This window comes from Odocoileus virginianus, chromosome 6, assembly GCF_023699985.2.
Source record: "Odocoileus virginianus isolate 20LAN1187 ecotype Illinois chromosome 6, Ovbor_1.2, whole genome shotgun sequence".
NCBI classification, from domain to species: Eukaryota; Metazoa; Chordata; class Mammalia; order Artiodactyla; family Cervidae; genus Odocoileus; species Odocoileus virginianus.
The window spans coordinates 60237414-60381592 of NC_069679.1; the positions used below are offsets into that span (position 1 = coordinate 60237414).

The following is a 144179-nucleotide window of genomic DNA, read 5'->3' on the forward strand; positions in this document are numbered from 1 at the left end:
AAAAAAAAATACCAAATAAGATGTAAAATCAGTTTTGTTCAAGATACTTAGAGAAAAGGCCATAGCTATTAGAGTTTAGGTTGCTATTCTAAGTTAATTTCAGATTGCAATTCATTTCTCTCAGGTAATTTGTTTCAAGTTCATTCCCTAAAGAAAATGTAATAATTCAATGGTGATATATGTCAGAGCTACACATTTTTTTTGCTTAAAAAACAGAACAGAAAAAGTGAAAAAGTATACTTAAGATATAGCTAATTATCCATTGACACAAATACTTCAATTTTAAGTATTTATAAATAGCTTTAAAGAACACCTAAGAATACTTTTCAAATTATCATCTTCATGTACAGTTATCAAATGTATATACTACATGCTACAAAGCAATTTAGTAAACATTTATAAATCATAATCAATCCTAAAGGAAATCAACCCTGAAAATCACTGGAATGACTGACGGTGAAGCTCCAATACTTCGGCCACCTGATGCAAAGAGTCAACTCATTGTAAAAGACTTTGATGCTGGGAAAGACTGAGGGCAGGGGGAGAAGGGGGCAACAGAGGATGAGATGGTTGGATGGCATCACCAACTCAGTGGACGTGTGTGTGTGTGTTAAGTTGCTTCAGGCAAGTCTGACTCTTTGCAACCCTATAGACTGTAGCTTGCCAGGCTTCTCTGTCCATGGGGTCCTCCAGGCAAGAATACAGAAGAGGATTGCAAGGCCCTCCTCTTGAGGATTTTCTCAACCCAAGGATCGAATCTGTGCCTCTTATGTCTCATGCATTGGCTGGTAGAGATGAGTTTGAGCAAACTCCAGAAGATAGTGAAGGACAGGGAAGTCTAGCATTCTGCAGTCCATGGGGTTGCAAGGAGTCAAACACAATTTAGCAACTGAACAACAACAGATCATTTATTAAGAACCAGGCCTTAGGGCTATACAGATTAAAGACCAAGTCCTGCTCTCAAGGAGCTCCTATCTAGGATTATGAAAAAGTTCTCAGGAAAAATTAAATTCTATAAAACAATAGTGCTAGACACTGGTGATTAACTAGCATAGTGACAGAGTTAGCTTACGCCATTCGCCTTTCTTCAACAAATATTTATTGAGCACCTACAAGGGATACAAACCATGCTAGATTATATCTGAGGTGGCAGTGGCAAACAAATTAGATATAGTCAAATGAGGGAAATAGGAAGCACTCAAGAATTACAAAAATAATTAAAGCATTACTGTGTTTAGGGATCCTTAGATACCTAGAGCATAATCCTTGTCATTGTGGAACTCAAGTCCTAAATTTACAAATAGATAAGTGATAAGTGAATATTTTATTAGTTATTTTAATAGTATGAACAAAGTATTTTTGGAGCATACAAGCTTAGATATGCTTACTGAAATTAGAGAATTTTTGCAGAGATGTCTTTGAGCTCAGTTGTAGAGAATAAGTAGGAGTAAATAGCACGCGTTCATGCTAAGTTGCTTCAGTCATGCCTGACTCTTTGCGACCCTATGGACTGTAGCCTGCCAGGCTCCTCTGTCCATGGGATTCTCCAGGCAACAATACTGGAGTGGTTGCCATGTCTTCCTCCAGGGGATCTTCCTGACCCTGAGATTGAACCCACGTCTCCTGCGGCTCCTGCATTGCAGGTGGAGGCTTTACTGCTGAGTCAGTGTGGAAGTCCAAGTGGCATACGTGTGCTATTTTAATCAATGGAAACAAACAAAATTTCCCCCATAAATTTCTGATCATGAAGAAGAAGACATACACTATTGTACTGATTTTGTTTTTGTAGGCATGGAATATTAATTACATTTCTGTTTTAAGCTATCTCTTAGTAAATGACTTGTGTAATGTTGAAATAAAAAAAATTTGTATTACAGTCTTAACTATGCTTTTAATATTAGGTTGGTTTTGTATATGAATAAACTCAGGTTCTTAAAAAGGTGCTACTATAGCTGTGGAGGATTATTTTTTGTTTCTACTCGGATAAAATACACTACTCTTTTCCCTCTCCTCTTCCTCTCATTCACCAAACTCTGGCCAGACTGAGTTCCACCTCCTAGAAATGCCAAGTTGCTACCTCAGGTCCTATGCCCTATAAGCCATTACCTAGAACACGTAAAGTATTTACGCAAGTTTGTGTACTGGCTATCACTCCCACTCAGTAGACCATAACAAACATTTCTTGAATTAATTATTATTAGGTTTGCCACATTTTCACTATTGAAACCCTTTTATTTTCAACCCAGCAAGTACACAGATTAAGAAAGAGACAAGTTCAAAAGATGTAGGCTATTATTAATTATAAAAAAGTCAATATATAATTCAAATATTTTAAAATTAGAATTATTTATGAAGGGCAAAAGAATAAAATGAGATTAGGGAGTAAATATTTTAATGTCACCCTTTTACTATGTGTTAGAGGACAGAATTATCACTTACTTGGCAGGAAAAGCATGCATGACTTTTGCAAGTTGTTATTTTTCACATCCACTTGGACCAGGTTATAACTGAACTAATATGAATACTTGCCTTACTATTAGACAGACTCTAAGAGTCAATTTAAAATATCTTTTGTCTCTATCATTTTATGTGTTTAGCATTTCTTAATACATGTTTTTAAAACCTGAACATCAAATTTTCTTATCATATTTTGCATGAAAATCTCTTATCTTCTACATCTAAACAAATTAGACCACCATTCTTCAAGCACTTACCATGAGCTAAGCACCAAGCCAAATACTTTAATATTCCTAACTCTATTTGAGCAGGATCATCAGCCCCATTTTAAAAATGAGGAAACTGAAGCAAACATGACAAATGATTGCTCAGAGTCACACTTTGGCATGAATCTTTCAGTGTTTAAATCCAAAGAGGAACTTCAGGGTCCACAATCTCAGCCATAATTCAATACTCCATCCATAATTCCTCTGCTATACTCTCTGTGATTCATCAATCTGGAGCTACAAATACATCATGAGAAAACACTTTGTAAAACACACCCCCCCAAAAAATCTTAAAACATGAACTGATACTTTGGCAAAATAACCTTCTAAAAAGTAGTTTAAAGTTCTAAAAAGAGTATCATATTCATATTAACTCAAAAAGGTACACTATTAAATAATGTTTTAAGAGACAAATTCTCGGAAGGATATTAACATCAGAATACAAAGTGATGTATCTAGAAGAACTGCTGAGCTGCAAACAACCTGGGTGTGAGTCAGAGAATATTAGGACAGGCCTGTCCACCAGGGATATAGATTTGATTGCATGTGACTTGTGTCAGCTTTGGAGAAATCAAGAGTAAAATATAAAAGCAAGGCAATGGGAATGTTTCTAAATGAGCCATTCAGCCTCTAAGGCAAGTTATATGGCAGCAGTTGAAATTCAAAGAGAAAACATCAACATGCAAGCCAGGTTTATGCATTGCTTGTTCATTCATTCCTTCAAATATCAGAAAAAATTTTAAAACAGTAATAATGCCACTTGAAAATTATTAACAATTTCTTCTCAGCTAGCAGTTATTAAAGCTCTAGTCAGTGACCTATTTAGATTCCTAAAATTATAGTACCTATTCATTCATGATAAATAAAAATTAATATTTAAAATTTCCATTACCCCCAAAGGATTATATAATCCTGCAATCAGTAAGATAAGAGAAAACTTAAAGTTGTGTCTGTGTGCACACACACATGTATATGTTGTTTAAATTTTCTCTCTATTGATTTTTTAAGACATTTTTAGAGCACTTTTAGGTTCATGGCAAAACTGAGCAGAAGGCAAAAAGATTTTCATACACTCCCTACCCCAACACATGCATGACCTTTCCCATTATCAACATCCACCACTACAGTGGTACATTTATCTTAATCAATGAACCTATGTTGATACATCTTTATCACCCAAAGTCCATAGCTTAGATTAGGGTTCACTTTTTGTGTGTACATTCTACTTGTTTGAGCAAAGTCATAATGGCATGTACCCATCATTATACTATCATACAGAGTCTTTTCACTGTCCTAAAAATCCTGTGCTCTGCCTATTCATCCTTCCCTGCCTCCGGACCCCACAGAACCACTAATATTACTATCTCCAGTTTTGCCTTGCCCAGAATGTATTATAGTTGGAATCATATAGTACCTAGTCTTTTCAGACTTACTTCTTTCACTTAGTAATATGCATTTAAGTTTCCTCCATATCTTTTCATAGCTTTTTAACACTGAATGATCTTCCATTGTCCTGATATACCACAGTTTACTTATCCATTCACCTACTCCTTAAAGGACATCTTGGTTGCTTCCAAGTTTTGGCAATTACAAATAATCCAAGAACAGGTTTTTGTGTGGACAGAATTTGTACCTTCTTGGGTAACTACCAAGAAACACTACTGCAGGATCATATGGTAAGCGTATGCTTAGCTTTATAAGAAACTGCTAAACTATCTTCCAAAATGGCTATCCCAGTTGGCATTCCCACCACAGTGAATAAGAGCTCCTGTTGCTCCACATCTTGATCAGTTGTCAGTGTTCTGGTTTTGGCAATTTTGATAGGTGTACTGTGATATCAGGTTGTTTTAACTTGCATTGCACTGATGACATACATTGTGGAGCATCTTTTCAATGCTTATTTGCCAGCTGTACATCTTCTTGGTGAGGCGTCTGTTCAGATACATGGCCTATTTTTCAACTGAGTGGTTTGTTCTCTTTTTGTGCAGTTTTAAGAGTTCTCTGTATGTTTTGGATAATAATATATCTTTCACAAATATTTTCTTGCAGTTTGTGGCTTGTCTTATTCTCTCGACAGTGTATTTTGCAAAGAAGGAAGTTTTGACTTTAATGAAGTTCAGCATATTAATTATTTCTTTCATGGATTTCTTTCATGTCTTCAGTATTGCATCTAAAAAGTCATCATCAAGAAATGGAGAAGATGGCAGAACAGGAAAGCCCTGAATACACCTTCTTCCACAAGTACAGGAAAATTACAATTACTTACATAGAAATTATCGATAAAACAACCTGACAACTAGCAGAAAAGATTTTCCACAACTAAAGATAAAAGAAGGAACCACATGATAAATGAAACTAAGTTAGATCTTTGAAAAGATAAACAAAATTGATCAAACTTTAGCCAGATTCATCAGAGAGCCCAAATAAAATAAAAAATGAAAGAAAGGTTACAAACAACACCACAGAAATTCAAAGAATCATAGGTGATTACTACAAATAATTAAAAGCCAATAAAATAGACAACCAAGATGAAATGATTAAGTTCCTAGAAATGTACAATTTTCTAAGACTAAGTCAGGAAAAAACAGAAAATATGAACAGACAAATTACCAGCAATGAAACTGAATCAATAACCAAAAATTCCCACAAAAGATCCAACACCAGACAGCTTCAAAGGTAAATTTTACCAAACAGTAAAAGGATAGTTACCACCTATCCTTCTCATGCAATTTAAAAAAACTGAAGAGGAAGGAACTTATTCTACAAGGCCAGCATCAAACTGACACCAAATCAGACAGAGACACCACAAAAAAAAGAAAACTGCAGGCAAACATTACTTATGAACATGGATACAAAATTCCTCACAAAATATTAGCAAATTAAATTAAATAATACATTAAAAGATTATATGCCATGATGAAGCAGGATTTATCCCCAAAATCATATAATCATCTCAGTACATACAGAAAAAATTTTAATCAGAATTCAACATCTATTTACGATTTAAAAAAACTCTAACAAAGTGGGTATACAGGGAATCATATCTCAACATTAAAGCCATATATGACAAGCTTACAGCCAACATCATATTCAATGGTAAAAAGTTGAAAGCATTTCCTCTAAGATCAGAGACAAAACAAAGATGTCCCCTTTCACCACTTTTATTCAACATAACATTGGAAGTTCTAGCCACAGAATCAGACAAGAAAAATAGGGATGAAAATTGGAAAAGAAGAAGTAAAGCTGTTATTATGTGAGATGACATGATACCATACATAGAAAATCCTAAATACACCACCAAAAAACTAAAAGAACTCATCAATGAAGTCAGTAAAGTTGAAGGATACAAAATTAATATGTAGAAATCTGTTGCTCAATATCACCAAAATCATTTCTATACAATTGCATGAGAAAGAACAAAAAGTCGAGGAACAGGTCTAACCAAAGTGGTAAAAGACCTATACTCAAAAATTGTAAGATACCAATGAAGGAAACTAGAGATAAATATAGAAAGATACACTGTGCTCATGGATTGGAAGAAACAATACTGTAATGACCATACTTTCCAAGACAATCCACAAATTCAGTGCAATATCTATAAAAATTCCACTGGCATTTTTCACAGAACTAGAATAAATAATTTCAAAATTTGCATGGAAACACAAAAGACTCCAAATAGCCAAAATAATCTTGAGAAAGAACAAAGGCATAGGTGTCATGTTCCCTGTGTCAAACTATACTACACAGTTGCAGTAATAATGACAATTCAATACTGGAACAAAAATGGTCACATAAATCAATGGAACTTAATAGAGAGGTCAGGAATAAACCCATACTGATCAAATTAATCTACAACAAAGGAGGCAAGAAAATATAATAGGAGAAAATATAGCCTCTTCAACAAATGGTGTTGGGAAGACAGGACAGCTACATGTAAAAGAATCAGCTTAGACATTACATCATACACAAAAATAAACTTATAATGAATTAAAGACTTAAATATGAGACCTGAAACCATAAAACTTCCAGAAAAAAAAAACATATGCAGTACTCTCTTTGATACTAGACTTAGAAATACTTAGGATCTCTCAGGCAAGAGAAACAAAAGCAAAAATAAACAAATGGAACTACTAAAAAACTTTGCACAATGAAGAAAACCATCAACAAAGCAAAAAGGCAACCTAAAAAATTGATATTTGCAATGATACATCAGGAAGCTTCCACAAGCTTCTTATCCTCATCCATCAGAGGACAGACAGAATGAAAATCACAATCACAGAAAACTAACCAAACTGATCACATGGGTCACAGCCTTGTCTAACTCAGTGAAACTATGAGCCATGCCATGTAGAGCCACTGAAGATGGACAGGCCATGGTAGAAAGTTCTGGCAAAACGGGGCCCACTGGAGAAGGGAAAGGCAAACCACTTCAGTATTCTTGCCTTGAGAACACCATGAACACTATAAGAAGGCAAAAAGATATGACACTGAAAGTGAATTCCCCAGGTTGGTAGGTGCCCAATATGCTACTGGAGAAGAATGGGGATATAGCTCCAGAAAGAAGAGGCTGAGCCAAAGCAAAAACAATGCCCAGTTGTGGATGTGACTAGTGATGGAAGAAAAGTTGAAAGTTGTAAAGAACAACATCGCAAAGGAACCTGGATGTTAGGTCCATGAATCAAGGTGAATTGGGAGTAGTCAAACAGGAGATAGCAAGAGTGAACATCGACATTTTAGGAATCAGTGAATTAAAATGGACCGGAATGGGAAAATTTAATTCAGATGATCATTACATCTACTACTATGGGCAAGAATCCAATAGAATAAATGGAGTAGCCCTCATGGTCAACAAAAGAGTCCAAAGTGCTGTACTTGGGTGCAGTCTCAAAAATGACAGAATGATCTCTGTTCATTTCCAAGGCAAACCATTCAGTATCACAATAAGCCAAGTCTATGCCCCAACCACTAATGCCAAAGAACTGAAGTTGAACAGTTCTATGATGACTTACAAGACCTTCTAGAACTAACACCTAAAAAAAGATGTCCTTTTCATCATACAGGACTGGAATGCAAAAGTAGGAAGTCAAGAGATACCTGCAGTAACAGGCAAGTTTGGCCTTGGAGTACAAAATGAAGCAGAGCAAAGGCTAACAGAGTTCTGCCAAGAGAACACACTGGTCATAGCAAACACCCTCTTCGAACAACATAAGAAACGACTCCATACATGAACATCACCAGACGGTCAATACTAAAATCAGATTGATCATATTCCTTGTGGCTGAAAACAGAGAAGCTCTATACAGTTAGCAAAAACAAGACGGGGAGCTGACTGTGGCTCAGATCATGAACTTTTTATTTGTCAAATTCAGACTTAAATTGAAAAAAATAGGGAAAATCACTAGACCATTTAGGTATGACCTAAATTGAATCTGTTATGATTATACAGTGGAAGTGACAAATAGATTCAAGGAATTAGATCTGATGGATAGAGTGCCTGAAAAACTATGGACAGAGGTTCATAATATTGTACAGGAGGCCATGATCAAAATTATCCCCAAGAAAAAGAAATGCAAAAAGGCAAAATAGTTGTCCAAGGAGGCTTCACAAATAGCTGAGAAGAGAAGTGAAAGGCAAATGAGAAAGAAAAAGATATATCCATCTGAATGCAGAGTTCCAGAGAATAGCAAGGAGACATAAGAAAGCTTTCCTAAGTGACCAATGCAAAGAAATAGAGGAAGACGATAGAATGGGAAAGACCAGAGATCTCTTCAAGAAAATTATGATACCAAGGGAACATTTCAAGCAAAGATGGGCACAATAAAGGACAGAAACAGTATGGACCTAACAGAAGCAGAAAATATTAAGAAGAGGTGGCAAGAATACACAGAAGAACTATATAAAAAAGATCTTCATGACCCAGATAACCATGATGGTGTGATCACTCACCTAGAGTCAGACATCTTGGAGTGTGAAGTCAAATGGGCCTTAGGAAGCATCACTACAAATGAAGCTAGTGGAGGTAATGGAATTCCAGCTGGGTTATTCCAAGTCCTAAAAGATAATGCTGTGAATGTGCTGCACTTAATATGCCAGCAAATTTAAAGTCAGCAGTGCCCATAAGACTGGACAAGATGTTTTCATTCCAATCCCAAAGTAAGGCAATGCCAAAGAATGTTCAAACTACTGCATAATTGCGCCATTTGGATGCTAACAAAGTAATGCTAGAAATTGTCCAAGTTAGGCTTCAAGAGTATGTGAACCAAGAACTTCCAGATGTTCAAGTGAGATTTAGAAAAGCCAGAGGAGCCAGAGATCAAATTGACAACATTCTTTGGAAAATGGAAAAAATAAGAGAATTCCAGAAAAACATCTGTTTCTGCTTCATTGACTATGTTAAAGCCTTTGACTGTGTGGTTCACAACAAACTGTGGAAAATTCTTCAAGAAATGGGAATACCAAACCACCTTACCTGCCTCTTGAGAAATCTGTATGCAGGTCAAGAAGCAACATTTAAAACTGGCCATGGAACAGCAGACTGGTTCCAAATTGGGAAAGGAAAACTGTATACTGTCACTCTGCTTATATAACTTTTAAGCAGATTACATCATGCAAAATGCTAGGCTGAATGAAGCACACGCTGGAATCAAGATTGCCAGGAGAGATATCAATAACCTCAGATATGCAGATGACACCACCCTTATGGAAGAAAACAAAGAGGAACTACAGAACCTCTTGATGAAAGTGAAAGAGGAGAGTGAAAAACTTGGCTTAAAATGCAACATTCATAAAACTAAGACCATGGCATCTGGTCCCATCACTTCATGGCAAATAGATGGGGAAACAATGGAAACAGTGACAGATTTTATTTTCTTGGGCTCCAAAATCACTGCAGGTGGTGACTGCAGCCATGAAATTAAGACACTTGCTCCTTTTAAGAAAAGCTATAAGCAACCTGAGTTGAGTTAGTCTCACAGTCATATCCAACTCTTTGCAATCCCATAGACTGTAGTTCCCTGTCCATGGGATTCCCCAGGAAAGAATACTGGAGTGGGTTGCCATTTCCTTTTCCAGGAGATCTTCCTGTTTCAGGAATTGAACCTGGGTCTCCTGCATTACAGGCAGATTCTTTACCTGAGCTACCAGGGAAGCCCAACCTAGAAAGCATATTAAAAGGCAGAGACATTACTCTATGGACAAAGGTCTGTCTAGTCAAAGCTATGGCTTTTCCAGTAGTCATGTATGGATGTGAGAGTTGGACCATAAAGAAAGCTGAGTGCCGAAGAATTGATGCTTTTAAACTGTGGTGTTGGAGAAGACTCTTGAGAGTCCCTTGGACTGTAAGGAGATTAAACCAGTCAGTTATAAAGGAAATCAACACTGAATATTCATTGGAAGGACTGATGCTGAAGCTCCAATATTTTGGCCACCTGATGCAATGAAGTGACTTATTGGAAAAGACCCTGATGCTGGGAAGGATTGAAGGCTGGAGGATAATGGGATGACAGAGGATGAGATGGTTGAATGGCATCACCAACTTGATGGACAAGATTTGAGCAAGCTCCAGGAATTGGTGATGGACAGGGAAGCTTGGCGTGCTGCGGTCCATGGGATCACAAAGAGTCAGACAGAATGGAGCAATTGAACTGAACTGAAACAGAATGATACATCTGATCTGGGGTTAGTATCAAATATATATAAAGAACTCATACATCTCAATATAAAAAAAATCAAATTTAAAAAGGGACAGAGGATCTTTTTCCCCCAAGGAAGATATAAAGATCATCAAGAAACACATGAAAATATGCTCAATATCATTAAAGTCATCACAGAAAGGCAAATCAAAACCCCAAATAGACATCATGTTACACACTTTGCAATGGGTATTATCAGAAAGACAAGAAATAACAAGTGTTGGCAAGGCTGTGGAGAGAAAGGAACTCTTGTGTATTGTTGGTGAAACTGCACATTGGTATAGCCTCCATGGAAAATAATAAGGAGGTTACTGAAAAGACTGAAATACAACTACCATATGATCCAGCAATTCCACCTTTAGGTATACATCCAAAGGTGATGGAAACACCCCAATATTCACTGCAGCACTGTTTGTAATAGATAAGATATGGAAGCAACCTAAAGTATCACTGATAAACAGATAAGAAAGATGTGGAACACACAATGTTCCCTGTGTGTGTGTGTGTGTGTGTGTGTGTGTGTGTGTGTGTATACACAATGGAACATAACTCCAGAGAATTAAATCTTGCCCTTTGCAACAACATGAGTGAACCTAGGGGGCAATATGTTAAGTGAAAGAAATCAGACATAGAATGACAAAACTGTATGATTTCACTTGTATATGCAATCTAAAAAACAAAATACAGAAACAGATACAGATAAAGAAAACAAACTGGTGATTGCCAAAAAGGAGAATGAGTGGGCAAAATGGGTGAAGGGGATCAAAGGGCACAAATTTACAGTTATAAAATAAGTCACAGAGATGAGATATAATGAATATAGGAATATAGTTAATAATACTGTAATAACTTTGTATGATGACTAGCAGTTACTAGACTTATCATGGTGATCAATGCGTAATGTACATAGACATCAAAACTATGTTGTATACATGAAATGCATATAATATTGTAGGTCAATTATACTTCAATTGTTTAAAAAAAGAAATTTGAGTTTTAAAAATTAATAAAAGAGAAAAATAAAGATGTTCCCAGACATAAAAGACCTCAGAAGGTTTACTATTCAAGAATCATCTTGTGAAACACTCTTGGAAGACATACCTGAGCATAAAAATAAATGTACCCAGGAATATACTATGAAATATGGTGAGTAAAGGAGAATACATGTCATCAAGTCCTAAAATTTGCTATTATATAAACTAAGAAGCAAAACAAAAACCACATAATATGGGACTAATTACTTCTCAATATCTAGTTTCCTCTTCTTTCTTAGTAATAAAACCCCAGGTAATGTGCTCACCTAAAAGCACACATTTCTCAACTTCATTCTGACCAAAGAGAAAAAAGCCACAATATCACATGGGACTATTAGAGGGAGTATGTGCAGAGATTGAATTTGTTACAACATTGCTTCTGTTTTATGTTTTGGATTTTTATGGCCACCAGGCATGTGAGATCTTCGTTCCTGACCAGGGATTGAACTCTCACCCCTTGCACTGGAAGACAAAGGTCTTAACAACTGGACTGCCAGGGCAGATCCAGTCATAGTTTTTACTAGCCTTTTCTTAGCAATTAAGAGCAAAGATAAAGATGATCTGAACAACACCAAAACACCTTGACCTAACTAATAAGACTGCTACCTTACACCCAACAACTGCCAAATATACACTTCTTAAAAATACACATAATTTGTTTACAAAGAAACTATATGATGGCTCAGATGGTAAAGAATCCACCTGCAATACAGGAGTCATGAGTTTGATCCCTGGGTTGGGGAGATCCCCTGGAGGAGAGCATGGCAACCCACTCCATTATTCTTGCCTGGTGAATCCCCATGGATAGAGGAGCCTGGCAGGCTACAGTTCATGGGGTTGCAAAGAGTTGGACAGTCTGAGCGACTAAGCACATAAACATAGGGCTACACAAGACTCAAATTTAAAAGAATAGAAATCATATGTTAAATAATCCCAATGCAATCATGTTAAGTCAGTAAAAATAAAATATTTACATAACTTTAAATATTTTGAAATTAAACAATGCACTTCTAAATAATTCATAGGTCAAAGAAATTGAAAGATATATTTAACAAATAGTTTGTGAAAATGATTATATTACCCACAGCAATCTACAGATTCAATGCAATCCCTATCAAATTACCAATGGCATTTTTCACAAAACCAAAAAAAAATTTTTACAATTTGTATATACTTACTCTTTAATTTCCTCCACACAATTTGTGATTACATTTTTCTTTTGCTCCTATTGTTTCCCTTACATAGAAAGTCCTCACTGCCTCCTTTACAAATTCATATCAATCCTATAAACCCAACAAGCATTTAATGAAATTGTACTAAACACTAGCCACTAAAATTAGGCAATAAAAAATGTAAAACTAAAAATAGGTAACCTTCTAAGAAATAATTTTATAATCTACATACCTTTAAAATCCTAATTCACATCCTCTTCGATGAATTCTTCCCAGGCTTTCCAGTCCATGATGACAGAATTAGAAAAGAAAGGTTTCTTGAGCCCTTAATCTCTTCCCTTGCAGAGACCAAGTTATAAGCTATAGAATGTGATTATTAACTATTTTATTTTAATATGCTATATTGATTCCTATACTTTGTCTCCTCAACTAAATTTTAAGTTCCTTAAGTATAAAGACTTGGGAACTTCCCTGGCAGTCCAGTGGTTAAGAATCTGCTTTCCAATGCAGGGGACACAGTTCGATCCCTGGTCAGGGAACTACGATCCCACATACAGCCGGGAGACAGCCTGTGCACTCTGGAGCCCGAGCAGCACAACTGGAGTGAAATACAAGAGCTGCAACAAAGATCCCACATGCTCAACTAAGCCAAATAAATAAATATTTTAAAAATTTAAATACTGTATCTTCAGCAATTTTATATGTCCTCAAAATGTCACACACAGTGTAGATTCTTTAAAAATATTTCTTTTACCTTTACATGGTAAATCTAACCATACTTGCTTGCTAGACATTTCTCTATTTAAGAGTAAAAATAAACCATGCCATCAGTGTGTTGGTCAAAGCTAAAACCAGTTTTGAACCTATTACTAAGTAACAAGCCAGTTACATTTTTATCCTTTCTCACATATAGTGTCTTTATTATGTCAAAACCACTAATTAATTAAATCATACACAATAAAATTAATAGTTGATATAAAAAGAAAAATTCCAGCTTTTTAACTGAAATTTTCATCATTCAACCAGCTGTTGAAGATTTTTAAAACAGTCCAAAGTTTCCTTAAATTCTTTCTACCCTTAGTAATACCATCCTTTTGACTTCTAAAAAGTTTGGGAAGGTTTAGTTACTACAATTGTGATATATATCGACATCCTGAAAAAGCAAGATTAATTTTCACCCACAATTTGGTTTGGATATTGAGACTGATGACACCACACACTCCAAAAAGGTATGACAAGGCTTATTACTTACAGAATAACATTTTCTGAGAAGAATAGACCTGATCTGAAAACCTAATCTGAAAATGGCAGAGAAAGGAGATACTAGCTTTGGGTTTTTACAGCAGTTAGGGATAGGCCATGACAAAAGTTCCTATACAGGGTTTTGAATATTCCATTGATGCCAAAGGAGGAAACTCCTAGGCTTTCTTACCAGCTTGACCAGATGTGGGGCAGGAGGGGAAGAAAACAGGTGAGGCTCAAAATCTTTCAGCAGTCAGATCAAATTACTCTTTATTACTTCAATTAATTTTTAAAAGCAAAGGTACAAAGATATTGAGTAATTTTATTTATACAATTTCATCAAAATTTAATTATCTTCACTTAAGCTATATAAATGATTGACAAGCAAATACTATGAATACATAAAAACACAAAGGTGAATTTTTTGTTGAAGACAGGCATCAAATTTTTAAATGTTCTTCAAAAAGGTTTAAGCAAAAATAAATATTAACAGTATCGCCATTAATGCAACCATCCAACTTTCATAAATTATTCCATTCACATTTAATTTTCTTCTATTAAAGATACCATCTTAGAATAATGAGTAGTATTTAAATTTTTGTTGTATTATAAAAAATAACATTCAATATCAATAGTATAAATTCTTCAAGATCTTTATAAAGTATCACTCTCTTTACTGTAGCAGTGAAGCACAGGTTCTCAAAGAACATAGCTTGCAAAATCAAAATCAAAATAAATAATGATAGCTAATGCTGCAAGTAAAAATAAATGTAGATGACACAGGCTTAATTTCCTTCAATGTTAAATCAATATAATCAAATAATGTTACTATGGTAACCCATTATTTCTTTAATCAACAAAAGAAAGTGGTCTTCATAGTTTAAGTAATAACATAAATTTATGCCCTAGATAATTGCAGAGCAGTGAAATAATTCAATAAATCAGTAACTAGTTCAAAAAAAAGTAAATTGTGTTGTATTTTGTGAGGAAGATGAAAACCCTTTTACAGAAGAAAGTGCTGAGTTTTGATCCTGTTCAAATGAAAACGGAAAACTAAAATCATCTCTTTCAGCACCAAATGTATGAGTTGAAGAGTCTGATGGGAAAGAAAAAGTAAAAACATCTTCTTTTTCTGGTTTCCCAAATAAGTTTCCTGAGGAAGATAAATATTACAATGTCATGCAGTTTATGTTACATAACCTGTACAACCTACCAAATTACAGGATACAGCATACAATAAATAGGGTAACATTAAATCAGATATTTAATAGTTTTCCTCTTATGTGCAAAGCTTAGTCTTTTGTACTATGGAAGGTTAAACAGTTTCAAACTTAAACCCTACTTTGATGTAATTTTAATTCAAGTATATAAAGAGTGTTGTGTTAGTCACTCAGTTGTGTCTGACTCTTTGTGACCCCATGGACTGTAGCCCGCCAGGTTCCTCTGTCCCTGGGATTCTCCAGGCAAGAATACTGGAGTTGGGTTGCCATTTCCTTCTCTAGGGGAATCTTCCCAATCCAAGGATTGAACTTGGGTCTCCTGCATTGAATTCTTTCCCATCTGAGCCACCATGAAAGCTAGTGTATAAGGTAGAAAAAGGAATAAAAAATCTCAGATGGAGAGAATAACACAGAGGAACAGAAACAGATGTGCATAAGAAATATGAAGGAAAAAAATCAATTCAACTTATCAGAAGCATTGAGAAATAACAGAGAGTTATTAAAATGGAATTAACAAAGATGAGCTTGGAAATCAATGAATTCATTGATTCATTGGAAATGAATTCATCTCCAACTAAAGAATCTTTACTTTATTTGGTAGATAAGATGAACTCATTAAAAGTCTTCAAGCAAAGATATGACAAGATTTGAACTGCTTTGTAAGAATTTCTCAAGAGATAATAAGAAAGACTGGAATAGGAAAATGTTTAGAAATGGCGCTACACAGGGAAAAGATGATAAATGCTTGGCATTACCTAAAATCATAGAAAAAGAATGGAAAAAGATCTAGTGATCTGAAACATACTATATAAGTTAGGTTTATTCAGCTATTATTTATTGAGTAACTACAATATACTTTTCATGGCATTGTTCAAGGAAATTGATAGAACAATGAAAAGAGGTTTATAGTTTAAAAAAGAACTTTGGAATCAATTCCATAAAGAATTATTTGGTTAATGATTCCAAGAACTGCCATTAAAGAAAAATATTGTTTTTCATTCATTATATTAAGACTATAGTTGTAAAATAAATTTTCAATATCTTAATTATAATTTTAATTCAGTTCAGTTCAGTCACTCAGTCATGTCCAACTCTTGGCGACCCCATGAATCGCAGCACACCAGGCCTCCCTGTCCATCACCAACTCCCAGAGTTTACTCAAACTCATGTCTATCGAGTCAGTGATGCCATCTAGCCATCTCATCCTGTCGTCCCCTTCTCCTCCTGTCCCCAATCCCTCCCAGCATCAGGGTCTTTTCCAATGAGTCAATTCTTCGCATGAGGTGGCCAAAGTAGTGGTGTTTCAGCTTCAGCATCAGTCCTTCCAATGAACACCCAGGACTGATCTCCTTTAGGATGGACTGGTTGGATTTCCTTGCAGTCCAAGGGACTCTCAAGAGTCTTATTTAACAATTTAAAATGTATAGCAATCCAAAGGCTTATTTGAAATAAGTCTTTTAAAGCATCTATATTTTTTCCACAGAGAACCAATTCAATTAATATATTAAGAAAAACAATTCACTTTGTGCCATTTTGAAATTTCATATATTTTCAAATATCTCAGTTACTTTACCCTAAGTAAAGCTGATCCAATAGCAATAGGTTGGGTGCGTGGATGGATGGATACAGGGATGGAGAGATGGATAGACTGATCTTGAGTTCTTCCTCTTTCCCTTTCTCGCTTCATTTTTCCAGTGACTTTAGTATACATACGTAAGACTTAAACAAAAGAAAATAGCTATAACATAGCTAAAGATCCAGGAAGAACTAAAAATCTTAAATCTCCCTTGGAAAAAAATGAGTCTGACATTATTTTAATTTCAGAAGAAGTTCATATGAAGTATTCATAAAACAATGATCACTATAAATAAAATAATAGATTACTATTCAAGATTACTGTGTAGTCCAGGTGCTGGGGAGAATTCAAAGGTGAATAAAACAGAGTCCTGCCCTCAAAGAACCTATGATTAGAAAAGATTTTGTATATATTCATAAGTAATTACAGCATAATAATAGTACAGGTATGAAAATGTATTTTAAAAAGAGAATCAGAAAAGTAAAGGAGAGAACATTTTCAAAATAGAAAATAACTTTAATTTCTACATAACAACTAAAAATTCAGAAAAATGTCTTAAAAATTTATAATTTGTAGTAGGATGGACAGTGGTCTCATATCTAGAAATCATCTAATTAAATATGGCTACTTTGCTTTTCTCTGGAGAAGGAAATGGCAACCCACTCCAGTATTCTTGCCTGAGAAATCTCATGGGCAGAGGCGCCTGGCAGGCAACAGTCCATAGGTTGCAAAAAAGTTGGACATGACTTAGCAACTAAAAAACAAAACTCTGTTTTTGAACTGTGGTGTTGGAGAGGACTCTTGAGAGTCCCTTGGACTGCAAGGAGATCCAACCAGTCCATCCTAAAGGAGATCAGTCCTGGGTGTTCATTGGAAGGACTGATGCTGAAGCTGAAACTCCAATACTTTGGCCACCTCATGTGAAGAGTTACTCACTGGAAAAGACCCTGATGCTGGGAGGGACTGGGGGCAGGAGGAGAAGGGGATGACAGAGGATGATATGGCTGGATGGCATCACCGACTCGATGGACATGAGTTTGAGTAAACTCCGGGAGTTGGTGATGGACAGGGAGGCCTGGTGTGCTGCGATTCATGGGGTCGCAAAGAGTCAGACACGACTGAGCGACTGAACTGAACTGAACTGAATGGAAAGTCAATTCCAACTGCTGCCCATCTTATCGATCTGGGAAGTTTTCATAAACTAAGTAACTCAGTCTTCAGATAATATCTTCTTTACTTACTGTTAGGCAACCAGGGCCCCAAGTTTTATAGTTTAGAGAATATTCTTCATCTCGTTCCTTTTAGGAAGACTTTTTTTTTTTTAATGGAATGTCAAAGGGGAAAATAAAAGGTTTTATGGAAGAGTCTTGGTCTTGAAAAGATTGTTAGAGAGAAATGGAAGTTGAGGATTTCAGGAAGAAAAAGCAGGTTAAGAAAGTGTGGGCAAACTAGGGATGCAGTGAGTTCTTCAGTATAGCCAAAGCACAAATTATTTTAATAGGAGAAAAGGCTTAGGAGCTAGGTTAGAAAAATGGGAGCATAATTTGCTACTCTAGAGGATACATTAAAGGTATTTAACCAGGGCAATGAGATGGTCAATACTGTGCATAAGAAAGAGTAACTGGGGTATGATCTCTAAGTAAGTTAAAAGGATAAAAAGACCAATTACAATGTTACTGAAATAGCCCAAGTGAATGATAATAAGAGTCTTAAATTTAATTATTTCCATATAATGAAAATAGGAAAGAAAAGTATTTCAGAGAGAAAACTGACACACTTGATGACTTGTTGAATGTAGTCACAGGCACAGAAAAAAGTTACAATTATGACTGATGTTCTGAGTCTTAGCAACTAGAAAATGGAGATACCATCAGGTACATCAGAAAGAGAACCAGTTTGATTTCAGATATGCTGTTTTAAATGTCAACAGATATCTTAGATATAAAGAGATATCAATTATATAATTACAAATAAAGTCCTATCAGATAACTTCAATTGTGAATTTTACCAAATACTTAGAGAAGAATTAATATCAATCTTTCTCAAGCTCTTCAAAAAAAAAAAATCAAAGAAGATGGAACATTTCAAACACATTTTATGAGGCTAGCTTACCTTCATACTGAAGCCAGAAAAGGATACTACCATAAAAAAAAAAAAACTACAGACTAATACCTCCGATGAATACAGATGCAAAAATTCTCACCAAAATACTTGCAAAAGAGGACACAAACAAATGGAGAAATATACCGTGTTCATGGATTGGAAGAATCAATATTGTCAAAATGGCTATACTACCCAAAGCAATCTATAGATTCAATGCAATCCCTATCAAACTACCAACGGTATTTTTCACAGAACTAGAACAAATAATTTCACAATTTGTATGGAAATACAAAAAACCTCGAATAGCCAAAGTAACCTTGAGAAAGAAGAATGGAACTGGAGGAATCAACCTGCCTGACTTCAGGCTCTACTACAAAGCCACAGTCATCAAGACAGTATGGTACTGGCACAAAGACAGAAATATAGATCAATGGAACAGAATAGAAAGCCCAGAGATAAATCCACGAACCTATGGTCACCTTATCTTCGACAAAGGAGGCAAGGATATACAATGGAAAAAAGACAACCTCTTTAACAAGTGGTGCTGGGAAAACTGGTCAACCACTTGTAAAAGAATGAAACTAGAACACTTTCTAACACCATACACAAAAATAAACTCAAAATGGATTAAAGATCTAAATGTAAGACCAGAAACTATCAAACTCCTAGAGGAGAACATAGGCAAAACACTCTCCAACATAAATCACAGCAGGATCCTCTATGACCCACCTCCCAGAATTTTAGAAACAAAAGCAAAAATAAACAAATGGGACCTAATGAAACTTAAAAGCTTTTGCACAACAAAGGAAACTATAAGCAAGGTGAAAAGACAGCCCTCAGATTGGGAGAAAATAATAGCAAATGAAGCAACAGACAAAGGATTAATCTCAAAAATATACAAGCAACTCCTGCAGCTCAATTCCAGAAAAATAAATGACCCAATCAAAAAATGGGCCAAAGAACTAAACAGACATTTCTCCAAGGAAGACATACGGATGGCAAAAAAACACATGAAAAGATGCTCAACATCACTCATTATCAGAGAAATGCAAATAAAAACCACAATGAGGTACCATTACATGCCAGTCAGGATGGCTGCTATCCAAAGTCTACAAGCAATAAATGCTGGAGAGGGTGTGGAGAAAAGGGAACCCTCTTACACTGTTGGTGGGAATGCAAACTAGTACAGCCACTATGGAAAACAGTGTGGAGATTCCTTAAAAAGCTGGAAATAGATCTGCCATATGACCCAGCAATACCACTTCTAGGCATACACACTGAGGAAACCAGATCCGAAAGAGACACGTGCACCCCAATGTTCATCGAAGCACTGTTTATAATAGCCAGGACATGGAAGCAACCTAGATGCCCATCAGCAGACGAATGGATGAGGAAGCTGTGGTACATATACACCACGGAATATTACTCAGCCATTAAAAAGAATTCATTTGAATCAGTTCTAATGAGATGGGTGAAACTGGAGCCCATTATACAGAGCGAAGTAAGCCAGAAAGATAAAGACCATTACAGTATACTAACACATATATATGGAATTTAGAAAGATGGTAACGATAACCCTATATGCAAAAAAAGAAAAAGAGACACAGATGTATAGAACAGACTTGTGGACTCTGTGGGAGAAGGCGAGGGTGGGATGTTTCAAGAGAACAGCATCGAAACATGTATATCTAGGGTGAAACAGATCACCAGTCTGGGTTGGATGCATGAGACAAGTGCTCGGGCCTGGTGCACTGGGAAGACCCAGAGGGATGGGGTGGAGAGGGAGGTGGGAGGGGGGACCGGGATGGGGAATACATGTAAATCCATGGCTAATTCATTTCAATGTATGACAAAAACCACTGCAATGTTGTAAAGTAATTGGCCTCCAACTAATAAAAATAAATGGAAAAAAAAAAGAGTTAATAACAAAAAGAAAAATTGAAAATTTTTAAATTGAATAAAATTGATACACTTTGTTAATAATGTAAATGATCAAAATGTACTTAAGAATTATAAAGAATATTAGATGATAATCAAAAAAAATCAAAAAACAAAAAACAAAATACTTGCAAACCAAATTAAGCATCATGTTAAAAGGATCACTCATCATGCTCAAGTGGGATTTATTCCTAGGATGCAAGGATGGTTTGATGTATACAAATCAATCATTGTGATATATCACATTAATAGAATGAAAGAAAAAAATCAAATGATCATCTCAGTAGTTGCAGAGATAACATTTGACAAATTTAACCCATTCATGATAAAATTCTTAAAACATTAGGTATAGAAGAAATGCATCTTAACATAATAAACATAATAAAGGCCATTATACAATAAATCCACCGCTAACATCATACACAATAATAAAAGATTGAAAGCGTTTCCTCTACAATCAGGAACAAGACAAGGGTGTTTACTCTCAACACTCCCATTCAACACAGTATTGAGAGTCCTTGTCAGAGCATTCAGGCAAGAAAAAGAAATAAAGGCCTCGAAACTGGAAATGAAGAGGCAAAACTGTCTCTATTTGCAGATGACATGATTTTATATATATATAAAATTCTAGAGGCTCCATAAAAAACTGTTATATCTAATCAATAAATTCAATACAGTTGCAATTTACATCAAAACAGTTAAATACTTAGGAATAAACTTAACCAAAGAGGTAAAAAACATCTACTCTGAAAACTGTAAGACACTGGTAAAAAAAAATTAAAGACAAAAATAAATGGAAAGGTATCCTGTGTTCATGGATTGGAAGAAGCAACATTGTTAATTGTAATGCCAATACTATCAAAATCTATCTATAAATTTAGTGTGCTCTCTATCAAGATTCTAATGACTGTTTTTACAGAAGTAGAAAAAAAATTTTTAATTTTACATGGAACCACAAAAGAAAAGCCAAAGTAATCCTGAGAAAGAATAAGGAGGGAGGAATTGCACTCCTGATTTCAAGCTATACTACAGAGCTATAGTAATCAAAACAGAATGGTACTGGCATATAAAAACAGATAAATAGATCAATGGAACAGAACTGAGAGCCCAGAAATAAACCCAAGCATATAAAACTAATATTTGATAAAGGAGCCAAGAATATTCAATGGAAAGATAGCCTCTTCAATAAACAGTGCTGGGAAAATAGGATATTCATATGAAAAGGAATGAAAGTACACCACTTATACTACTCACAAATATTAACTCAAAACAGAGTAAAGACTTAAAATTTAAAACTGGATACCATGAAACTCCTAGAAGAAAACATAAGAAAAAAGGTCCCTGATTTGAGTCTTGGCAATAATATTTTGGATATAACACCTAAAAACATAAGCAAAAGTAAAAACTTCTGCACAACAAAAGAAACAGTCAACAATGTCAAGAGACAACTTACAAAATGGTAAAATATATTTGTAAACTATATAGCCAATAAAGGGTTAACATCCAAAATATACAAAGAACTCATACAACTCAACAGCAAACAAACAAGTAATTCAATTAAAAATGGACAAACAGTCTGAAGGGGTATTTTTCCAAAGAAGGTATACAAATGGCCAGCAAGAACATAAAAAGATGTTCAATGTCACTAGTTACTAGGGAAATGTAAGTTAAAAATGCAATGAAATATCATCTCATACCTGTTAGAATGGCCAAGAAATAACAAATGTTGGTGAGGATGTACAGAAAAGGGAACCCTTGTGCACTGTTGTTGGGTTTATATACATTGCTAAAGCTACTATGGAAAATAGTATGGAAGTTCCTTAAAAAAAATTAAAAATAGAACTGCTATATGATCCAGCAATTCTACTTCTGGGAATATATCCAAAAGAAACAAAGCACTAACTTGGAAAAATTTCTGCACCCCCATGTTCATAGCAGCATTATTTACAATAGCCAGGACATGGAAATAACCTAAGTGTACACTGATGAATGAATGGATAAAGAAGTCGTCAGATATCTAAAAATGCATATAGACATATGAATATTATTCAGCCATAAAAAAGGGAAAAAATCCTGTCATTTACAACAACATGGATGGACCTTGAGGGCATTATGCTAAGTGAAATAAGTCAGACACTATATAGTTTCATTTATAAGTGGAATCTAAAAAATTGGAAAAGAAAGAAAACCAGACTCACAGAAAAAGAGGTCAGATTAATGGTTACCACAGGTGAAGATGTCAAAAAGTACAAACTTCCAGTTATAAGATAAATAAGTACTAGGGTTAGAATGACATGATGCCATAGTTAACATTGTTGTGCTATATATATGAAAATTCTTAAGGTATTAAATCCTAAAAGTTCTCATGGTGAAGAAAAAAATTTTATTTTTATTGTATCTAATTTGATGACGGATGCTAACTAAACTTACTGTGGGATACCATTTCACAATATATGTACATCAAATCATTATGCCACACATCTTAAATTTTTATTTAAGTGGTGTATGACAATTTTATCTCAGTAAAACTTAGGCTAAAAAAGTAAAATATGGGAGTTTAAGAGAATTGGGAGAAGTCAGGAGGGAAGATATGAATTTGGTCATCACCTGTATTAAAATATTTGAAAATGCTAAAGTGAATGAGTGTCAAATGAATGAAAGAGTGAAAGGGGAGAATGTAAACAGATTTAATATTTTAGATAGTAGGCATTTAAAGCATGTCTACAATTGGTAGATTCATTCTGGTCTTATGGTATTTAATAACCATTTATGACAATTTCAGAACATATGTCTCACCCCACTGAATTTCAGATTCAGATATAAAATTTCCCATTTACTTTCACTTAATATCTACTATAGACTTCTCAATGATAACACTTCTAAAATTACACTCCTGTCACTCTCAAGGGCTTCCCTGGTGGCTCAGACAGTAAAGAGTCTGCCTGCAATGCGGGAGACCCAGGTTTGATCCCTGGGTTGGGAAGATCCCCTGGAGAAGGGAATGGCAACCCACTCCAGTATTCTTACCTGGAGAATTCCATGGATGGAGGAGCCTGGCGGGCTATAGGGTCGCCATGGGATCGCAAAGAGTTGGACATGACTGAGTGGCTAACACTGTATAAGACAATGGCAATCTCAAATTAACTTTTATAGCCTTCCATATTTCAACAGATGTTAATTCTATTCTTACAATTACTCATATCAAAATCTTGGCATCATCCATCTTCCTCTTAATCTTTACATCCAGTCCATAAGCAAATCCTTAACAACTCTTATCTTCAGAAAACTATATAACTAAAATCTCTTTAACTATGTAACTTAACTAAAACTAAAAACTAAATAACTATAAAATTTTAATAGCTAAAATCTGTCCTCTTCTCACCATTTCCACTGACTTCAACCTCACCATTATCATTTCTCAGCTGTGTTATTTCAATAGCTTCCTAATAAATCTCCCTGATTTCCCTCACACTTCCATAAGGTCTGTTTCTCCATAAAGTAGCCAAGCAATTCTTTAAGACCTAATTGAACTTAAAAGCTTTTGCACAATGAAGGAAACTATAAGCAAGGTAAAAAGACAGCCTTCAGAATGGGAGAAAATAATAGCAAATGAAGCAACTGACAAAGAATTAATCTCAAAAATATACAAGCTCTCAAATATTAAATTTTGCATTATTAAAGAGAATTACCATGCATGCGACAAGTGCTCAGGGCTGGTGCACTGGGAAGACCCAGAGGGATCGGATGGAGAGGGAGGGGGGATCAGGATGGGGAACACATGTAAATCCATGGCTGATTCATGTCAATGTATGGCAAAAACCACTACAATACTGTAAAGTAATTAGCCTCCAACTAATAAAAATAAATGAAAAAAAAAAGAGAAAAAAAAATATACAAGCAACTCCTGCAGCTCTATTCCAGAAAAATAAGCGACCCAATTAAAAAATGGGCCAAAGAACTAAACAGACATTTCTCCAAAGAAGATACAGGTGGCTAACCAACACATGAAAAGATGCTCAACATCACTCAATATCAGAGAAATGCAAATCAAAACCACAATGAGGTACCATCTCACGCCGGTCAGAATGGTTGCTATCAAAAAGTCTACAAACAATAAATGCTGGAGAGAGCACGGAGAAAAAGGAACCCTCTTATACTGTTGGTGGGAATGCAAACTAGTGCAGCCACTGTGGAGAACAGTGTGGAGATTCCTTAAAAAACTGGAAATAGAACTCCCATATGGCCAAGCAATCCCACTGCTGGGCATACACACCGAAGAAACCAGAATTGAAAGCGACACGTGTACCCCACTGTTCATTGCAGCACTGTTTACAATAACCAGGACATGGAAGCAACCTAGATGTCCATCAGTAGATAAATGGATAAGAAAGTTGTGGTACATATACCCAATGGAATATCACTCAGCTATTAAAAAGAATCATTTGAATCAGTTCTAATGAGGTGGATAAAACTGGAGCCTATTATACAGAGCAAAGTAAGTCAGAAAGAAAAACACCAATACAGTATATTAATGCATATATATGGAATTTAGAAAGATGGTAACAATGACCCTATATGCGAGACAGCAAAAGAGACAGAGATGTAAAGAACAGTCTTTTGGACTCTGAGGGAGAAGGCGAGGGTGGGATGATTTGAGAGAATAGTATTGAAACATGTATATTATCATATGTGAAATAGATCACCAGTCCAGGCAGGTTCAATGCATGAGACAGGGTGTTCAGGGCTGGTACACTGGGATGACCCTGAGGGATGGGATGGGGAAGAAGGTGGGAGGAGGGTCAGGATGAGGAACACATGTACATCCATGGCTGATTCATGTGAATGTATGGCAAAAACCACCACAATATTGTAATTAGCCTCCAATTAAAAAAAATCCTGTCAGATCATTTCAGTACTTGCTGAAAACTCTTTTATAGCTTCCCATCTCAAACAGAAACGCTGCCCCTGAAAGTCCTTAAATGGTCTGAGGGTCTAGTATGGTGTATTCTCCCTCCAACTTCTCTGATTCAATTTCCTACTGGTTTTTCCTTCTTTATTTTATCCTAATCATATCAATTTAGCTGCTGTTCAATGAATACGCTGAGCACAGTCCTATCTCAAGGTCTCTGCACCCTGTGCCTAGAACCTGCACCTCCTTCAGGTCTCTGCTCAGACACTGCCTTTCAGTGATGCCCTCTCTGATTCTCTCATAACACAGCAACTATTTTCCCAATCCAAATTCTCCCTATTTCCCTTACTCTGCTTAACTTTTCTTCGAAATACTTATTCCTACAAGTGATTAGATTTAACATCAAGCCCATGCTTATCCAGGCCCACCTGGAAGAATGACTTTGGAGTCTGACTCCTCATAGCACTGTTTTGTTAGAAAATACAGAATTATGGTAAATACAGAATGATGTGTCCGCCTAGTCTACTGGGTGGGATGATACCTGAATTAGAGGAGCTGTGAGCTGATACAAAGTCTTTGGGCCTCGTGACTAGAATAGTATTAAAAGACTGGTGGGAAACTGAGCCTGCTGCTTTTGTGTGTCAAGATGACTTACTAGCTACCAAAATAATAATAAACTTTCTTTTGCTACCTTATCCACAAGGGACATGTAAAGCCACTATGAATAAGAGGAATGGCACAGGTAAGTAATTAGAGACTCACTAGTCAAGATGACTTACCCGTGCCATTCCTCTTATTCATAGTGGCTTTACATGTCCCTTGTGGATAAGGTAGCAAAAGAAAGCTTATTATTATTTTGGTAGCTAGTGAGTCTCTCAATGAGACAAAGGTGCTGTACATGCTGTTATCATATATATCGTATCTTTCTATAAAACTAATTAAACCTAAGACTAAAATTTGTGACACATGAGTCTGGCTGCCAATTCAAACCCATATCAACTGTTTTTAGTGCATTACCTGGCATATAATGGTTGTCTATTTTCAACTTCTCCCACTAGAACATAAATAAACCCTGTGAGAACTTTGCATTTTTGTCCACTATTCTATCATTACAACCAGAAGTAGTATCTGATATCAAGTATGCTGCTGTGCTGTGCTTAGTCACTCAGTGATGTCCAACTCCTTGTGACCCCATGGACTGTAGCCCTCCAGGCTCCTTTGTCCATGGGATTCTCCAGGCAAGAATACTGGAGTGGGTTTCCATGCCCTCTTCCAGGGATATCAACTATACTATATATGTAATATACATATATATTTATATGTTGAATAAATGAATTAATAAAGAGATAAAATAAGAAAAAAATTCAATAAAAAGTAAGCCCCAGCAAGATAAGAAGAAATCCAGGGACTTCCCTGGTAATCCAGTGGTTAAGACTCTGTCTTCTAATGCAGGGAGCTTGGGTTTGATCTCTGCTGGGGGAACTAAGGTCCCACATGACTCAGGCTATAGCCAAAAGTGTTTTTAAAAAGAAGAAATACAGAAACTCCAGAAGGAAGACAAGAATATTCAACTATATCAAATTCTGTGAAGAGACTGAATATGATAATAAATATAAAATACTCATAATGTTTGATAATAGATAGGTCATTAACACCAATTAATGTAAGTTGGACCATAAAGAAAGCTGAGGACCAAAGAATTGATGCTTTTGTATGTCATGTTGGAGAAGACACTTGAGAGGCCCCTGGACTGCAAGGAGATCAACCCAGTCACTCCTAAAGGAAATCAATGCTGAATATTCATTGAAAGGACTGATGCTGAAGCTGAAGCTCCAATACTTTGGCCACCTGATGCGAAGAACTGACTCACTGGAAAAGACCCTGGTGCTGGGAAATTGAAGGCAGGGGAAGAAGGGAGCAACAGAGGATGAGATGGTTGGATGGCATCACCAACTCGATGGACATGAGTTTGAGCAAGCTCTGGGAGTTGGTGATGGACAGGGAAGCCTGTGTGCTGCAGTCCATGGGGTCGCAAAGAGTCGGACACAACTGAGCGACTGAGCTGACTGAACTGAAGTCATTAATAATATTGGAAAAAGCAAGTTTTGGTAGAGTGAGAGAAGTGAGAGAAGACAAATTGCTAAAAATAATAATTAGTGAGTGGTGCAGAAGTACCAGTAATTTTTAAAGAATATTAACTAAGTGCCTAAGAAAATCAGAGACAAGCTAAACACAAATGGTGAAAGTTTTATATATAGCCAACTTCAAATCACTTACCAATTTCTTGTTGTGATGAGAGAGGATTTAAATTTCCTGAAGAATAATGTTCACTAAACTGAAAAATAATTTCCATTAAATATTACTCATGAATCAGTAGAACAGTAAGTACAGCATTTACATTAGACTCCAAAGCCTAGTTCTTCTAATAAGCACAATTAGAGTAGACAAAATGGCAACATTCTATATAGAATATGACTACAATTAAAAAGAGCTCTATCTTTAAAACTATCATTGGTGTATTAAAATAAGGCTTATTGATTTGACTCTGGCAATATATAAAATATTAATAGGCAATACATATTGTACCAATGATAGTTCCTACTTTGGAATATTAATATAACCTAAAATTCTAATTAACTTTGTTTTATTCTAAAGGCCTTTTACAAACCAGGTTGTATTGTATAATAAAAAATAACACAGTTTGATAGCTTCATATCAGTTCAAATAAACTTCTGCTGCCAAAAGAATCTGTTTTCTTTATAAAATGGGCTTTTCAAAAACTATGATCATTAAATATAGTTTTCTGTTCTCTTTTTTCCCCTCTTAACATTATATTATGAGCATTTTTCCATGTAACTATTCTTCTAAAACTTTATTCCTTTTATGGCATTTTAATATTCCTCCATATGGACATAACATATAGTTTCAATCATTCTTCTGTTTAAACATTTAGATTGTTTCTATTTCTTTGTCTAATATAAATCACACTTGAATAAATATTATTATGCACAGATTTATATACTTTGACAATTAATAAGGATAGTTGTTTTTCCCAGAGATTTTTTTAAGTATTTGAACTTCTTTGTCAGTGAATTACCTATTCACCAAATGGACTTTGTCCATATCTCTAATGAGGCAGTAATTTTCTTGCTGGTACATATAAGATGTTTACATAACAAAGATCTTAATTCTTTGTCATATTATCACAAATATTTTATAACACATTATTGCTTTGCCTTTAAAACTTTTTGACATATAAAAATTTTGTATGTAACCAAACCAAAACCATTTTTATTTTCTTTTGCCTCTTCTTCCACTGTTTCATGCTTAGAGAATCCTTCTTCTTCCTAAGATCTGGTAACTATTCACCTATATTTCTTCTGAAATATTTTATAGTTCACATTTTAAAATTTAACATGTCTACAGCATCTTGGAGAAGGAAATGGCAACCCACTCCAGTCTTCTTGCCTGGAGAATCCCATGGACAGAGGAGCCTTGGGGGCTACAGTCCATGGGGTCGCCAAGAGTTGGACACGACTGAGCAACTAAGCAACTTGTGCACGTGTACAACAAATGCCCAATTTATCCCTCCTAATTTGTGGCCCTATTCATACCACAGTCTAAATTCTTTTGATTCAAGACACTGTCCATGCCATGGATCAATCAAACAATCCTTGTACCATTATCGCACTATTTTGATTGCTTGAAGGTTTATAGGATATTTTAATATGTAGAAACTGAAGTTTCCCCTTACCAGTCTTCTATTTCAGAATACTGTCTTACCATTAAAATAAGTAGGAGCTATAATAATATCCTCTCTTTCATACCTTATATAGGTAAATTGTCTAATCTTTTTCTTTATCAATCTAGTAAGTTTATAAATTCTGCTTTTTCAAAGAACCAACTTTAGCTTTGCTAATATTCTCTATTGTTTGTTTTCTATTTCAGTGACTTATCTTTCTGATTTTTAATTGTACTTATTTTGGGTCTACCTTCTTTTTTTAGCTTTTCAAGGTAGAACTTTAGGTCACTGATGACAAACCTTTCTTCTTTTCTATTAATTATTTAGTTATTTTGTTCTGGTTTTGGAAGGAACCCACAGATTTTTATATGCTGAATGTTCATAATTCATTTAAAATCTTTTCTAATTTATTCTTCGATCCATGGCATAAATATTCAGGAATATCCTAGTATCTTATCGATTTCCAATTTAATTTCACTGAGATCAGAGAAAATATTCTACATGATTTCTATCCTTTTCAATTTATTAAGAACCATTTAATGGCCCAGAATATGATCTATCTATCTTGGTGAATGTACCATCACCACTTGAAAAGAATAAATATGTTGCAGCTGCTGGATATGGAGTTTTACAACTGTCAATGAGGTCAAGGGGGTTGATGGGGTTGTTTGGATTTTATGTAAGATATTTCTTGATTGTGTTGTCTAATTCTATCAATTGCTGAGAAGGGGGTGTTAAAAATCTCTAACTAAACTTGTTTTCGTCTATTTCTTTAATTCTGTCAGTTTTTGTTTCTACATACACATGGAGAGGAAAAGACCAACTAATTACCTGAAAATTTTTTCACACTGAGAATATGTGAAGCTTGTTTAGAACTATAAAGTCAAACTAATTTTTAAACTGCCTTTAACTGCACTTCAAATCACTGCATCCTGAGATTCTGTTTTTACAAATAGAATCAATGTGAGACAATTGAAGTTAAAAGCATAAAGACAAAAGGGGAACTTTTTTAAACTATTAATACTCAGAATCTTTTAAAAACCACCTCTGCAAGTGATGGTGGAAAAGTTGGACAGCTGCATAAATCAACAAACTTAGAACACACCTTCACATCATATACAAAAATAAACTCAAAATAACTTAAAGACTTAAATATAAAACAAAACATCATACAATTCCCAGAAGAGGACACAGGCAAAACAGTCTCTGACATAAATTGCACCTATGTTTTCTTGTCTCCCAAGGCAAAGGAAATAAAAACAAAAATAAACAAATGGGAGCTAGTCAAACTTATAAGCTTTTGCACAGCAAAGAAAACCATAAACAAAATGAAAAGACAACCTACATACTGGAAGAAAATATGTGCAAATGATAAAACCAACAAGGCTTAATTTCTAAAACATACAGGTCATATAGCTCAACAACAAAAAAATAAACAATCCAACCAAAAAAAATGGGCAGAAGACCTAAACAGACATTTTTCCTAAGAAGACACACAGTTGGCCAACAGGCACACACAAAAAGATGTTTAATATTATTAATTATTAGGGAAATGCAAATCAAAACTATAATGAGGAATTATCTCACACCAGTCAGAAGGGTCATCATTAAAAAAGTCTACAAATAACAAATGCTAGAAAGGCTGTGGAGAAAAGGGAACCTTTTACACTGTTGGTGGGACTGTAAACTGATGTAGCCACAATGGAAAACAGTACAAAGGTTTCACAAAAAACTAAAAATAAAGTTGCCATTCAAACTAGTAATCTCACTCCTGGGCATATACCCAGACAAAAGTGTAATTCAAAAAGATACATATACCCCTGTGTTCATAGTAACACAACTTACAATAGTCAAGACATGAAAATAGCCTAAATTTCCATTCACAGATGAATGGGTAAAGGTGTGTTATATATTATATATACAATGGAATATTACTCAGCCATTAAAAAGAATGAAATTATGCCATTTGCAGCAATGTAGATGGACTTAGAGATTATACTAAGCAAAGTAAGTCAGAAAGAGAAATATAAATACCATATGATATCACTTACATGTGCGATCTAAAAATACAATATAAATCAATGTATCTACAAAATAAAAACAGACACAGATATAGAGAACAGACTTGCAGTTGCCAAGGGTAGATTGGAAGGGGAGGGAAGGATTGGGAGTTTGGGATTAGCAGAGGCAAACTTTTATATATATTATGGATAAACAACAAGGTCTGACTGTATAGCATAGGGAACTATATTCAATATCCTGAGACAAAACATAATGGAAAAGAATATGAAAAAGAATATATATATAACTGAATCACTTTGTATAGCAAAAATCAACAGCAGAAATTAACATAACACTGTAAATCAGTTTTTTTAAAAAATAAATTGTCTCTGTTTTGTACACTGCTTCAAGAAAGTTTGATATTAAAGAATTAAACTTTTTCAGGTCCTAGTGAACAATTTTTTAGAAATAAAACGAGCTTCTCATAGTACCTGGTGTGATGAGATTTCCGAATCAAATACAGAAGAATCAAATAAATTCAATCCAGGGGATCGAGAAGTATAACTCATTAAAAAAGAAAATCCAGGGGAGTCCTTTTGGGTTTGACTCTCAGTAGCCGTATCTCTATTTCTGATACAGAGAAATAGGAAATCATCAAATTGTTAAATACATATTATCAAATATTGCAGACTGGTAAGCACCATAGGCACTATGTCATAAAGGTAAGAATTAGCATAGCAGGAAAAAGGAGGAAGTAGTTATTGAAGTGTCAAACCTATGGAGAACAAAACCTATGGTTTGGGTGGAGAATAATATTAAAGTATAATAATCAATTATGAAATGATAATAAAGAATTCTTTCTAAGCATATACTGTCAGGCTCTATTCTATGTATTTCCATCATCATTAATTTACTTATTCCTTAAGTAACCCTCTGAGATAGCTACCATTATTACTATCACCTCCATTTCATAGAAGAGGATTTTGCAGCATAGAAAGATTAAATGATTTGCCTGAAAGAATATAAGTGCCAGACTTGGGATCTGAATGTAGCAACACAGACTCAAAGTCCAAGTTCTTAAACTGTCCCCAAGATCTTGAAAGCAGTCACAAAATTTTAGTCTTAATGAAAAGCCAGCCATGACAGATTGTTTCATAAAGGAGTTAAGTTATAAAATGATTTGGGAAAAATAGTTAGACAAGTCAGTGTATAACACAGTGGTTAAAACCATGAATTATGGAGGCAGAACTGCCTGGGTTTAAACCTCCTCTCTATCACTGATAAGTTGCAGCATCTGTGATTCTGTTTCTTCATCTATAAAATAAGGATAATAATGTACTTACATCTCACAAAGCTGTTGTGAACATGAAAGGAGCAATACTTATAAAATGCTTACACTCAAATTCACTTAACAGTGTATTAAGTGTTAAATAATAGAAGTCTGAAGATACCTCCATAACTATCTCCAGGACTGTTAATGAGTCACTTTACAGATTTGTTTTCTCATCCATAAAGACAGGTTTTAGTATATGATTGCTACACCCTTTAACAGTTCCCAGATTTGAAGATAAATTCCATTTTGAACATCCTGTGTTTGAGTCAACAGCATGACATTTATACATAAAAATCTTACTAGCAATTTAAAATACAGAGAACACAGAAGAGAGAGTCCTGATGAAGTGAAATCTATTTGACACATATTTTAGAAGAACCCCAGGATTCAGCATTAAAGAAAAGACTGAACTAAACAAAAAGCTTAAATATAGCATTAGTTTTTTGGCTGTAAACTACAAGACTGTGGTTTCCAAAGTTAAATAACGATGTTAGAGATATTTATGTCAACCAAAGTTACTTAAATAATGGCAGTTTTTATTTAAGACATTACAACATTAAGGCAAAATGACTGCTGGAATATTATTCAATGATGTCCACAATCTACCAAATGTGATAGTAACTTTTTAGCTTGACATTTTAATATTTTCCATACACCTCTTATTCTTCTGAAAATCTTAAATCTTACAATATTGAACTTAATAGGTACTCAGGATCCATGTTACCCTCAGCTAAACATTTCAGGGAAAATGGGGAAGAGGGTATATGAAACGAGATGGGAGAGTGGTAAGTATATGAGCATTCATTATACTAACCTCTCTCCTTTGTATATTTGAAATATTCTATAATAGAAAACTTTTTAAAGTTAGAGGTATTAAGCATTTTACTATTCCTATCAATTATTTACATAATTCAAAATATATAGATTCTTGGATTAAAATAATTAAAATCTTACATTTCAAATGAGGGGGTTTTAGGTAATTTCTCCACAGAGTCAGATGTTTTCACATCTTCAGCAGTCCTTAAAAATAAAGGAATTTCAGGAGTTCGTGGAAAAATCCCAGCCTTTTCTTCTACTTCATCACTATTACTTTCTATTGGCTTCCCAAAATGTTCTGCATATGTAATCTGCAAATTCAAAGTAACAGAAAACTATAAAAAGGAATATTATTGCATTAATAAAGTCACATATGTAAAAATATGTGAGGTTAAAAACATCAATATTAACATATGATGTTATCAATTCATAAACAAGTGAAATAAGAATAATTAGTGAAATTGATACCAAAATATACTTGTCAGCAAACAGGAGAGTATTTTCAATTTTCTAATTTTTTTCTTCCCAGCTCTATCTCACCTATTAATACCTGAAAAATTAACTCATAACCAGGATATACTCTGATGAAGAAAAATGGTTAGAAATAATTTTCCTTTCAAAATTTCCACATTGTGCTCTGGATCAAGATTTGTATACCCCTTTGAAAGAAAAGGGCAATCTTTTTCTCATTGGTTATGTTCTTAGCACTTTTTGCCCTTATAAATTCATTATACTAGTTTCCCTACAAAACTGAGAACTTGAATACTAACTCCCCTTTATATCATTTGGTAAGCTAGGAATATGATTTCTCAAATATTTGTTACCAAATCCCATTTGGAAACAATTTATTTGGGACCCTCCAGCAAAAAAATTTTAATGTGCTTTTTACCTGTATTTCTTAATAGTAGAATCCTACTGCTGTTTTCTCTTGTTTTATCCCTTAGCAGCTACAGTACATTGCCTACACCTATAATCACTAGATATCTACTATTGAAAAATACTTTGAAGATATTTTTGTGGCAGCCTTGGCTAATAATTCAATCTTACCAAACAAAATTTCTTTCTTCAGTTATAATTTAGTTGTTGTGGTATCAATATACATAGTCAATTACTAATGACAATTTTTTAAATATTTCATATAAACTTTCTGTGGTTTCACTTTTAAATCTATAACTCCTCCAAGGAATAGAATCTGTAACATCACAGCAACTTGATTACTAAGCTAATAACATCCAGACCTCACATAAATAAACTTCATTATCCCAAATATGAAATTAAAATGAAAAAAAATTTAAATTAGAATATTCTGCTTAGAAATTAAAAATGAAACATTTGACTTACTTGTGAAGCACATTTTGATTCTGGCAATTGTCTTATCGTCCCTTTATCTCCACACTCAGCATCTGTTTGTTATATGAGAACAAACTACTTTTTCTTTTTGAAACTTAATTATAAATAAAACAAATTAAACCATATGAAACTGCCAAAATTTAACTGTTCTTGGTCTATAAAAATGGAAATTTTAGATACTTCAATCTAATATATAAAGATAAGAGAATAAAACCTACATGAACAGTTTAACAAACAAAATTATAAAGAGAATACCCCATGTAACTGACACCTTGGTAAAGAAATAGAACATTATGAATTCTCCAAAAGGCTCCATACTCCCCATAGCCTCCTTCTCAGTGGTAAACACTATCCTGACTTCTGTGATAATCCTAACCCTGATTTGCTTTATCAGTTTATCACTTAAGCAATATGGTTTTTCCTGTTTTAAATGTTATATGATGAAATAATAATGTATGTGCTCTTTGTCATGCTTTTTTTGGTTTAATACACTCTTTATGAGATTCATCTATATTGTTGCATATAGACATAGTTTGCTTACTTTTATAGGTGTAAAGTATTCCAGTATACAAACACAACACAATGTAACACAATACTATCCATTCAACTACAGATGGATATTTGCGGTGTTTCTGTTTTGAGCCTATTACAAACAATGATTTTAACACTCTTCTACATATATACTTGTATGTATGTACTTGTATTTCTCTAGGTACTTACCTAGGAGTGGAATTACAAAATATAGGGTATGTGTATCTCCCATATTACCAGATGTTAAACTATTCTCTAATTTTAGTTTTGAAACTATTCACCAATTTTTGTTGTGGCAACTGGACATCCCGAGCTACCCTAGGGAATTATTCAATTTCACAGGACAAAATTATGAGCTCCAATTATAATTTAGTTATAAGTCAATAAGTTATTTATAAATCACATATTAAAAGTTTCTACCAATAATTACGAGAGTTTTAATTGTCCAACATTCTTATCAACACTGAACATTATCAGACATCCCAAATTTTGCTAATCTGATGGGGGTATAATGATATCTCATTGTGGGTTTATTTTTCAGTTTCCTGATTTGCTGAACATTTTTTTAACATGTTTATCTGCCACAAAAGTTTTTCTATTTGAAGTGCCTATTCATAATTATTTTGCACATGTTTCTAATTGGGTTATCTGTAGTTTTCTTCTTGGTTTGCAGAAGTTTTTTACACATTTTTGGAAACTAGTCCTTTGACAGTTTTGTTTATTAAAAATATATTGTCTTGGCTCCCATTCTTTTTAAAGTGTTTTTTGATGAATAGAAATTCTTAGTTTTAATAACCAAATTTATCAGTACTTCTTTTATGATTGTGTTTTTTCATTTTTTTAAAGAAATTCTTCCCCATCTTGAACAGAAGTTTCCCTATTTGGTCATCTGAAAGCTTTATAGGTTTGCCTCTTGCATTAATCACATCACTACTTTCACCATACATTAACTTCTTCAAAAGATAGGCTTGGAGATTGTTGAAGAGAATCTTTCTTCTTCTAAGATAATTATATACCTTCTTGAGTGTGGAGCCTCACCATATAGGCTCAATGGCAGCTAGGACTATGCCAGATACATACATTTTCCCATGTATCTGTATTAGGGGGTATATTGTTCATAGAGATTATCCATTCCTCCCTAACACTGTCAGCTTAGCATATACAGAGGATTATAAACAGGTGAAATATATCACCTGGATAGATAAGTCATAATCCTTTTTTCCAGAAGAAAGTTGGAGGAATATCCATCTAAGCATATTGTCTTGGTTGAATCCTATATTGAGAGTGAGAGGAATAGGCTTATAGTATATTATATGACCATGCAGAATATGCATATATTTACCACCAGAATGAGTCATTTTTTAAAATTTCAAAATAAGTCAAGAAGAGATAAAAACTTTTATATAGCCTAATTACTACTTTTTACTGGGCAACTATCAGTCAGTCAGTTCAGTCACTAAGTTGTGTCCGACTCTTTACAGCTCCATGGACAGCAGCACGCCAGGCTTCCCTATCCATCACCAACTCCCGGAGCTTACTCATACTCATGTCCATCAAGTTGGTGATGCCATCCAACCATCCCACCCTCTGTCGTCCCCTTCTCTTCCTGCCTTCAATCTTTCCCAGCATCAGGGTCTTTTCCAATGAGTTAGTTCTTCGCATCAGGGGCAACTATATATATATATTATATATGTATATAATATATATTTTATATATAATTTATATATTTTTATATTATTTTATATATTATATGTTATATAAATAATAATTTTTATAATATATATAATAAAAATAATTTTATATATAAACAATATATATATTTGTGTCTCTATGATATATATTTTATATATACATATATATGTGTGCATACAGTTTATATTATACACACACACAGAGATAGAGAATGAGTCTCTGTCTCTCAAGGGTGCATCAAAGTTCTAAGAGCTACTTGATTCTAGGATAACACAATCATACATATATATCCTGTGACCTTTCTATGATTTAATCAAAGAAAATAATCTAAGATAGCAAAATATTTATATAAAAGAATATAGTAGCATCATTTATAACAACAAAAAATCTAGAAATAACAAAATATTCAGTGTGAGAGACTGCTAAATAAATTAAAGCATACCCGTGCAAAGATATATTATAAGTCATCACAAATAAAATCTATTTAATGGCATGGAAAAATATCCTCAAGGGCATATCAAGTGGAAAGAAAAAGATCCAAAGTAATATACATAGTATGCTTCAAATTTGAAGAAACAAACAAAAAGAAAAAAAAATATGCATAGAGAAAAAATATACAATAGTATGTGTAGTATCAGTTATATCTGGGTGGTTGGTATTTTTGCTTCTTTTATATTTTTCTCCATTTTCCATATTTTCTACAATAAGCGTATTTGTTTTATATTTAAGAAAAACATGTTTTAAAACCAGGCATGCACGGTGAGTTAGCCAGAGATGCAAACAATCCAAATAATTTATTTGACTAGTATAAATATCTGATATAACTTGTTACTCCCATTTCTTAGGAATAATATAAATGGCAAATACCTGTATCTCTCTTTTCTAACCACTGATTGCAGTTTGATTGTTTCTGTGGGGTTACTAATCTAAAATACAATAAACAACATTTTTATATTATTTACTGAGTTGATCATTTCAGAAAACAAGTCAATTTATGATTTTTAAAGGTTACCTGAACTGCATAACATTTTGTGAATTTTTAAAAGCCGTAACATGTGTACATTTTGGATGGTTATTCACAGTAGAGTCATTCAATACCTGAACAAAAGAAATTAAGCATTAGAATTGACTATACAAAACAATAAAATGTTTTGCTTGCCATGGCTACTCAGGGCTCTCATAGAACATTGTCATTCACCTCATCATCAGTATTATTATCAACACTGACGAGTACAAACATTAAATGAAACCACTGCATGCAAAACATTAAGTCAAACACTGGGAAACAGAAAGGTGAGTCTCAAGGAATTTGATGTTTTTGAAAAGTATAATTACTATGCCTGATAGTATATATACATTTAAGATAAACTTAAAATTTTGTCTTTCTTATTCATGATTAATTAAGTGAATCTTAACTCTTAGTTTAATTAATTTATGTTCAGTTCAGTTCAGTCGCTCAGTTATGTTTGATTCCTTGCAACCCCATGGACTGCAGCACGCCAGGCCTCAATATCCATAACCAACTCCCGGAGTTTACTCAAGCTTATGTCCATTGAGTCAGTGATGCCATCCATCCATCTCATCCTCTGTCATCCCCTTCTCCTCCCGCCTTCAATCTTTCCCAGTATCAGGGTCTTCTCAAATGAGTCAGTTCTTCCCATCAGGTGGCCAAAGTACTGGAGTTTCAGCTTCAGCATCAGTCCTTCCAATGAACACCCAGGACTGATCTCCTTTAGGATGGACTGGTTGGATCTCCTTGCAGTCCCAGGGAGTCTTCTCCAACACCACAGTTCAAAAGCATCAATTCTTCAGTGCTCAGCTATCTTTACAGTCCAACTCTCACATCCATACATGATTACTGGAAAAACCATAGCTTTGACTAGATGGACCTTTGTTGGCAAAGTAATGTCTCTGCTTTTTAATATGCTGACTAGGTTAGTCATAAATTTTCTTCCAAGGAGCAAGCGTCCTTTAATTTCATGGCTGCAGTCACCATCTGCATTGATTTTGGAGCCCCAAAAAATAAAGTCTAACACTGTTTCCACTGTTTACCCATCTATTTGCCATGAAGTGATGGGACCAGATGCCATGATCTTAGTTTTCTCAATGTTGAGTTTTAAGCCAACTTTTTCACTCTCCTCTTTCACTTTCATCATGAGGCTCTTTAGTTCTTCTTTGCTTTCTGTCATAAGTGTGGTGTCATCTGCATATCTGAGGTTATTGATATTTCTCCCAGCAATCTTGATTCCAGCTTGTGCTTCATCCAGCCCAGCGTTTTTCGTGATATCCTCTGCATAGATGCTAAATAAGCAGGGTGACAATATACAGCCTTGATGTACTACTTTCCCTATTTGGAACCAGTCTGTTGTTCCATGTCCAGCTCTAACTGTTGCTTCCTGACCTGCATACAGATGTCTCAAGAGGCAGGTTAGGTGGTCTAGTATTACCATCTCTTTAAGAATTTTCCACAGTTTGTGGTAATCCACACAGTCAAAGGCTTTGGCATAGTCAATAAAGCAGAAGTAGATGTTTTTCTGGAACTCTCTTGCTTTTTCATTAATCTAACGGATGATGGCAATTTGATCTCTGGTTCCTCTGCCTTTTCTAAATCCAGCTTGAGCATCTGAAAGTTCACGGTTCACATACTGCTGAAGCCTGGCTTGGAGAATTTTGAGCTTTACTTTACTAGCGTGTGAGATGAGTGCAATTGTGCAGTAGTTTGAGCATTCTTTGGCATTGCCTTTCTTTGGGATTGGAATGAAAACTGACCTTTTCCAGTCCTGTGGCCACTGCTGAGTTTTCCAAATTTGCTGGCATATTAGTGCAGCACTTTCACAGCATGTTTTAGGATTTGAAATAGCTCAACTGGAATTTCATCACCTCCACTAGTTTTGTTTGTAGCGATGCTTTCTAAGGCCCATTTGACTTTGCATTCCAGGATGTCTGGCTCTAGGTGAGTGATCACACCATCATTATTATCTGGGTCGTGAAGATCTTTTTTGTACAGTTCTTCTCTGTATTCTTGCCACCTCTTAATATCTTCTGCTTCAGTTAGATCCATACCATTTCCATCCTTTATTGTGCCCATCTTTACAAGAAATGTTCCCTTGGTATCTCTAACTTTCTTAAAGAGATCTCTAGTCTTTCCCATTCTATTGTCTTCCTCTGTATCTTTGCACTGATCACTGAGGAAGGCTTTCTTATCTCTCCTTGCTAGTCTTTGGAACTCTGCATTCAAATGGGTATACCTTTCTTTTTCTCCTTTGCTTTTCACTTCTCTTCTTTTCACAGCTATTTGTAAGGCCTCCTCAGACAGCCATTTTGCTTTTTTGCATTTTTTTCTTGGGGATGGTCTTGATCCCTGTCTCCTATACAGTGTCATGAACCTCTGTCCATAGTTCATCAGGCACTCTATCAGATCTAATCCCTTGAATCTATTTCTCACTTCCACTGTATAATTGTAACGGATTTGATTTAGGTCATACCTAAATGGTCTAGTGGTTTTACCTACTTTCTTCAGTTTAAGTCTGAATTTGGCAATAAGGAGTTCATGATCTGAGCCACAGTCAGCCCCCGTTCTTGTTTTTGCTGACTGTATAGAGCTTCTCCATCTTTGGCTTCAAAGAATATAATCAATCTAATTTTGGTACTGACCATCTGGTGATGTCCATGCGTAGAATCTTCTCTTGTGTTGTTGGGAGAGGGTGTTTTCTATGACCAGTGCCTTCTCTCGGCAAAACTCTATTAGCCTTTGCCCTGCTTCATTCTGTACTCCAAGGCCAAGTCTGCCTGTTACTCCAGGTGTTTCTTGACTTCCTACTTTTGCACTCCAGTCCCCTATAATGAAAAGGACATCTTTTTTGGGTGTTGTTATTTCTAGAAGGTCTGGAGGTCTTCACAGAACTGTTCAACCTCAGCTTCTTCAGTTTTACTGGTCGTGGCATAGACTTGGACTACCTTGATATTGAATGGTTTGCCTTATAAATGAATAGAGATCATTCTGTCATTTTTTAGTTTGCATCCAAGTACTGTTGCAGTACTTGGATGCAGTCTTTGGATGCAATTAACTTATGTCTGTGTCTCTAAATCCCCTAAACCCTCTAGAGTGGAATACAGGAAAGGAAAACAAGTTAAAAGAGTAAATCCTGAAAACTTCTTCTTAAAACATGTATGACACACATGGCAGAACTAATATACTGTTTTTAACTTTAAATTTTATGTAATGCTTAAATCACTGCTTTACTAATGTTTATACTGTTTCAAGTCTTTCATTCTCCCCGAGTCACTCATTTTGAAGAGTTACTGGTTTTTCTTATTTTACCTGTAATTAAAATATCTTTAATAGGAAAGTTTATCCAAATACTTCTGTTGTAACAGCCATTGGTCTTAATTCTGTCATTTTTATTTTGCTTTTGTTGTTGTTGTTCAGTTGCTCAGTCATGTCCAACTCTTTGCAACTCCATGAACTGCAGCAGGCCAGGTTTCTCTGTCCTTCACCATCTCCCAGAGCTTGCTCAGACTCATGCCCATTGAGTCAGTGATGCCATCCAACCACCTCATCTTCTGTCATCCCCTTCTCCTCCTTCCTTCAATCTTTCCCAGGATCAGGGTCTGATTTCCAATGAGTTGGCTCTTCACATCAGGTGGTCAAAGTATTGGAGCTTCAGCTTCAGCATCAGTCCTTCTGATGAATATTCAGAATTGATACCCTGTAGGATTGACTGGTTTGATTTCCTTACTGTCCAAGGGACTCTCAAAGAGTCTTCTCCAACACCACAGTTCAAAGGCACCAATTCTTTGGCGTTCAGCCTTCTTTATGCTCCAACTCTCACATCCATAACGACTACTGGAAAAACCATAGCTTTGACTACATGGACCTCTGTAGGCAAAGTAACATCTCTGTTTTTTAATACACTGTCTAGGTTTGTCATAGCTTTTATTCTAAGAAGAAAGTATCTTTTAATTCTGTGGATACAGTCACCATCTGCAATGATTCTGGACCCAAGAAAATAAAGTCTATCACTGTTTCCCCATATATTTGCCATGAAGTGATGGGACCAAATGCCATGATCTTTGTTTGCCTCTCAGAAGACATTTGACAGTATCTGGAGATATTTTTGATTGTCATAAATTGCAGATGAGGTGCTACTGGACTCTAGTAGATCACCAGAGTAATTTTTTCTGTGGACATCCCCACAATAAAGAATTATCTATCTGATCCAAAATGTCAACAGTGTCACTGTTGAGAAACTCTGATGTAAGGTTTGACAGAATTCACCTGAAAAATTGAGTCTGAAGTTTTCTGGAGGGCATGTGTGGTAGAGGGAAAAGGGAGGGAAATAAGGGAGAAATGAGGGAAATAGGCATTTATTCACATTTCAGTTTCATTTACATTTCTATTTCTTCTAAGTTATTGATCTATTCATGTTTTTCTTTTTCAATCTAACAATTTATATTGTCCAAAAAATTTTCCATCTCACCTAAATTTTCAAGTTTGTTGGTATATAATTTTACATAGTATCATCTTAGGACTTTGAAAAGATTTCTTTCATAGATGTAGTGATACACACTTTTCCCTCACTTTATAGTTTTCTTTTTCGAGGGGGGACTTCTCTTTCTTTCTGTACACTTGCTGAAACTTATTAGTGTTTGGCTATATTAATTGACCCAATTTTTAAATTTCATAAATTTCTGCTTTTCTCTATTAATTCCTACTTTTTTGCATTTATTATTTTATTTTTGTATTTTAAGTTAAGCTTTTCATACTTTAAGTTCAACTTTTCAGATTCATACTTAATGTTTGGCTGATTTTAATCTTCCTTATTTTCTAATATGTTTGTCTTCAAACATAAACTTCTCTCTGAAGACTAATTTGGCTACATTTCACAGGTTTGGGTTTATAGTATCCTTTTAAATAGTTTTTAAATTCTATTTTTATTTCTTCTATAACCCCAAAGTAATTTGAAAGCATGTGAATTATGGCAGAAAATGAAGATGAACTAAAGAGTCTCTTGATGAAAGTGAAAGAGGAGAGTGAAAAAGTTGGCTTAAAACTCAACATTCAGAAAACTAAGATCATGGCATCCAGTCCCATCACTTCATGGGAAATAGATGGGGAAACAGTGTCAGACTTATTTTTCTGGGCTCCAAAATCACTGCAGATAGTGACTGCAGCCATGAAATTAAAAGACGCTTACTCCTTGGAAGGAAAGTTATAACCAACCTAGACAGCATATTAAAAAGCAGAGAAATTACTTTGTCAACAAAGGTCCGTCTAGTCAAGGCTATGGTTTTTCCAGTGGTCATGTATGGATGTGAGAGTTGGACTATAAAGAAAACTGAGCACCGAAGAATTGATGGTTTTGAACTGTGGTGTTGGAGAAGACTCTTGAGAGTCCCTAGGACTGCAAGGAGATCCAACCAGTCCATCCTAAAGGAGATCAGTCCTGGGTGTTCATTGGAAGGACTGATGCTGAAACTGAAATGCCAATACTTTGGCCACCTGATGCAAAGAACTGACTCATTTGAAAAGACCCTGATGCTGGGAAAGACTGAAGGCAGGAGGAGAAGGGGACAACAGAGGATGAGATGGTTGGATGGCATCACCAACTCAATGGACATGGGTTTGGGTGGACTCCGGGAGTTGGTGATGGACAGGAAGGCCTGGCCTACTGCAGTTCATGGAGTCGCAAAGAGTTGGACATGACTGAGTGACTGAACTGAACTGAATTTCCTTTTACTCAACCAAATAGTTTTCTGAGGAGAAGGCTATCTTTTTGTTTAACTTGTTTAAGTTTTTTTATGTTATGGTTAGTGAAGATAGCAGCTTTTTAGAATTGGAGGAGATATCCTTTTTGTTCTAACAGTCGATTTTGGTAAATAGTGCAAACAAAATTTAACTGAATTATGTGTATGTTGGGCACAAAGTTTACTATTTGTGTTTGATCCTCTACATCCTTACTTATTTTTCATCTATATGATTCATTCTTGTTGGCAGAAACTGCTAGTTTTCTATCTTCTTCAAAATCTACATTTCCTTTATGTTCTGATTTAAAAAGCAAACAAACAAAAAGCCCACCATGTTTGTCAACCTCTCTGCAGATAGAGGTAACCATGTTACAAAGTTCTTGTCAATGAAACATTAACATAAATTGTTTAAGGAGCTTCCATGAAAGATCCTTAAAAATGAGGCTTACTCAACTAGACTTTTTTCCCCTTCTTCTTTCCTCCCTAGAAGGAAGATATGATAGCAAGTTGTAATGGTTATTCTAACCATGAAATAACCTTGAGGTAAAAGCTTAGCATAAGGATAGCAGGAAAAGAAAACACCAATGGAACTCAAGAAATGATGACATTATGGAGATGGTGCCACAATTTCCCTTTCAATTTAATTCCTTTAGAAATGTCTTTTAGATTTTGGTCCATTGGGTACAAGGATTGATATTTTCAAATATCTTTTATTTTTAGAAGTAAAGGAGAAGGCTACAGAATATGTTCAGGCTACCATACAAAACTCCTAAGTTTTTCAGATCCTGATATTGTACTAATGGCTAATTTAATATATTTATAACACATACACACACACACACACACATCCTAAATGCAGTGCATTCACTATATCATTTAATGCAAGCATTTAATTTGTACTAGTAAAAAAGAAATACCTACACATGCATCATTTTCTTTTTGCTTGAAGTCAACACTGGCAAGCTTTGACTGCCTCACAGAACTTTCTTCTTTTTTATCTAGATTATTAAATTGTACAACTTCAAATCAGTTCCAGAAATAGAATCAAATGTCATGTCCAACATTTAACCTAACCTTGTAATTAAAAAAATCAAGTTATAAAAATTTAAAGTAAAGAATTATGAAATTATTACATAATCTTAATTCTTCAATATATAATAGCTACTAAAATAACCATGTATGTAAAATGAAAAACAGCTGATTAAAGAGAAATAAGTAAATTTTTTAAATTAAATTTTAAAAAGTAGCTGACAAAACTCATCTTTATAATGGGGAACCAAAGAACAAAGAGTGGTGATGTAAATGATTGGGGAATAAAACAGCTAGTGTAGTTAACCTAGCACAATGTAGTTAATCTATCCATTGAATAAAACATGATTCAAATGTCTCAGTAACTAAGTCACAATATCATTACAAGTCTCATCACCATGGGGTCGCAAAGAGTCGTACACAACTGAGTGACTTTAATCATACATACTGACAATACAACCTCTCAAATGAAAAACATACAATTATTCATCCTCTTCTGATAGCTGGAAACCAAACTAAAACTCTTTTTTAAAAAAATCATGAGTGGTTTCTCTCTCAAAAAGAAAAATGTTATGTATAGAAGGCATATCTTGGTTGCTCTCAGAAAGAACCGAAGTGGCACTTTATGAGTCTATAAGTCTCCAGTATTGTAAGCTCTTGCTTACACCAAATGATAACTAAAATGGCTCCTTTCTATTTCTTCTTTTACATGTTCTCAAATAAAACTAAGTTTTTGAATAATAAACAGATACTATACCTATAACTCTTGGTTCTGAAGAATGCATCTTTATTGGTTTGACTAATTTCTGAGATTCATATGGAAGAAATAATTGATTGTTTTGAGGGGTTTTGTTCAACATAAGTACAGGTTGTGGATCTTTTTCAAAAATTCTAAAGAGAAGAGTGAATAATATTAAATATTAGCTAAGTAAAAATTAGCATATTTTAAAATTAGAAGAGATATTTAGATATTATAAAGCTAAAACTCCTCAAATTGTATAGAATATGTAATCAATTTTAAATGTAGAATATCTGTTCACATAAAGAAAGTCCCATTTTAAAGTTTACCTATACCTTTCTCTCGGGGCTTCCCTGGTGGCTAAAATGGTAAAGACTCTGCCTGCAATGCAGGAGACCCTGCTTGGGAAGATCCCCTGGAGAAGGGAATGGCTACTCTCTCCAGTATTCTTGCTTAGAGAGTCCCATAGACAAAGGAGCCTGGCGGGCTCCAGTCCACGGGGTCACAAAGAGTCCAACATAACTTAGCAGCTAAACCACCACCATACCTTTCTTTCAATTCCTTTCTCTTTTCTACATTTTTATTTTTTTCTTCTAGAGTTTCTGGAAGATTCTTCATTTCATAATGTCTTGCAATCTGCTAAAAAGAAAAATGACAAAGCAAAACAAAATAAATATCTGCAAAGCATTAAGAAACATTTGGTTATCTTAACTAATGAATATGATTTTTTCTACATAATCAAAAGATTTATATTTTTGGTAGTACTAACAATCTTTTAGTGAAAGTTACTAAACCAGTCAAAATTAACAATAAATCATACTCCTTTTATTTTTCCTTACAACTCCATTAGAAAACCTAGATTTCCATCAACTTTCATTCTTTTTAAAAAGGACAATCAGAAGCAATGTAGACATTGATTCCCTACATAGGGATGTCCAATAGTTACTATATATTTTAAAGAAAGTGACACCCACTTTCTTCTTACTAAAATGATATTACTGTTATGTGGAACCTCTTGCCTATGGATGATAAATATACCATCTTTAAAACAATTTTCATAAAATTTAGAAAATTGGCCATTCAACTTTTTAAGTGACTTTGGTGGCTCTCATACTCATCAATTAAAGCCACATTTCAATAGATGACACTATGAATTTATTCAAGAAAGTATCATGTATCATCAATCTTTTTTTTTTCATGTATCATCAGTCTTAAAGGCTAAAAACTAGATATGGCCTAGCTTTATAAAGATTGCAGTCATAAATTTTCTAGATTAAGTTTTTTAAATCATTTAATAACTTGTTTTCCTTTTTGACAGCACTGCTGTAAGCTCTGTTAATGCCTTTAAATACCTATTATTAAAGCTCCAACTTGCTCTTTCTTTATCTTCTTTCCTTAGCACTCAAAGAAAGTTAAACTATTTCCCAAAACTCAAAGTTGAATATACTCAATACCTAAAAACATTTTGGCTTCAAAGGTAATCTGAGGCAAATAAATTATTGAGTTGCTTTAGAAATAGCTCTTCTTAGACTGTCATCTAACATACCACTACACTTATACATTAACACACATATTAGAAACATATAACAAAATTAATACCTGGTTTAAATAATTAATTTCTATTTCCATGTCATCTATTTCTTTCTTCAAGTCACATGATCTTTTGGAAAACTGGTTAGCATGTTTAAGAATATCTTGTGTTTTGTATCTCAAATTAACCCTTTTATGTTAAGGAACTATCTTATATAAATAACTTTCACATTTATAATATAAGAACTGTATCAAAAATAATTAGTATTATGTAAAATTAATTATATATATTATGTAAAAATAATTATTCATATACACAATATGAATAACAGTATCTGAAAACAGCAGAAAGACTAGTACAAACATCTGGCAAACTGTCAATTTACTGTTTGTCTACATTATATACTTAGCTTAAAAATAACATTTCATCAAAATACATGTTAGGATTTTTTCTTTCAGTTAAATTTTTTCACAGGGCAGTTTTTTACTTTTATTTTTTATCCGTTTATCATGTCATTTGGCATGATGAACATAATCAAGTCCAAACTTAACTGCTTCAGTTTCTATAATTTATTTGTTCCAAGATCAACGTTATAAATCCACTCAATCTTCCTTTTCTTGCTCTTTACAGTCTATCTGTGTACCAAAACCCAAAAGAGAGCTATATCTTCTGTTTGAACTTTCTGCCTGAACTAGATTTACACTCAATTTGAAGTAGAGAATCTCTCAGCTGTTAACAAACATTCTGCATCATTACTAGTTTCTACAATTTCCTAAGTTATTCTGAAATCCATTAGGAAAATTTTTAAATGTATAGAACAGTGCTAATGAACAAGAACTCCAGAGAAAATCTTTGCCAGACCTTTCCTATTTCACTAAAATTTATGATTTATATGCTAGAACATAAAATATCAAATGAACATTAATTATAACACTATGCTGTTATCATAATATCAATTTAAATTTTTTAGATATAGACATGTAATTCCTAGTCTTCAACTCTCCCCACCTTCATCACTTCTTCACGTCTGTCAAACAGTCTTATGTCTCATCCGTTTCTACAATCCAAGTCCTTAAACCCCTGCTGTGCCTTCTGCATCTACCACCAACCTCTGCCTCTCCCTACTGAAAATTAAAACACTCACAGTTTAGTAGAGGAAATGGACATGCAAACAAGTAATTCTATTGTAGTGGCAATGTATTAGATCAGCAGCAAATGAACAACTAAGTACAGAACAAGCTAAAACCCAAACATGAAGAGAGCAAACAGCAAAGGAGTTAAAAGGATAATTTAGGATGAAGCAAGGTAGAATGCAGGGATAAAGAAGACTTAGTACAAACAGTGGAGTTATAATCTGATAGGAAAGCATATGAAGGATTGTAGAGGTTGGAAGAGGATTAAAGTTCCAAGTTCATCATGGGAGATCTCCTTGACAAACAGATGAGACTTAGACCAATTAAAAATTACTTAAGCATCTAATACAATGCCACTGCATTAGAATTACTAGTTTACATGTTTATTTCCTCTACCAAACTGTGAGCTCCTTACAAGAAAGTTCTGTATCTTCTTGAGTACTTCCCAGCACAATGTAGATACCCAATAAACTGTGACTCACCTCTTTACCATCTTCCATCCTAATAGGAAATAATCAACTGATTTAATTCAAACTCTTTGGTAAGACAAAGCAAAATAACTTTTTCATTGGTTTGGTTGTTAAGTTATGCCACTTAAAGACAAGTACATATACCACTTTATTTGCATTAAAATTTCTTGCTTTTGATGACATGCACATATAGGAAAACTAATTCCAGATGATCTTTAAAGTAATCTCTTAATTTTTTAATTAAACAAAAACCCAAATCAATGTAATAGTCACAGGGAAACACAGTAACAGCTAGAATACAGAAACAATACTTATCAACTAAAAATTACAAGTAGAAATACTACTGTGGATACATATGTAGTGTCCAACTGGTAAGTGATGGAAAGGGAGCAGGCACTGAAAAACAAAACCATATTTTAGATTTATTTATGATATTATATTCACTACAAGGGTAATGTTAGTAAAACAGTATGTATCAAAAATATGTATGTATCAAACAGTATGTATAAAAAAATTAATACCTAAAAATTCCATAAAAATATTTTCATTCATTTTCAGTTGTTCAGTACATGCCAACACTCTGTTTTGAATTTCTTCATATTCTCTTTTCTTCTCATAATATTCATGTGAGAGGGGTGTTTCTGAGAATTTTAGTTGGTATTGCTTTAAAACATCTTTATACTGACATATATAACCATGGTATACTTTTCTGTTAAAATTAAAAGAAATTATGTCAATATAACAAAAGTGTATCTAAAAACTTTCTAAAATCACTTGTTAAAGCTACTAAATTAAGCATAAAAGACAAGCTAAAAATCTACTTATTTTTGCTTCACTCATTTTGCTTCACTTTTGCCCTTTAAACTTTTCTTAACTCTATTAAACTTTTCAATTTTCTACTCTTATTCTTCACTACCTGAGTTACTCACTCCTTTAGTTCAGTTCAGTCACTCAGTCGTGTCCAACTCTTCACCACCCCATGAATCGCAGCATGCCAGCCCTCCCTGTCCATCACCAACTCCTGGAGTTTACTCAAACTAATGCCCATCGAGTCCGTGATGCCATCCAGCCATCTCATCCTCTGTCGTCCCCTTCTCCTCCTGCCCCCAATCCCTCCCAGCATCAGGGTCTTTTCCAATGAGTCAACTCTTCGCATGAGGTGGCCAAAGTACTGGAGCTTCAGCTTCAGCATCAGTCCTTCCAATGAACACCTAGGACTGATCTCCTTTACAATAGACTGGTTGGATCTCCTTGCAGTCCAAGAGACTCTCAAGAGTCTTCTCCAACACCACAGCTCAAAACCATCAAGTCTTCGGCACTCAGCTTTCTTCACAGTTCAACTCTCACATCCATACACGACTACTGGAAAAACCAAAGCCTTGACTAGACAGACCTTTGTTGGCAAAGAATGTCTCTGCTTTTTAATATGCTATCTAGGTTGGTCATAACTTTCCTTCCAAGGAGTAAACGTCTTTTAATTTCATGGCTGCAGTCACCATCTGCAGTGATTTTGGAGCCCCAAAAAATAAAGTCTAATACTGTTTCCACTGTTTCCCCATCTATTTGCCGTGAAGTGATGGGACCAGATGCCATGATCTTAGTTTTCTCAATGTTGAGTTTTAAGCCAACTTTTTCACTCTCCTCTTTCACTTTCTTTTTTTTTTCACTCTCCTCTTTCACTTTCATCAAGAGGCTTTTTAGTTCCTCTTTACTTTCTGCCATAAGGGTGGTGTCATCTGCATATCTGAGGTTATTGATATTTCTCCCAGCAATCTTGATTCCAGCTTGTGCTTCTTCCAGTCCAGCGTTTCTCATGATGTACTCTGTATATAAGTTAAATAAGCAGGGTGACAATATACAGCCTTGATGTACTCCTTTTCCTATTTGGAACCAATCTGTTGTTCCACGTCCAGTTCTAACTGTTACTTCCTGACCTGCATACAGGTTTCTCAAGAGGCAGGTCAGGTGGTCTGGTATTCCCATCTCTTCCAGAATTTTCCACAGTTTATTGTGAGCCACACAGTCAAAGACTTTGGCATAGTCAATAAAGCAGAAGTAGATGTTTTTCTGGAACTCTCTTGCTTTTTTGATGATCCAGCAGATGTTGGCAATTTGATCTCTGGTTCCTCTGCCTTTTCTAAACCAGCTTGAACATCTCGAAGTTCACAGTTCATGTGCTATTAAAGCCTGGCTTGGAGAATTTTGAGCTTTACTTTACTAGCATGTGAGATGAGTGCAATTGTGCAGTAGTTTGAACATTCTTTGGCACTGCCTTTCTTTGGGATTGGAATGAAAACTGACTTTTTCCAGTCCTGTGGCCACTGCTGAGTTTTCCAAATTTGCTGGCATATTGAGTGCAGCACTTTCACAGCATCATCTTTCAGGATTTGAAATAGCTCAACTGGAATTCCATCACCTCCACTAGCTTTGTTTGTAATGATGCTTTCTAAGACCCACTTGACTTCACATTTCAGGATGTCTGGCTCTAGGTGAGTGATCACACCATCGTGATTATCTGGGTCATGAAGATCTTTCTTGAATAGTTCTTCTGTGTATTCTTGCCAACACTTCTTAATGTCTTCTGCTTCTGTTAGATCTACCATTTCTGTCCTTTATTGTGCCCATCTTTGCATGAAATGTTCCCTTCAGTTCAGTTCAGTTAAGTCGCTCAGTCATGTCCAACTCTTTGCAACCCCATGTATCACAGAACGCCAGGCCTCTCTGTCCATCACCAACTCCTGGAGTTTACTCAAACTCATGTCCATTGAGTTGGTGATGCCATCCAACCATCTCATCCTCTGTCGTCCCCTTCTCCTCCTGTCCCCAATCCCTCCAGGCATCAGGGTCTTTTCCAATGAGTCAACTCTTCGCATGAGGTGGCCAGAGTATTGGAGTTTCAGCTTCAGCATCAGTCCTTCCAATGAACACCCAGGACTGATCTCCTTTACAATAGACTGGTTGGATCTCCTTGCAGTCCAAGAGACTCTCAAGAGTCTTCTCCAACACCACAGTTCAAAACCATCAATTCTTTGGCGCTCAGCTTTCTTCACAGTCCAACTCTCACATCTATACATGACCACTGGAAAATCCAAAGCCTTGACTAGACAGACCTTTGTTGGCAAAGTAATGTCTCTGCTTTTTAATATGCTATCTAGGTTGGTCATAACTTTCCTTCCAAGGAGTAAGAGTCTTTTAATTTCATGGCTGCAATCACCGTCTGCAGTGATTTTGGAGCCCCCCAAAATAGTCTGACACTGTTTCCACTGTTTCCCCATCTATTTCCCATGAAGCGATGGGACCGGATGACATGATCTTAGATTCCTGAATGTTGAGCTTTAAGCCAACTTTTTCACTCTCCTGTTTCATTTTCATCAAGAGGCTTTTTAGTTCCTCTTCACTTTCTGCCATAAGGGTGGTGTCATCTGCATATCTGAGGTTATTGTTCCCTTGGTAGCTCTAATTTTCTTGAAGAGATCTCTAGTCTTTCCCATTCTATTGTCTTCCTCTATATCTTTGCACTGATCATTGAGGAAGGCTCTCTTATCTCTCCTTGCTATTCTTTGGAACTCTGCATTCAAATGGGTATATCTTTCCTTTTGTCCTTTGCTTTTCACTTCTCTTCTTTTCACAGCAATTTTAAGGCCTCCTCAACAGCCATTTTGCTTTTTTGCATTTCTTTTTCTTGGAAATGGTCTTGATCCCTGTCTCCTATACAATGTTATGAACCTCCATCCACAGTTCTTCAGGCAGTCTGTCAGATCTAATCCCTTGAATCTATTTCTCACTTCCATTGTATAATTGTAACGGATTTGATTTAGGTCATACCTGAATGGTCTAGTGATTTTCCCTACTTTCTTCAATTTAAGTCTCAATTTGCCAATAAGGAGTTCATGATCTTAGCCACAGTCAGCTCCTGCTCTTGTTTTTGCTGACTGTATAGAGCTTCTCCATCTTTGGCTTCAAAGAATATAATCAATCTGATTTCGGTATTGACCATCTGGTGATGTCCATGTGTAAAGTCTTCTCTTGTGTTGTTGGGAGAGGGTGTTTTCTATGACCAGTGCATTCTCTTGGCAAAACTGGAAGGTGTTGTATGTCTTCACAGAACCAGTCAGCTTCAGCTTCTTCAGCCTTAGTGGTTGGGGCAGTACTTGGGCCAGTATTTGGGTACCAAAACGCAGTACTTGGGTGCAATCTCAAAAACAGCAGAATGATCTCCATTCATTTCCATGGCAAACCATTCAACATCACAGTAATCCAAGACTACGCCCCAATCAGTAAGGCTGAAGAAGCTGAAGTTGACCGGTTCTGTAAAGACATACAACACCTTCTAAAACTAACACCAAAAATAGATGTCCTTTTCATCACAGAGGATTGGAATGCAAAAGTAGGAAGTTAAGAGATACTTGCAGTAACAGGCAAGTTTGGCCCTGGAATACAAAATGAAGTAGGGCAAAGGCTAACAGAGTTTTGTCAAGAGAACACACTAGTCATAGCAAACACTGTCTTCCAACAACACAACAGACAATTCTACATGTGGATATCACCAAATGGTCAGTGCCAAAATTGATTCTATTCTTTGCAGTCGAAGATGGAGAAACTCTATACAGTCAGCAAAAACAAGACCTGGAGTTGACTGTGGCTCAGATCTTCAGCTCCTTACTGAAAAATTCAGACTTAAATTGAAGAAAATAAGGGAAACCACTAAGTCATACATCAATTATACCTCAATAAATCTGGGGGGAAAATAGTAAGAAGAAAAATTAAAATTAAAAATAAAATTTATACTGTTTTTATCCAATTATGTTAAAAATAAAAATATTTCAATTTTTTAAATTAAGTGAAATTATAGAATGTGTTCCAAGGTCCTCACTTTGTTTCATTATATTCACTAACTACATTTAATCCCCCAAACCAAGTGATTTAATACACAATAAACCCACACAAATATTAATATTTCTCCATCAGAATATAATATCCTACTAAACAACTGAAAAACACAAATTTTATATAAAAATACCCTTTAAAAGCCAATATTCCAATTTTCTCATAAGCTAACTTTATAACTAACTACTCCCTAAGGTGTTTGACTATAGAAACTCAGTCATAAAAAACATTACTTGAAGCACTCTGCTTTATATTGCTACTGATAGCTACTATGTTAAGGACATGTCTAAATATATCCAAGGTTGGAAAGAGCTTTATAACAAATAGGTAGGCCAACAATGACAACCAAAGAGTCCAAAACACTGGATTTACTTTTAAAAAATTCTGTGTACATTTTTCAATTAATATTTTTACAAATAATGTCTTATTAAAACTAACTTATAGAATTGATAAGCTTAAATAAATATTTATACTGTACTTGTCTTTTTCAATAGTTTCTTGATAAATAACAAATTGCTCCTGCATGTAGTCTTCATGTTTATGAAATACATCACATGTTGGCTTCCAGCTATGGAAAAAAAATACTGTAATTAGCATCTCAGAATAATAAATTGAAGAAATAATAAAAATGAATGTAACCACTTAAACAATCTTTCCTTTCTTGGAGAAAATAAGCTTACATCAAGAAAAACATTCCCATCTCCCATCATCACCACTATGACCATACATGCAATTGTATACATGTTTGAATATCAACATCCACTAATTTTTACATAAAGTTTGTTCGGGAACCATGACTAGGGAAGGAACAAATGTGACATGCCTGGACTGTGTATTGCTATGACATCTCTGTAATATACTCTGCAACACTCTATATTGTGTTGAGCGTTGGCATCAGGCTATCTTTCTCATCATACTTATAAGATCTTAGTTAAGAAATTCTACTGGAGTAAATATTTATAGAGTTGTTGCTGTTCAGTCGCTAAGTCATAACCAACTCTTTGCGACCCCATGAACTGCAGCATTCCAGGCTCCCCTTATTTTACTATCTCCCAGAGTTTGCTCAAATTCATGCCCACCGAGTCAGTGATGCTATCTAACCATCTCATCCTATGCCACTCCCTTCTCCTTTTGCCTTCAATCTTTCCCAGCATCAGGGTCTTTTCCAATGAGTTGGCTCTTCGCATCAGGTGGTCAAAGTATTGGAGCTTCAGCTCCAGCATCAGTCCCTCCGATGAATATTAAGGGTCAATTTCCTTTGGGATTGATGGGTTTGATCTCCTTGCAATCCATGCAGCTTTCAAGAGTCTTCTCCAGCACAATTCGAAAGCATCAATTCTTTGGTGCTCAGTCTTCTTTATAGACCAACTCTCACATCCGTACATGACTACTGAAAAATGGACTCTGCAGATTTTTGTAGACAAAGTGATGTCTCTGTTTTTTAATATACTGTTAATGTTTGTCATAGCTTTCAATGAGCAAGTGTCTTTTAATTTCATGGCAGCACCTGTCACTGTCTGCAGTGACTTTGGAGCCCAAGAAAAGAAAATCTGTCACTGCTTCCACTTTTACCCCTTGTATTTGCCATGAAGAGATGGGATCCGGTACCATGATCTTAGTTTTTTGAATGCTGAGTTTTAAGCCAGCTTTTTCACTCTCCTCTTTCACCCTCAAGAGACTTTTTAGTTCCTCTTCACTTTCTGCCATTAGAGGGGTATCATCTGCATATCTGAGGTTGTTGCTATTTCTCCTGGAAATCTTGATTCCAGCATGTGATTCATCCAACCCAGCATTTTGCATGATGTACTCTGCATATAAGTTAAATAAGCAGGGCTAGCATAAGGGATAAAGGGAGGCTTTTTTCTCCTTTGAAATTTAGAAACTTATACCCTTCTGAATTTGAAACAAACTAGACCAAATTGAATTATAAAATCAGACAGTAAGGATAAAATGAATATTCTGCTTACACATTTGTTTTTATTACATGACTGGAAAGATGTTGCCAATGCAAAAAATCTAAAATTAAGCATATGCCACTGCAGCTTACATTCTAAGTATTGTTCAAATATTTCCTCCAGATCTTTTCTAGTCTTTTTTATTTTTCAGATTCAAAAAGTACTCATACCCACCTTGGAAGCACAAATGTATACATAAGAAAATAATTATCATCCATATTCTCAACACTGAATAATAACCACTAATATTTCAATAATTTACTTCCAGATTTTACTAGAAACAGGGCTTCCCAGGTGGCACTAGTGGTAAAGAACCCACATGCCTATGCAGGAGACATAAGAGATGTGGGTTTGATCCCTGGGTTGGAAAGATACCGTGGAGAAGGGCATGGCAACCCCCTCTAGTATTCTTGCCTAGAGAATCCCCATGGACAGAGGAGTCTGGAGAACTACAGTCCATAGGGTCACCTAGAGTCAGACATGAGTGAAGCGATTAGCATTCACAAGCAGACACATATAGTTTAACATATTTGAGATCATATTCACATATACAACATATTCACCTTTATCACTTACTTTTAAACTATATACATTTTCTTTGTCACTAAGAATTCACTGTAAAGGTTTTAATAAATACAACATATTACTCATTCCAATATTGTTAGCCATTTTAGTTAGTCTAAGTTTCTCTTAAGAACTTGTACTTAAATGTTTGCCTGAGTTTTCAATCATTTCCTTAGACAATATTTTCCAAAATGGAATTATAAGATCAAAGGTTATATATACATATATTCTGAATATTTTTAAAATTCCGTAAGAACTGTATGTTCACTGAAAAGATACTCATTATAAGCATTTTGATGTACATATGTCTAGACTTGTCCTAATTACACATACATAAATACACAATTACTACACTGAGTTCATTCTATGAATGCTGTTTCAATGTTTTGTTCAATTTGTAACATACTGTTAACACATTTCATGTCAATAAATATTGACATACAGCATAAATTAATAGACTGTTTACTGTTCATTCATATGGATGTACCAAAATTCATTTAAACTATTACCTAATAGTGAACACTGAGTTGCTTCCAATGTTTTCCTATCATAAAAAGGCTGATATAAATATGTTGTTGTACATTATATCTTTGAGAAAATACCTATTTCCTTACAAAAAATTATCAGAAATGGTACCATTTAATCAAAAGTCATGCTTATTTTTAAAGTCTTTAAAGTATGCAGATATGTCATCCAAAAGGTATACACCAGTGTATATTCCTACATTGTATTTTTTTTATACATTTTATACATTCCTACAGTGTATAGGGCCTACATATGGCCCTACCATAGTGTGGCCTCGGGCCAAACTACAGGGAGGGAACACAGCCCCATCCATCAGCAGAAAATTGGATTAAAAATCTACTGAGCATGGCCTTGCCCATCAGAGCAAGACCTGTTTGCCCCAGAGCCAGTAACTCTAATCAGGGAGCTTCCACAAGACTTTTATCCTTATCCACCAGAGGGCAGATAGAATGAAAACCACAATCACAGAAAACTAATCAAACTGATCACATGGATCACAGCCTTGTCTAACTCAATGAAACTATGAGCCATGCCATGTAGGGCCACCCAAGACAGACTGGTCATGGTGGAGAGTTCAGTCCACTAGAGAAGGAAATGGCAAACCACTTCAGCATTCTTACCTTGACAACCCCATGACAGTAGGAAAAGGCAAAATGTTATGACACTGGAAGATGAACTTCCCAGGTGGGTAGGTGCCCAATATGCTATTGGAGAAGAGGGAAGAAATAGCTCCAAAAGGAATGAAGAGACTGAGCCAAAGTGGAAACAATGCTCAGTTGTGGATGTGTCTGGTGGTAAAGATAAAAGTCTGAAGCTATAAAGAACAGTGTTGCATAGGAACCTGGAATGTTAGGACCATGAATCAAGTTAAATTGGAAGTGGTCAAGCAAGAGATGGCAAGAATGAACATCAACATTTTAGGAATCAGTGAACTAAAATGCACTGGAATGGGTGAATTTAATTCAGATGACCATTACATCTACTACTATGAGCAAGAATCCCTTAGGAGAAATGGAGTAGCCCTCATAGTTAACAAGAGAGTCTGAAATGCAGTACTTGGGTGCACTCTCAAAAATGACAGAATGATCTCCATTCGTTTTCAAGGCAAACCATTCAATAGCACAGTAATCCAAGTCTATGCCCCAATCACTAATGCTGAAGAAGCTAAAGTTGAACAGTTCTATGATGACCTACAAGAACTTCTAGAACTAACACCAAAAAAAGATGTCCTTTTCATCATAGGGGACTGGAATGCAAAAACAGGAACTCAAGAAGTAACAGGCAAGTTTGGCCTTAGTGTACAAAATGAAGCAGAGCAAAGGCTAACAGAGTTTGCCAAGAGAATGCACCGATCATAGCAAACACCCTCTTCCAACAACACAAGAGACGACTACACATGGACATCACCAGATGATCGATACTGAAATCAGATTGATTATATTCTTTGCAGCCAAAGATGGAGAAGCTCTATACAGTCAGCAAAAACAAGACCAGGAGTTAACTATGGCTCAGATTATGAACTCCTTAGTGCCAAATTGAGACTTAAATTTAAGAAAGTGGGGAAAACCACTAGGCACAATTCAGGTATGACCTAAATCAAATCCCTTACAATTATACAGTGGAAGTGAAAAATAGATTCAAGGGATTAGATTTGATAGACAGAATGCCTGAAAAACTATAGATGGAGGTTCATAACATTGTACAGGGGGCAGTGATCAAGACCATCCCCAAGAAAAAGAAATGCAAAAAGGCAAAATGGTTGTCTGAGGAGGCCCTACAAATAGCTGAGAAAAGAAGAGAAGAGAAAGGCAAAGGAGAAAGGAAAAGATATATCCATCTGAATTCAGAGTTCCAAAGAAGAGCAAGGAGAGATAAGAAAGCTTTCCTAAGAGATCAATGCAAAGAAATAGAGGAAAACAATAGAATGGGAAAGACTAGAGATATATTCAAAAAAACTAGATATCAAGGGAATACTTCATGCAAAGATGGGCACAATAAAGGACAAAAATGGTATGGATCTAACAGAAGCAGAAGATATTAAGAAGTGGCAAGAATACACGGAAGAATTATACAAAAAAGATATTAATGACCCAGATAACCACAATGGTGTGATCACTAACCTAGAGCCAGACATCCTGGAATGTGAAGTCAAGTGGACCTTAGGAAGCATCCCTACAAACAAAGCTAGTGGAGGTGTTGGAAATTCCAGTTGAATTCCTCAAAGATGATTCTTAAAGATGATGCTGTGGTTAATGCTACACTCAATATACCAGAAAATTTGGAAAACAAATTTTCAGCAGTGGCCACAGGACTGGAAAATGTCAGTTTTCATTCCAAAGCCAAAGAAAGGCAATGACAAAGAATGCTCAAACTACTGCACAATTGCACTCATCTCACACACTAGAAAAATAATGCTCAAAATTCTCCAAGCGAGGCTTCAACAGTACATGAACTGGGAACTTCCTGATGTTCAAGCTGGATTTAGAAAAGGCAGAGGAACCAGAGGTCAAATTGCCAACATCTGTTGGATAATCGAAAAAGCAAGAGAGCTCCAGAAAAACATCTACTTCTGCTTCATTGACTATGCTAAAAGCCTTTGACTGTCTGAAAAATTCTTAAAGAGATGGGAATACCAGATCACCTTACCTGCCTCCTGCAAAACCTGTATGCAAGTCAAGAGGCGACAGTTAGAACTGCACATGGAACAATGAACAGGTTTAAAATTGGGAATGCAGTACATCAAGGCTGCATATTATCACCATGTTTATTTAACCTATATGCAGAGTACCTCACTGGGAATGACGAGCTGGATGAAACACAAGTTGGAATTAAGATTGCAGGAAGAAATATCAATAACCACAGATATGCAGATGACACCAACCTTATGGCAGAAAGCAAAGAGGAACTAAAGAGCCTCTTGATGAAAGTGAAAGAGAGGGTGAAAAAGTTGACTTAAAACTCAACATCCAAAAAATGAAGATCATGCCATCTGGTCCTATTACTTCATGGCAAATAGATAGGGAAACAAAGAAAACAGTGACAGACTTTATTTTCTTGGGCTCCAAAATCACTGCAGATGATGAATGCTGCCATGAAATTAAAAGACACTTGCTCCTTGGAAGAAAAACGATGACCAACCTAGACAGCATATTAAAAAGCAGAGACATTACTTTGCCAACAAAGGTCTGTCTAGTCAAGGCTATGGTTTTTCCAGTAGTCATGTATGGATGTGAGAGCTGGACCATAAAGAAGGCTGAGCTGAAGAATTGATGCCTCAACTGTGGTGTTGGAGAAGACTCTTGAAAGTCCCTTGGACAGAAAGGAGATCAACCAGTCGATCCTAAAGCAAATCAATCCAGAGTATTCACTGGAAGAACTGAAGCTGAAGCTCCAATACTTTGGCCACCTGATGTGAAGAGCTGACTCTTGGGATGCTGGGAAAGACTGAAGACAGGAGGTGAAAGGGATAACAAAGGACAAGATGGTTGACGGCATCACTAACTCAATGGACATAAGTTTGAGCAAGCTCCAGGAGATGGTGAAGGACAGGAAAGCCTGGCGCGCTGCAGTCCATGGGGTTGCAAAGAGTCGGACATGACTGAGTGACTGAACAACAACAACATATTCCTACATTGTGTAAGCAAGATGATTTTCTTATTTCCTGGCCAATACCGGGTATTAACTTTCTTTAAATTTCTGTAAAACTTAAAGGCAAAATAACATATAATATATAATATTATTGTTTCAATTTGGATGTCTTTGATTATTAGTTAATATTGAGCATTTGTTCACACGTTCATTAGACATACATTTCTCCATTTTGGTATTTACTTATTTACCATCTTTACTGATTTTTTCTAATGGGGCTTTGGCTCTTTATTACTAATTTCTACAAGCTCTTTATATCTTAAAAATTAACCCTTCTTTGACATTTTTCTACTTTATCTTTTTGCTTTTTGTATCAATTTGAGGTTTTTTTCTTTTTAATTTCTATGTATCATATTTAACCATTGTTTCCAATGTGATTTCTACCTTTGATGACACAGAAAGATCTTCTTCTCTCAAAGATTGTAGTCACCTATATTTTCTTCTAATACTTTCATGAGTTCATATTTCACATTTAAATTGCTTAGCCATAAGCTGAAATCATGAACTAGAGGTATTTGTGCATTAAAATCAACTGTTCTCAGAACCCAGCAGAGGATAATCTTGTATGAAGTACATCTTGAACACAGTAGGTTCAAAGGAGAAACTGCCAATAATTTTCTAGAACCCATTGCAGCTAATTGAGGGAAACCACTGGTAAAACCTACTGCAGTATACCTAAAAGAAAAAGTTGAACAGTACATAGTGTTTTGTTAATGATACTGCCAAAAAAAAATTTAAACATTGATAATTTCAGTGCTAGCAAGGTTGTGAGGAATAGAAACTCTCATATTGTTGGTGAAAGTATAAGTTAATATAATTTTTTTGGAGAGAAGTTTAGCATTACTTATCAAATATTTAAACATGCATACTCTCTGATCTAGCAATGCCATTTCCAGGAGTTCATTCTATAGCAGCAGTTCTAGAAATATGGAAGGAGACCTGTATATAGTGCTTATAATAGGAAATAACTGTAAATAGCCAAAATGTGTATTAATAGGAGAATGGTTAAGTAACTTAGGATGCATCAATACTATAAAATACTATGGAGCTTTTAAAAGAAAAAGAATAAAATCTATACACAATCATCACATGTATTGTACCATTTACATTAGATATTGTTAAATTTTAAAAACAAGTTGAAAAATAAATATGGTATGATTGCATTTTTGAGACAAGGGAAGTCAGAAATACAGGTAGATATATAAATAAGCATATGTAGTAATGGTGTTGAATGTATATTTTAAAAGGTCTGAAAGGGTACTCACTGTTAAGAGTGTTTACCTATAAGAAAGAAGACAGGGTGGGGGTGGGGACTGCAGACACGGAGAGACTTTTTACTCCATATATTTGTGTACTCTGATTTTTATACTAGGCATGTATCACTTTTGTTTAAAACAACTATAAAAAAAGTAATAAGGGAAACCAAAAAGCTTATGAAATTTTTAAATAATAAAACATTTTAAAACAGGTATGATTCTTCAGTTCAGTTCAGTTCAGTCGCTCAGTCATGTCCGATTCTGAGACCCCATGAAATGATTCTTGTATAATACTTAATACAAAGACAGTGGCCCACATAAAATTAAATATTACAGGAAGCTAACACACTTTATTTTTGTAAGTACCTGATCATATAATTAGGTTCCATTAACAAGCCTTTGTTAAAAAAAAAATCTTTGCTTCAAAATGTTTGTCTTAAATAATATTAATAGATATAAGTATTAGAATAGGATGTGAGACTATACTGAAAGAATTAACATACTAAATAGTTTTACTTTGAAAAGCTGCTAATTTTAGGCTAGTTCCCTTAGACAAAAAGATCTTGAAAATTCAAAGATGAAAATTATTTTAGATCTATTTATCTAATAGGAATTTTCTATGCTGAGCCTAGATTATTAAAAATACTGTATTTAGACTAACTGGATTTGAATTAGAGAGATCTTAGGGCTTCCCTGATAGCTCAGTTGGTAAAGAATCTGCCTGCAATGCAGGAGACCCCGGTTCAGTTCCTGGGTGAGAAAGATCCCCTGGAAAAGGGATAGGCTACCCACTCCAGTATTCTTGGGCTTCCTTTGTGGCTCAGCTAGTAAAGAATCTGCCTGCAATGCAGAAGCCCTGGGTTCAATCTCTGGGCTGGGAAGATCCCCTGGAGAAGGGAATGGCTACCCACTCCAGTTTTCTGGCCTGGAGAATTCCATGGACTGTATAGTCCATGAAGTCACAAAGAGTCAGACACGATTGAGCGACTTTCACTTCACTTACAACATTTACTTCTTTCTTTTGAACCTTCTGTTATCTGTTTTACAATGTCTTGTAACAAGGAAATTGAAGACTTGATTCATCATTTTTCTAATAGAAAATACTACTTTCCAGCAACAGTGTCTTCAACTATAAACACAATATCCCTTAATAGGAGAATCTAATGACAATTATTGAAAGTTTCTTTAAAATACTCACCTACTACAGTTGTCTTTGATCTCTTTACTATGTTTACAGTAATAACCAATTTCCTCATCTGTCGTATTTATAGTTTCATGTATCTTACAAACAGTAGCTTTGCATTGTTTAATATCTTCAAAGCATTCTAGAAAACAGAAAATTTTTTTAGGAGAAATCATAAATTCAAAGTAAACAAATACAGTAGGGAAAAGGTATGTCAATTGACCTAAAAAAAGAGAACCAAAGAAAGGACAGGAAGTGAAGCTTGAGATGGGAAGGGCCCTAAAGAGTACAGGACCAGTCAGGCTTGGTCCTAGACCCAGAAGCTAAGAAGTCCTGTTTGAGACTGAAGAGAAATGTCCCCTGTTCCATCTCTAATGTAAGAGGGCTAGATTAAGAAATGTCTAAGATCAATGGTATCTTATGATGCTATGAGTTCATGTAAACATTTATTCACATGATACTAATGTAAGAGTTTTGTTTCTGACAAATGTGAAATTTCTATTAATCAATCCCAAGTCATTATTTACTATACCTTCGATTCACTTATTTCTTTGTCACTAGTGGGTAAACACAAGATAAAAATAAAATGTAATTTCTTTAAAAAATTAAAACAAATTCTTAATACCCTATTCTCTTTTGTTGCAGAAAAGATAAACAAATTTACTAAACCTTTCAGAACTATTAAGAAATTAATGATAGTAGCTTCTTTTGATATTTTTTATGTAGGATCTTAGAACACTATATTTATATAATGTGCTTTGTCATTCTACTCATAATATTAATTTTTATAATTAGCATTCCTGAAAATGTGGCATCCATTAATTCTGGCCACTGACTTTTGATGATTTCTAAAAATATTTAAATTTTTTTACTCAAATGTTTGAAATAACCTGTATTGAGGAAAAAATATTTTCAATTTTATGTAATTATGAGTGATTTCTACTTAAAATTCCTAAACACAAAATAATTAAATGCTGAATACAGAATACAGACATGTATTACTGAAAAACTAGCTAGGGTAAATAGCTTATTATTAGTCACTAGATAGAAGGGGGGAGCTCTAATGCCAACTATAAATTACCCTAAACAAAGCAACTGCATAATATCTTATATTCTATAAAACATTAAAAATTAAAACATCTTTGTCATGCAAAACTACTTACTATTAATTCGCTGAACTATATCTTCTTTAGTACTTATATCTTGTTCATACTGGAAAACTAAAATAAATAACTCTTTTGTAACTTCATTTCATTGTTAAAATGTCAAATGATAATACAAATAGTTACCTACTTCTTCATTTTCATTTTATACCTACCAAATTCTAGCAAAAGTCTGTCCAGACTGACAAACAGGCTGTCATTCATCTTGGACACTTTGCTAAAAATAATAATAATAATAATAATGAAGGATTTTCTAAAAACCTTTTGACACAGTATTATTACAGAAAAATGTGGATGGACGGGGAGACACCTTCATCCCGGTACTGGGCAGGTATTTAAAAAAATGAATGTCGTTATATATATTAAAATAAATATATACAATTATACATAGTAAACTGAATGTCGTTGCATTACTAAAACTTCACAATTGTTTATTCATGGTAGTGCCATATGTCACTGAATATTGTGGAGTCCGCAGACACCTAGATTTCTCAAAAGGACATGCTCTTTACAATAAACAGTATCTCTGAATGTCCTTTCTCGGCGCGAGTACTACGTGTAGCAAAATTCTGAAATTCCTTCCCCAACAGCTAGGTAAAACCTACAGAAACCGTGCAATTTGACACTTGGGAATTTACCACCAAGAATCTAAAAGTGGAGGTATTTACTGGCCTACCAAGTGGCGTTAAAAAAAAAAAAAAAAAATACGCCTGAGGCGGGGTTTGGACCACTCTTCACCACAGAGTCGAAGAGCTACTCTTCCCGCGCGTTCTGAAGCGGGGGGTTTGCTCGCCGACTCCCTTCAGAGCCTACTCGCTTCTCTTCATCCGAGACCGTCCCCGACACTCCAGCCTCGCGGCGACCCCCGAAGCCTCGGGCTGCAGTGCTGCCGAAAGCGAGGCCACGGGCCGGGAAAGCCCCTAGAACGCAACCTCCAGGCGTACTCCGGGGACAGGGCCCTCCAGCCCCGCAAACCCTTCATGGCCGCCTGCCCTCAGAATAACCGCCACACACAGTTCTTCCCCATCCACCTCACAGTAACCCCCTCTAGGACACGAACGCCCACCCTTCCTTCCCGGATCCCACACTCTACTCGGGGTTGCGAGAGCCGAGGACGCGACAGCAGATCGCCACACAGACCGGCCCGAGCCCCGCCTCTACCTCGCTCGGCCCCACCCAGCCGCGCGAAGCCCACAGCAGGAGCGCCAGGTCGCGCTGAAAAGTGAGGTCCGACTCCCCGCGAGACCCGCGCGGAGGCGCTCACGCCTCCCTCCCCCGCGAAGCGAGAATCAAGCATCCCGCCGCCCGAGAAGACCTGCTGGGATCAGAAGCCCTAGACCCAGGCTTGGGAACCTCTCGGGAGCTATTGTTTTCTTTCTCTAAGACTAGCCATTCCGCTTGTGAAATAACAGTTTAAAATGCATTTCGGAGAACAGCAATAAAATCGACATTAACCTTAACATGACAACAAAAACCACTCGAATCAATCGTCAAAATTCAATTTCGCATTCAGCATTCAAAACTCACTGAAAAGCAAGTCTAAGAATTCAAATACATTTTCATTTAGCAAACATTTTGAGAGTGGTATTTACTTAGTTTCAAATAAAATGCACATTAATATTTTCTTTCCAAAATGCTGTCTTTGTAATTTATACTCTTAGACCTTGCATATCCAAGGTGAAATGAATTCACTTTATTTATAACTTATAACTTATTTATGGTTTATAACTTGTTCACATGATTTAGACAAACAGTCCCCCAAACTGCCTTCATTATTTGTATTGTTGTTGTTGTTGTTTAGACACTAAGTACTCCTGTGCGATCCCACAGACTGTAACCTGCCAGGCTCCTTTGCCCATGGGATTATTCCCGGTGAAAATGATGTGAATAATTGCCTCAATTCCCTACACCTAAATTGTTTCACAGATTATTACAATGAAAAAGATACTTTCAGAGATTTTTCTTAAGTACTTCAGATCATATATGCAATAACCAGTTTTATTATAATGTGATATAATGCTGCTTATTAGTATCAATGGTAGTGAGTCATCAAGGCTAATTTAATGTAAATTTGATGACATAAGAGATTTAGAAGCTTTATTATACTTGTTTATATTTATTAGTTATCCCTTTTTAGGAAGGTATGAGACTATGGACATGAAGGCTAAATTATCATTAGTCTTGCTGGCACTGCATTGCTATGACTGATAAGGAAACTTGACAGATTAAAAAAAGCTGATCCACTTCAACTTAATAGTAGATTTTCTCATGTAAACTTGTGGAGACCTAGAAAAACCACCTTATTGAGATCTGGAAATCAATTTATTTACACTCACATCTATGTATATCCTAATAAAATATATCATAAAAATACACCTGAATTCTACCAACTCCACTACCCCTTATTGCATTCCAGAAATTCTTTCTGGAAAAGCATTAAAGATGAAGATGTTTCATCTACTGGAGAGTTTTAAATAATAAATTTTATTCTCCCCCCCTAAATCTCAATGAAATATAATGTTCTGTTTGAAAAATATTATAGAGTGTTGACTCATGTAAACATTTTCCCTGACAAATCATTAAAATTGTCCCTACCTACTATAAGCACCTTCCCCTCTTGCTCCACATATGCGAATCAGAATCTAAAGAAATTCTTAATTTAAAACTGCTGCCTATTAAAATTACACTGTACTACTCTTACTTTGACTGCTAAATTTATCAATTAAAAACATGTCTCTTGCCTACAGTTCCTTTCCACTCCTTTCCTCATTGATTTTCAACCCAACAACTATACCCTAACATATTTAACTGCTTTTTCAGATAATAAAAAAGTTTTTAGTCCAAATATAATGTTATGTTCTCAGTCTTACCCTTCCCTTCTTTTTTCCTCTTTCCTGTACTTAGTCCCATTAAAATTCTCTGTAACCCTAACCCTGACTTCTAAGACACTACTTTCTTAAAAGAACTACTTTCGCATTTCTCTTAGCTGCCCCTCTGATTTTGGCTTCTACTTCTTTCCCTCTCGCCATCACTTCCCAGCTACAGACTCTTATCTGAGCTTTTTCTTTAACTCTACCCCTCTTCTATACGTTTGTTGGATTATTCATTCAAAATGTGCTTAAAACACCCAAATCTATTTTCAGCTGTATCCTATTATCTGTGCAAGTGTGCATGCCTGCGAAGTCAATTCAGTCATGTCTGACTCTTTGTGACCCCATGGACTGTAGCCTACCAGGCTCCTCTGTCCATGGGGTTCTCCAGGCAAGAATCCTAGAGTGGGTTACCATGCCCTTCTCCAGGGGATCTTCCCAACCCAGGGATCCAACCTGCATCTCTTACATCTCTTGCATTGGCAGAAGGGTTCTTTATCACTAGCCCACTTCTTGTATACATCCAATCAACTCTGTAAATAGTCTTTGTAGTTAGACAGATAGGGATTCAACTTCTGGTTCTGTCATTTGTGAAGTCAAACCTTTGGGCAAGTTTCTAACCAAAGCTTCAGCTTCCTAAAATGTAAAGTAAGAATTAATAATTCTACATCTTGGCTTCTAGAATACAGTATTTACTTGCTTTTTTCTCCTATGTCTAATAATTTCTCTATCTCTTCTTTCGGATTCATCCTCTTCTACTCAGTCACTAAATGTTATAAATTCTTGAGGCTCAATCCTAGCCCTTTTCTCTCATCCCGCTCTCTTATGTTTAAGTACTCTCATCCATCTATAGTTTGTTGTTTAGTCACTAAATCGTGTCCAACTCTTCCGCGACCCCATGTACTATATAGCCCGCTAGGCCCCTCTGTCCATGTGACTTCCCAGGCAAGAATATTGGAGTGGGTTACCATTTCCTTCTCCAGAGGATCTTCCTGACCCAGGAACCGAACCCACATCTCCTGAATTGCAGGCAGATTCTTTACCATCAGAGCCACCAGGGAAGCTGTCTATAGCTTACCACTATATGTATGACTCACAAACATGTATCTCTGGCATAGACTTCTAGTATTAATTCAAGAATTTAGTGGCAAAAAAAAAAAAACCAGAAGTTGATTCTGGCTGATTTAAGTAAAAATCAAATTTGTTAAAAATGATATTGTGTAACACAAAATCCCCATAATAGCTAAAGAACCAAGCTCTAGCAAGGAAACAGCATAGCAAGGAACAATGCCCAAATTCACACTTCAGAATGAGTGGTCCAGAAACCACAACCACAATCAAACACCAAGGGCTGCAACTGACATCATTACTACCAGCACAAGATAGTTTAGTACCACAGCCATCCTATCAATTTGGGCTTATTTCAACTACCACCATTTCCAGGAGGGGATTCATCCTAGGGCATAATTCTCTATGTCACTTTTTCCCGATCCAAAATTTTGGATGAGTACATTTGATGAGAGAAACCTAGGTTCATGCTTCACTTTTTTTCCTTTCAGACTGTTGAGGTAAGAACTTCTCCAAGCATAAGAAATGGATTTAATGCTGGGAAATCAAAAATAATAGAAACTTTCCATAACATTTAACCTCTGAGTTCCAGATCCATCAATCTAACTGCCTACATAAGTCAAAACACAACTCATGTTTCCCCCAACCAATCCTGAACCTTTAAAATTATCTCTCTTTTCATGAATGGGGCCAGTATCCAGCAGCACATACCAGAAACCTAGATATTATCCTAGACAGACCTCCTCTCCTATCATTTCCCATATCTAATCCACCACAAATCCTTTTAACTATCTTTCAAATCCATCCATTTTTCTCCATCTCAACTGCTACCATCTTAGGCTAAGTCACCACCATTCTCTCATTTAGATTACTGTAATAGCTTCCAAACTGGTTTTGCTACATATCTACTCTAACTTTCTTGTCCATTAATCATACATCCTTCAACAGAGTAATTCTTTTTTTTTAACAGAATAATTCTTGATTGCAAATTTTATACTCTCTCTGACTCTGTCTCTGTCTCTCTCTCTCTTTTACACACACCTTAAAACACATCAATGGCTTCCTATTCTTCTGATAATAAAGGACAAGATTCTTCTCATGGATTACAAGGCCCTTTATGATCCTGTCCCTATCTATCTCTGCTTCTTCATATAATACCAACTTTATCTTCCTTCTGAAATCCAGCCTTCACACCCTTTTTTTCAGTTCTTAACATGCTCCTTTCCATCACAAGGACAATGCACTAGCTGGCTCCTAACCTCCTACTCATTCTTCAAATCTCAGCTAAAGCATCACAGCCTCAGCAACACCAATTATTGACTGTCAAAGTTCATATATTTATCCTTAATAGCCTTTAACATGCTTATAATTCTAAATTATTTGTGCAATTATTGTATAAATATCTATCTCACCCACCATAGTGTAGACTCCATGAAAATAGGCCCCCCCTTTTCCCCTCCCCTCAACACAAACACCTTGGCAGCCACAATGAATAGGTTACAGCAGTGTTTTGTTATAATGGCTATAATCCCAATTCAATTCACAAGCAATTCCAAGGGAATAAAGCCACTTCATTCTAAGAACAGTCCTTATAGGGAAAATAGTCATAAAAAAGGGAGTGAAACAATGTGAATCTGCTAACACAAATTCATTTACATGAATGGCAGTCAGGTCAGTGGAGAAAACAACAGGATTAAAGGGTGCCAGGATTTTCAAATATGTATGATTAAATTTATATTTTAATAATAAAACATCTCCTTTGTTACATAAAAATGTCTCTGATACATAAAAATATCTCCTTTGATTTTTCAGTTGATTCCCTGTGTTGAAATTAGTTGACTTTCCTGACTAAGTTAGATCTATACTTTCATCAACTCCTTGATTTATCAAGTCAATAAAATAAAGGCATTTGTTTGACAACTCTGCTGACTTTTATTGATAGTTATTCTAATGCTAGTGGGTTTCCAAGTACGTGCAAACCGTATTAGGCAAATGAAAAAAAAAATCAGCCTTTTTTGTTCTTGTAGATGCCATTTAATGTTAATCTGACTAGGGACTTTCCTGGTGGTTCAGTGGTTAAGAATCTGCCTTCCAATGCAGGGGGACACAGGTACAATTCCTGATCTGGAAACTAAATCCCACATTCTGCAGGACAACTAAGTCCATGTGCCACAACTACATACCAGGTACCGCAACTACTAAAACCTGCATTCCCTAGAGCCTGAGTTTCACAACAAAAGTCACTACAATGAGAAGCCTGTACACCCAACTAGAGAGTAGCCCCCACTTGCTGCAACTAAAGAAAGCCCTTGTGCCACAACAAAGACCCAGTGCAGCCAAAATAAATAAATAGTAATCTGACTCATCCATAGTTTTATTGTTCATGTTCCTTTGATTTTATTTTTGGTGCAAGCCTATTTCCCTCAAATATGTCTACTTACTTCTAAAATCTTATTAAGTGGGATTTTAAATTTTAATTTATTCTTTAATATTCTATCCTTCATGTCACATAATTCTTTAATTTTATTCCTTTTTGCTCACTATTTTATCCCCAACACTTGGCATAGTGCCTAATACCTGATGGAAACTCAACAGATAATTAATGAATAAATGAATGAATGATAAATGCTCAAAAAATGGTTACATCATTTCATATCTGGATTACTGTAACAGGCTGGGGACCACCTGTCCACTTTGATTTACTGCATACTCTTCCTATTCCATCCTATAACAATACTGATTTTCTTACATCTATTTCATCATGATTCTCATGTAATTTAAAAGAAAAGAATGATTATATATTCCTCCGCTTCAAATTGGAATGCCTTTGCACTATTTGAAAATCTTCTATAGTTTGACCTCACCTTTATTTCTCAACAAAATCTCTATTTTAAGCAGTTTTCTCACTAATTCATGAAGAAGTGAAGTGAAGTGAAAGTCACTCAGTTGTGTCCGACTATTTGCGACCCCATGGACTATACAGTCCTTGGAGTTCTCCAGGCCAGAATACTGGAGTGGGCAGCCTTTGCCTTATCCAGGGGATCTTCCCAACCCAGGGATTGAACCCAGGTCTCTTGCATTGCAGGCAGATTCTTTACCAGTTGAGCTATGAGGGAAGCCCACATAAAGACACTATGTTTATTTAAGTCTCCATGTGTTTGTATTCAATGTTCCTCCCAGCTGGAAAGTTTCTTTTCTATGATCCAATCAAGATCTAACCATTCTTCAGAGTTCAAGTCCCAAGAAAGCCTTCCCTGACTATTATAGATATTCCTTTTCTCTGAAGTCTATGGTATTTTCTCTGAACTATATGGCACTTTGTGTACTACTTAAATGCACAGTATGCTAAACACTGGCTTTATAAAGATGAAGAAAATCCTGGCTCTCAGAAACCTTACCACTTGACAGTGGAAACAGATAATGATAGCTATGACTGCTATCATAGAGATACATATATGTGATTGGATAATAGTTTAAGGATATCAAATCAGTGGTTTCAATGAACTAGTTCAAAGTCAGTCAGCAACTCTGTACCAGTCAGAATACAGTTAGAACAAAATCACCCCAGATGATTCATGTGATAAGACTTTAGTGAAAAGACTACTTGTAGATGTATGGGCAGAGGGCAAAGTATATGGTCTTTCACTTACAAAGGTAAACGTCTAGAAGCCCAGATTCTAGCAACAGGTGGCAGGACAACATTCCAGAAAGTCATATGGGGGCCAATCCATACTGTTAAACCATCCATTCCAAAGCAGAGACTAGAAAGGATCCAAAGGAAAACACATGTATCCGAAGCCCCATCTGCCCCCAAACGAAGTCATATTTACTCCATTACCCATATATTAAAATGTCATTTTAGAGAGGAAGACAGAAGAACTCTAAAACATTTAGCATATGTCTGAAACAGACTGAATTATCTAAGAGAAACTTTTAAACTGGCAGTAACTAAGATATTTATCAGAAGTTCAAAGCTGTCCCCCTGACTGCCCCTGGTATCCAGCAGGGCAGAAGCTCGCAAGAAAGATTTGCTTCTCAGGATATCCAAGACTCCGTCCTCAGACAACAGAACTCCTCTTTTATAACAGGAATCAGTAACAGTATGTATCTCGCTTCCACAGGGCTATGATCTCAGGAATGGACATGTGACAAGGCCAGGAATTGCCTGGCCCATCACACACTCCATCTCTGAGGCCAGTCATTCCCTGGTACGTGTAGAATAACAGAAGGAAATTGTCTCTCTCAGTTGGTGAGTTCCAGAAACCTTGTAAGGGTGGAGCATCTGATAACTTTCTTTCTCACCATATGGAAAAACCTGCCCTAAATGAAGGCAACACAGGTGAACACAGAAACCAGATAAAGAAGAGTGGGTTTATCAGTTCATAAGTCAAGAAATTCTCTTTTAATTCAAGACAGCCTAAGTTGAGTTTATATCACCTGCACCTATACAATTTTTTTAAAAGAATGCAGAGAAGTGGAGATGATGAAATTTTGTCACTACACATGCTATTTGAAAATTTACTTGCATCAAATTTCCAAGCATCAAAATCAATTAAATTTTTTGTTTAGTCTTCAACAATTGATTATAATCATACCATATTTAGTTTGTTTCACATTTGATCCATGATTTCCTATATAGATTTTGTTTTCCACAGTTTCTAAGTTTACTTTTTATCCCCTGTACACAGAAGAATCATGTCTTCTTTACCATATCACTAAATCCCTCAGGCTCCTTACTAATTTTTTAATGTATTAGCATAATTTCTAAGACCTGAGTAAGCATAAATTCTCCACTTTGAAAGATCTATACATTCCCAGGCTAATTACTCAATTCATTAAAGGCTATTCCTTAGACTTTAGTCTGGGTGCATTACAGGAGTAGGGGGAAGATAGGAAAAGCCAATTATCATGACTCTGTCCTAGACAATTCCTCAAGCTCTAGCCTCATTTTCTGCTCCTCTTCCCCTTCCAATTATCTATATCTACCAATTCAGGGGGACTCAACGGAAAAACTTTTTCATTCATTTTAAACAATAGGAAATGTTAATTATTGTACTATGCTATAGTACAATGATGCCTTCAAAATCTATATAGAGTTGTATACGACTTAAGACCTTTATAATAATAACCTCAAGCCATGATGCTCTTTCAATTCTCATGTCTGTTTTTCCAACATGAGGAAAGAATAAAATTTTATTGAAGGACATAAGAGAACAATTGAATAAATGAAAGCCAGTCTATGTACCTGAATGGGAACACTGAACACTATAAAGATGCAATTTATCCCAAATTAATCTATTTATGTAAGGCAACTTGTTGGAGGAGGTCATTAAGAGGACATGACCGCCAGTTGACCCATGAGCTAGACCCAGGCAAATGAAGCTCCTCACTCCTCCTATGTCCTTGGAATGGACACTCTGCTTCCCAGTCCCACAGTGGGAGTCATTTTCAAGGATGTAGCCTTAAGAGAATTAGGTGTTGTTGAGATCATCTGGACTATATGTGTAACTAAACCCAGTTAAGGCCTCTATTATAAACTTTTAAGATTTGGTTAGTTGGTTTAGAGACCTATTCAACTTGCAGTCACCCCAGACAAGTCTTATAACCAAGTTCCCTTGCTTATTAAACCTACCAGCTCCCAATCTGTAGTAGTCTACCTCTTTCTTTGTTCTCTCTTTGCTCTCTGTGTTCAGAGAACCAGTTTGCAAACCAACAACTGGCGAGCCAGCCAGGAGACGGAATAAATGGGCCTTGAGAAAGAATCGTCTGGGAGAGAAATCCTGAGTTGGCCATGACCTCCATGTGAGAAGAGGTGGCCCATATGTCAGATGCATGTGGACCACCCCATGAGTGTAACATCCCAAAAACATGGCTGCTTTAATGAGCTTGTTTGAGAAAATACACATAAAGAACTTAAGAGAAACAAATGGTTGCCATAGCGGGCTGGCCTCTATGGTGGGCAGTTCAGCTGACCACCAATACCCAACTAGAGATTTAACTTGAGTTAGAAAGCTGGACTAAGAGCTGAAATTAGAATACCTGTCCACTGAATGCAAAGTAGTACAGCCGCTATGGAGAACAGTGTGGAGATTTCTATAAAAACTGGAATTAGAACTGCCATATGACCCAGCAATCCCACTTCTGGGCATACACACCGAGGAAACCAGATCTGAAAGAGACACGTGTACACCAATGTTCATCGCAGCACTGTTTATAATAGCCAGGACATGGAAGCAACCTAGATGCCCATCAACAGATGAATGGATAAGGAAGCTGTGGTACATATACACCATGGAATATTACTCAGCCATTAAAAAGAATTCATTTGAATCCGTTCTAATGAGATGGATGAAACTGGAGCCCATTATACAGAGTGAAGTAAGCCAGAAAGATAAAGACCAATATAGTATACTAACGCATATATATGGAATTTAGAAAGATGGTAACGATAACTCTATATGCAAAACAGAAAAAGAGACACAGCTGTACAGAACAGACTTTTGGACTCTGAGGGAGAAGACAAGGGTGGGATGTTTCAAGAGAACAGCATCGAAACATGTATATTATCTAGCGTGAAACAGATCACCAGCCCAGGCTGGATGCATGAGACAAGTGCTCGGGCCTGGTGCACTGGGAAGACCCAGAGGAATCGGGTGGAGAGGGAGGTGGGAGGGGGGATCGGGATGGGGAATACATGTAAATCCATGGCTGATTCATGTCAAATGTATGACAAAAACCACTACAATATTGTAAAGTAATTAGCCTACAACTAATAAAAATAAATGAAAAAAAGAAAAAGAATACCTGTCCACTACTCTGCTAGTTTCAGGGGTGGCAGACAATTTTTGGAAGAGCAGAATAGTAAGTTGGAGACCTTAGAATGCTATTTTGGAAAGCTAGGAGATCACAAACTGCCATGGACGAAGGTCTATGCACTTGTGATAAAGCCTAATTAGGACACTATGAGGTAGAATCTCTGGGAAAGTGAGGAGAGTAAAGCGGAGGACATTATAGTAATTGACAATGAAATGGGCAGAATAGACCCATGCCATCCAAACTTTAACACAATGGAATATTTTTAACAGTAATTTCCCTAGACTCTGAAAATAGAAAAATATACCCCAAAACTCCTAGGGGGAAATGTGCATTCATTTTCTGTCCCTTGAAGTTGTACATTTTATCTAAAATGTAAACACCTCAGGAGATAATTGTAATATCAATAAAACACTGCCCATAATTGCCTGAGACTGAACAGAAAAAAAATGAGGGCAAGTGACTATTTAAAATATAGATGACTACAGATGCTCCCTTGCTCAAAATCTAGCCCACAGCTTCCATGAGATTACTGATAAAGGGCAAATACAAATTTTAAAAGTCTTCTCCACAAATATTAATAAAAAGCTTTAACCCTTAACTTGTTCTGTCTACCAGAAATACATTTGGATTCAATTGCTTATAAGTTAGTGAGTTTTATATTGTGGTTCCTGATTCTTGGCTAAAGTTTTGGAATGAAAGTTATGGGGTCTCTGTGTCTGTCTGTATGTTGATGTATGTCTATGTATATATGTTATATATGTGTGACATTTTTCTACCTCTAGAGTGTTTTGCCAAAATAAATCTGTAAAAGAGCTCTATAATTGGTTTCAAGAAAAATAAACTTTACTATCAGTAGTGTACTTATGTAAAAATGAAACAATTTTTTTCATCTGCTAAAAGGACAAAGTTGTTTTGGACTATTGGTTTGTTCTTAGTGGGACTATGAAAAGATTTCTTTACCTTTTAAATAATCTGCCTAGAAAAAGAGATTCTGTGTTTTATCAGAACGATTTCCTGTGCTTCATATTGTTTTTATCAGGCTTTAATTACTTAGGAAAACTTAGTCTTCTCTATTAAAAGAGCTATTTTGTATTTTGATTTTTTTTTACAGCTATATAACTTTATGCATTTTCCTTTGAGGTCTTTAATTATCATTTGGTTAACCAGATAAGCAAGTATTGTTCCATGGTGACCTATGGTCCTACTCAATCAAGTGTTTTAAAACTTTTGATACTCTGGACAAACTTACCCAAATCAAATGCTAAACAAAGTCCCGCTGACCTTGAACTAACTGGAATTTTCTAGAGAGCCCTGGAACATCTCAACGATATGTTATCTCACCTTAAAGAGAATTAAATTAATTAGGCTTATTTGATATATCAAATTACATGGGAAACACTGCCAAATAAGAAGTGATGCTAAACTTTTTATATTTTTTATATATTTTTAATAAATATATGTTATTGGTCCCTGCAAAAGTGCTTCATCTTCAAGGAGTTTTAAGGAAGAGACTGACAAGTACAGGTTTCTGATAATTAAGATCAATTTGCGTTCAGAAGAAAGGGATAAAAATAGAGCTTCCAAATGCTTCCTTAAGGCTACCTACTCAACCCCACGATATGTTACAGGATGGCAGCCCAAGATATGTCTCTGTTCTCCTTCCCCACTACAGTAAAATGGGCCCATTACACTGATGATATTATGTTAATGTGTGAAGACTTGTCACTGCTGCAGGAGACTTTGTAGACTTGCTAGAACATCTGTGAGGTAGAGAGTGGGTGGTGAACCCACAGAAAATTCAAGGCCCAGCACTGCTATAACATCTGGGGGAGTCATTTGGTTGGGTAAGATATGCATTATCCTAGTAGCTGTGATTGATAAGGTGAAAGCCTATCCAACCACTAAGACCATGAAAGGTGCAAGCTTTTATAGAAATTTGGAGGTCTGGGTTTTATTCCTTACCTGGCAAAGTGCCTCCATCTTGTGTACTGTCTGGTAAGAAAGGGCATGTATGGGACTGGGAATGAGAGCAACAATCTACCTTTGAAAAGACAAAAATACTAGTGAAGCAGATTAAAGCTCTCGGCATCTCCGATGCAGAGCTGCCATTTGAGTTAGATGTATTTGCGACCCCAGAAGTTTGGGTTGGGTGCTGCAGCAGATACAACAGAATGAGAAAGTATCTCTAGGATTTTGGCCCCAGCTCTGAAAGCAGGCAGAAACCCAATATACCCACCCCACCCCCAACACACACATAGAGCAACAGCTCCTGATAGTGTATACAGTTATCCTCAAGGTAGAGTCTTTCATGAAAGAACAGCATATAGTGATAAGAACTTCCCTCCCTATCAAAGGGTAGAAGGAGAGTACCTTCCATCAACCGTCTTCTGTTATGGCTAGACTCCCGCTTTGACTAAGCAGCATGCCTATATGTAGCAGAAGAGCACCCTGTCTGCCAGCCCACTATCTCTAGAAATACAGGTGCTACTAAGGTCCTCTAGAATACGAAGATGCTCTGAATGCCTCCATTCCCATCCCCATGGCAGCCCCTGCAGGCTGTAGAGAGGGAGTGGAGGAAATTCCTGATGATATCTGAAATACAGATGCCTGGAAACAGAAGCAAACCATAGCAGCCAGTGAGACGAACTCAGAGCAGTTTGGCTGGTGATCACTCATAAATTCTGATCACTAATCCTTTGTACTGACAGTTGGGCTGTTATAAAAGCATTAATCCCTATGACTTGGACAATGGAAAGCTAAGGAGTGGATGATCGTGTCAAAGTCCTTGTAGGGTCAGGATACGTGAGAAGGCTTTTGAGTTAACCTGGAAAAGCTCCAGGCAATCATTTCTGTCTTCCACATGCTGGTTCACAAGACACTGACACATCCGGGCAATTAGGAAGATGATGCCCTAGCTCAGGTACAAGCCCTCGCAACCAACCCTTCAATATATATGGCAGATTGGTTGAATAGAGTGACCACCTTCCATAGCATATGGGTGGCATGGCATACTGTCAAGGTATGCTGGATAGCCCTTGAAATACAGTGACTTGGTTAATGCAGTAACATGTCTTCTGTGTTCTAAACACCACTCAAGGCAATTACTAAAGGACTCTAGGGCCATGTACTGAAGTTCCCAACCAGTGAGGAATTGGTAATTGATTATATTTGCCCCCTCCCTCCAACTGAGGGTTCTAAATATGACTTGGTTTGTGTGAACACTGCATCTGGCCTACTGAAGGTTTCCCCTGCTATGGCTCAAACCAGGCTGCTACCATGAGGGGATTAGAGAAGCTGAGTGCCATGTACAGATACCTTCAATAAACAGACAGTAATTGGAGGTCACAATTCAAAGGTTATGATATACAAGACTGGGCAAAAGAACATGACATTGAATGGAAGTTTAATCTCCCCTATAATCAGCAAACAGCATAGTTCATAGAAAGGAAAGATAGGATATCAAAGAAGCAAATTAAAACAGTATCAGGTAAAACCACCTTGACTTTAATACTTTTGAATGATCAACCAATAGAGTTTGTTGTCCCAGGGATTCCTGCAGAGATACTCAATATTATAAAGATACGAAAGTTGCAGGAAACAGACATTGCCTGACTCTCACCATGGATCAATCTACTGTGCTGCTGAAAACTCCAAAGCCCCTATCTTGCCTGGGAAAGGCATCATCTACTATAATTTGCAATGGATGGCCAGTTACCAAACAAGCCACCTCCATGCTAGTGAAACCCCTTGCTGGCCACTCAGGGAAATCTTTCTTTGGAAAAGAGTGGCTGTGTAAGACCATAAGAGCCAGTCACAAGGGGAGGAGTGTTGGAGGAGGTCATTGAGAGGACATGACTACCAGCTGACCCAGAAGCTGCTGCTGCTAAGTCACTTCAGTTGTGTTCGACTCTGTGTGACCCCATAGACGGCAGCCCACCAGGCTCCCCCGTCCCTGGGATTCTCCAGTCAAGACCCAGGAGCTAGACCCAGGCAATCAGAGGCTCCTCACCTCCTTCCTGTCTTTGGAATGAATGCTCTGCCCACCATTCCCACAGTGGGAGCTGTTTTCATGGATGTAACCTTAAGAGAGTAAGGTGTTGTTGAGACCATCTGGACTGAACACATGACTGAACCCAGTTAAGACCTCTATATAAACTTTAAGATTTGGCAGGCAGATGCAGAGATCTACTCGTCCTGTGGTCAACCAAGACAAGTCTTATAAGTAAGTTCCCTTATTAAACCTGCCACCTACCAGTCTGCAGCGGTCTACCTCTTTCTTCGGTCTCTCCCTGACTCCAAATATGGGGCCCGTTAGCAAAACAACACAATTCCATGAAAAGTCCACTGGAAGCTGAGGTTGTGATAAAGACCTGACAAAACTGACCTTACATTCACAAATGGCCTAAGAATTTTTCTTTAAAAATACTGAAGAATAACTTGCCTTATCAAATATTAAAATGTATCTGAACTATGGTAGTGGAACCACAGGAATAAATAGACATATCAATGAAAGAAAACAGAAAGCCCAAAAGAATACTTCTGTATATATAGAAATTTAATACATGATAAATTGGCATTTCAAATCTGTGGGAAAAGAATTATCAATTGATAAATAACTGCAGGATTCAGAGATGGTAAAACCAAACTCTGGGAAATATACAACAGAGGCACTTTTCAATCCAAGAACTCTCTTAGAGCCCTGGTTTTAATCTCTAGACAGTCTCCGGATCACTTCATTATCTCCAACTCAAATCTCTACTCATTCTTAAAGGCCCAAGTCAAGAGCCTTCCTTTCCTGTACGGTGATATATTCATTCCTATCTTCTTCCAGTCTTGCAAATCTTCTTGGTACCTTAGGCAACCCCACCTGTAATATTCTGAAAACAAGCATAGTCTAGATACACCCAGGCCAAGCTAGACTGCCAGAGAAAGAAGAGAACCCTGGCTATCAAAAGACAAACTTAGGTCTGGAATGGAAGGAGGTTACCAGAACATTCTGAGGCCTGAGGTGAATTAACTGAGAAGCAAGAGAAGGAGGAAGAAATGCCACAGAGAAAAACTTATACTCTTATTGAAGAAAGAAAGTGCTAGAAAGATAATGGGGCCAGGTATAAAAGGGGTTGCATTTCTACCTCTTTTGGTCGACGGAAGGAAGGAAGGGAGAATGAATGGATGGAAAAAAGGAAGGGAAGGAGGGAGGGAGAAAGAAGGAAGAATTAGAAAATGATTTGAAAGGGGGAGGGAAAACCCTGTCAGAGTCCAAACTGACATGAGACCACAAAACAAATCCAGATGGATTAAATTTTTTTAATTTTTTAATCTAGAAAGAGTAGGAGAAGAAAATACAGGTTATTTCTATAACTTGGAAGGGAGACTGTACTAAGTATAACACCTGAGACAGAACCAGATTTGATAGATCTGACTATCTGAAAATTATAAAAACTATAGGGCAAACAACATCATAAAATTAAAAAATAAGTGAAAAAGCAGGAAGAAATATTTATAATATATGACAGGAAAAAATGTATCCTTAATGTTGGAAGAAATCTACAAATGAGTAAAAAGAACAAACATCCCAAATCAAGGATATAATTGGGAAATTCTCAAAAGAAGAAATATAAATGACCAATAAATATGTAAAACTGCATAATCTTATTAATAATAAAAGAAACAGCTATTTTGAAAAAGTGAGAAAACATTTTCCACCTATCAATCTGCCAAAGATTTAAAAGAAGATTAATGGCCAGAGTGTAGGGGAAAATGGCACTCATACCATATGGATAGAAGGAAAAACATGATAAAAATCTTTTTGGATGACAATTTGGAAACAATTTTTAAATATGTAAACCCTTCAATTCATTCATCTTACTTCCAAGAATTTGAAGGAAAAAATGGACAATACATAAAGATGGTCATTCCTTCACTGTTTTTAATGGTGAAAAACTGGAATCAATTTAAAGAAATATCAATAGGGACTGGTTAAATAAGTTACGGTATGTATGCTGTGGAATACAATATAGCCATTCAAAATGATAACATATATTTATTATCAGGAAAAATGTTTATAAAATGTTATCATGAAAAAAGAAGGCTATAAAACAGTATGAATAATATGACAGCATTTTTATCAAAAGAAAAAAATCTGTATCTCTGTGTATAGAAAAAAAAGTCTATAAGGATATGTACTGAGCATTAATAGTGATTTATCTATGGAATAAAGATATTACAAAAATCTTTCACTTTTGACTGTATAAGTATATAGATATTTATTGCAGTGAGCATATACTGATTTATAAAGAGAAACAAACACAAAAGGTACCTCTAGTAGGGGAAAAAATTAGCACTCCAGATGAGGAAAATACATGAGAAAAATATTTAAATATCAACAAATGAACCATAACAGAGGGATAGAATGGAGAGGAATATGTGTGTCTGTATGTGTGTGTAATAATTGCTAAATAAGTATTCTTAAAATATAAGGGACACACTAAAAGAACTCATAAGTACTACATCATTTCAAAAAACTTTCAGGTTGGGGTAACAGAGAAAGAAGAAAGTGACGAAGTTAAAATACTCTCAAAATCTAATCTTATCTGGATGGCGAGAACAATGGGGAAAGTGATGCCATGGTAGGAAGAACAGTGCATCTTGATGCAGAAGATATTAAGTGTCCTGTTTATAGGCAATAATAGAGTCATATGTAACAATTAAGAGAGAAAAAAAGAGGAAAGATAACAATTGATGAACCAGAAAATACTGTAGAACTTCTAAATTATTATTTCAACTCACTGAAATGAAGAAAAATAAACTGCAAATTTCTTCTTATATCTATGAATAATACTTCAATGTAGTACCATAACATGTTTTCACTCTATACTAAACACATGCAGAGAGGGTTGGAATCGTCTCTTTTATCTTTTCCCATGAGATAAATCTACTACTTTTATTGTTCATTTCAATTAATGGCTTAAGGGAAGCTTTACAAGTAAAGCTCAATACGAAAATGAAATTAATAAAAATTCTTTGCTTAGGACTTTGTCAATCTTGACACTGTGTAATGTTGAGGTGAAAGTCTATAATTTTTCTTAAAAAGCAAAAAGGGTTATTTTTCTACTTGCAGATTGACTACTTAAAACTTGTTCTCTTCTTTTAATTTACTTTCAAGAAACATTTGAGACTAGCATATTTGTGATAAAAGGGGATGTGGTGGGCCAAAAAAAAAAAGCCCCTCAAGGATATATTTACCTCCTAATGTCTAGAATCTGTGAATATCACCTTTTATGGCAAAATATGTGATTAAGTTGAGAATATTCAGAGGAGTTTATAATCCTGGATTATAAGGTAGGCCCTAAATGCAGCCACATGCAATATAAAATATAGGCAGAGGGAATTTTTTTTTTTTTTTTTTTTTTGAAGAGAAAGAGGCTAGGAGCTTTAATCCACAGAGAAATAGAGGAGGTGGGAGTGAGGAGAGAAAATTCAGCCAGATACACCCCTTAATTCTTCTCCCCTAGTCCAGAGCCATAGGAGCATGGGAAAATGATACTGGACTGATGGCAGAGGTAGGGGACTCAAACCACTGCCTCAGCAGCTGCCCCTGTGGCAGCTTCAGTTCTGAGGAGGGTGTGGGCCTGTCCCCACTCTGCTCTTGGGACCCAGAGGTCACCCAGCAAGGTGGGCTCTGGGGGGCTCTGGCCCCAGGACACCTGACTCGGAGGCTCCAACTGTTGTGTGGGCTGGCTCTGGGGTGACCTCAGCCCACAGTGATGCTAAAGCCACAATGGAATCTGTTGCGCCAGTGATTAAGGAAGGCTCCGAGGGCAAGGGTGGCAGGCAGGGGGGGCATCTTCTTCTCCAGCACAGCACCCACACACCAGTTACTATCCACCAAGCCTCTAAATACCATGTTGGCCTGGGGCAGAGTCAGGTGGTAACCAAAGGAGAAGGTTGTGTCTTGTAGCCTTGTGTTTGCTTCAAACTCCACTCCAACCTGAACCTGTTCATTTGCTCTGCGGTAATAACTTGCATGGGCCCCACCTGATCCCACATTCAACGTAGCTATCCAGTGTACGGCCGAGTACTTCCCAGCCAGTGTCAGGATGGCCCCCTCTTCGCCTGGCCGCCGGTGATAAACTAGCTCTCCTCCCAGCACCAGTCGATGAGTGAGGCTCTGCAGGAAGTGAGAGACCATGATCACTGATTCCCCAATCAGGTCCGGATTTCCTAGGGTCAGAGTGGCTGTGTAGTCATCTCCCCGATACTCGCCATCAAACTGCCAGGTCAGGAACTTGGCCTGCTGCGTCTGAAAGACAGCCTTGGCTCGGAGCCGCTCTGCCAAGAGGAGCAGGACCTGGGCGTTGAGGCTGCCACTGCTGTCCATATCTCCCACCACAGTGGGGAACACCTCAGTGGGACTAAGTTGCCAGTCCCCTGCATAGGCCGCATGAAGATGATAGCCGGGCAAACCCAGAGCGCTCATGTGCACAGTGTGAGCCACCTGGAAATGGCTGCTCAGAACCTTGTTGACAACGAGCTTCACTCCCTCCATCTGTGCTGGGAATACATCTTTGCATAGCCGGTGCAGCTCATCAAAGCTCCCAGGGTTGGGGAGAGGCTCCTCTCGACGGGGGCTCCGGCGGGGCAAAGCCCCCATAGGTGCCAGGCCCAGTGTGTTCCCCATTTCAGCAGAGAGGTCAGGGAGGGGCCGGGGTTCGCCTGGGAAAGGACGCTGTTGCTCCCTCTACCCTACACGGGCCCCACTCCCCATTATCCGGCTCCTCAGCCCCAGAAACTTCCACATAGTCCGACGCTAGACCTTCTCAGACCATCATGCTGCCCCTTTCCCCCAGGCACACCCCGGTTATCTTGATGGGGGCAGCCATCTTGAGTGATGGCACAACTGCGGCTTCACGCTGCAACCCCAGTGTGGTCCAGGCAGAGGGAATTTTTATAGAGAGAAAGGTCAAGAGGAGAGGGAAGGGAAGGGATGGGAAAAGAAGAGAAGAGGATGCGCAGAAGAAGACAGAGATCAAACAGATGCAGCCACAAATGGAGGAATGCCAGAAGCCACCAGAAGCTGAAAGAGGCAAGACATGGATTCTCCCCTACAGTCTCTGAAATAAGCACTGTACTTGATTTAGACTTGTGGCCTCCAGAACCGTGAGAGAATAAAGTTCTGTTGTTTTAAGCCACCCAGTTTGTAGTAACTTGTTATGGCATCCAGAGGAAACTATTAAGGTTAATATCAGGGCAATTTCATGTAAGCTATCTATTGACTTCTTTAGACTAATTTACTGCAAAAAACAGTGAGTGGTCTACAGAACAGGAAGGTATATTTCAAAGGAATCTATCCTTTGGAAAGTTTCAAGAGACCTAAGCAGAACACCAAAGGATGACCAAAGCAGAGACCAAAGACAAGATGGAAAGACATCACCAATATAGAGGGTCAAACTAATAGATTAAATGAATGGTTTTCCACAAGTGGGAAACATGTTGGAGATTTACTATGAGCCAAGCACTATGCAAGGAATTCATATCTCATTTAATCCCTGCAACTATTCTATATGATAAGTATTATACAGTTTATCCAATAAGGAAACTGAGGCCTAAAACCATGTGGTTAGTTCAGTGATTTAAATTTTCAAGAGTCCTTGTTGTTTCTACCATTTTATCTTTCATAAAGTTTAGCTTAAGAAGCATCAGTTCCCTAAAACATCATTATATTAACACTATGCCCCTTTTCTCTTAGAAAACCACTCCTATCCCTCATCAACTTTCAGAAATGAACACTGTCTTTGTCAACCTCACAATTTAACAAGGCTTAGTTTAGTGAAAAGGTATTTGGCAATGGAAACTTGGGGAGCAGAAAGAAGGAGTTATGGAGTCAGAACAAACAGAAAAAGAGAAAATAAACATGAATTATTAAATACAAAGAAGGATAATCATTGGGAAATATGAACCTTCTGAGTCCATAAGAGGATAGACAAGGATAAAAAGATGGTCAAGCAGAAAGGAGATGAGAGTGGTAGAAAGAAAATTTAACTAAATGAAGATTAAAATTAAATATTAAAATTCAAAAAAATCAGTTCAGCCTCAAATTTTAATTGCTGTAAAGACAGAGTCTCTTGCATTAATTTCACCAAAACCTAGGAATAATAGGGAAAGTAAAAACTGATAAACTACAAAACAGAAAAAAGAGAAGATTAAAATTCCATAATTTGAAGGAACTAAATCTACTGTTAAAGGACATATGCACACATTTCTCTGTCTCTTAATTTTTTCCAAATCTACTCTCACTATCTGCCTATATAATTCCCTGCCAGAGCTTTGCAGCTGGTCCCCACTGAGGCTTAAGCAGACTCCTCTCTGTGTTTCCATTTAAAAATCTTTATTTCAATAGGTGGGCCTAGAGCATCTGCACTTCCAAAATTACCACACAACTGATCCAAAATGATTGAAACAAAATTGGTTTCAAAAATTGCCTTAGGCTGAAAAGAAGATGAAGGCTAACATTTCAGACCTAAAGAAACATTTATCACAATTCTGTGGTCTGTAATAGACTTCTGTGGTCGTAATAGAAATGTTGGCAGCTTGTTAATTATAGAAATGCTAGTGAGCATCACTGTTATTCTTTTGAAAGACCTGACAAAAGAGTTTGGAGGTTTTTTTTTTTTTTTTACTTAAACCAAGCCTTACAGCACCTCAAGTCCAATCTCTACTCCCCAAGAGGCAGGATTCAGTTCCATTTTCCTGCTAGTATACAGTGTGATGACTCAGAGAAAGGTCTTCAATAAATCCAGACTCCAACATTCCTGTCCCACAAGGAAGATAATTGAAATTCCAGAATCACATTTGAGATTCAAGGCCTTTTTAGGGTTTGCAAGGGTACACTACTTGACAAGACCCAGAATTGTTTCAATCTCTCTGAGATCCATGAACTAGAGGGCATCAAACTTTGAGAGTCACAGCACCAGGAAATAGCATAGGACTATACACATGGCAGCCACCAATAAATATTCATGTGATTCAGGTCCTCATCCTCAAACTCAACAGGAATTAGACCACCTTCCTTCGGTAGGGAGAGCAAAGTACATGATAAATAGAGGATTAAATCTGTGTTTTAAACACACCTCTGTCACTGTCTAGCTGTATAATGAAAGTAATCATTTAAACTCTTTGGTCTTCATATTTTATTCACTTGTAAAATGCAGAGGAACTGAGCAATAACTTCAATCATTGCTGTCTGTCCCACCCGTTACTAAAAGAACACAGATTTCAACATGATAGAAACAAAACCCCACTTTCTCCATAAATATTTCTAAATTTATAAGTATTCAGTCACCATAAGTATCACTTATTATAAATGTTTAAAAGAAACAAAATTACAGTAAGTCTTTAGGAATAGATTTTATCAGTATGGCCTAGACTTAAGGTGAAGTAAAAAGAGCACTAACACCTTTAAAAGTGCTTCAACTCCAAAATAAACAGAATTTTAGCAGGTTTTGTTTGTCAGTGCCTAGTTGATTATTTTGAGTTCCTTTGAAGCAGGGTTTCTTAACAGTGATGCTATTTTTTTGTTGGTGGGAGAAGGCCATGCTATTTATTGTAAGATGTTTAGCAATATCTCTGGCCTCCACACATTAGATTACACTTGTGACAACTAAAAATGTCTTCAGACATTGCCAAATGTCCCCTGGAAGGAGGGAGTGTAATTGCCCTCCTGAGATTTGCTACATTGGAGGGTAGCAAAATATGCAATGTTGTATGCCATAAAAATTATATTTTTAATGTAATTCTTTCAAAGTATTTTCCACTAATGAACTGGATTAACTCAGAGAATTCAAAGTATTTATTGCAGGCTAATGCTCCTATTTGATTTTACACTGATTGGAAGGAAATTATTATTTATTACACATATAATACATGTAATTAATACATATACATGACATATAATACACACAATTTAATGTGAATAATGTTTGACTCATGCCAGAAGACATAGACTGATTTACACGCTTTTACTTCATTGAATTATAAAGTGTCTACGTGTATTTTAGAAAGATACTTTGATCTTGGATTCGAAAATGGCCAAAAATAACCTGCTGGTAAAAAATAAAATAAAATAGAAAGCTCTAGTAGAGAATTACAAATTAATTATTATTTCATTCATTCAACTAATGTTCCATTACTGTTAATAAAGTGTTTATAAATGACACGCTAGTTACATTTTTAAGAATCAGTCCTTCACATAAGAACCCACTGATACAAAGCCCTAAGTAAGCTATGCTGTGGTGTGGTTAACCCCAAGATTTAGACTTACCCTCACAGAAGCATAAATATGAGAAAAGTGAATTTAAAACCATAGCTTAAATAAGTGGTATAACTTGTAATATACTCTCTGGCTTAGATACAAATTATCATCCAAACACCTAAGAGCAACCACAAACTGGAGGTCAACACAGAGTTGCACTGTCAGCTTAACATTTTAAAAAACCATTACTGATAATTAATCAATACCTTTAAATGGTGCATTTTCCCACATTTAAACTTATAAATATTTCCTTCACTTAACAACACAAGAAATTTTGCATCATTTAAAAAAATATATGGTGAATAATTATGCAAATAATAACAAAAAAATCCCAATTTCTTAAAATTAGATCAACATCTTTTATTGTAATACTTTTTTGCCAGTTAATTTTACAGCACCGGGAAATCTAGAAAACATTTCTCAAATTGTGTTTTTTCTTAGGAATACACAATAAAAGAGGCATCTCTGTTCTTTGTTACAAGGTGCAAACAGGAAGGACAGGAATACATGAAAGATAGCAATCTATCTTGGGAGTTTATTAGGATAGTTGGTACTTTTAGAACTAGGATACTAAATTAATTTCATAATCTGGAGATCTGGACCACCAAATACATAAACAAACATATATTTATATTTATGTATATGGTATCTGAAAATCAGAATACTAAGTGGATGAATAGATGAGTATGAAATTTTAATACTGTAACTTCAAAGACAGTAAACTGTCTTTTAATCTTAGATTTTTTTTTTTAACATTATTCTCACCTATCTGCAACACAAGGCTTTGAGGCCCAGGAAAGGGAAACAAAGACCTCTCCCCCCAAAGTCAAAAAGGACTTACACAAAAGGCTGGGACCTCATTGTCAGTCAGTCTGTGATTCTCACATGCAGCACAAAAGTCTTTATCAAGGAACTCAGATGCATTCAGTTACTATGTCTGTAAAATCCCTGACTATGTGAATTGTACAGGAAGGAAAACAAAGACATCATTTATTTTACAACTTGATTTACGAAAGGTCAAAAATAAGAAAGACAAAACAAGACAAGAGATTAGAAACTAGACATAAGAATGTATTGATCTCTGCACACTGGTCTCCACTGGTAAATCTTTCAGCAGAGTGTAACCTGGGCTCCAAGTGTCCCTCTACTCTAGAGAGCAAAATCATAGAAGGGGCACAACAAGGGGAGACGGGTAAGTGCAAGAAGTCCCAGACCGAATTCTGGAGATTTCTGGTATGAACCTCACAGCTCCCTGGAGGCACTTTGCCCTGTTGCCTTGGCATTGAACAATTAGACACAGAATTTTCCCTGGAGGTGGGAGCAGGGCATTGTCTTCTACACGCTTTTTCCAAAATTTTCTCTATAAAGTGAGTCTTGAGTTTGCAGAAAGAATAGCCATCTAGGGATTTCCGGCGAGAATCCAAGGCCTCTCAAATCTACTACTAGCTGCAAACCAACTACTGAAAGTTGCAAACCTGCCCAGATGGGCCCAAAGGCTGCTGCTACGTCTTCCAAGTTTCCCGGTCAAGCACATAATAAAAATGGGCAGTGAGTTGCCTGCAAGGTTGGCGCTAAGTTCCAAAACTGGTCAAACTCTTTCCCTCCGCAAAATTAAGAAAAGATTCAGTCTTCACCTAGAAAACCAGGAAAAGTGCGCTTCAATCGTGGAGTGGGGTCATCCTCCTCACAGCGGAGTTATTTCTAAGGGAATCCTTGCAGCTTCTCTCATTTTCAGGGATGAGGGCTCACAAATTCCTTCCGTTTGTCCCTTCCCAGAATGAAGCTGATGCACGAATACGCGATCGCAGAGTGCCCTAAAGAAGTTTATTTCCCTTGAGTTAATAAAATTAAGCGAAGTCCCCTGCGATGGTGAAGATAGGACGTCCAGACCGTAGACCCGGACCTCCAGACAGTTCTGAGAACTCGCGCGCCCCGGCCCCAGACGCCGCGTCAGGCGGGGTTCGGACTCCGCGGCTGCAGCCAGCGCCCTTTTCCCGACCCTCCACCGTGGCCAACCTAGGCTTTCGGTCCCATTCGCTCGAGAGCCCCAGACGCTCAGAAGCCAGAGGGGACATCTGAAAGTAAACGTTTCCATTTTCTCGATAGGGCACCCAGGCTCCGAAAATTACAAGACTTGCTCACAAAGACTTAGGGTAAGAAGCGGAATTCACCACTTTCAAATTATGCAGCAAAAATGCGTGCAGAGGCGCGGTCCCCTGGGGCACCCACAACTTCTGCTCGCCTTCAGCGGCGAGGTACGGAGGTTGGGGCTCCCCTCGGGGCTCCAGAGCCGTAAGGTCCCGGGCACCTTCTGCTTCTTCTGCACGCGGAAGGCGATCTACAAGCGATCGGCTAAGGAGAGCCCAGAGGGGAGACACCCCGAGAGCGAAAATTAGGAAACCTCTGCAAACCGGAGCGAGGCAGTGCTTTTCTTTCCAGTCCTGGAGTGCCGGGAGATAGCCCTCCTGGGGTTCCGCTTCACCCCTTCCCCGCCTGCCGGGTTTTCTACACTGCGCACTGTTGGCCCTTGTTTACAGTGTTTCTCACTAAAAGCTGTCCTTGCGGCGGATTCGGAAGTCTCCTCAAGCTAGAGAAGATTTGTGCTTTGACATTATCCCCATCACCCTCTCTATTTTGCCCCTGCCCTGTCGGATTCCATGAAAATAAGCTCTTAGAAAAGAAAGTCTCTCCATTGAGGCGGCTGGCAATCTCACAGAGATGATGTAAATGGTTGCAGGGCTTTTTTTTCTTCCCCTTTGCTTTTTTTTTTTTTTTTTTTGAGTGAACTGTGAAGATCTGTGAAAATAATATCAGGGTTTTCCGTCAGAATGAGCTTTGCCCTGCACTCAGGCGTAGCATGATCTGACCCGACACCTCCAACCATCTGTGCTATCTATCTGCCTTCTGATTTACCAAAGCCGTACAAGCCGCATACAAATTGTACTTGATACTAAAGAAAAGACAGCCGGGCCCAGTTCAGTTCGGCAGTGAACATTCCCATCTGATTCCTTCCTGGGGATGGACCTCCAAAGATGGTTTTTCTGGCGTTTTCGCCGGATCCCCCTCTCCCAATTATTTTCTTCAAACTAAACAAACCCCTATTAAAAGCCAGGTGAGATGGTAGTTACTTTTGACCTACTTCTCAGAAAACGGTATGATGAAGATGTCAACTGGGAATCAATAAAGTTATCAATTCAACTGCTGGCCCCAAGGCAGAGCAGCCAAGAAGGCCCTTCCTCTCTTGAGGAGGGATCAGTGCTCAGCGGCTTCAGAAGCACTTTCTGCAACCTCTTCTCTATTAGTGTGGTTCCCTCTTCTCTATTTTACTTCTACTGGATTGCTGTTGGGCCCAAAGGCCAAGGTTAGATTTTCTATGACCAGCTCAAGAGTTAAATATTCTAACAGAGGGTATGGCAAAATTAGCCTGCAAGAAGAGCAAATCAATACTTTTTAAAAAGGTCTTTGAAACAAGCTTTTAAGTTGCTGTCCTGACCTACCAGTGACTTCTCACTCTAGATGTGGCTATGCTGCACATTTGTTCAAGTCCATTAAACTGGGGAGGAAGACTGCAAAGTATAAACTTGGGGTGTGCAGCGCCCCTTTTGTTGCGAGTGCTTCACTTCATGGTCAGCTCCTGGGTTATCAGAAGTGAGAGTGTCCTAGCTCGGATTTTAAATGATTTTAGGAGGCTTTTGAAGGTGATGGGTTTTGAGTCCAAACTGACCTCTTCTACAGGCCCCGGGTCGGTTCATTCTGCTTCAGATTCGGTTCCCACTCGGCTGCTTTGGCAGCTGGAAAGGCATGCTGAGATGGGTGCAGGGAAGAAAAGGGAATGATCCACTTCCCCACCCTCCCCTTTCGTGTTCCCCTTCAAGGTTTTCTGTTTCGTTACAACTAAATTTAGTGAGTTCTCTCAGAGGATTTCGTTTGGGCCCAGTCCTCTTTGTCCTCTGGAGGCCTCCTGACCCAGGCAGCGCCTCGCCCCAAAGTGCATTTCTGCAACATCACCGCCTCTTGCAGGGGGTGGGGATGGGGGGTTGCGGGGAAGAGGGAGGAACAGGGCTAGGGGTGGTAGCGAAAGGCTGCGGCTCGGCTCGCGCTTTCTCTCCCATCCACTGGCACGTCTTTCCCTCCTCCAAGTTCTGCAAAATACTGCGAAGTCCGCCGGAGAACGGCGGGCGCTGTCGAGAGCGGGGAGGTGCTGAAATGGCCTGGGCGCTCCGGTCGCAGTCTTGATTGGCAGAGCCGGCCAGTGACTGACAGGGGGTCTCCATGGCGCCCGAGCCGCCAATCCGCCCACCCCAGTAGCGGCGCCGGCTAGCTGGCCTGCGTGCCCTAACGGAGCCGAGCCGAACCGGAGCTGCGGAGTCGGCACCTCCTCCAATCCCTCCCGCTCGCTTGCTCCCCGCGGTTGCGCCGCTGCCCTGGCGGTGCATCCCGGTTGCCCCGAGCCGCTTTCACCAAGGAGAGCCTGGCGCACCCGGCCGGGCCCGCGGGCATCTGCTGCGTGTCCCGCTCCGGACTCAGCGCCTCCGCTGTCGCCGGCGCTGCCTCGATGTTCCAGCTGCCTATCTTGAATTTCAGTCCCCAGCAAGTGGCCGGGGTATGCGAGACTCTAGAGGAGAGCGGCGACGTGGAGCGCCTGGGTCGCTTCCTCTGGTCGCTGCCTGTGGCCCCTGCGGCCTGCGAGGCGCTCAACAAGAATGAATCCGTGCTGCGCGCGCGAGCCATCGTGGCCTTTCACGGTGGCAACTACCGCGAGCTCTACCATATCCTGGAAAACCACAAGTTCACCAAGGAGTCGCACGCCAAACTGCAGGCGCTGTGGCTCGAAGCGCATTACCAGGAGGCTGAGAAGCTGCGTGGACGGCCCTTGGGGCCGGTGGATAAGTACCGAGTGAGGAAGAAGTTCCCGCTGCCGCGCACCATCTGGGACGGCGAACAGAAGACACACTGCTTCAAGGAGCGCACGCGGCACCTGCTGCGGGAATGGTACCTGCAGGACCCCTACCCCAACCCAAGCAAAAAGCGTGAGCTCGCCCAGGCAACCGGACTGACCCCTACGCAGGTGGGCAACTGGTTCAAAAACCGCCGGCAAAGGGATCGGGCAGCTGCAGCCAAAAACAGGTCGGTACCTATAGACCTCCGAGCCTTGAACTCACCGGGACGGAGCCGGTGACCGCACCCCCGGCGCCCTTGCCGAAGGCCTGGAGACCTGGATTCCGCAGGAATTGGGATGGGTTGGAGGTCTGCGGTGTGAGCTCACTGCTTTCTGGGCTCCTGGGTGGGGGTTTCCTCCCGGGCTCTGGATTCCCCACCCTTTCTGTCTGGTTTTCGCCGCCTGGGGGTCGCTCCTGCAGCTGGTTCCAGTCACCATACCAAGGCTACAATGAGAGGGAGAAAGAAATAAAAATTAAAACCCCAGAAACAACTAGAGACCGCAAGGCCCAAGGTTAATTCTTGTCAGCCTGGGCCCAAGCTCCTATTATTTATTAGGTGAAGCCTGGCTTGTTAGCAATGAGGCAGTTTAGTGTTGTCATTTTAAAGTCCAAAGGCATCCTTCTCTAATGCTTTGAAATTTCTAACTTATGTTTTAAGACGTGGAAAGTCGAGTTCTGCTCTTTCTATGGGTGGGCAGCCCTGTCTCAAACAGCAAACTACTTGGCAGAGGTTTTTCATTCCCCAGTGTGTGGATCGCAAATAGTTTGGCCAAGAACCCAACCTCTTCTCCCAGGCCCAAACCCTCCTGGGAACCATCAGGCTGCCCTTTTTGCTTCTAGTTTGGGGCAGACTTGGCCTCCGCGGTACCGGCACAGAGGTGCGCCCAAGGCAGACAAGCTGGGAAAGGGGTCTCCTGGCCCAGAGTCTCATCTGTCCTTGCCACTGACGTCTCATTTATCCTGACAATATTGTAAATTTCACAAAGGTGACCAACAGCCGGGAATGACCTTGTGAGCACAGCATCCCAAAGAGTGGGAGACGGGGAGCCAAGGAAGGACTAAGAAGGACGATGGAGCGACCGCAAGGCTCCCAGAGCAGTCGCCAAAGGCCTCCTGCCCAGCCTCTCTTGCCTCCTCTTATCAGTTTTAACTGCGCGGGTCAGAGGGAGAGGGGCTGACTGCTGGGCTTAAGGGATGTGGACCAAGGGGTGGGCTAGTTTTGCGCAGTGACCAGTTTCTTTTCCTTCCCGGTAGACTTCAGCAGCAGGTCCTGTCGCAGGGGTCCGGCCGGACGCTAAGAGCCGAGGAAGAGGGCACGCCCGAGGTGCTGGGTGCTGCCGCCAGCCCGGCCGCCAGCCTGTCCAGCAAGGCAGCCACTTCGGCCATCTCCATCACTTCCAGCGACAGCGAGTGCGACATCTGAGTTGCCCACCGATTATACTAAGAAACAGAATTCGGCGTTTAAAAAAAAAAAAAAAAAAAAAAAAACACGAGACAAAATGAAAGAGAGAGAAAGGATGAGAGACCAAGCAGGCCAGCGATTCAGGTGGCCAGGGACCCGCGGGCTTGGTTGCCATGTCCGCCCTACGCCTGACCCGCTCCACCGGCGCCATCCGGCCACCGCCACAGGGGCCCGCGGTGAGGCCCGACCCACTTCCACGTTCTCCTTGCTTTGCTTTTTCCCAAGGATTTTGTTGCAAAGATGCCTCCAGAACCCGAACTGCACGCTGAGCGCCTCCCCTGAATCTCCCGTGGGTATTTCACCTCGAAAGGACGCTATTATATATGTATAACTTTTGCTTTAAAGTTTTTTTTTAAAACAAAACATATATATGTTGTTTATTTACTTATTTAAGAGACTGCGTGGTAGGTTTCTCTGCTTGAAGAGAATTTGCTGTTTCAAAGGGCGCAGGGTGGAGCCAATCAGCTGTGTGAAGAAACCAAACAATAAAAACCTGGTGAGCAACCTTTCTTAAGGGAGCTGCTCTCAGATTCCTAAAAAGAAAACTGAGAGATCGTTCATCTTCACCAGGCAGGGGTCCTTGTGCAATGGTCTCAGGAGAGTCTTCTCTATGTCTTTTGCCTTTTCTGATGTTTCCTGGTATATTTTTAAAACAGTCCAAGGTAGGTCCATAACCACTTCCTTGTCAAATTGTATGCATGTGTGTATGTATGTATGTATGTATGTAAATATGCATGTATGTGTGATATACTTAAACCTACAAATTGGCAACATAATCACTCCCTGTAAGGCAACTCCCTATGTTCCCAGAACAAGTAACTAACTATGGCTTGTCAACTTGACAGTCACTCAGCTTTCAGGGACAATATCGAAAGCCAAACTCGACTTAAAAGTGAATTTTATTTTATGTAACAAGATTATTCCAACAGAGACTCTGCAATGAGAAAGGTTTTCCATCTCCTTTGAAGCCCCACCCATACAAAAATGGTAGGTACCCATAATCATACAAGTGAGCATTTACTGCATTTGGGATTGAACTTGCATTAAAATAAAGACAAAAGAAGACAGGAGAGGTTGTAATAACTAGACTAGCATCTTCTCAACACAGAAGCAGGTTTAATCAAATGCATTATTTTCAACAAAAGACATACTGAGATGGGGGAAAGGATGTAATCATGTCACATAGTGAGGTCAAATAGAAGACTGCAGAGAAAGCACTGGCAATTTAAAAAATCTAATCATTGTATTAAACACGAAACAAGTCATTTAGAGCCTCATTGTCCTGTAATGGCCTCAATTAAAAATATCAAATATTGTCAAGATTAAATTTGTCCTTTCAAAGTGTGTAGGCACACAGACACACACACACCAAAAACAATAACAAAAAAAACACCTACTGTCCTTACACTAAAAAAGTAAATGCTATTCAGGGAGACTCTAAGCTTTTTCCTAGTGAAATGGATTGCATATTATAAAATTTGACATTGATCTTTAAAATCACTTGAGCTGAACTTCCTCTTGGAGCACCCTCCCCCCATATCCGCCACTGGACTTCTTTCAGTTTGCCTCAGCGTCTTTAGCAGATGCTCTTTGGTTCCAAAACCTGCTAATTTATTTGGGTAGAAGTGCCAATGTGCAAATCAAATAAAAATAAGTGAAGTCACCGAAGACAAAAGGCAATCAAATGGCAAGATATATGGGGAAAGCCCAGGACATGAATAAGGACTGATTTTTGGTTTCTAAATCACTTAAACAGATTTGACCTCATTTGGGCTTTATAAATAGTTGTCTTTGTATACAGGGGCCCTTATCCAGAGACTTGTTGACAATCAAAACTCTCTTGCATAAGAGCTCTAAAAGAAGGAGTGAGGAAGCCTTTGTGATCAAGCTGGTGTTCTTCTAGAAAGCAGGCAAATGCCCTTCTGTGTGTCCTGAAAGCCTCACGGCTCTAGTTTCTTTTCTAGAGCCCCTGGAACTTCCTAGAATGTGAAGGAGAAGGGCCAGGACTCCAAAGAGGCAAGGGAGGCATGTAGACTACAAAATTTAAGGAGGCATTCATGCTCAAGGTCACGCAAGTGCACAGCATCTGGGAGTGAGTACCTCCTTAAATTTTGCATTCCAGGTGCCTCCCTCGCCTCATTCTAGTTCTGAATCCGCACTTCAGTGAAAAATCAAGAGATGTCTAGTCTTGTTTCCCAGTCAGATTCCATCCTAACTACAGAGCTGTCCACACCAGCATTTGGAGAAAATAGTTGGCAAATTTTCTCTCTTAAGCTGATGCTTCCAAGTCTAAGAGGGAAGGGAAAGGACTAATTAGTGTGATGATGTGAAGGAATTTAAGAGTCTAAAAATCCCACCCCACTCAGCAGTTCAAATGATGCCTAAAAGCTGAAAGAAGTATCTATTCTGCATTCTCAAGGGGAAAAAAGGGGGGGGGGTAACATAACATAACCACAACCATAGTTCTTAGTAAGAACTAAGCTTTCTCTTTACAAATAATTTTTAAATAGTGCTTGATTGTGTGGGGAAAAAAAGAGGAAATCAATCTTAAATATTAATTGGGAGAACTGATGCTGAAGCTGAAGCTCCAATACTTTGGCCATCTGATTCGAAGAGCTAACTCATTAGAAAAGACCCTTATTCTGGCAAAGATTAAAAGCAGGAGGAGAAGGGGACAACAGAGGACGAGATGGTTGGATGGCATCACTGATTCAATGGATGAAAGTTTGAGCAAGCTTCAGGAGATGGATGGTGAAGGACAGGGAAGTCTGGTGGGCTGCAGTCCATAGGGTCGCAAAGAGTCACTGAGCCACTGAACAACAACAAAACAGTGATGGGGGATTTTTCTTCCTGCTTTGGTGAAAGCCTATAAAGTACACCTTCCTTTAAATTACATCTAATTTGCTTAAAATAACATGCTGCCTAAGGGTTATATTATACTGTTTCACCAATTAGTTGATTCATTTATATACAATTTTATTTAGCATCTTAAGAGGTGACATATTATTTAAAAGACTTCTTAATATTTATCTAAAGCTGGCGGCACCTAAATATAAATAACAATTCCTTGTGAATAATTCATTGATGATTACATGTTGGAAACTGGTCCAAATTTTCACACAGATTTTATTTAAATTGGCCCAGATCTTCCCATGGACAGATATTGTAAAGGTTTTCGTTTACTTTTGACGATTTTTTTTTTTTTTTTTTGGTCAGTTTTATCCCGGTCTAGAAAAGGGTTTTTGTTTGTTCTTGTTTTTAATTCCAGCTAGTAGCAGTGCTGAAGGTTTCTGAATTTGGAGAAATACCTATGATGATGGGCTTCTTTTCTTTCTTTTTTAAAAATTCTTTTCCTGTAACATTTTGCCCAAAAGCAGTTACTCCAGCAGAGTAGAAAGAAGCTGCATTTTTACATTTTAACAAACCTGAGCAGTGTGAGGATTTAACCCTCAATCCTTTACGGTTCTAAACATTTAAACCACCTTCCAGGTCTACCAAAAACGCTATATAGCTCCAGCTCCCCAAATGCCGTAGTTCCTCCTTCCTCTACTTTAGTGACCCACTCGGCTTCCACCGCCACTCTGGTACCCCATACCCCCACCCCCCGCGCTGCCCTTTCCATCAGCAGTTTGTTTATAAAAATCTGGGCGGGAGGGGATGAGAGGCTGGGGGGAAGACCTGCTCTTTGTTTACGTTAAACAAATGACAGGCAAAGAGCTCAAGCAAATCTTCCTTGACCTCGTTTTTCTTCCCCAATTTTAACAAAAAGGAAAAAAAATATTGTATCCAAAGAGAGCGTGAATGGGGCGGGAGGAGAAGAGAAGCAGCTTTTCGCTCTATTCAGCCGGGACGCGAGAGCGCGGACGATTTCCGCTCCTATTGTGAGGCGGGGCCGGGGGCCGGTGGTGAATGGGGGGTCCGCCGAGCTGCCCGCGGGGCTGTCAGGCGGCTCAGCGTAATCAGGGCTAATGACGGTGGCCGGGCGCTCCGCGGGACAATGCGCGGGGCCGCGGGGTTTTGTCGGCCTGAATGGCTAATAGGTTTGTCTGGGGGCTGCGAGGGGGGCGGCGTCGGGAGAAGGAGGCGGCGAGGGGAGAAGGGGTCATTGTCCGCGCACTGGCCCGGGCGCCGAGGCGCGTCCCTCTGCGGCGCGGCCGCCCCTGGGCCGGGGAGCTGCAGACAGGAAGGCCGCGGCGGGGAGGCCCCCTGGAGGCTTGTTGGGAAATGGCGGCCGGAGCGGCGGGCGCCCCGGTCCCCTGGGAGGGGCGGCCTGCAGCGAGGATGTGGGGCCCGAACTTTGCTCCCCAGAAGCCCACAGTGGGCTTGCAATACCCGGGAAGGTGTGGGTCCTTCCTCCAGGGTCCGGATCGCGACTCTCTGAGGTGACAACTCCACACAGCCACCTTCCCTGTCCGGCGCCCTGGGAATTCTCAGACTCTTAGGCCTCAAGCCTCTCCTATTGTTTGACTGCCTGACTCACACAGCCAGAGGAAAGAAACCTCGAAGAAACGAGCCCCGGGGAAGAATTCGATAAAAACCAATTAGAGGGATAAACACGCACAGGCGCGCTCTGGCAGCAGCTGAGGCGCGCGCCCGCCTTCGAGCTCTGACGGCGCGGCGGTTCGTGAGCTTGGAGCGCGAGGGTGCGGCGGGTGCCCCGGGACTGTCGCGAGCGTCTGGCCTGCACCCGCGTCTGGCCTGGATCCACTGCCCAGAGCAGCTTAGCGTGGCCAGGTCAGAGAACAGTATTTCCCACCGCCGGCTTTCGGCGGCGCCGAGTGAGTCGTCCGAGAAGGGACGGACGAGCTGGGGAGTCTCCAAGCTCAGGGAGCGGGATTTGCAGATGAGGCGTCCAGAGGGCTTTGCGCGCCCGGCCGATTCGTGGGGTCAGCCTTCGGGGCGAGGACCCGGGGCAGGGCTCCCTGAGAAGCAAGTGTCCGCGACCGCACAATTATATTCTGGCAAGCCCCCGCCGCCAACGGAGCCCCCTTCTTTTTGAAACTTGGCCGCTTCTGTTTCAACTCTTAGAAGTCTCCTCAGGCTAGATCCTGCTTTGCAGCTCTACTTGCTAGGATTTATAGTCCCAAATTGCTTAAGACATACTCCACCGTGAGGGATCGAACTCCGTGTCTGGAGACAAAGGGGTGTGAGGGCGATCCCAGGGCAGAACAAGCAGTTTCACGCCTCCCTGCCTCTGCTTTCGCTGTTTCCGTTTCCCGGTGGTGTCAGCCACCCGGAGCCTCGCCCCCTACCTCGACTGCTAACCCTTCAGTCCATCATTTCTGTCCCCCCTCGAAGGAGTCTTTGTTGAGTCATTGAATTTCTCTTGGAGACTTTTATACTTCCTTTGTAATGCTGCTACCGTACGTTACTTGAACATCTTCAAGTCTGTAATACATTTGTGCATTTATTTGAAGGTTTGACTCCCCTGCCCCGGAATCTCAGTCATCTTTATGTTCCCAGTGCTTCGACTAAGTAGTAGTTCCTCAATAAGCATTTTAAAATTGAATGAATTCATGGGTCTTCTCTGAAGCTTCTCGTCCGAGTTGGTGGACTTCTGGCAACTCTATACTCATTTGAACTGCAAAGATGACTTACGTTGACTGGACCCAAAGTTCACTTGAATCCTGCCAGCTCAGGTTAATGACTTGTGACTAATGACCTACTTCTCAGATTTTCTGGATGATTCTCCCTCTAGGCACATGTCTTTTCAGAATCCTGTGGTTTTGGGTTCATAGCGTGAAGATTATCTTCTCAGAAACACATTTTCCCAAAAAGTAAGGTAATAGTCTTTCCCATAGATTTTGAAAATTTTGTTACATTCTCTGTACCCTATTGAATATAATTCCTAATATTTTTGTTTATAAGATGAAAGAAATTTCCCTTTCCAAAATAACTGTCCTTCTTCTCTCTCTCACTCCCTCCCCAATTTTAGTCTTGACCTACAAATTACAAAGGAAACACACCCACACAAACTGAACTCAGAAAAAGCATACAATTTTGAAGCAGTGTGTTGCATTCCACCTCACTCTTAGGCTAACCTGGGGGTGAGGTAGGGGGCAGAGTTTTCATTAAAATCATAAATCACAAAAGTCCTATGAAAATCTACCAGCTACCAAACATCTCAGTTTTAAAATTTAATGGAAAAAAGCAAGTGAACTGTGTGTAATTTGGAATTCTGATAAAATATATATAAAGCTGCCAAGAGGAAAGTCTTTTTAACTTGTCAATCTGCAACCTGAGAATGTTGGTTTACTTTTTTTTTTTCTGACTGAAGAGATTAGTCTTGAATTTTCTAGCATGGAATCAAATATCTAGGTTCAGGTGGTGCATACTAAATTGATATATGAAAAGTCTGGTTGGTAGTAAGCTAGTTTATTGTGCAGATCAAACATTTTCAGATATTTAAAATTACTAATGAAGATTTGTCCATTTAAAGCATATTTTATGTTTAAATTAAGCACCATTTAAAGCATATTCTATCACATTGGATATATTCTTGATTTTCCATAAATTCATGATAAGGTATGCATTTCAACAAATATCTATGTGTATACACTAGACATCTGACTATAAAATTATTTTTGCAGGCAGTTGTGACTGTATGAGCTGGATTCATCAGCTTAAAACAGACAAGCAAATAGAAAAAGGAAAACTAGACTGTAAGCAAGACATAGCAGTGGACTAGTTTCTGAGGAGTGTGGAATCAAGCATACCTTGCTTAAAATACCAAATCACTGTGAATTTGGGCAAGCCACTCAGTTCTTTGAGCCTTGGTTTTTACTTTTGCAAAAAGGAGTTGACAGTACCCAGAGATATTTCTATAAATTCACTGAACACCTGTTATATGTGCTAGGTGCCTGGGATAATGTCTATAAAGCATTTGGCACAAAACCACACACATATAATAGGTGTTCAGTGAAGGGAACTTACCTTTTCCCATTTTTCCTGGTTAAGTGCCAGGGCAAAGAAATAGACTGTACAACTCCCCTTAAATTTGTTTTCTAAGTAGATGTCATCTACATGTTTGGAATATTATTGAATTTAAATGCTAAATGCTATCCTTAGTATCAGAAGCAGCTTTGCTCACCACACTCAGCAGGAAGATACAGTATGTTGGTTTTCCAGCAGTGGTAACGAATAGGCTTTTGTTAACACACCATTGTTCTTTCCTGGCTTTTTACTCTACTTGGAGATGCTTATCCTCTATGTGAAACTCTCCAGAGATCCTGCCCCATCTTGCAAGTTAGGATACGCCCAAATGTAACAGGTGATCCTGAAAAGATAACATAACCTCTTGGAGAAATGTTTTTTTTTGAGGAGGAAGAAGCAGAGATCCCACTTTATACTTGTACTGCTTAGAGCTAATAGCAAAGTCCTTTCACCTGCATTGTCTCACTTCCTTAAAAAAAAACCTGTATAGTAAATCAACAGATACGGTGATTCCCACCTTCCAGATAAGAAAACTAGGACTCATATCACTTGCTCAAAGTCACAGGATCAGGAAAGGATCCAGATTTTGTAGGAGTTGAAATTAATACAATTTGGAGGGGGGATACTCTTTAAGATAAAGGATACAAAATTGTGAATACAAAACTAGATATTAAAAAAAGAAATGAGAACAATTACAAAATCTTAAAACCCGGCAACATAACAAACACCCCAAAATTCAAACAATAACAAAATCATTTTATTAATTAACTATTGTACCAACCTCTAAAATAATTTTCCCTACTTTTTTCCCTCTATATGTTCTTTGATTATTTCTTTATATGACAATTTTATAGTGCAATCTCAGAAAGACAATTCAGTCTCTCCTGTAATGTGGGTTGATTTTTAAAAAAAAATTTTTTTTGTAATTCATGGTTTATAAAGGTTTGTTTCAGCTTCATAGCTTATGGTTGGTAATACCATATATAATTTGGTATTAAATTTGGGAAGGCCTCTATGAAGTTTCTTTTCATATATGAGCAATAAGGTTTAACGACATTTCAAGTTTCCTTGAACAGTGACCCACCTTAAACAATATTTGCATTGGTAACACTCATTAACCAGCTTGTGATCAAAAGCCTTAAACATTCTGTTATGATACATTAATTAGTACAGTGGGCAGGAGTATTCCTGTAAGACATCCTTGCACTGAAGCAGCTAGCGACAACCTAGCAATACAAAGAAGCGACAGCAAATCCTAACAATTTAAACTATTAAATCCAAACTACCTTCAACTTCCCTTTAGCTACTGGATCACAAAAATTACGGTAATTACTTAGGTGGTACCCAGCACTAGGGGAAATGTAACAAACAGAAAATAAGAATGGAAAGAGCCTATTGTAGTTAAATTATTCTCTTTTGCTAATTTTTTAAAAATGTGTGATCATGTGAACAGATTGCTAGAATCCCTCCCAAGGTGCAAGAGAGGTATCTTGAAACCCAAGTATTATTTGCTTCAAGATAATTCTGCCTCTGCACATGCGTTGGGAGAGTTTGATGAGAAGGGGTGTTCTGACTCCAAGTTCTGTACTTTTTTCTATTATCTGGGACAAAATGAATTTTCCCAGAAAGTTTTGACAAGTTTTTACTCAAAAGATGTCTTTAAAAATGATGCATTGAGGACTTCCCTCATGGTAGAGTGGATAGGAATCCACCTGCCAATGCAGGGGACACAGGTTCCATCCCTGGTCTGGGAAGATTCCACATGCCACAGGGCAACTAAGCAGGTACACCACAACTATTGAGCCTGCTTTCTAAAGCCTGCAAGCCACAACTACTGACGCCTGTATGCCCTAGAGCCCATACTCCACAGCAAGAGAAGCCACTGCAATGAGAAGCCTGTGCACCACAATAAAGAGTAGCCCCCATTTGCTGCAACTAGAGAAAGCCTGCATGCAGCAACAAAGACCCAGAACAACCAAAAATCAATAAAGTTAAAAAAAAAAAAAGATCCATTGAGAAGGAAGGGAGAGGTTAAGATTGAAAATGGAAAGCTGGCCTTGGGCAGAATTGAGGTAAACAGGTTACAACTTAGAACCTGGTTACCTTTCCTTTGGGGCTTCCCAGGTGGCGCTAGTGGTAAAGAATCCACCTTCCAATGCAGGAGACACAGAGATGTGGGTTGGATCTCTGGATCAGGAAGATCCCCTGGATTAGGAAATGGCACCCTATTCCCATATTCTTGCCTGGGAAATCCCATGCACAGAGGAGTCTGGCAGGCTACAGTTCATAGGGTTGCAAAAGAGTCTAACACGACTGAGTGACTGAACACATATCTTTCTTTTTTTGGTGGGGTCTTCCCCTTGCCTTTTTACAGGTGTTGCATCCCAAACTGTCAAAAAACTCTTCAGTGCTCTTCACTCTCCCTGTATGAAAATCCATTTTCAGTTGTCACCAAAAAAAATCAGATAAACCAATTCACAACAACACACAAATGCTGCTAAAAGCTTAATGAATTGCTTACAGATGAGGGCCTGGGAGGGTACTTACTAACTGCTAGGAGATAATCCTTTAATTCAATAACCCCAGATCACTAATGGTAGCAATTCAGACATCACTCATAGGCCAGTAGAAAATTGGTTTTGGTTGGAAGAGAGCCAGGAAAACTTCAAGTCATTCTATGGAAGCAGATGACTGTTTGGGGGGTCAGATACTGCCAATACCAAAAATAAAATGAAAATAAACTTGTTGGCCCCCCCCCCCCCCCCCCCGGCTTTCCCCTGAAGTTGCACTTCTTTCCTTATCATTCCCTTCACCACTGAACTTCATGAGAGAGGAGTCTACATTCTTGGTTTCCATTTCTTCACTGATGCTTTGACCTCCTGCAATCTGGTTTTTACTTGCATCATTCCATCAAAACTGTTCCCTCAAATGTCATATTTCTCCCGGCAATCTTGATTCCAGCTTGTGCTTCATCCAGCCCAGCGTTTCGCATGAGGTACTCTGCACAAAAGTTAAATAAGCAGGGTGACAAGCAGGGTGAGTAAACTCCAGGAGTTGGTGATGGACAGGGAAGCCTGGCGTGCTGCAGTCCATGGAGTCACAAAGAGACAGACACGACTGAGCGACTGAACTGAACTGAACTTAGACCTCAAGGTACTCAGCCTGTTGACTTTCAACACTGTTGAACATTCAGGGCCGGGATTGGGTTGATACAGACAACCTGCCTAAAGCACAAAATTTAAGGAAGAGTTTTACAAGTTCAGGACTGGCCTCTGAGAGTGCCCCCAGCCCTGCTTCTAGAGCATAACTGAGCTGCTCACCATACTCAAAGCACAGCATGCAATTTTTCTGCCTTCATACCTTCACTCATTTTCCTCCGTGCTTTGTATCTGCCCTACACCCCTTCCTACCTTCCTCTGTAGCAGCACCCTTAGAGCGCTGCTCCCCAATTCAATGTGTTTTGGGGGGGCTACCAAATACAGGATCTCCCTTCCCAACTCACGGTGGATATAATCACCAAGCTGGACCAGTTCATTCCCAAAATTTCTGAACTGAAAGCAAAAAGACAACTATCTCTTTACTCTCGGATTGAGAGAAATAAGAACATGATACCAAAATTATCAGTATCAACTCAGACAGTAAAGAATCTGCCTGCAATGCAGGAGACCCGGATTCAATCCCTGGGTTGGGAAGATTCTCTGGAGAAAGGAATGGCAACCCACTCCAGTATTCTTGCCTGGAGAATCCCAGGGACAGAGAAGACTGGTGGGCTACAGTCCCTGGGGTCACAAAGAGTTGGACACAACAGAGTGACTAACACTACTACTAAAACCAAAATTACTGACAACCATACCCCGCGTTACAAGAAGGAGCCTCAAGGAAAAGAAGCAGGATGGAGGGAGGAGAGATAGAAAAGGCTAACACTGATAAAGTCTTTGTATGCTGTTGACACCAGCCTTGTCTTTTCTAGTTTTGTCTGCAGGAGCTAATGTGTTACCTTCCTACGTTTTCTTTCTTTGAGTTCCTATCACTTTCTAACAAAATTGTTCAAATATAACATAGAATATTCTTCCTTTTCTCTCACCCCATCTCCACAGGTACACAGACTCAAATTTCATGGCTCAGCTCAAAGGTCATTTTCTTCCCAGCGCCTTCCTTGATCCATAACCTTCTTCCCAGTTAAGCCTTCTCTTAGCTGTGGCATTTCATACATCTCTCATGGATATCTATTAATAGCTTCTTGTCTTATATTTCCTACTATACTATATGTTCTTTAAGGGCAAGACTCATAATCTTTGAATCCTCTAAGAAATGAGTACAGGATTTTTGACACAGTAGAAAATCAGTAGTTTTTTGTTGAAGGGATGGATTAAATAGGTGAATGAACATAGGCTATATGGATATATATATGGATATATGGAATTTCTATGTTTCATTTCAGGAAATTTCAACTTGAATAATCTTAAATTCTAAAAATAATAAAAAGTACTTTTTTTCCAAAGAAAAAGAAAAGAAACAATGACTCACTGATGGCTAGGGGAAAATGGTGAATGTTAAAAAGGTTGCCAGTGTTTTTTAGAAGGTGAGAAAGTAAGACCTGTATTTATGTTTATTCATATGTGAGTAAATAAACTCTTAAATGATACATAAGAAATGGTAAAATGATTTCAAATTTAGAGGAACAATGAGCATACGGGGCTAAGAGGTAAGAGGGAGACTTTTCACTGTATACCTTGATTTTTTAACCAGGTGATTCTTTTTTTATTCAAGGTTAAATTAAAACTAAATGAATATAATAAACTCTAAATAGAGATCATTCACCTACAACATGAAATGAAGAACCTGCTTTCCTAATATAATATGCCTGCAGTGCTAGCACCATGCTCTGGTTTAAAAAGTGCAAGAGATCAAATAATTTTCATAAAAATGAAGATAATGTGCTTTGGACAATTGTGTTATAGGTCTTAATAAATGGAGCAAGCAGCCCTGGTGATGATAATGACATCAATATTGAAGCTAAATTCAAAATATTCAAATAAAATTATTTCATATAAAAATAAAAAGTTGGAGAACTCAAAATTCTCCAGTTACTAATTAGTGTTTTTCTTTCCAGTAAAAAAAGAAAAAAAGTTCTTTTCTTAAAGCCTATTAAAATTTACACTTTCACATAGGTGAATTTTGTGTTATGTAAATTAACTATCAATAAAGCTGATTTTAAAAAATGTAAAACATAAAATGTTAGATTAAAAGGGACCTTAGAGATTTTACCTAGTCATCCCATCTCTTGATCCAAGGACTCCTATTTTGTTTTTCATCATGCACCCCTATATCTTGAAAGATTTTTGTGACCTAAATGAAATCATATAAACCAGTGATGGACAATGCTAATAAGCAATGAAGTTAAGTAAGTTTAAGGATAAAAAAAAGAGCCTTAATCTTATTCCACTAGTTTAAAGGTTAATAGTCAGAGCTTTTGACACATAATCTACCTAGACACAATTTAAAATCAACTATATAACATTACTATTAGCTAAAGAAAGCAGCATGGCATTTGATTTATAACATCTTAATTAGTAAACTTACATTATCTTGTATAAATCAGAAATCCCAGTCCTCTGGTGAAGAAGTACTTTCCCTGTCAAAACCCAATGGTATCACTAACACTATTATGAAAACTCAAACTGGTCAGAAATTCATTCACTCATTCAGTCATCCTATAATCATACATCCAATCATTCAACATGAGGAGGCATACTTATTATTGTTGTTTAGTCACTAAATCATGTCTCTTTTGCAACCCCATGGACTATAGCCCTCCAGGCTCCTCTGTCCATGGGATTTCCCAGGCAAGAATACTGGAGTGTTTTGCCATTTCCTTCTCCAGGGGATCTTCCCAACCCAGGGATCGAACCCGTGTCTCCTGCATTGTAGGCAGGTTCTTTACCACTGAGCCACCTGGGATGCCCACTGAGCATACACTGTGGTGCAAAACACTATTAGGTTTCTACTCACACTAAAAATCTCTCCATCTTTTAACAGTTTTAACTACTTATCAGTAAATGACCAGTAGGTAGCGATCAGAAAGGAGCACTTTAGCCACATTAAATGACTTCAAATTTCTAAATCTTAATAATTACATTCACAGACCCAGAAGGAACTTGCTGAAGTGGTCTCTGAGTCAGGAAAGCTTAGAGAATCAATGGACAATGGGAGAGGTGCCAGAATCCTAGAATGGGAAGATAACCTCCTTATCTCAGAAAGAGGGAAAATAGTAGATTTTAGAAACCATAGATGGAGCCATAGCTCTCTAACTGCCAGGAAGACCTTAGTGTCTGCCACAAGTCACCATCCTAAGTTAACATTTTTATTCTGGATGTGGATAAAGGTAAAAAATAAAAAGGTCATTTTCTTTAAGTGAACAGAATTATAACCAAAAAGAATAATTAATACAATGGATGATAGAAACAAAATTGAAGATGATCTTACTAGACTGGAATATTGGGCAAAGTCTATCAGGATAAACTTTAATAGGTCTATCTCAAATTTCCGGGATTTAACAGCTTAAAACTACAAAATAAAATCACAAGTCACACTCCACTAAATATGGTAATTATAATGGACCCTACTAACTCAATGGAAGGAAACTACTGGAAAGTTCTCCAGATTGTGTTACTAGTGTGCTGTTTGTTGCTCGTACTGGAACGACTGTCTCCTCCTAGCACACATCTACTTCCACTGGCACAGCTGTTCCCAGTTACGATCCCCACACTGTAACTTCCTCTCTAGCTTCAAGGAAGAAAGTCCTGTTCTCCCTTTTGCATCTCCATCTGTGTAGGACAGACTCTCCACTAAAATCCCTGAAGCTAATATGAAGCCACAACTTTTGAATAAAATTGTACTTCAGGGCTAGAAAACAACAGAAAAGAAGTATGAAGAAGGAAATTCAGTTGATGATAGAAGTTGACTGTGGACTTCTAGAAAGTGACTATGGACTCGCCCTTTGCTCAGGGTCTTCTGTAGGGCTCTTGACCTGGCTCAACCTGCTGGGACCAGACATTCACTGGGAGTTCTTTGACATCTCTACCCCTAACAATTCAAGTTATACTCTCCCCAAAGCCCAGAGAACATGTTTACCCTACCCTACTTCTCAGTCTAATCAGCACAGTTAAAGATAGCTGGTAAGTTTAGTCCTCCATAGCTTTCAACTATGCCACCTCGTGAGATGTGGTCTGGGCAGAATCCGAGCCCAGAGGTGTTGGGGGTCAGTCAGTACAGTAAATAAAAGACTAAGCTGCAATATTGTGATCCACGAGTCCCAGACTAGATAAGACAGTAGCAAAAAGTCTCTAGGAAACACCAAGGGCCAAAGGAGGAAAAAAATCCATGGCCCAGAGGTCTTCGCTGACAGTTCAGTTGGTAAGGAATCTGCCTGCAATGTAAGAGACTCCGGTTCGATTCCAGGGTCAGGAAGATCCACTGGAGAAGGGATAGGCTACCCACTCCAGTATTCTGGCCTGTAGAATTCCATGGACTATGTAGTCCATGGGGGTCACAAAGAGTTGGACACGACTGAGAAACTTTCACTTTTGCTTTTCCAGAAGGGAATTTAGAGACACAATGAAAGCACCAGAAAGCCAATGAAGAGGTTCATTAGCTGTTCCTACTTCCTACTTCTCAGGACAGTTTATGTCTAGGGATTGACCTCCCAAGTCCAAAGTCAGAGAAAGAAACTGAGTATGGGAGAATATCATACCCAAAAGTCTATCCACCCAGGCAGAGCAATGCAAGACCCGAGTTTAAAATCAATAAAAGGAATTAAGACTCTTTAGAGAAGTGATTGATTCCAGGACTGGGACAGGATAAGCCCGGGTAATCTTATGGTATCAGAAAACAAGGAAGTTCTCAAAAAAGGATGGGGCAAGTCAAAGGATGCAGGAGCCAACCCAGGCACCCTACAATGGCCAAACCTGGAACAATTTGAACAACTAAATAAAATTACAGTATTGGATTATAATCCATAAAATAAAATAAATATCCATGAGTCCTTACCAATATAAACAACTGAGTAAATAATAAATAAATGGAGAAGAGAGGGAAACTCTTCCTTATCGAAGAATTCTAATTAGCAAATGTAGAGACAATAAGAAATAGTCATTATTATGCAAATGCTACAGTATTTATTAATTATACTGTGTAATTATTGCAGAAGATCCACCTATGGATGCAAAAATCAGTGGGCAAAACTTTGAGGAGAAGTTATTAGCCTACTCTTAAAATAATCAAGATGGTTAACAATTACAAAAGGGAAAATGGGAATTTCAGTGAAAAATTCCAGCATTACCAACCTAACCAAACTGTCAAGGTTAACATCACCAGTAATGAGACAAATCATCATGTACATCTGTCATGATGCCCTGAGGACTTAAGATGACTTGCATAGTATCCTTGCCAAAAATGCATAACCCCATCATGAGAAAACACTAAACAAACCCAAACTGTGAGATATTCTACAGGCTAGACAGTATTCTTCAAGAGTGTCAAGGTTATAAAAGACAAAGGCTAAAGAATGTCACAGATTGACATAGACTAAATGCAATGTAGGATTAGAGATTGAATACTGAAACAGAAAATAGGCATACTGGGGGAAAACCGGTCATCTCAATAAGGTCCATAATTTAGATAATAGTAATTCCCTGGTTCTTCCATCATAAGATAAAAAGTTAACACTATAGTTAACTGTTAATTAATAGTTATGTAAATAGTTAATATTAGGGGAAGCTCAGTTAAGCATATACATGAAATCTTTGTATTCTGTTTTCAAATTTTCTATGTCTAAAATTATTTAAAAATAAAAAAGGAAAATAAATTATCACCTATTCTGATATCAATACATTCTTCTCGATAGAGAGGCTCCAAGATGTTTGTGCTTCCAGATAGGAGTGTCAAATAGACATGTGCTTATTTATTTGTTAAATTAAACTGCAGAAGTCAAGAAAAGTGATTATGCATAATTTTAATTTACCTAAATGAAAAACATTAAACTGATTTCCTCTCTCCGTCCTCCTCCCCAACGGAAAAATAAAACAAAAACCCTCAAACTCAAGGAGACGTCAAAGAGCATCCTGTCAGGATTACCAAATTACCTTAGCTGACTCACCCTGAATCACCATGGGCTTATTGTTTTTTAATTTGTAACCTACACATTAATGTGGCATTCCCTAATCAATGTTTTTTTAAATCCTTTAAAATGTACTGTTTCTTACTCTTGAATCTCTACCACAAAACATAACACATTGTTGCCTCTGAATCACTGAATTGCTTCCAAAACTTGCAGGAGGTTATTGTCTTCTGCAAAGATTCTTTTGCTCTCTCCCTTCTATAAAAGGAGTTTAGCAGTTATCCCAAGGAAGTCAAAGATCCATGACTATTTTATATGGACAATGAAATAGATCAATAAAAACTATTCCTAATTCTTTTCTACCCTTATCATAAGGAGTCAGACTTTGGGGGAAGCTCTGGAGACCCATCCCATCACCAAGCGAAGTCTTCCAAAGGGATCCCACTTCTAGACACAGTATGACTGGAGAGAAGGGGCGAATGTGTGCAGAGTGAAAGCAATGGCAGAACTTCTGAAGGCGGAAACAAGAGAACAAAACAAATACCTCTATGGAGTCTAAATTCTTCACGCTTTCCTTTATATTGTTCGAGAATTCCTTGCTTTGTAAACTTTTGGTATAAAAATTTCTGTACTCTGAAGACAAATATATTTAACCTCTGTTTATTTGTATCATACTGAGTAGATAACCAGTGAGATTTCTCCTTTTGATCCAAAACCTTATTCTTGGAAGTGTGTGTTAGTCGCTCAGTCATGTCCAACTCTTTGCTACTGGCAACTACTCGAGAGGGTTGCCATGCCCTTCTCCAGGGGATCTTCCCAACCCAGGGATTGAACCCAGGTCTCCCACATTGCAGGCAGATTCTTCACCATCCAAGGGAAGCCCGGGCTTTCCATTTGTGGCTTAAGTTGTTTCCTTCACAGCTAACCAAAGGGCCAAGAAGAAATATTTCACTTTAAAGTATTTCAGATCCAAAAGTCTCTGATTGAATGGACTCCTTCTCTTTGAAGGACCTCTGGTCAGTTACACAGGCTGTGAATTACAAATCTGTTTATCAACCTACTGTCACTACCACTCTAGTGCACAAAACACATTTCTTTCTCAACTAGTAATCAACAATGACTAGATTCAGTAATTACAAAATCATGATAAATTGTTATCATAAAAGCTGTAGAACATTCCAATTGTAAAAACTTGTGTGATTTCCTATCCATACGCCCCTCCTTCACACCTATGGCCCCTGGGACTTGTGGGACTTCACACCTGAGAATTTTATCAGGACTCATGGCCCTCCACTCTGGCAAGCTCCAAGACTTTTCCTTTCTCTACAATAAGATCTCTAGATGATGAGATGATCTCCAGATCAGCACTAATGGGATGAACATGAAGCTTGCCTGGTTTCCATCTCATAACTCAATTGGTACCTAGAGTTCAACTGTGCTTCTAAAATTAAGCCCCTGCCTTTCCCTTGGTTCTAGTATCTTAAATATTTGCCTGATCTCCCAGTTTCTACACTTTACCTTGGTCTTACCTCCCCCATGCCAGTCTTTATTCTCAGTCCTCATCCCCACCCATATCATTTGAATACTGTCCCTTGAACCTCAACCCTGAGATGGAGCCCAGTTATTGGTCACCAATTCTCTTCGGTGCTGAACACCAATAAGCCATGTTCCCTCTTCCTGGACTTCTTCCCCCTGCTCACAACAAAGTGTGCTCTTCATTTCCAGCCTTGCCCTCTGAGTGCGCCATCTCAGCTCTGGACCACAAAACCGCCCCATACCCTTCTCTTTTTCAGATTATTTCACGTCTCAAAATATTCCATATGTATCTTACTTTTTTTGTATTTCTCAAAACTATGGTCAAAGTAAGTGCATTAGTCATTGCTCTCCTATGAGTCAAGCGCTCTTAGGAAATAACAAAACTGTATTGCCCTAAAGAACATCAAAATTTGGATGACAGTGCTCCCATTAAAGAATAACTCAAATAATTAAACCTAAAACCTTCAAAACTCAACCTCACACACATAACCTTTTCCAGTTTTCTTCTGACCAGATGCTATAGAATTATACCCAATTTACAAATGTCTTCTAGAATACTGCTACTCAGTGGCCCCTGAAGCTTGCTAGAAATACAGAATCTCAGGCCCCCACCTCAAACCTACTAGATAAAATCTCCAAATGGATCTGGCAGAGCAGCTAAGAACAATGTCTTCCTTCCCCATCACATCACAGAGAGGCAAGCCTATAAGCAGGTTGAGCTGACCATAGGACTAAGCCACCTGGAAACAGTGATTGGTCCAGGTGGCCAGTTTTGGCAAGCAATCAACCCAGAGCAATTAATATGCATGAATTTTCTAAGAGGCTAAGGAATAGTTTTCTCTCTCCCTTGGGAGACCAAGCTGTAGCACAAAGACACCTGCATTGACAGAGGCCATCTTTCTGCTGTGGAGAGGAATACCACACACAAAGGAAAAGCAAGAAACTAAGCTGAAACCAGAGACAGATAAGGAAAGAGAATGAGAAACCATTGTTTGAGATCCCAGATCCAGATGTGCCCATAGGCAAATGTTCCTCAGACTGGTCTTCAGTTATGTAAACAGGTTTAAAAAGTCTGCTTTTCCCACTTAAACTAGTTTGAATTAGGCTTCTTTCACTTGCACCCAGGCTTTTTGACTAAGGAAAAGCTCACATATTTAAAGATGCTTCCCTGGTGGCTCAGAGGTTAAAGCGCCTGCCTGCAATGCAGGAGACCTGGGTTCAATCCCTGGGTCAGGAAGATTCCCTGGAGAAGGAAATGGCAACCCACTCCAGTATTCTTGCCTGGAGAATTCCATGGACAGAGAGCCTGCTGAGCTACAGCGCATGGGGTCACAGAGTCGGACACACTGAGCGACTTCACTTTCATGATATTTTTTGTTCTTTTCTGTAGTCTAATCAGCTTATCTTTCTTAATCTTTCTTTATCTCCATAGATTTTCCTAGTTGACAAGCATTGGGAGGTTTTGGAGGGCTACTGGAGAAGCCTCTTGAGATTTCCTTGGACATCAAAGAGATCAAACCATTCAATCTTAAAGGAAATCAACCCTGAATATTCACTGAAAGGAATGATGCTAAAGCTGAAGTTCCAATACTTTGGCCACCTGATGTGAAGAGCCAACTCATTGGAAAAGACCCTGATGCTGGGAAAGATTGACAGCAGGAGAAGGGGGCGACAGAGGATTAAAATGGCTGGAAGTCATCACAGACTCAATGGACATGAATTTGAGCAAACTCTGGGAGATAGTGAAAGACAGGGAAGACTGGCATGCTGCAGTTCCTGGGGTTACAAAGAGTTGGACACGACTGAGGGACTGAACAGCAATCTGATCTCCAGACTACTAGCTGTTCTGATAGCCTGCTTATTCTTTCGTCCCTTGGGAACCCCCCTGAAGCTCCTAAGAACCCTTTAGAAACTCTTTCTTCTCAAAACTGACATTTGTGAGTTTTTTCCTCCCTGATTGGTGATGTTTCTGAAAAATTTTCAACTCATATATGAATACTTAAGAGAACAATAGATTGACCTATTTCGGAGTAGATTCTGAGAACACTTAATGGAGGCTCCATGTATTAATTTTACAAGAAGAGCCACCAGATGCATTGTAATAATGATGAAGGATCTAAATGGTTACAGTGCTTTGCTTTTGAAAACACTGAGTGCATCATGGCCATTTGAAAAGATTGCTTCAGCTCAGATCATGGTGAAGCTAAAGCAAAGCAGGAGAAACATTTGCCTTAGAGAACCAATTCTAACTAGTTACAGGGCAAATGTGAACCATCACATTGATCCACTTATTCTTGGAATCTAGAGACAATAAATGTGTATATAGTGAAATAGAAGGAGATAATCTAAAATCATTTTTTTTAAGTCTTAAAGGAATGAGGCTGTGATAAAATTGTGGGGTTTTTTTTCCCACTGGGTTTAAAAATAACCACTTCTCTATAACACTGTAGTTAGGCTAGTGTTAGAGAAAAGACCCTTTCAGAAACACTTCTAAATCATACTTGTATGGTAAGGTCAGGAGAAGGCCTACAGTTCTACTGCATCTGACGTAAAGAATTTATGTAAACAGGTTAGCATCACTCTATTTCATAGTCATACAAGCTCCTTTAACCATATCTCACAATTGTGTCTTACTTGTTCTAAAAATTAAAATAAATGGTGTTTGTCCAGGTCAGGCCAATAATCTATCTACCCCAGTGGGTTGTTTTTTTTTTTTTTTTCCTCTCTAACTATATAACTGATTTGGGGTAGCTCAGTCAGTAAAAGAATCTGCCTGCAATGCAGGAGACCACCGGCAATGAAGGAGACCTGGGTTCAACCCCTAGGTCAGGAAGATGCCCTAGAGAAGGAAATGGCAACCCACTCCAGTGTTCTTGCCTGGGAAATCCCATGGACAGAGGCACCTGGCAGCCTACAGTCCATGGGGTCCCAAGAGTAGGACACAACTTAAGAGACTAAACCACCACTACCGTAACTTATTTAGGTGGGAAAAAGACCAAGAAATCCCCTACTCTTCATGTCTCCACTTTCTAGGGAGAAACAAACTTGATAATAACAAAATTTCAACCACACATAAATTTATAAGAAAAAATAACAGCAATTCTATAAATATTTTCATCCATACACTGATAGGAGCAATTTAAAATCACAACCAACTCAAGACAAAACTAATGGTATACTGTGATAAGAAAACATCCTTCTGAAAAACTAGAAGAATTCCAAATATGTGTGCATAAATATAAAGTAGGAACTTTGAAGAGTATTGTTCAGGGTTCTTTATAAGCTACAATGCCTTTTTTCATGTGCTATCCAAGACACTGGTTATTGAATACTTGAAATATAATATAAATTTTTCTTTAAATGTGCTATATGTTTAAAATACACACTGGATTTTGAAGACTCATGTACTAAAGAAAGAATTAAAATATATCATTAATCATTAGTTATATTATGTACACACTGAAATGATATTTTGGATATATTATGTTGAATGAAAGATATTATTAATTTTAGCTGTTTCTCATTACTTTTTAAACTGTTGCTCATAGAAAAATTTTAATTACATACATGTTCATGTATTTCCATTGAGCAGCATTATTCTACACTGTACCCAGTGATTAGGAGCTGTCTAGTCTGTGATGTTAAGCAAATTACTAATTGTCTCAATTTTATCAACTGAAAATGGAGTTAATAATAGCACCAGCCTTATGAAATTTTAAAGATTAAAAGAATGTTTATATGTAAAGTACATAGAACAGTGCCTAGTACATACTAGGTCTATATATATGTTTGCATATATATTATATATTATATATATATATATACTTTATATATATATATATATCCTGGGTAACGTACTGTTTTGGGTTTTGGACTCCAAATTTTCTTATTTCACTTAACTTTAGTTACTCACTTCGTGGCTACATCAGTATATTCAAGCTGCCATAACAAAATACCACAGACAGAGTGCCTTAAACAACAGAGCTTTATTTTTTCTCCCAGTTCGGGAGGCTGGAGTCCAAAGTGAAGGTTGCAGCAGGGTTGGTGCCTGGTGAGGTCGCTCTCTTCAGACTGCAGGCAGGGCTTTCTCAGTGTATCCTTACAGAGCAGTCTGGTGTTTCTCCCTCTTCTTAAAAGGACCACCAGTCCTACCCAATTAGGGCCCTACTCTTATGATCTCATTTAATCTTCATTAAAGGGCCTATCTCAAATACAGTCACAGGGTTAGGGTTTTAACATATGAATTTGGGGCTGGGGCCACAGTAATAATAGTGGGTTATGTGTAAAACAAAAATCCCTTTGTTGTTCTTGTTGTTGTTCAGTCGCTCAGTTACGTCCAACTCTGCAACCCCATGGACTGCAGCATGTCAGGCTTCCCTGTCCTTCACCATCTCCCAGAGCTTGCTCAAACTCCTGTCCACTGAGTTGGTGATGCCATCCAACCATCTCATCCTCTGTCTTCCCCTTATCCTCCTGCCATCAATCTTTCCCAGTATCAGGGTCTTTTCCAATGAATCAGCTCTTCACATCAGGTGGCCAAAGTATTGCAACTTCAGCTTCAGCATCAGTCCTTCCAATGAATATTCAGGGTTGATTTCCTTTAGGATTGAATGGTTTGATCTCCTTGCAGTCCAAGGGACTCAAGAGTCTTCTCCAACACCACAGGTCAAAAGCATCAATTCTTCAGCGCTCAGCTTTCTTTATAGTCCAACTCTCACATCCATACATGACTACTGGAAACACCATAGCTTTGACTAGACAGACCTTTGTCCGCAAAGTGATGTCTCTGCTTTTTAATACACTGTCTAGGTTTGTCATAACTTTTCTTCCAAGGAGCAAGCATCTTTTAATTTCAAGCCTGCAGTCACCATCGGCAGTGATTTTGGAGCCCAAGATAATAAAGTCTTGCACTGTTTCCATTGTTTCCCCATCCATTTGCCATGTAGTCCCTTAAACACATATAAAGCTGAAAACCAATGGACTCATAATTTTGGATCCATTAACAGGTGGCTTCTAATCACTGAAAATATTCATTTTAGGCCAACAGGTCCATTCACAGCATAAAAGGTATTAGGCAGAAGGGCATGATGTTTCCCTCTGACATAAACCTCAAAATAACTTCTGTGTATTTCTAAACCAGCCCAATTTTTGGTATGAACCGAATAGCTCTAAATTTAATAAAACTCAATCCATAATACCTCTTGGAGGATTGAGTTTAAAAACCACCTGTTTAAAAGAATTGTTTCTTCTTGTTTTAAAATTGCTTTGTCAAATACTAAAGAGTACTCTTGAATTTTGGAAATTGATAGAAAGTCACTGTTCTTAAGCAGTGTCTCTTGTTTGATTATAATTTTTCTCAAACTCTTTAGTTCTTAGTTCTTTATTTGAGATACATAATTAAAAATTTGAACAGACAGGAGTTTGTTCACAGGTAGGATTTTTTATTTTATTTCTAATTTTGAGCATGAGAATTTGCTGCTATCTTTTATCTCTAAATATTTATTATTGTACAATTTTTTTTTACTTGTTTGTTTGGTTTTTCAACTGAGGCAACATCTTAGGTCAAAACCTTCAGGAAATAATCCAGATGTACTCCTAAATCCTTTCCCTATGTTGGAAATCATAGCTTGGAACTAATTAGCCATAGGCATCATTTCCAAATTTCAGGTCTTATATTTGACCCATCTCCCCACATCTTCTTTCTGTCTTCCTGCAGTTTATCTACATGAGCACATTGTTGCACTATCTAATGAAACTAAATGCCATGAATGAACATCAAGCTTTTTCTATGTATTTCCTTTTCCAGACTATTTTGAGTTTCTTTATTTTATTTATTTACTTTTTTTTTGCCATACCACATGGCATCCAGGATCCTAATTCTCTGACTAGGAAGTGAACCAGTGCCCTCTGTAATGGAAAGGCAGAGTTTTAACCACTGGACCACCAGGGAAATCCCTTCTAGATTACTTTGAAATATTAAATGAATTCAAGCACAAATTCCATTTCTCTATCCAAAGAAACAACAGCAAATTTAATTGGATAGATATTCATTAAATACCAACTATAGGCAAAGCATTCAGCTCAGTTCAGTTGCTCAGTTGTGTCCAACTCTTTGCAACCCAAAGGACTGCAGCACGCCAGGCTTCCCTGTCCATCACCAACTACCGGCATTTGCTCAAACTCATATCCATCGAGTCAGTGATGCCATCCAACCAGTTCATTCTCTGTCATCAAATAGACATAAAAGTTAATATAATATGATCTCTACTTTTGCTCCCAGTCTAGAAGGAGGCAGCCATGGAAACAGTTAACCTTGATGAGCAGAACAAAATAGTACCAAATAGATTCAAGTGTTGGACTGAATACTTGTGCGTCCAGAAATCCATATGTTGAAGTCCTAATCCCCTATGTCTTGGTATTTTGGGCCTTTGGGAGGCAATTAGGTCATCAGGGTGGAACCCTCATGAACAGGATTAGTGACCTTATGAGAACAGGCATGAGAAGGTTGATCTCTCTCTAGGTAAAGTGAGGGTATAGTGCAATGGTGGCCGTTTGTAAGCCAGGAAGCAAACCCTCATCAGGTGATCTTGGACTTCCCAATCTTCAGACTGTAAGTGGTAAACATTTCTTAGACCACTCAGTCTACAATAGTTTTATCAGCCTGAACAAACATTCAAGTTTGAAAGGAAGAGAAACTGTCCTGACTGAGTAAGCCTTCACAGAATATGAGACATTTGAGCTGAGGCTGGAAGAGCCATCTTTTGATTAATACAATCTCCTGAGGACACAGTCCAGATGCAGAATTGAGAAGAACCAAAAGGATCTGGGGGAAATAGAACCAGAACCCTGACTATACCATACCATACCATACCATACCATATCATATCATACCAAACCATAGCATTCCTAGAAATTACCCTTGCTATGGACTCCATTTCAACTGAGACTATAAGATTATGAATTTTCTTATAGTTTAAGACAGTTTGAGCTGGGTTTCCTATTACTTGCACTCTAATTGATATAACCCCTCTAAAGCTCTCAACTTAAATTTGTTACTTCAGTTAGGCATCTCTAAATGGATGTTCCAATAACACCTTGCGTCTGAGAAGTGGATGTCAAAATGGGATTAGACATGCAAGAGATGAATTGGGGGCATTACTGGCAAGGGAAAAATGGGGAGGAAGTTAGTGAGGTGTGAGAGCTAGTAGACTAGTCCTTTGTGAGAGGAGAAGAAAGGAAAGTAGGTTGAGTAGAAAAGCGTTAGACTGCTATGCACTTCTAAGAAATTCTGGCAAGGCTGTTGGAGAGTCAGCCAACATTCCTGATTAAAGGAGGAAATTGTAAACCTACCTTGAGGAACTATTCAGTATTCCTGCCATACCCAGTCACTGGCTGGGAGCTGCCCAAGGACTTGGCCTGGTCTGATTGACATATGTGTTTCAGAAGTATCTACAAATGAAGACAAATTCTAAGAGGAGAAGAGTGGATTTTAGTTGTTGTAAACCTCACGTTCCTTTGCAGAATCCTCTGACTGCAGATGAACATCAATCACAGGGAAGGGGCAGAACAGCACCCAGGATTTGATCATCTCTTATCATCTCCTTATCACAGACTATAGTTGGAATCTTGGAAACTTTCTTTTTATCATTATACATTCATATATTGTAGTGGATGCAGGTTCAAATCCACAGATTTGATTCTCATCTAGTCACCTACTTGACCCCCCCCCCACTTAGGAATCTCCCAGACACTGGCAGCTTTTGGTTTGAAACACTTTTGCCAGAGATTTTGAACACAAAATTGTTACTTATCTACCAAGAGTGAGCAAGGAGATGTCTTGGCATCACCGCCTCTTTAGCATCTTCCAGGGTTATCACCTTGGGGCTTCCAAGTGGAAAGAGTTTAAAATAAAAGCTCCCAAGCAAATTGAGTTTTCCATTTCCCTGTGCTGGGTCTTGAACATGCTTTTTCTTTTAAAGACAGTTTAAAAATTAATGGATTTCATTTCTTAGAGCTATTTTAGATTTACATACAAAGTGAATTAAAAGTACAGAGTTTCCATATATTCTGTATATTCTCTCTCTGCTCCTGTTACTACTGTCAGTCTCCCTTTCCTCGATTAGTAACATCTTATTGTGGTGCACCTGTTACACTTGATGAACCTATACTGATGCATTATTATTAACTAAAGTTTATGGTTTACATTACACCGTGTTGTATATTCTGAGTTTTGGCAAATGCCTTATGACAATATCCACCATAGCGTCACAGCCATAAACATTTCCTGTGCTCTCTACCTATTCATTCCTCCTTGACCCCAAACCCTGCAACTTGGTCTTCTTACTGCCTCAATAGCTTTGACTTTTTTCAGAATGTCATATACCTGGAGTTATACAGCATGCAGCTTTTTCAGATAGGCTTTCTTCACTTAGTGACATGTTTCCTCTAGGCCTTTTCAAAGTCTGATACCATTTTTCTTTTTTATCACTGAACAATATTCTATAGCATGTATATAAGATAGTTAGTTTATCCATTAACCTATTGAAGGACGTCTTGGATGCTTCTGAGTTTTAGTAATTTTGAATAAAGCTGATATAAATATCTACGTGCAGGTTTTCATATAGGTCTATGTTTTTAACTCATTTGAGTAAATACATAGAGGTATAATTGCTGGAGTGTAAGGTAAGACTATATCTGACTTTGTAAGAAACCACCAAGCTGTCTTCCAAAGTGTATATACCATTTTGTATCCCCTAGCCTACCTGACTAAGACTTAGGCTTTTTATACTCTTTGTTGTGGCATGGTTTCAGGCGCTAAAATTTCTCCAGTGTCCTTGTTTTTGTCTGCTGTTGTCTTTGAGTTTCTCTAAGGATTCCCTAAATAGGATCTGAGTCTTTCAGTTCTTTTAGTTATAATCCCCTGTTACATGGGAGCCCTGTCGAGGTGTCTAGGGAAGGGCAGTGTTCTACAGTCCTGTGATTAAGTCCCAGTCTTTTAGTGAACTTGAGCTGGGTATTTTTCTTCCTCTAAGTCAAAGGTTAGTGTGGGCTGGAGTTGGGTATTTCCCTTTCCCTGATTGGTTAGGTTTTGATAAAGTGCCAGGTGGTTAGGTTCTGGTAAAACAGCTTCCCTCTAGGACAAGCCTTATTAAGACCAGAGAGCTCTGGGAGTAACCATATTACAAAACGGTTATTTGTCCCCTCCCCCACCAGAAGCATTACTGGGTTTTTTACTCCAGTCTGTACTTTGAGAACCCTGTAGGGAATTCTGGAGGTAGAACTCATGGAAGTCAGTTTTACCCCCTGAGACCTGGAACCCTCAGGGTTTTTAACTCTCAAGTTAGTCTACACCAAAAGCTTAGCAACTGGTCACATAAACTTTAAAGTGTCCCTACTAGTACTAACTTGAACTTCGGGCTTCTGCTCCTGTTAAGCTGTGATTCCCAGTATCCACCCATCTGTCTCTGTGGTTTGAGGGCAGTAGTGAGCTGCTTCATTTCTCTGACTGGTGAGCTCAATTCTCTGATGAATCTAAGAAAAGTTGTTGATTTTCAGTTTGTTTAGCTTTTTTCTTATTGTGAGCGTGGGAGTGACAGTCTCCAAGCTCTTTATCTCTATATAGGGCTGGAAACCATAAGTCCTTTCATATGTGTTTTTATAAACCAGGTGGCATTTCATTTATATTTTTTATTTTCTTAAGTCATATTGTGCTATAGACTTCATCCTATTTCTTTTTGCATTCAGTATCATGTTTATAACCTTTATAAACATGATGTTACTATGTGAATGTCTGTTAATAATTCAATACTTCTTAATTGCTCTATAGTATTCCACATTGTGTATCTACCACATCTTTCCACCCTTAGTGTCCCAATATACAAACAACTCAAGAATTAACATCTGCAAACATGTTTCCTGATGGACCTGGGGAGCATTTCCTAGGAATAAACGCCTAGAAAGAAACTGGTGGCTCATAGGGTCTAAATGCACTTAATTTGACCCTAGAGCACCAAACTGCTCTCTAAAAGGTACAAAGCAGGGCATGAAGCTTCCTCTATCCTCACTCTCCAGCAGCAGTTGACCTCACCTTACTGGCTAATTGTTGCCTAGTTGGTGCGTGTAAAGTGTTATTATTTTCATGCCCACTTTTCTAATTACTAATGTTTGAGCTCTTGTCACATGCTTGATAAGTTTTGGGGCATTTTCTTCCTGTGAATTGCTGAGTCATAACCTTTGTCCATTTTCCTGCTGTAGTTTCTGCTCTTCCCTTGTTGGTTTGTATGAGTTTCTTATATACTCTATATTATAGGTCCTTGCAAATATTTTCTCCAAATTTATCATATTTGTTTCCTTTGTCTATATTTTCATTTGTTGAATGATTGATAGAATCAAGTTTATCAGTGTTTCTCCTTATGATTTTTGCTTCCCCAAACTGTCATCAAAGATATTTTTCAACATTATTTCTATCAACTTTATAGTTTTACCTTTTCCGTGTAGGTTATGTACAAAATCCATTTGCAGCCTACCTTATAAATAGAGTTAAAGATGAGGCAAAGTTTCCTGAGAAAATGACATGTAAGCTGCAATGTGAAGGAAAAATAGAGTTAGGCCAGTTAAAAATGGGAACGGCAGTGTTTCATTTGCAAAGACAAGGAGGTGAGAGATGATTTATGTCAAGTTCCAGTAAATGGAAGAAGCTGAGCACATCTGGAATATAAAGTCCAGGAGGAAGAGAAATGAGAGATGAATCTGAAAAGAAAAGCAGTGAAGAAACAATGGAAGATGCTGTAATCAAATGCAACATTTTGTCAGTTACGTAAAGACCTAGATAAGTGAAACAAAAAACCTCATTCCATAGGAATTGGAAAAGTCCAAAGCCTTCCCCAGGATTTCACCAAATTTCTAATAGGTTTATATTAGTGACCATGAATGCCTGCTTAATTCATTTGAAGGATTATCACTGCCATGAATGAAGACTAGTCTTATTCCTACACAATGTGAGTCAAGATATGGAACCAGCCCTTTCTTTTACACACAAACACACTCACCGACATATGCACGCACACAATCACCAACACACCCAGGAGGCTTGTGTAAGTAGCAGATTTTACAGAGCATATGAGAGGGTTATAACATTGCAACATAAAAAAGAAAGAAAATAATAGAATTCTGGTTCTCCAGAGCCCTTAGCCTCTTCACCATCAGCACTTTCACCAGCTTCTTGTTTCTGTTTATTTTGACTGACTAGTATTTTGCTACCTTGGTTTCTGGCATCTCATGTCATCAGAACTTTTCTCGGTCCATCCCCAGTAACAGGTTGAAGTATTTTTCTTAACAAAAAGCATTTTCTCCCTGATAAGAAAAGTTCTATTTCCCTTTGTTAGAATAGCAAAGGTTCTACTCTGCTACACAGGTTCGGAGGTTTGGGTTCTGTCAAGGGACAACAGGGGCCCATTGGGGGTTTTAAATAGTGGTGCTTCTCTGGTTAAGATACATCTGACTAGTAGATCAGATGTGTTTGAAAGACAGATCACTCTGCGTATAGTGTGGAGAATGGATTGGAAGGGACTGAGATTTGAAGCAGAAAGATCAGTTCGGAGACAGTGGTAGCTGTCCAGGTAAGAAATGATGAGAATCTGAATAAGGATGGTGGCAATAAAGCACTGATACAGGTGGAGATGGTGATGGACACCAGATGTGGTCAGTAGGTAGAAACAGCAGGACTTGGCAAATGGGTTGGTTATAAAATTTTCCTCGGGCTTCCCTGGTAGCTCAGAAGGTACAGGATCTGCCTGCAGTGTGGGAGACCCAGGTTCAATCCTTGGGCTGGGAAGATACCCTGGAGAAGGGAATGCCTACCCTCTCCAGTATTCTTGCCTGGAGGATTCCATGAACAGAAGAGCCTGGTGGGCTACAGTCCACGGGGTCGCAGAGTCAGACATGACTGAGCAACTCTCACTTTGACTTTCAAAACTTCCCTTAGTTTCTGACTGGAAACCTGAGGGAACTGTGGTGTATTTTCTTTAGATAGAAAATACAGGAGAAGGAGCAGGCCTGGGGGAAATCCTGAGCCCCACTTACGTCATGTGGAGGTAAAGTGCTTGTGGGACCCCTGCAGAGTTCGTGGACATAAATGGGTATATTGGGGTGGAGCTCAGGAGAAATATCAGGGCAGGAGATACATCACTGGAGGTTACCATAGATGGGGATAGAGGCAGTTGCTCAAGGAAATATTACAGAGGAAGATGAGAAGAGGGCCCAAGGCAGAGTTCTAAGAATTCCATTTTTTTCTTTCCTATTTTGCCACACGGGGTGGAATATAAGATCCTAGTGTCCCAACCAGGGATCGACCCAGCACTCCCTGCAGAAGGGCAGAGTTCCAACCATTGAACTGCCAGGGAAGTCCCTAAGAATTTCAGTTTTTAAGAGACAAGTCCCAGGTAGCACTAGTGGTAAAGAACCTGCCTGCCAGTGCAGGAGATGTAAGAGGTGTAGTTTTGATCCTTGGGTTGGGAAGATTTCCTGGAGAAGGACATGGCAACCCACTCCAGTATTCTTGCCTGGAGAATCCCATGGACAGAGGAAGAAACTGAGATTAAGAAAGCTTAAGTAAGCCTCTGAAAGATACACACAAGTAGGGATTCAAACTCTAATCTCTGTGCTTGTGGGAAGTAGAATCAAGACAGAGAGAGACTGGGCTGGATAAATTTTATGAATTCTATAAATTCCAGCTCTCCATGCATGCTAAGTCACTTCAGTCATGTCTGATTCTGTGCAATCCTATGGACTGCACAGAGGAGCAAGCTCCTCTGTCCATGGGATTCTCCAGGCAAGAATACTGGAGTGGGTTGCCACGCACTTCTCCAGGAGATGGTCCCTACCCAGGGATCGAACGTGCGTCTCTTATGTCTCCTGCATTGGTAGACGTGTTCTTTACCACTAATGCCACCAAATGAGGATGAAAGGATAGGATGGAGTACATAGGTAATCACTGGTAAGCCCTTTTAGTTATTTGTTCCTCTACTCCTAATAGAAGGACAGAACAGACATGCCATAAAAGTTGGCTGAATTGAACATGGACACACAATGATTATTGCCAAAGCAAATTTATAGAATGTCATTAAATATCCATTAATACACAAGGCATTCAAGGTATAGCTGAAACCTATTATTAAGTCATCATTAGCTGAACAACATCTGCCCCTCCAAACTATTTTTTTCTCTAGTGGTTCTTACTTGGTCTGGCCCCACAGAAAAAGAAACCCAGTATAAGCTGTATGTATTAGCATATTATTGTGTGAAAATAAGACAAGTGGTTCATAAATGGCATTTTTCATTATCTGCAGTTACAAGATGGTTCTGTGTGTCTGCATTTTGAACAATAAAATGGTCAGAGATGAGTCTTGCTCCCTCCAGAGTCCAGAAAGAGAGATGTTTGGGTTTAGTTGTATTGAGAAAGATAACCTTACCCTACCAATAACCCTTTCAAAAACCTCAGATATGCAGATAGCACCACCTTTATGGCAGAAAGCAAAGAAGAACTAAAGAGCCTCTTGATGAAAGTGAAAGAGGAGAGTGAAAGTTGGCTTAAAGCTCAACATTCAGAAAACTAAGATCACGGCATCTGGTCCCACCATTTCATGGCAAATAGATGAGGAAACAATAGAAACAGTGACAGACTTTATTTTTGGGGGCTCCAAAATCACTGCAGATGGTGACTGCAGCCATGAAATTAAAAGGCACTTGCTCCTTGGAAGAAAATCTATGACAAACCTAGACAGCACATTAAAAAGCAGAGACGTTACTCTGCCAACAAAGGTCCATCTAGTCAAAGCTATGGTTTTTCCAGTAGTCATGTATGGATGTGAGAGTTGGACCATAAAGAAAACTGGGTGCTGAAGAACTGATGCTTTTGAACTGTGGTGTTGGAGAAGACTCTTCAAAGTCCCTTGGACTGCAAGAATATCAAATCAGTCAGTCCTACAGGAAATCAGCCCTGAATATTCACTGGAAGGACTGATGCTGAAGCTGAAGCTCTAATACTTTGGCTCCAATACTGATGCAAAGAACTGACTCATTTGAAAAGACCCTGATGCTGGGAAAAATTGAAGGCAGGAAGAGAAGGGGATGATAGAAGATGAGATGGTTGGATGGCATCACTGACTCGATGGACATGGGTTTGAGCAAGCTCCGGGAGTTGGTGATGGACAGGGAAGCCTGGTGTTCATGGGGTCACCAGGCTGCAGTTCAAGGGGTCGCAAAGAGTCTGACATGACTGAGCAACTGAACTGAACTGAACTGAACTGTACCCTACAAGAGCATACTTTCAAGAGAGCTTCCTTCTTGGTGGAATACCTAGGACAAGAGGCAGAAAGATGTGGATGGATGGCTACCTGTTGAGCCACAGAGAGGGGAGAGCCCACAGAGAGGAGAGGAGGATATTTTTCTCATTGTATCCCCTTCAATGATTTTCATGTCCCTGTAACTTTATGCTTGGATCAGAACCCCAGAACCAAGGAGACAGACCTGGTCTTGTTGGAACTTTCAGTAGTTGAAAGTCATCTCAGCCTTCCATACAGAAGCTTTTTTTTAAAATTAAATGCCCCAATGTAAATCTATGCTTCAAAATAGTATGTGATTCCACAGAAAAATTAAGCATGGAATTACCACATTACCCAGAAATTCCACTTCTAGGTGTATACCCAAAAGAATTGAAAGTAGGATCTTGAACAGATAACTAAATCCCAGTGTTAAAGCAACATTATTCACAATAGCCAAAAGATAGAAACAATCCAGGTTTCCACCAATGGACAAACAGGTAAATAAAATGTAGTATACTGTTACAGTGGAATATTACACAGTCTCACAAATGGTTAAAATCCTGATACATGCTACAATATGAATAAACCTTAGAAAAATTGTCAGTTTAAGATAAAAGAAAAATTCTTGAGATGGATAATGGTGATGGTTGCACAAAAATGTAAGTGTAGTTAATGCCATTGAATTGTACACTTAAAATGGTTCAAGTGGTAAATTTTATGTTATATTTATTTTATCCCAATTTTTTTAAGTTGGAAAGAGGTAGAGTCTGGTGATAAGAGGTATTTCTGACATTTATAGGCTGTGTGACCTGGGGAAAGTCATTTAGCCTTTCTAAGACTCAGTTTCCTCATCTCTAAAATGGGGCAGTAATCTCTCCCTTGTATGGTTGTCCTGACGTTTAGAGATAATGCATGCAAAACACCTGGCATCTTATCTTGACATTGCATGAGTGCCCATTAAATGGTATGTTTATGAAGCTAAAAAAATACACATCCCAAGGACGATACATGTAAAAAATAAATTGACTTTCCAAAATTTCAAGTTGTATACAGAAATTATTTAGATAACTCTTAGATTTGCTAAAGAAAAACTGTTTAATATCAAAATAACTTATTCCAAACTTTAGCTTCACCATCATCTCTGGTTTCTAATTTAACCATAAGTATTAGCAGTAAAACGCTGCCTCCTGTGGGTCTGAATTTCTGAGCTCTGAGAGCCAAAGGATTATTCTGTTTTTCATCTCCCTTTGGGTTTCAGCTTACTAATATTTTCATTAAACATTTAATTACTTTGCTATTAAGCGATTATCGGTTCCATGCTCAATTCAAAGCTAAACAAGTGGAAAAATTTAATATAATTCTTAGAGTAAAATATCTAGGGTTGGAAGTAATTCAGGTAATTCAGATTACCTGAATATAGACATAACTTTAGGAAGACACGCTAAGGAGAAAGCAATTCCTTGTGTGCTGTTTTGTTCGGGAACAAGAAGGTTGTAAGCAGCAAAGAGCTCTGTTCAGAGGAGGCCCCCAGTGAATGAAGGTTGAAAGGATTTACCCTTGCAGGACTCCAGGTCTCTAATTGGGACCTCCGGTTCCTGTAATCCAGAAAGACTGGGACCAGACGCTTCTAGATTACTGCCAAAGCCCACAGGTGACTCAGAAGAAAAAAAAAACAATTAGTGTCAAAAAAAAAATACACCTTCAGATAGAAAAGAGGTATTTAATGAAACCCAATATAAGCCCAGCCAAGGCAGGGTGCTTAGTGAACATTCATCCATTAGCACAAACGAGGAAAGTCTATGTATTTCTCTCTTCAGTTTTAATCTCACTAAATATGAGGTTTTTCTTTCAAAGTTCATTACTTTGCTACTTTAAAGGGAATATAAGAGTGATTAGATCTATATTTAAGAAAGATGGTTTTCTTCATAACTGCACAATCCTTAAGAGTAATAAAAGCAAAAACATCATATAAAGAGTAATAAAAGTAAAAACATCATATAAAGAGTAATAAAAGTAAAAACATCATATAAAATTTCATACACTTTTGTTCCTTTAACACACAAAACCTGCGTGAAGCATCTCAAATCTCATATCACTTGCGTGAGGATTCTGAAAATAAAGCAAACTGGTAAATACAACAAAAAAAGAAACAGACTCACAGATATAGAAATAAACTAGTGGTTACCAGGAAAGAGAGGGAAGCAGGTAGGGGCAAGAGAGGGGTAGGAAATTATGGCTTATAAACCACCAAGTATAAAATAAGTAAGCTACAAGGATATACCAGACAACACAGGGAATATAGACAATATCTTATAATCATTATAACTGGATAATAACCTCTAGAAATTGTGAATCACAATGTTGTACACCTGAAACTTACAAAATATTGTAAATCAACTGTACCTCAATTATAAATTAACAAATGAAAATCTTACAAGCCCATTAAACTGCAAGACCAATCCCAGCAAGGGAGATTGCTATTGAAGTAAGGTTTTGGAAATAAGGCTCCACACTCACACTGGTTCTCAGCCTAGGCCGCGCAATGTAATCACCTGAGGGGTTTTTTAAGTGCCAGTGCCTGGAACCCACCATGAAGACTGCAGTGTAATTGGTCCAGGGACAGCCTGGGAACTGGGATCTTGAAACACTCCCCAAGTGATTCTAGAGTGCAGCCAAAGACAAGAACTTCTTTTCAAAACAAACAAACAAAAAACAGAAGGATGGAAAACAATCTACTGCCTTCAGAATCACCTACATAGAGAATTTTCAAGGTCCAGTGCAAAGTGAAAATGTGAAGTCCTTTATTCAAATATTATTAAGAATTAGAGAAGAACATTAAACCAAGCGTGGGGTTCTTCTAAGCTCAGGGACCTGTGTGAAACCAGCCTTACATCCTTTTTTTTTTTTTTTTTTTTAGTTTATTTTTTAGAAATGAGTCTCTCTGAAATGACTAGGAAACATGTCATCTTTCTCAATGTGCTACTGGATTGTGTCTCTGTGTGCCTGCTCAGTGGAAAAGTCATTTCCAACTCTCTTGCGACCCCATGGACTGTATAGCAGATTCTTTACCATTGAACCACCTGGGAAGCCCTCACTCATTTTGTCTCTAAGATCCTACAAATAACTAAACTCTGAACAATATTATTATCTATTTAAACAACTGGTTTTGCCTTGAAAACACCCTCACTTTCTCAAGACTAGTAAAAGGCTGAAGCACAGAGTTAATATGTAAAGACTCTTGGGACTTACACTTCAAATCCCATCCACAGTAGGGAAAACATCTTACCTGTGAAATATGAACTGTGAATGCAGGTTTCTTGATCTAGAAAGCAGCGCAAAGTAAAATAAACAATTGTTTGTCTCTTTCAAAAGACTCACTAATTCTTACATCCTTTCCCTACACACTTAGCAATTATCCCACAACAAATTTTATTAGCCAATATCTACAGTGCAGGCTTAAACTTTTTTAAAGTCTCTGTTTAGTTATTGTTCTTATATATTATTGTCTTTTTCTATTTACCAATTAGTGATTTTTAAATCTTATTATAATTTCAGGGCAAACCTAATAATCAAAACAGTGTAGAAACGCCCTAATTGCAAATTTAGTCTAGCACGTCTGTCTCTGATTCAAGGATCACCTCCATTTCTCTTTCAATGCCACACTATTCTTTATCCAAAGTTAGGAGAGCCCTCTGGTGGCCAATTAAAATTCTAACATTGGTAAATTTAAAGAAAAGGAGCACAATAGATTTTCAGAAATGAACAATTTCAGAAGAGGCCTGGCATCCTTACACCTCCACATCCCGCTCATCTTCTTATTCTCATTGCTATTGGAACTTCTAGGGGAAGATCCGGGGTTACATCAGAGAGAAGAACTGCAAAAAACAGGGCCTGATGCTGGACAGGGAGAGAGAGTCCCGTCAGAGCACTAGCTACATCTCAAGATGCCCACTTGCTTCACCCCAGCCTCCAACATGCGCGCCCGCACACACACACACACACACACACACCCTTCAGCCTCTACCCAACAGTCCTAACCGTTTGAGTTCTTCCCATTTTCTTTTTTGTGGTGTCCCACTGCTTGCAATCCATTTGGGTTAGTAAGCATCTTTACTTTAAGATAGTAAGCAAATATCTCTGGGTTCCACTGAGTGCATAATACATCATAGATCAAAGGTTCTCAGGCTGTGGCCCTCAAATCAGCAGCATGAAGATTACTTGGGGACTTGTTAGAAATGAAAATTCTGGGGCCTACTCCAGATCTACTAAATCAGAAACTGGGGGTGAGAGTCCAGTAGTCTGTGTTTTCACAAGCCAACCAGGGGATTCTGATGCATGCCAAAGTACAAGAAAACCTCATTTACACTATCGGCTTTTCTTAAAAAAAAAATTTAAAAAATTTTTTATTTCTTAATAAAAATTTCACATATTTAAGGTATATAGCATGTTTTGATATACATATGTAGAGTGAAGTGATTACTACAGTCAAGCTAATTAACAAGCTCATCTCCTCACATAGGGCTTCCCTGGTGATTCAGACAGTAAAGAAATCTGCCTGCAATTCAGGAGACCGGGGTTTGATCCCTTGGTTGGGATCCCCTGGAGAAGGTATTCTTGCCTGCAGAATTCCATGGACAGAGGAGCCTGGTGTTGCATTGGGTCCACTGGGTCGCAGAGTCGGACATGTCTGAGCGACTAAGCATGTAGGCACTCCTCGTATAGTTACCATTTTTGAGTGTGTGTGGTGAGAGGACCTGAAATTTACTCTCAGCAAATTTCTTGTTTCAATACAGCATTTTTAACTATATTCATCATGCTGTGCATCAGACCTCTAGGATTTATTCATCCTACACATCTGTAATTTTGTACCCTTTAACCAACATCTTCCCGTTTCCACCATCTCCTGCCCCAGATTCATCCATGTTGTCACAAATGGCAGAATCTCCTTTTTAAAGGCTGAATAACACTATAGGCTCTTCTGATAAAATGAATTTTATTTCTGAGGTGCCCTATCTAACTGTGATTCAAGGAGCTTGCCATAAATCCAGAGAGATTCCCAGTCCCCATCCTCGGATGTTCTGATTCAGTGGGTCTGGAGTGGGATCCAGAAATGTTTTTTAACAAACATCCCAAGAGATACTGAGGCAGGTGGTGCAAAGACCATTTTCCTCAAATCACTGAAACATTGGGTGGGTGGGTAATTCTAGAACATGGAGCACATTAGGAAGATGTTAGACCTGAGTGGGGAGCCACAAGGTGAAAAGCATTTAGGATAGTGTGGGAGTACTGGGTCCTTGCGAGAAGGATACAGAAAGGGAAGTTGACACTGATGAAAAATTAATTCTTCTTATTTTAAAAGATATTGCTGAGGCTGGCTCTGCCCAAAAAAAAACAGAAAAAGTCTACTTCCCTCTCATTTCTTGAGTACGCATCGCTCCTTTCTTCCAAATCCCAGAAATCAGGCTGAAGTTATTATAAATGTTACTACAGTTTAACAGAGCTTTTGTTGCCTATCCAGAGAAGCTAAACATCTGTAAGACCCTTTTATTAGGAATGTGTCCTGATTTACAAAGATTTAAAAGAAATTTTTAGGAGCATAACCCATTTATAAGTTGGGCCTTGGCTAATTCAGTTAATTTTTCGTAATTTTGTCCTAAACTTATGGGTATTTCAATAGCGCCTAGGAAAGAGTTTTGTAGAGAGTAGATGCCAAAGTAACATTTAATTTGATTTGAACTTTAGAATATATAATTATTGTTTATATAGCCTGAAATCTTACTAAGTACCAGTTTTTATTGCTGATGTATCTTCCAATATACAATAAAAAGCAGCCAAATATATTAATTTATAATTAAAATATGCATTGTATACCTGTATTAATGTTGCATACATCATGATGCATAGTGTTCTATATAATCATCTTATATAATATGCATATATGATATGTACTTTATATAATATAGTATAATGCATATATATATATATATATATATATATGCTAAATCAACTTTGGAACAAACAGTATCATGAGATGTTATGGGGCAGTACACTCTGTTTTCACCACCTTGGCCCTGAAGAGATTAGAAGGATATGAACATTGGGCCCCATTATTCATGGCATTTATTCAAAACAATATTTTGAAAGAATGTCTGTTTTAATTTTCATAAACTTTTAAACACATCTTACAGATTTTCCCCAGAATATTCCAAAACTTGAATACTAAAGGAACCCATGATCAAATGCTAGATTCTAAACAGCAAATGTAGTTTGTGGTTTCCAAGTGGATCAGGTTAAGGTCACATCCTCACTGGTCCTGCGAAGACCAATTCAAAGCAACTTCATCTCCAGTAAAAGGAAAAATCATTTTATTCTGAAACAGCAACCCAAAATTATTAGCCAAAAATACTTCCTCCTTGTGCCCATTACAGAATTCTGATTTTTTAATCTCCTCCCTTAAGCCTGCTTCCCCCACAGCTCCCTGAGGAGGCAGATGAGGAGAGAGCCTTCCATTAGCTGAACTGGGCTTTTCCTGCGTGGGAAGAAGTTGGGTGTGAGTCAGTAGGAAGAAAACCTATATTTCTGACCCACCTGGCCAAGCCAACCCATCCTCCCCTGGGAATCTTTGGTAACCCCTTTCCTCTCGGACTGCATCCAGCTAACATGCCCCACTCCCCACCCTCCACCCCCACCCCCGACCCTCATCAGAATGATTGCTGCTTTACGCTGATCACACCCCTTAGCATTCCCAGCTTAGGTTCTGTTCTGAGTGTTAAGGGTCCCCAAGTGGATATTTTAACATGGAATCTGCTTTTTTTCCCTCCATCTTTTGAAACATCCATAAACACCTAATAACTTTTCTTACCAGAAATACTGCAGCAATTGTAAAAAACGCAAATGCAATTCAGTGCCTTGGGACCTCCCTCTTCAGCCTCCATTCCACCCTTTCAAAAAAGTCCTTCAACAGCTAAGGCCATTCCAAAAGTTCATCAGGCCAGCCAAAATCACAAAGCAAAACAAAAACCCCCAGGGCATTTAGGTAGTAAATACCGCATTTCTCAAGAACACTCCCAGGAAAGCCTCAATAATTTTAGTGAATGCAAAAGCTTTCCCTTGTAAGATGGGAGATGAATAGCACTTCAGAGATGAAGTAGGCCTTTTCATTCTGAAAGTAAATGTACCTAGGAATTAAAAGCTCTAGAAGGCCAAGAAGGGTAGAGGCTAAGAATTCAGCCTTTCAGCACACAAGCCAGAACACAATAGGAGACTCCCATCTGCCTCTGAGATGGGTGGCTAGTTCTTGCTACAGAGCAGCAGCACCACCTCGTGTACAAAAGCTTTTTTTGTTGTTCTGTTTCTTCAAGAACCAACTGGAGGCATAAACTCCTTTGTACTCTGAATCATGGAGTCTTCCGTAGTTTTCAGGAGAGACTGAGGTAGAGAAAGACCAGAAAGACCATCCCTGACTTCCTCTGGCAAGAAGGAGGAAATAGCAGAAAAGTGCTGTAAGCATGGTCCCCAGCACAGCGCTTAGCATGTTGTGTTGGACTATTTTGTTTACTACCAGCCTGACACCCTCTTGACTGTGAGCTCCTGAGAGAAGAGCCTGTCATCCATCTCTGCATTCCCGGGATACACACGCTTTCAGTACAGAGGTATCTCAGCCATTGGCACATGGCAGAGATTTAACAAATGTCTGTCAAATGAAAGCATGCACTGGAATTTTGAGATGGAAAAATAAATCAACTGTAACATCAACTCTAAATGTTTTCTACCAATTAGCTCTGCAGTTTGAATTGCAAAACTTCACAGTTAGAATTTGATCAAATACAAGCAGTTAAACCAACTTTGAAACACAGAGGTACACTAATGTGACTGGAAATTTCAACGGTGGAAAATTAAGTAATTCCTAATTAGCTTATCTGAAGGATAAAGCATGATTTAAGTGAGCTCTTAAATAGATCGTCCAAACTCCAACACTCAGATATACCAGAATCATCCTACAAATGTCCTAAACTTTTAGAATCATATCTCCTATAGTATATCATTACACAATTAGAGGTAGTTTGGAGAATCTTACCTACAGTGATAAAACAATCTAGGGGTACTCATAACTACCAACTTCTCTCTAGGAGTCCTATGTAATGCTCTAACATTCAAAAAGTAAATCAGTCTGATCTACTGAGTCACTCAGTGGAGAGTTTCGCCTGATACAACAAAAAATTACAGCCAATTCACATACACCCTTCATCTGTTGAGAACCATAACAATGAATTCAGCAAGCCAAAAAAACTTTAACAAAATTAAACAAGCCTCAGCTTCCAAGAACAATCTCTCCATCCAAAAGTCTTACAAATTCCAAGGCCAGAAAACAGTGTGACTAATTCTAACTAAAATAAAAACCAGCTGCCTAAAGCACTATATCAACTATATATAAAAATTTAAGAACAATGCTCTGTGATTTAAGTAAGGATAAAGAAAGGTACAGAACATAATTATAAGTGAGGAGAGCTGGGTTTGAGAATAACTCCAGCCTTCTTCTGACTTTCAAAGTTCTACTTTAACCACAGTTCAGGGAGACTATTCTCTGATGTACTAATTTCTGACCAAAATCCTTCAACAGTGACAATCATTCCTATGGGAATTCCCGGCAGTACAGTGGTTAGGACTGTGTGCTCCCACAGCAGGAGGCATGGGTTCAACCCCTGGTGGGGAACCCACATGTCATGTGGCACGGCCAAAAACAATAAAATTAATTGGAAAAAACTGTCATCTAATGACAGTCATTCCTAATGAGATTCAGTGACAAAAATCATGTAGATGGCATCTTTACAAAGCCCTGATTACTGAAACAACCACATCAATATCCTGGAAACAAGATTTATGCATTTCATCATGGATGAAAATCGGAATCTTTATCTGTTTAACATAGGTTTCTTCCATAAGTTATATGAAATATATCGTGGTCCTCTGTGCTTCTATAATTAATTTGTATCTTCCTTTTTAAAAGTGCCAATTCAACCTTAGAGAATACGTATCTTTAGGAATTTAGGAGGAGGAAAATAAAAGGGCAGCATTGTGCCTGAAAATGTAATTCTTTTTGTTATTGGATATTTATACAATCCATAGCAAATGACCTTTCATAATAAGATATCACAGAGAGGAAAGACTGTGCTAAAAAGCTTGGTGATGCCAGCAATGTCAACCTAAAATAAATACTTGGAGCTCCAGCCTCATCTGTGGGGAAACTGTTTGCTTTGAATTTTTTTTTGCAAATTGAAGGCACACTAGAAATGCTGAGGTGTTATATGGATTTTTTTTTTAATAGCAGCCCTAGGAAGTAAATTGAATTAAATAATTACTTCTCTCAACACAAGAAATCCAGAAAACCAATCAGGATCACACTAGGCAGAACTGAGATTGGCCTGTGAGGAGACCTTGCCCCAAACAAGCTCTTAAATATCTCTTATATATCTAGCTCTCTGCTGGGCACCATGATATGAAAACAAAATATAAGATTCAATCCCTGCCCCCCAAGAAGTGGAATCTAATTAGGAAGAAAAGATACACTTTTGAAACATTTCTGAGCAAGAGATGATAAAATACTTGCAACACTGTGTATATCTGCAGATTCAACTGCACTTTGTCACCTCCATCAGGATTCAAAAGGACTGCTTATCTGGATGAAATAGCACACTGGGAAGTTGAGGTTCCTTATCAAACCTTAGAAAAACAAAGTCACTCCACCAGCAATCAAGCAGTTTCATGGAAAAAGAAGATTCTTTGGCTCCATGGTGCCTAAATATTGGTGTACATAAAAGAACTATGGGGGCTTATATTTCTTAATGAAAATATAATTAGCATCTAATAAGAGCTTGCTGTAGGCCAGACCTGTGTTAAACATTTCAGTTGTTCATTTCATCCTTAAAACAGACAAGAAACTGAAACAGAGGTCACTTGCCCAAAGTCTCACTAGGTGAGTCATCAGACCCCACAGGCCATGCTCACAGAGCAGGGAGCTCCGCAGAGAGCAGGAGCTCCCTACACTGGCCGTACATTTGTATCACCTGAAAAGCCTATTAAAAAAATTTGAGCAGTGTTTCCCACCAAACCGAAGAATCTGAATCTCTGGGAATAAAATCAGAATACTAGATGTTGTTTTTTTAAAGTCTAGCCTACATCTTGTCAATGAGTGGCCAGGATTGAAAGCACAACTATCTTATGCACTGAAATGTGTGGTTTCTGGGATGGGGCCTGGCATCTTTGGCTTCAACAATCATCCCAGTGATCCACAGTCTAATAGGGGTGGTTCACTGTCACAATTTTAGAAAAACAAGTCTAGAACAGTGTTTTCAAACTTTAACACATGTCTTAATCACCTGGAGGGCTTATTGCAACAGTTCACCGGCTCCACTTTCAGAGTTTCTGACTCAGGAAATGTGGGATGGGGCCTAAGAATATGCATCTCTAATGAATGGCCAGATGGTGCTGTTCCAGGGAGACCAAACGTTGAGAATCACTTTGATCTTTTGGAAAATCACAGAAGATATCAACTCTACTTCAATTTTAAAAAAGAAAGAAAAAAATTGCAGAGGGAAAAGAGAGGTAGACAAATGATCATATGGGTATCTCCATATGTGTCTAATTTTTGCAGGAATTTGTTCTTTTTAGTTTTGATAAACATTTATTGGGGCCAGGATGGATTGGGGATTTGGGGTTAGCAGATGCAAACCATTATATATAGAATGGATAAAAAACAAGGTCCTACTGGCACCTTCCACAGGGAACTAGATTCAATATCCTGTGATAAACTATAATGGAAAAGAATTTTTAAAACAATGTACATGCATGTAAATTGAAACACTTTGCTGTGCAGCAGAAATTGACACAATGTTGTAAATCAGCTATACCTCAATTGTTTTTAATTTGTAAGTTTCCACAATGTGCCAAACACTGTACTAAACTCTGGGATTTGAATGTGTAACCTCTCGGAAGCTTATAACCTAGAATCACTATTACCTGTAAGAGTCCGTCCGTAAGGAACCCAAAGAAGGAGGTGCTCAATTTTACATGAGAATAGGATGAGGTTAGAATGAAAGAAAATCTTACTTTATAGCAGCAGTGATGCTTAAATGTTGAATGTTAAAAGTGAAGTGCTAGATGCTGCCTGGATTGACAAGGCAGGGAAGGGCATTCTAGGTTACCTTGGAAATTCAAGTCATAATGAGGCTGGTGCATGGAGTCTAGGGTAGGTATGGTGAGAATCAGGTCTGAGCAGAGTTTGGTGAAAGGCATTTAGACTTCATCATGCAGACAATGAGGAGCCCTTGTATGGTTTAAAAACAGAGAGTAACACAAAAGATTTTCGTCTTAAGTTGCAGCACAAAAAAACAGAAATGGGGGCAAGATCTGAGTCAGAGAGACAGTCCAGGCAAGAGGAAAACAGGGTGTGAACTAAGACAGTAGCAGGGAATGGAAAGATAAAAGGATGAACAGTTTAGGTTTTTGTGGAGGCAAAATTAGCAAAATAAGATGTAAGGCCTATAATGACTCCCAAGTTTCTGGCTTGGGTGACTGGTAGACCATGTAGCCATCACAAAGATAGAACAAAAAAAGAGTGAGTTTGGGGAGAAATAAAAACAGTTAACACTGTAAGATGACGTGCATATGTGCTCAGTTGCTTCAGTCATGTCTGACTCTTTGTGACTCTGTGGACTCTAGCCCACCAGGCTCCTCTGTCCGTGGGATTCTCTAGGCAAGGATACTGGAGTGGGTTGCCATGCCCTCCTCCAGAGGATCTTCCTAACCCAGGGATCAAACCTGTGTCTTCTGCATCTCCTGCATTGCAGGCAAATTCTTTATCCACTGAGCCACCTGGGAAGCCCTTTATAAGGTAATATATTGATATATATCAAGCACTGCGCCAAATGTCTTATATGCTTTGTCTCATTTAACCTATAAAAACCTTGAGCAATAAACACAAGTATTCTCATTTTTAGCTTTTTAGGAAACTACAGTTGAAAGAGGTAAAGTAATTTGCCAAGTTACAAGGTGAATAAGTGGTAGGGCTGAGAATCAAAACTAGGTCCATTTCGAGACACCAGGAGTCCACAGCCCTTTCCTATAAAGGGCCAGATAGCAAACACTGGAGGCTTTGTGGACCATTTGATTTCTGTTGCAAGTATTCAGCTCTGCAGTTGTAGTGGAAAGCTACAAACAAACATGAACAATAACATAAACAGTGCATAGGACTGTGTTACAATAAAACCTTCCTTATAAACACTGAAATTTGAATTTCATATAATTTTCATGTGTTATGAAGTATTATTCCTTTGATTTTCCCAACTGTTAAAAAATTTAAAGACCATTCTTGGTTCTCAGGTCATACAAAAAATAGGCAGCAGCCCAGACTTGGCCCATGGGCCTCTGCCAATCCCTGAGCTATAGAGGACTACTTCTGAGAAAGATGACTTTCCACCTTGGAACATCATGCTCAGAATGCCTATGGAATGTCCAGGAAATGTCCTGTTGGCATAAAGGGATAAAGGGATCCAGCATAAAGGGATCTGGTATTCTGAAGAGAAAAATTGGCTAGAGACCTGAATTTGGCAATCATTCACACACAAGCAGCTAAATATAAAACTTTAAGGATTAGATGAGCTTCCCCAGAGGACAGCAAGTAGAGTTAGAAAAGAAGAGAACAGAGCAATGGGTGATACCAAAATAAAGAGTGTAGGAGAAATGGAAAAGCCAGAAAAGGAGACTAAGAAGAAGAAGTGAAATAAAAGGAGACTAAAAGAGGAAGACAGTACCGTTATGGAAGCCAAAGAGTCGAAAGGAGTGTGAGCGTGATCAGCAAGAGTAAATGCAGCTGAGAGGTCAATCAAGGCCTGAGAAGCGTGAAGATTCTCAGGCACGTGGCAATCAGGAAGTTAATGGTTGCATTTGCCAAAGCACTTTCAGGGAAGTGGCAGAACTAATGTTTCACTCCAGTGGATTTTAAAGCAATGTGAAATAGGAAAGGGAGAAAACAGGTATAGTTTATTTTTTGAGAAAATTGGCAATAAATGAAAAAGATCAATAAGGGGTTAACTAGACAGGCAATTAGTTACCTGGATCCCAGATAAGGGCATACTGAAGGTGGCTCCTTCCTGTCTCTCCCCACAAGCTGTCTGCCTCTCCTGAGTCATGGGGCTACTAGGACCTTCAGGCAACTGGATATAGGTGGGGGTGTAGCCTTGTAGTCTCCCAGTGGAGTGATCTAGCATAGTGCTTTTTTCCCCTGTGAATCGGACTCAGGGGTGAGGAACAGAGGCAGTGGACTGGGAAGATCTTGGTGCTCAACAAAGTGTCTCCTGGGACAGTCTATCTTGACTCAGTAAGTAAGTATGCTGGTCTTCCTGATCCCAAAGCCAGGAAAGAGACAGTGGTAAGCCTAATCTTCCCTGACCTCCAAGGTGGGAGGGCAGAGAGAGTAGAGGGCCTCTGAGCAGGTGTCTCAGGAGGGGCCAAAGATCCATTTGCCTTTTAATCGCTGCAGGATCCCTACCATTCAGGAATATACTAGCAACCAGGCTTGAGTCCCAAATGAGGCCAAAAGAAAAACAATACCTTACCTAAGGCAGTCCAGCAGCCAGGAAGAGATGGAACAGGTTAAACGATTAGAATGCAAGCCCAGTGACATGGAACTGCTCCTGCAGGAAGCAGATGAGCACCTGAATAAATAATAAGAGCACTTACGATGTCATAATGCAACACCTTCCCCTCTGAGACTAGATGAAAGGAAGTGAGAGAGAATGCAGGTACTGATGAGGTTATATACAAGAGGTGAGACATTAAAGGAGTATGTCCCTAAATGGCCTCAATTTATGTGTGCATATTGACATATTTGCCGAGAGAAAAGGATGATGAGAGAGGACATGCAGAGAGCTGCTGGATGAATCATGCAATTATGGGGATCAGACTTCTACAGATATATTATCTCCAACTCCACCGAGTCTTCATAATTTTTCAACAGCAGTACTTAACAGCAAGGGTATAGATATAGAGAAGGTAGATAGATGTATGAATTGAGATTTGCAGTGAGAAAAAGCTTTGGATTTGCAGTGAGAAAGGGCAGGATACTAGGCCCATGGCTTCTGGGCCGGTATTTTACAAATCTTGGATCACAATTTATCAGTGGATCATAAAATCATTCATTATTTACAGGGTGATGTCCAGAACTTTTTAAAAGTGAAGTTAAATGGGATGGAACAAAAAAGTAAAAGAGTAAATCACTTTTAGTAAATTTTGTCTCAGTTAAGTACATGCATATATATATTATATATTGAACTGGGATGTCAAAGGTAGTTTTCAAAATGGGACATAGTGAAGAAGTTTGAAAACCTCTGGTCTAGCCAGAAAAGGGAAGTTGTATTAGTCATCAGAGTTTTCGACAGATATTCTTGTTTCCTTTCTGTCAGGTACATGATCCAGTTGTACTTCCCTGCACTCCTTGAAATTAAGCATGGCCAAGTAACTTATTTTGGACAATGAAAAGTGAGCAGAAGAGACAGGAATCTGGCTGGCTTCAAGAGTTGGTGCAAGAAAAAGAAGAGCTGGTTCACCACTGTTCACCTTTTTTCCCCTTCCACTGTGTTACACTGTGTTCCAGATGTTACTCCTTCATTAGCCCAAGGTTCAGATAAGGAGACATGGAGCAGAGTTTCTAGCCAACTCACAATAGATATGCAATACAGGCAGAAAATAAACCTTTGATATTATAAACCATTAAGATCTGAGGCTTATTTATTACTGCAGCCTAGCTTAGCCTATCCTGCCTGATACAGAAGTCAAATCTAGAAGAAGATGGTAATCCAAGAGAAAATGAAGGGATCAAGAAACATCTTGCATATAAGTACTCAATATATGCAGATAGTCTATCAGAAAGTAGATTGGCAAGTAGTTGAGTGCTAATTATATAATATAACAACAGTGAAGAAAAGTATAAAGGAGAGTAAAATTGTTGATGGAAGCCCTAAAGGGGGATTCAAGCTGCTCTTTAAGGATGAATTAAATGGGAAGAGGAAAGTGGACCCATTTAATGAGTAGGAAACAGAATGAGTAAGAAACAGAATGAGCTAAGGGTAGTAAAAATGGCATGTGAGGTGGAAGGGTGGGGTGGGCACAGAAATGAGACATTATCTCACCAGATCAGAAAGTTCGTGTTAGAACAAGAAAAAAGACAACTGGAAAAGAAGAGTAGGGTCCAATTTTGAAGTCTTCAAAGTTATACAGAAATATTTAGAATTAAATAAAAATAAGCTATGCCAAAGCCTTTGACTGTGTGGATCACAATAAACTGTGGAAAATTCTGGAAGAGATGGGAATACCAGACCACCTGACCTGCCTCTTGAGAAACCTGTATGCAGGTCAGGAAGCAACAGTTAGAACTGGACATGGAACCACAGACTGGGTCCAAATAGGAAAGGGAGTATGTCAAAGCTGTATATTGTCACCCTGCTTATTTAACTTACATGCAGAGTACATCATGAGAAACGCTGGGCTGGAGGAAGCACAAGCTGGAATCAAGACTGCCAGGAGAAATATCAATAACCTCAGATATGCAGATGACACCACCTTTATAGCAGAAAGTGAAGAAGAACTAAAAAGCCTCTTGATGAAAGTGAAAGAGGAGAGTGAAAAAGTTGGCTTAAAGCTCAACATTCAGAAACCTAAGATCTTGGCATCCGGTCCCATCACTTCATGGCAAATAGATGGGGAAACAGTGGAAACAGTGACTGACTTTATTTTTGGGGGCTCCAAAATCACTGCATATGGTGACTGCAGCCATGAAGTTAAAAGATGCTTATTCCTTGGAAGAAAAGTTATGACCAACCTAGACAGCATGTTAAAAAGCAGAGACATTACTTTATCAACAAAGGTCCCTATAGTAAAAGTTATGGTTTTTCCAGTGGTCATGTATGGATGTGAGAGTTAGACTATAAAGAAAGCTGAGTGCCGAAGAATTGATGCTTTTAAACTGTGGTGTTGGAGAAGACTCTTGAGAGTCCCTTGGACTGCAAGGAAATCCAACCAGTTCATCCTAAAGGAGATCAGTCCTGGGTGTTCATTGGAAGGACTGATGCTGAAGCTGAAACTCCAATACTTTGGCCACCTGATGCAAAGAGTTGACTCATTTGAAAAGACCCTGATGCTGGGAAATTGAGGGCAGGAGGAGAAGGGGACGACAGAGGATGAGATGGTTGGATGGCATCACTGACTCAACGAACATGAGTTTGGGTAGGCTCCAGGAGTTGGTGATGCACAGACCTGGCGTGCTGCAGTCCGTGGGGTCACAGAGTCAGACACGACTGAGCGACTGAACTGAACTGAAGGTATGTAGAGTCATATGATACCACAATGTCTATCATAATTAAGGACTCAGCTTATATTTGTTGCTGTTATTATTGATTCAATATGCAATAAAGAAATGTGGGAGATTTTTGGAAGAGAGGTACCTGAAAGCTTTAAAGTAATCTGGCAGTTGTGCACGAGATAGACTGAAGAAGGTACAAGTAAATATGACAAAACTAAAGAGGAGACAGTGGTCCTAGAGTAAAGCAATGAAAAAAGAAGGAAAAAAATAAATTCCACCTAACTACTATTCATTTTTTTGTTTGTCAGTCACTTCTCCATACAGCCACCATGTGAATACGTGTAAAAACAAAACTTCCATGTTAAGAACCTGTAAAAAAAAAAAAAAAATGAGCCTGAATAATCCTATTAAGACATTCAGGGATTATTCCAGTCATGTTCTGGGGTGATTCTGATTTTTTTTTTCTGTGCTTTTGTGAAAAGTGAGGTTAAGTAGCAGAGGAACCATTTATCCAACACTTAGCTGGCTCTGCTTAGACCCTGAAACCTCCAGTGGTACCCACAGTGACAGCTTGGGGAGTATTCCAGTTCCTAAGAAACCCTGCTTTTACAAACTCCATCTAATGCCAAAAATCTATCCACACATCAAGCAGGAATGAAGCCTGCAGCTTCTGAAGAGAAGACAGACTTCGTCCTTCCCACGGTTAACTTTCCTTCTCTCACTTAGACAGGAGTGACTCCACTTCTGCTTAGAACACAAGCATTCCAAAATAGCCGAGAACTTCAGCTGGTGACAGGGAGGCTGACTGGTCTTCTTTCAAAGGTTTCTTAATGACTCGACCTCCATCAAGTTACTGTATTGTTACTGTGCTGCAGGTTAGAACAAGCAACACAAGAAATACTCCCTTTGGTTTTTGATGGCACTATTCAGCTGAGTAATCTTGGGCATTTTCTAGTGTCTCTGTCTCAGTTTGCTGCTCTGTGCACCAGCAAAATAATCATATTCACTTCACAGGGAGGATGCAAGTCTTAATTAATGTTTGCAAAACACTCTGACTTCCTCTAATGAAAAGTGCCACATCTAAGTGCATTATAATTAGAGGCAGGTTTGTCACTATGATCCTTGAGAGAAGAAAGCCACATGGAAGCAATAATTTGCATGTCTATCATTACTTCTCATCATTGACCAAACTCTTGACAAATACATATCACCATCCCAGCTTTCTGGTGAAGAAAGCAAGTCTTTAACAGCTAAAAATAACTCACACAAAATTACCACATCATCTCCTACTTCTCCAGCCAAGGACACATTCTCCTCTTCCACCAGACCAGCAAATCTGGGATCCAGTCCAGCTTACTCCAATCCAGCAGGGGGGAAAAAATCAGGATTCAAAGTGGTAAATGACTTACCCAAGGTCAATATGGATTTGGCTCCAGAAACTTCTATTCCAATTCTATAGCTCTGATTCTTCTCCCTCAAAATAGCCTGAATTGATGAATCGAGTCACCAAATGAAATTTAAAAGGCAGAAGGGATGACTTTTTTTTCTGGTTGGACCATTAGACTTTTCTGAAATAGAAGTTATTTTGTATGCCAACCAGGGTAAGGACTCCTGGAATGTTCTAATTAAGTGAATATGGGCCAATGGCTTCTATTCCAAAATATTTTAGTTTTGCAAGTAATGTCCCTTCCATATCTGGAAAAGAGCATTTCTAAATACATAACAGATTTCTCCTATTTTCCTTGGAACCCTTCCGCAAGCTATTTCATAATAGGTGACTTGTTACTAAAATCCATTCTGCTCCCTCAAAGCAAAACTCTCATAAGTTCAGTTTCTTGGCCCTAAAGACCGAAGCATATGGACAGGTCTAGTACTAAGGAGTCGTCTTGAAAACTTCTACATTCTTACATGTAAAGGCCCCATTCATGTGCTCTTTCCTCAAAAAGAGCATCAAGAAGTAGCTATTTTTAAATCTCATTTACTTACTGAAAAAAATTGTGATTTTGCTCTAAAAACACCATGATTTATACAGTGGATGCTTAAATACTGATGATTTATTTTCTTCCAAGATAAATGTCCATCCCTACAATAGTACATTTTACAAGACTCCTGCAAGAAAATTCCTAAGGAGAGAATTAAATTGTAAAAATATTTATCTCATTTCATTATCTCTTTAAACATTTCTGTGTATGAAAATTTAATAAAAGGCAAAAGGCACTGCATTGATTTGTATATGGTAATTTGGGCAATATCCTATTATTTAATTTTTAGTATAAAAATACATTAAGATTGATCAACCCTATTTGTTTACAATAGGATATCACAATAACATATTTTTGGTGTTGAGGAAGAAGACACTAGATAGAAAACCACTCATTTCTAGAGAAGAAAAAATAGGATAGACCTCCCTTTATAATCCATGTAATGTGTTTTCACTTTAGTGAAGTGAAACTAGCATCAATTATATGTACATTTACAGATTCCATTACTCTATACAATTTTTTTTTTTAATTCTCATTAAATGGTATAATGGCCCTGAAAATATACA

The 144179-nt window shown here is 38.0% G+C and overlaps 2 protein-coding genes and 1 pseudogene across 2 annotated transcripts; 1 reads left to right on the top strand and 2 right to left on the bottom strand.

Annotated features, from left to right (window-relative positions):
• Positions 1-14155: 14155 nt before the first annotated feature.
• C6H14orf39 (chromosome 6 C14orf39 homolog) lies at positions 14156-65107 on the bottom strand. Its single transcript, XM_020909975.2, has 18 exons — positions 65065-65107; positions 64059-64120; positions 63904-63960; positions 62756-62882; positions 54088-54177; positions 49244-49431; positions 49076-49118; positions 47188-47308; positions 46136-46227; positions 45607-45740; positions 44742-44818; positions 38086-38171; positions 37941-37999; positions 34842-34903; positions 33639-33811; positions 31843-31981; positions 27886-27943; positions 14156-15015 (listed from the first exon to the last, which is right to left on the bottom strand). The coding sequence occupies exons 2-18, from the start codon at positions 64105-64107 to the stop codon at positions 14816-14818; spliced, it is 1755 nt and encodes a 584-aa protein (XP_020765634.1). The 5' UTR covers positions 64108-64120; positions 65065-65107; the 3' UTR covers positions 14156-14815.
• Positions 65108-82047: 16940 nt separating this feature from the next.
• On the bottom strand, positions 82048-83582 carry LOC110148088 (mitochondrial import receptor subunit TOM40B pseudogene; annotated as a pseudogene).
• Positions 83583-91522: 7940 nt separating this feature from the next.
• Positions 91523-93330, top strand: SIX6 (SIX homeobox 6). Its single transcript, XM_020909980.2, has 2 exons — positions 91523-92094; positions 93162-93330. The coding sequence occupies exons 1-2, from the start codon at positions 91523-91525 to the stop codon at positions 93328-93330; spliced, it is 741 nt and encodes a 246-aa protein (XP_020765639.1).
• The last annotated feature ends 50849 nt before the right edge of the window (positions 93331-144179 follow it).

Bases quoted from the DNA above. Each gene is read 5' to 3' on its own strand.
- C6H14orf39 (XM_020909975.2), bottom strand. From the start codon at position 64,107: ATGAATGACAGCCTGTTTGTCAGTCTGGACAGACTTTTGCTAGAATTT. The intron at 33,812-34,841 runs GTAAGTCAAATG...TTGAATTTGCAG, and splicing joins AATCAAAATGTGCTTCACAA to ATTACATATGCAGAACATTT. The intron at 27,944-31,842 runs GTACTATGAGAA...ATTATTTTTCAG, and splicing joins CGGAAATCTCATCACACCAG to TTTAGTGAACATTATTCTTC.
- SIX6 (XM_020909980.2), top strand. From the start codon at position 91,523: ATGTTCCAGCTGCCTATCTTGAATTTCAGTCCCCAGCAAGTGGCCGGG. The intron at 92,095-93,161 runs GTCGGTACCTAT...CCTTCCCGGTAG, and splicing joins GCAGCTGCAGCCAAAAACAG to ACTTCAGCAGCAGGTCCTGT.